Here is a 144,179-nt window from a genome sequence, read left to right on the forward strand (position 1 = left end):
TGCAATAAGATATAAGATGCAACAAGAAAGAAATATATAAGATGCATTTTTCCACCCAATCCAGTCACTCAAAGGCCGCCACAATTTGAAGGGCTTACATCATTTGTAAAGTTCTTTGTGAAGCAATGAGGATTGTATGGATACACATGCAGACTTATCACACAAGGATTAGGAGGAGTTCATCAAGTCTTGACAAATATGCAGACAAGATTACAAGGGAATATATAGTCTTTGATGGAAAAGGATAGATTATCGGTTGAGAAGGATAGGGAGAACCAAAGTCTACAACTAGAGCCTACAATAAGAAATGCCTATCATTGAAGATGTTATGCATGCTACACAAGTGCAAAATATGGAGTTAAAATATAAAGTTATGGACTTGGAGAAGGAGAATCAAAACATAAAGAGGAAGCTTACAAAAACTTTGGGGATTGGTCCCACTTTAAAAACCAAATAAGCACGTCGACGTATCTAATTAGTTAAACCAATTCACCAATTAACCATAGGAAGTGGACAATATCATAGACGGATATATGCTCAATCTGCTATAATGAGAAATGTGTTCCCTCATGTAGAGAATGATACTATTGCCAAATTCCTAAGCAAGGATATTATAAAAATGCATTGGAAAATCATAAATTCAAGGACATTGTAGATGGTGTCGCAAGTGAATATCTTAGGGATGTGAGCAACTTGTTTAGTGATATAGATGCTCAGGGATTATGTGAAAAGGTGGTAATAAGTTCTGAGTCATATAGTATGCTCTATCAACAATTGGATACATGATTTAAGCAAGTCTTCAAAACTAAGCGAGTAATGCCTCTGCCAAAACCATTTCACGTGAATAAGGCTCGAAAACAACTAAATGAGAAAGTTTTAAAACTAATTGGTGAGCCAATGCATCTAGAAAATACGCACATATTGAAGTATGGTTCCAAAGAAGTTGCATTTGTATTGAATGCATCCAACAACTTTGTATTGGATATATGTAGGGTTCAAATTGCTATGGTCAAGTTCTACAATATGTCTATGGAAGAATGTAGAGGAAAGCTTGTCCTCAAACTTGATGAGAGTGAGATTATTAAGGGGAAAAAACTTGAACGTGTGAGTATAACACTTATGAATCGAGCATTGGATCCCAACATCAATGAAAACCATCCTTTATACTTCAGTGTACAGTCAGAGAATGAAATATGGTGGCTTACATCATTTGAAGTACCAAAGGAGAACCATGAAGTACTTAAAGTTTTTTTAAACCTCACTAATATACCCAGTGTTATTCAACAGCAAATATACCCAGTGTTTTTTTAAACCTCACTAATATACCCAGTGTTATTCAACAGCAAAATAATGGAGCAATTTTACACATCGAGGGGTTTGGGGACTATCAAGTTGAATGGCATCTTGCAGGTGATTTAAAAACATTAAAGTGTATGTTTGGTTTATCAAATGCAGCGAATGCAAAATTCCATGCATATACTACATGCAAACTAGGAAGAAAGGGAAAGATGGAAAGAAAGAATGGCTTGGCAAGGCAAGACAACAAGGTGCTCCAACATGTGATCAAAAAGTCATGACAAATGGAATGTTATTTCCAGTGGATCCAAACTGGAACCCTATTTTGGAAGTACCACTAACAAGGGTTCACTTTTGCACATTGCATTGTTTGGTTAGAATAATTGAGAAGCTAGTATATGAATATATATGCTTCGCATACAAGATGCAGCTTGTGTCAGAAGCTAATGCTACATGCAAGAAGGTAGTCCTCTCTGAAGCTGAATTTTATGGGGACCAAGTAGAAATAAAATAGGACAAGAAAAAAATAGGAAAGAGTGAAAATATCCCTTGTAAACCATGCTTTGGTGGACCCAAGGCTAGGAAGTTTATATCTCCACCTTGAGATGAGGAAGGGAATATACTTGTAAAACAACCAGAGAAGTATGAAGCATGGAAAAAGTTGCACCTTGCTGTTCCAGATTAGAGCAATGGGGGATGAACGAGGATTGCAAAGGCAGAAGTGTGGATTGTTGAGATATCGAGCTCCACTCGTGATACACCAGGGTGACCGTTGCGTATTTATGTCACCGACTTGTCAATTGCAAACGCGGTTGGTACACCGCCCATGAATAATAGCTACATGATAGCTATCCTTATCTACTCTAGTTCGTGGCTCAGTTAGTATGCCACCTTAGTTAGTTGAGTTTGGTTTGAGACCCATATATAGGGTTCTTCTATTTCTTTGTACGAGAGTTCTTTTTGGCTTACACAACTAAGAAGAGAAAAACTGTTTTCAGCCTCCACCTCTGTGTGTATTCCCCCATTGTGCAAGCAAGAAAGCTTCAAGTGAGACTCCTTCCTTCTCTCCCACAATCTTGACATGGTATCAGAGCCTTGTTCGTGGTAAGGAGCTCAAGAAAGCAAGCCAAGCTCGCGGTGTTCTGGTAAGAGGAGCAGTGTTGCTTTTATTTTCTGTCAGGTAGCACAGCCGGAAAGTGTAGGAGTGCATTGTCTCAGGTTGAGACGCCCTTCGCAGTGAAGCAAGAGGGCAATATATGCTGCGGGTAAGGGCTTTAGCCCTTGGCGACCTTGTTTTTTTTATTTGAGGCCATTTTGGGGCCTGTTTTGGAGGCGGAAGTTTTCTGCACGCACTCAGGAAAAGGCCCAGTTTTATGCTGTGCAGCCATTGTTCTACAGGTTGCTGAAAAGTTACTATAGAAATTGCATCGTATGCTTGTGCGTAGAGACATTGGGAGTTACAGAATCATCCCTGTTGCCTGTTGATGCAAAATCGTCACTAGGAAGTGACTGTGTGGTCAAATACCACTTTCGTCAGTTTTGCAGATTTGCCTTTGTGAGGCTGAAGCTGTGTTCTTTGCAGTGACAGAATTTTTTGCAGTGTTCTGTAATGGCGTCTAATTCTCTCTCACAGATTGTCACTGAAAAGCTTGACAAGAACAACTTCCAAGCATGGAAATTTAGAATGACGAATTTCCTTATGGGAAAAGGATATTGGGAATTTGTTGCAGGAAATGAAGAAGAACCAGTTCTTCCTGATGTTCCCAATCAACAGCAAATGTAGGCATTTAAAGCATGGCATGAGAGAGCCAGAAAAGTTATGTACTAGCTGTCTATCAGCATTTTAGACTCTATGATTGTGCATATTCAGGATGCAAGTACGCCAAAGGAGGCATGGGATACTTTGTCAAAAATGTATAGCATAAATACACAAGCCAGGAAAATGCAGCTCAAGCAAGAGTTGCATAATGTGCAAAGAGAAAATATGAGCATCAATGACTACCACATGAAGGTGAAGAAGATTGCAGATACACTTGCTTCCATTGGGTCACCAGTGGAAGATGATGATTTAGTTTCTGTGACCTTGAATGGTCTAGGAAAGGATTATGCACAGTTTCGGACATCCATTTCAGTTCGTGAAAGATTTCCTGATTTTGAGGAGCTGATTGCTCTTCTAATTTCTGAGGAGCAAAGAAATGGTGGTGCATCTTCTTCAGGAGGAACTTCAAAAGAAGTTGTCTTCTACTCAAATGTTGGAAGAGGTAGAGGTAGAGGTAGAGGAGGCCGATTTGGAGGCCGTGGTAGAAATCAGAATATGCAACAAACTCAAGAAAACCAGTCCTATGGAGGAGGACATGGTAACTCAAGAGGCAGGGGGAGCTAAAGAGGTCGTGGTGGATGGCAAAGAGGCAAAATGCAAACAGTAATGTTGAATGCTACTACTGTGGTAAAATGGGTAAAGACTGCTATAAAAAGCAGAATGACATCATGAATGGGAAATTGCAACAAGGGAATTATGCATCTTCTAGTAGACAGGGTGATGACAAAATGAGCATCTATTTATGGTGCAGCACATGAACAATTCTGTGACAAGTGCACAAGAAAGAAATGATGTATGGTATGTTGATTCAGGTGCATCAAACCACATGATAGGTCATGCAGAATGGATGGAGGATGCAAGAAAAATGGAAAAACCAGGATTTGTGGAGACTGGTGATGATACTGCACATCCTATTGTGCAGATTGGAAAATTTCCTTTGTCTATGCAGGATGGAAAAAAGAAATACATGTCCGATGTATTTCATGTCCCGAATATCACCAAGAATCTGATTTCTGTTGGTCAAATGGTTGAGCAGGGCTTGCAGGTCAGATTTAATCCTCATGGATGCTTTGTTGAGGATATGAAAAATAAAGGTCGCTTGATAGCAAAAGGAAAGAAGAAGGGCAGAATGTTTACATTGGATGCAGACATGCCTGAATTGAGTACATCAATGTTTGCACATGGGATTGGTGTAGTTGCAAATATTGATATCTGGCATAAACGCATTGGTCATGTTAATGTACAGCGACTTAAATCAATGTAGGCCCAAAATATTGTTGCAGGATTGCCCAAATTCAAGGTTGCAGAAATGCATAAGGTATGTGAAGCCTATCAGTTTGGAAAACAGGCAAGGAAACCATTTCCTAGACATGTTCAAGAGAGTGAGAAGCCATTGGAATTAATCCACTCTGATGTGTGGACTACTAAAGCTGCATCTCTTGGAGGCTGTCATTATTTTGTCACTTTTATTGATGACTATAGCAAAAAAAGTTTGGGTGTATTTTATGAAAAAGAAAAGTGAAGTTTTTGGGCATTTCAAAACCCTTAAAGCTATGGTTGAAAAAGAAACAGGCTTGCAAATAAAATGCTTAAGGTCAGATGGAGGGGGAGAGAACCTCTCAAATGAGTTTGCAAGATTCCTGCAGGAGCATGGCATAAAGCAGCAATATTGTAAGTTTACAGTGAGCAGAGATGTTTTTGATGAGATGAGTAGCTGGTATAAACCAGTAAATGTGATTGATGATGTAGATGCACAAAATGGTAATGCTGCACAGAATTCACAGCAGCAGTCACAAAATATTAGTGGACTTGGAGCGTCCTCTAGCAGTGGTTCACATTCTTCACCATGGACAGGCAGATTGAGATCGGGAGAATCTTCTCAAAGTAATGCAGATAGTGGTATGCAGGTATCACGAAAAGGAAAAGAGAAGGTTGATCAGCCCATGTTTGATGTGAATGCAGGTCACTCTTATGTGGATGGTGAATCCAGTGGCTCAGAACAGAGCATTGATGATGAGTTGGGTATTCCTTCTATTGTTGCACCTAGAGTAAGGAAGACCAGGGATGTTTTGAGAGCACGTGGGAGTGAACCTACTTTGCACAGGTCTACGAGAGCTAGGTATCCTATGGATAGGCTGAAATATGATGGATTTACAGCCATTCACTATGCATATATGGTCAAAGTGATACAGGAACCAGAACCCACTTCTTTTGAGCAAGCCATGGGAAAAGAAAAATGGGAGAAAGCCATGGATGAAGAAATGGATGCCTTTGAAGCAAATGCTACATGGGAATTGGTACCTTTGCCTAAAGGTAAGAATGCAATTGGCTGTAAGTGGGTTTATAAGGTGAAGCACAATGCAGATGGTTCTGTGAACAGATACAAGGCAAGATTAGTAGTCAAGGGGTATGGACAAACATATGGCATTGACTATGAAGAAACATTCAGTCCGGTTGCAAGGATGGCAACCATAAGAGCAGTCATTGCTATGGCTGCATCAAAGGGATGGTCTTTACATCAGATGGATGTAAAGAATGCCTTCTTGCATGGTGATTTGCAAGAAGAGATCTATATGGAGCAGCCACCAGGTTATGTGCATGCTGTTCATCCTGAGTTTGTTTGCAGGTTGAAGAAAGCCTTGTATGGCTTGAAGCAAGCACCTAGAGCATGGTCTAACAAGATAGGACAGTATCTTGTCACTATTGGCTTTCAGATTTCCAAGGCAGATTTTTCACTTTATGTGAGAGAAACAGAGAAAGATATTATGCTACTTGTCATTTATGTTGATGATTTGATTATGACAGGTGACAGTGATGAAGATATCCTTCATGTGAAAATGCTATTGAAGCAGAAGTTTGAGATGAAGGATTTGGGAGAGCTGCGTTATTTCTTGGACATTGAGGTGATTAGATTACCAAGTGGGATACAGCTCTTGCAGAGGAAGTATGGATTGGACATGCTGTCCAAATATGGGATGACAGGCTGTAAGCCTATTTCAGTTCCTTTAGAGCAGAATGTGAAGCTGAGCACAGATGCAGGTGAGCTTCTAGAAGACCCTACTATGTACAGACGCATAGTAGGAAGTTTGATTTATATGACTATTACCAGGCCAGATTTGAGTTATGCTGTTGGATTGGTAAGTCAGTTTATGCAGGCTCCAAGGAAACCACATTTGGATGCGGCTAGACGCATACTCAGGTATGTGAAGTCCACATTGCAGTATGGACTATTTTATGAGACTGGGGTTCATATACAGTTGCATGGATACACTGATGCTGATTGGGCTGGTAGTATTTCTGATAGAAGATCTACCAGTGGATATGTGTTCTCTTTTGGGAGTGCTGCAGTCACTTGGAGCAGTAAGAAACAGCCTACAGTTGCCTTGTCGAGCACAGAGGCTGAGTACAGGGGTGCAGCAATGGCTGCATGTGAGGTAGCTTGGTTGCATAAGCTACTTTATGATATGCATCAGTCTACAGATGGGCCAATTGTCATTTATTGTGACAACATGAGTAGTATACACTTGGCAAATAACCCAGTCTATCATGCTAGAACAAAGCACATTGAGATGCATTATCACTATGTGCGAGAGAGGGTTTTATTAGGTCTTATTGATCTAGTTTATGTCAGCACAGAGGATCAGGTAGCTGACATATTCATGAAGGCATTGGGCGCAGAGAAGCTGCACAAGTTCAAAGACCTGCTTGGTGTGCAGGAATTGGGATTGAGCTCGAGGGGGAGTGTTGAGATATCAAGCTCCACTCGTGATACACCAGGGTGACCGTTGCGTATTTATGTCACCGACTTGTCAGTTGCAGACGCGGTTGGTACACCGCCCATGAATAATAGCTACATGATAGCTATCCTTATCTACTCTAGTTCGTGGCTCAGTTAGTATGCCACCTTGGTTAGTTGAGTTTGGTTTGAGACCCATATATAGGGTTCTTCTATTTCTTTGTACGAGAGTTATTTTTGGCTTACACAACTAAGAAGAGAAAAACTGTTTTCAGCCTCCACCTCTGTGTGTATTCCCCCATTGTGCAAGCAAGAAAGCTTCAAGTGAGACTCCTTCCTTCTCTCCCACAATCTTGACATGGATGCACCTAGATAGATTAGTAGCTCTCTTACAAAAGTTGAGGTTTAGGGATGGTGATGCCAATACATTTAAAGAAACAATTACTAAATTTCATAAGTTCATGTGGAGGCATGGACTACAAACAATATAACACACTACATGGTCAGTATTTTCACCATTACAAAAAAATACGATCATTTCGAATTATTTTTTGTTTCTAATCTCTCTTCTTGTGTAGCATATACTTGAAGCACATGGTCCATACTTTGCAGATCAAGGAAGTTTGGCAGTATGGTCAAATCAAGGTATGGAACGATCTCATTGAAAAGCTCATTGTGCTTTTCAAAATGCAACAGATCATGGAGGTAGCATCAATGATTCCAATTCTATGAGGTAATTATTCCAATGGTAGTATAGGAGATTAGAGATACGATACGAGAAAAAAGAAAAGAAGTCCAAAACCTCTCAAGTAGAATTTATAAGTAGGGCAATATATGAAGTGAGAAAAGCAAGATATGAAAACAACATAGCTAGACAATACCAGGTAGAATGGTTGGCAACCCAAGAGAGAGTTGACAAGAAATGGAGACCTAGATAAAGATAATACTTTTGATGCATTTAGAGTCCACAAGAGAGCATAGATACCCAGGATACGACACATCAATACTCCTATCTTTAACATGAGATGTCTTGCAAATTTTGTTTGAAATTTTGAAGGTTTGTCACTATGTTTTTCAAAGTTAATTTCGAACTATGTTTTTTAATTATGAAAATTTTATTTCAAAATCCTAAGAGACAAATATATGAAAATTTCAAACCTTGGAGCATTCACTAGCCTAGACAGAGAGGGGCATGAGGGGGGTGGTAGGAGACAGAGAGAGGCAAGGATGGGGTGGAGAAATGAAATGAAATGATAATTTTAAGGTTCATTTACACCATAGTAAGTTTAAAAGTTTCACACTTAAGTTAAGTCTCTCCTTTCATTTTTTTTTCATTACTCTTCACTCTATTCTCCACCTTTCTATCCTGCATCATCACAACCATGGCACATTCCAAGCTTCCTATCAAGAAGGTGCCTGCAAGAGTAAGAGCTCAACACTCCTCCGAATCTAGAGAGCGTATTGTGAGTGACAAAGGCCCCTTGTTGGCCAATAACAATAGCCTAACTGCAACTAATAATAGTGGTGCTACTATGTCCAACAATGGTGGCCCTAGTGTGGCCAATAATGATGGTTCACCATTGTCCAGAAATGGTGGTTCACATGCTCCAGTTGCTCCACCTCCCACTATTGCTCCAGCTGGTAATACACATCGTTCAACACATAAGAAGCGAAGATGGAGACTAGGCATAGTTGCGCTACACGTGAGATGAGGAAATTACAGAAGAGTGCCAACTTGATTATTCCTAAGGTACCATTCTCTAGGTTAGTGTGAGAAATACTACAAGATCTGCAGTTAGGGCATCATCACAAGTTCTTTTCAAGGAACCAGGCAAGGAATGTGGGGCAATGGTCAAGCCAAGCCTTGCTTGCTCTCCAAGAAGCAGTTGAAAGTTACTTGATTGATCTAATGGGTTATTGTCAACTTTTAGCCATTCATGCCCGATGTATCACTATTAAGCTCATAGATATGGTTCTTGTTCGTAGGATCCACAACAACAAGGATGCATTTAATCTTAATGTCAACAATATGCTTTGAGAAGCTACCTTGTAATTGGATCTATGTTTTTAGCTCAAGTTTGGTTGTAGATTTTAAGGAGCTTAGTTTTGGTTTATCTTTCCAGTGGGCTTTCAAGTATTTGATAGCAGTGGCCTACAAAATGGAGCTAAATTTTGCGTAGCTCTAGTTGTACTTGGTGCAATGCACTATCTATCGTGTATTTCATGGTTTTGTAATGCCAAATCTAATATTTGATATTCTATTTTTCCATGATTTGCATTGTGCATATTTCCAAGTTTTTAATTTTGAAAGTAGTTTTGTTGAGGATAAGTTCAATTCGCAATCACACACACATTAGTGATCAGTTGTACATGGGCCGATGCACTATATATTTACTATATTTAGCAGTTTGGCAACATTATATCGTATATGCGATATTCCATTTGACCCATGACTTATTTTTTATGAATTTTTAAGTTTCCAATATTCCACGTTGTTTGATTGACAACACATTTAATATGCAGCTGCACACACTTAGTGTGGTTGTGAGTATTTCTATTGTTAGTGAAGTATAATCCAGTTTATGTATTTTCAAAAAATTATTGAACCATCAATTTTATAAATCTAAATCTGCTAAAACTTCACGCACATGTAGGGCATCATAAAAACTCATGGATATTAAAAAATTAGCCCCATCAAAAGTCTCTAGGACACTTGTCTAGAGGCTTGTGTTTGGGGCTCTGAATCTGGGGATTCAAGGCCCTGGACGCTAGCCTTTGGACAAGTGTCCTAGAGACTTTTGATGAGGCTAAAAATTTTTTGGGTAGTTGATGTATCCTAGAGGAGTCCACAAGTAAAATTTCACATCAATCAGATCACTGGTCATATTTTTCCAAAGCCTAGATACATTAATTCAGGTTTAAGGGTTTTTAAAAAGTTTTGCTATAAGTTTAAAGTTTCAACTCATTTTACACATTTCACATTTTAGTTTTGAGTTTTCTCTCCTAGAAGACATGTCACGCACCACACAAGTGGCCCAGAGACACCCCCTAGAGATCCTATGCATACAAGAGGCCACCTCCCCTAGCTCCACCACCACCACTACCACACCAGCATCGTGAGAGTCGATGGAAGCCAGGAACAATGGCTCTTCGTGAGATCTGCCATTACCATAGGACCACACACCTCTTGATACCAAAGGCTTCATTCTAGAAGCTAGTGCATGAGATTATGGATGACATACTCATTAAGAACAGCAAGAAGCACTTTCCAGATGGATCACGCTTGCAACAACCCAATCATTGGACTGCCCAAGCCCTCCTTGCACTACAGGAAGCTATCGAAGCTTACCTCATCAACTTGTTCGGAGACTCGATCTATGTAGTAGTACATGCAAGGAAAGTCATCATCATTGATAGGGATTTGCGGATAGTGAGGTTCTTTTGGCGATGGAAGGATAGCCCTTGCGAAGATCAACAATGATAGGGGTGTACTACCAAAGCATATACGGATTGTAGCTTCCAAAGAGATTTTGTAAAACCCTGGTTGTAATGGATCCCATGTGAAATGTTATGAATATGAATACAAATTTTTTGGCACGTCTTATTTTTGTATATTCGCTTGTTATTTATTTTATTTATGTCTTTGAGTTATTGTTACATGCGTTCGAATGAATACATGTTGTGCACGAACTCAATAAAGCACTACGTATTAAATTTAGGGTAAAAATTGTGTTGCGTATAAATTCGATAAATAAACGTAACATTCAAGTAAATAATAATAATAAACGACGCATATGACAAACTACATTACACGCAAATCCAACAAATATCAATTTTTATTACTTCAAGAGAAGATTACAAATTACATTACATTGGTGATGAGATATCATTTGGCACTAAGTACATCTACTCTCTCATAGGCTTCTTTGAGCTACACTCCCCATGGTCAGAGCTATTCTCAATCATAGGCAGCAACACATTTTTCCCTAGTAGTTCGTGCCTAATGACATTGGGGTCTTCAACACCAGCAACCATGCCACGGGTCATCATGGAAAAAAGTGGCCCAGACCTAGTATTAGAGAATAAGTAGAGGAGCTTCAAACGTCAAAGCAACACTACTTTATCCCAGCTAGAGTTCATTGGGATGGTCTTTAAGGGCCCAGCCCTCATTAGTACCCTCAACTTTAAGGAGTTCTCAGCAAAAGCCAGAGAGCATGTCTTATAGAATACAATAATGTCACTCACAAGCTGACCAATATACTCCTTCAATGCCGAGTTCTGCACCCTTCCTTGGCTACCAGATTGGCCACCTTATCTAGATGAAAATTCATCTATACAGACAATGTGCTCCATCACATAAGTTCAGTGTCAAACTCACTATGTTAGACTCACTATGCATGGAGTGTACTAAAGATATATACATCAGATTCGCGCAAAAATTTACCAGTAGGGCCTCTAGGACATCAAGAGCATGGAGAAAAAAAATTGCCGAGATCAAACTCCTAGAGCAGCCCTGGCCAGAGGCTTGTGTTTGGGGGCCTAAATCTGCACATCTGGGGGCATGAATCTGCAGATCCAGGTCCCCTAGATGCGAGCCTTTAACCAGGGCTACTTTGGGGGCCTGATCCTAGCAAAATCTTTTCTCCATGCTCCCAATGCCCTAGGCCCTATTGGTAAATTTTCGTGTGAATCCGATAATATTAATCCGATAACATAACCTTCTTTGCATTGTCTATTTACTGATGTAATGGAGCATCCATGTCTGCTCCTGCAACTGGGCTACCCTGGTCTCTCTCTTGGGAAGATACTACATAGTCGGGTTGAGGTCCAAAAATGCTTTCTTATAATTGCTCAAACTCCTCATTTGAGATCTCATAAGGTAGCGTCGCATTCTCAATCTGCTCTTAGATGCTCATAATGGTAGATATGTCATCGATACTCCTACCATCATATCAAGCCACCTCATCAACATGTGCTGGGGCATCTTGTATATCAAAATCTATAAAATCATCAGGTGCATCACACACCATGATACAATATAGTCCTTCTCTTAGATCCAATATTTCTAGTACATCCTGCATAAGTAAATATTCCACCCCCTTGATGATGATAGCATGGAGAGAAGCGAGGGGTGGCTCATTGCTTTTCAGTGTCTCATCAGGGCAAGGAGGTGGGTGCACAATGGCTAAGCTTTGTGCAGTCTCTACTCTCGAATCGAGTGTGATCTCTTTAGGCTCCCTCTCAAAATACTCTAACTGTGGCTGAGAGGGTGTGTTTATGTCTTCCTCCTCACTGTCCTCTTGCACCTCAATGCACAAAACATATATGGCAAATGCTACATTGCGCTCCATGAGATCCATCGTGGCGTGGTCTTGGGATGAGGTGGGCACTGCTGTAGCGCGGAGATGCTGCTCCACATGCATAAGGGCTCGATTTATTACCTTAGCATGGCTTGATCCAGTACATAAACTATATAAAAAATATATGGAGACCTATTTGAGGGCAAAGTTTGGAATACAGCAGGTGAGAGGGTTTGCCGCATCACAAAACGATGCCACTATACTAGAGCTAGGATCTACAGCGGAAAGCAAGCTCTCTAGACTCAAGGTCATGCAAAACCTAGGGTGTATTTGGTCTCCTACGTGTGCGTAACATGTGGATCTAATCCATGCGGTGAAGGCGGGAGTGGTAGCCATGGCACACAAAGAGAGAAGGAAGGGGAGCACAAGTGTAGGGAAGTAGAGAATGAAAGTGAAAATGAGTTTCGAGTTATAGCTTTTATGTATCTAGGGTTTTAAATAAAGGTTCTTTTTTAACCCTAAAGTTTCAAATTAAAACTCTTACCTTAGTTTCTTTATTTTAATATTTTAAAGTAATCATTAAAATTACTCATACAAACAAATGCTTTGTTCTACATTATTATATCCTCGAATATACTTGGCTCGCTGAGTATATTCAAGTCCAACTAGAAAATTTTAAGAAAAGAAATCTAAAAGGCCTTCAAAATCCCTTGGACCTAATTTAATATCTAATTTTAAGAAATAAGTAGAAGAGATGAGCTATAATATATCATTATGCAAAGACAATATTGCATAGATTATAGAACTCCAACCTGCAATTTAATTATGATTTTAACCAGCACGATTGACTAATTACAATATGTATTATTGCACGCTTAGATCATAATAAACTAAGATTATTTAAATTAAAATTTCTTAGAAGTTTTTTTTTAATATTTGTTCTTTATTTAAAAAAATTACAAGGATTCTACTATCTCGAGGATATGTGGAGAAGCACATTGTTTACATGTCATGGATTATTCACTACGAATCCCGACTTTTCGATTATCTAACTTAAAATAGAAGTTGTCGAGGGGCTCATTGGACATTAATTGGATTTCTTGTCTCAGAAAAGAAATGGAGCAATGGCTCTCTACACTGACCACAAAAGGATTATGACCATTCCACAAGATAACCACATCTATGAGAGTTGTATGTGTCTCATCTCGGGTATCTTGATCCACTCCCCTCACAAAAGTCGCCATCTTCTATATCAAAAGTGAATACACAGAGTTTGTCTAGTGATGAAATACTTGTAATAAAAGAAAAAATAATGGTAAGTAAATGCAAATAACACAACAATTCATCTAAGCAAGACCTATGTCAATTAAATCAAGGCATTCAAAGAAGTAAAAAAGATTTACCTGGATGTGAGATCAGATTGGTTAACCCTACACTCAATCGTCTTATCAAATGTGTTCTTTTGACTTGCCAAGACTCACCCAATGACTGGCTCATCCATTCCTTGGATGGACACTTGCATTGATAAGTAATATTTGTTTTTTTCAAAACATCACATGAACCAAACAAACGTGCAAACAATGAGAATGGAATAAACCAACTAAGATGCACATCTTTGGAGCCTATGGTGGGTTTCATAGCACTATTGATGTCAGATTTTATCTTGGACTTACATGCTCTTGACAACTCCAAGCTACCAATCAACCATTCACCACTAGATAGTGGTGGCAATGGGACATGTTGCAATCTCTGGCTTTCTACTGCATATGATGAATTATAAAAAAAGATATTTTGAGGTGCACGTTGACTTGAAGAGTTATTATCATAGATCAAAGAGCCTATGTCTTCATGCCAAACATGTATCTTGCCGCTCAAACATTTCGCATTTTGCCATTCATGCAAACTTGATGGATATAGAGCTGTCAATAAAACAAGACTGAATTAGAACACTGCAAAGATATTTAAAAACAACTCTGATATAAAAAAATAAACAATGATAAAATTTAAAAATGTACTACTGTGTTTATAATTTGCAATGTAGTTCTTGTCGTGTATAGAGATTTGCTTGTGTGTATAAACATGTTGGATCAACACTTCTGTTATTGTACTTGTTCCATTAATAAACACTTTTTTGAACTCTAAAATTCTACCTTTCCAATGTTTGCTAGGGTTTGCAACATCCTTACACCTGACCTTGAAACTCCCTCGAGTACTTGGGTGTATCAAAATCCAATCCAACTTATAGTACTTATCACAAATCCAGTTACTGCCACTATCTTTCCTATTGAAGACCTCCACTACAAGTATGTTATTGATGTTTTTCCTCCGTGAAAACATCTATAATAACCAAATAAAAAAGTTATCTATCAACATGTGTATAATTTGTAAATTTTCTCTCCAAATAAAATGAAATTTAAATGGAGAATTTTTTAAAAAACTTTGTACCTATAATTCTTTTCACAAAGAAGCCTAGAGATGTTGAACAAGAAGTTGACTTATAACAAGACCATTGTTCCTTCATTGACAAATTTCTAGAGTACAAAAACAAAAGAAATATCGAGTCAAAGCATACATATAACTTACATAGGATTTGTCCAAATGAGTTGAAACTTTACCATGGAGCAACAAAAAAAAGTGGCAATATACCTGTGGATCTCTTTCCAAAGAAGCCCAAAGATGTTGAAGAAGTTGAGTTTTTTAAAAAACATTGTTCTCCACCCTCGAAGACTCTTGGAGTAAAAAAACAAAGGAAAGCTTAGCATGCATATAGCTCGCATACACTTTGTCCAAAAGAGATCAAATTTAACTATGGAGCAGTAAAAAAAAAGACAATATACCTGTAACTTTGTTTACAAAGAAACAATTTGATGTTGAAGAAGAAGTTGAGTGTTCAAAAGATCATTGTTCTTGACTGTAAGCGACTCCTAGAGTACCAAAACAAAAGAAATTACATGTCAGAGAATGCACATAACTTGCACAGGTTTTGTCCAAAAACGAGATAAAAATTTACCATGAAAGAGAACAATATACCTGTGAAGTTTTGTGAAGAAAATCTTAGGGCTTTGGTAGAACAAGCTCTACTTTCACAAAACATGTAAAACTCACTCTGTGTTTGTGTAGAGGAAATGAAATTTCATAGGGTTACAAATAGGGCAAGCAACAATGAGGTCATAAGATTTCGTCAAGAAAGAAGAAGCGGGGAAAGAGATATGATAAATTTGAGTTCCATCTAATAAAGAGGGGGAAAGTAAAAAGGGGAGAAATTTAAACTTTAAGAAATTGAAGCCCTATTATGTATACGAAGTGACGTTGGACTTGGTGTCTTTACAGATCCTTCAAGATTCAACTTAAACGTGCAAAGGGTAGCAAGACTATTGGATGGAAAAGATCATTCCTTATCTTGAGCATCCATATTTAGAGCAGCGTTACCACGAAGGAAATGTTGTAAAAGCCCTTCACGGCTACTATGGGGATTGCTTTATGAGCTAGGTAGCAATTGACCATCTTTCTATTCTTTCATGGATGCATCGGATCATTCAATGACAGATTCACTAGTGTACTCCCCTTGCCATCTATGCAGCGGCTTAGCTAATAATTTGATGCATTTAGTTTTGAGCCTAAGTAGCCCACGCCCTTGGTCTAGTTTTGTACTTCAATAGGGTTTACATGGGGACCAGAGGTTTGGTTTTAGCAGTAGGTTACTAAAAGGTGTGCTTTATAGTTGATTTTATTAGGCCAAGAGGGGAATTTGTTTTGGATATAATATTCTATTTTGTTAGGCCAAGGGGGCGATTTCTTTTGTAGTGTAATGTCATATTTAGTTAGACCAAGAGGACCATATATTTATTTGGTACAGGTTTCTTTTAATGGTTATTTATTTTAGTGCTACACTAGATAGGTTTGAAGGAGCCCACGTGGAGGGAGTCAATTGCTGCATGGATGCTTTCTACGGCTAGTCCATGTGATATTTTTCATTTCCAAGTTATTTTTCCTTAACTAGAATATATTATGTGTATATTTAAAAATTTTATTTCTTTTGTTAGGGACCGGCAGTCAAGGCATGAAGTCCCAAGATTAGGTAAGGTATGTTTGGGGAGGTTTAAGTAGTTGTTTGCCTCTTGCAAAGACATTATCAGGCATATAAAGAGTTTTTTCAAAGGATAGTCCTAGTGACCCTGTCCTTCTAGCCTACTAGGAATTCTAGCAGTCCTTGTTAGTTGTGAGGTAGTTAGAGAAGCTTGATAAAATAAAATAGGTAAATTATAAATATATCTAAAATATATATAATACAAAGGTGTGTAAAAAGGGATTCTAACCCCTGAAATAAGAAAATAAAAAGAAAGAAAAATTTTCAAAGAGTTAATGTTTATCACCTTGAGAAGTCTTGGTAGGTTCCTTGAGTGAGTCAAGACTCGAGGTCGGTGCCTTGTCTTCCTAGGGTTGGCATTTTGTCGCAAAGAATATGAGGATGGTTGGAGAAAAAATAAAAGTAAGTAGTAATAAAAAAGAAAATCGTGTTACCTCATGAGAGCTTGGTAGGTTCTTGGGTATTGAGGTGACCTGAGGTTGTGAACCAGGTCATCGACCTAAGGCCGATGCCCTATTTCCCTTGGGACACAATATGCTAAGGCTCCCTTTTTTTTACACACTCAAGTAAAAAATAATGAAAAAAAGAGATTGTGCCAAATGAAAATAAATATAAATACGACAGACTATAGGAATACTCACCTAGTAGGAGTTCATAGTCTAGCTGTCTTGGGTAAGGTAGGTGGGTCAAACCACCACTTAGGATGACCCCTTTGATAGTTCTTTTAGTAGGTTTTTGTTGGAGCAATTAGTTTGTAGGTAGCTATTGATCTATTTGTCAGATTATACTTGGCCTATCCCTCATGGAATTCATGATTTAAAATTTGTTAGGGGTAGAGTGAGAAGTATGTTGTGGTATGATGTATATTTTATTTATAGTAGTTTGATGCTCTCTACGGTTTATGTGTGTGCAGATCAATTTGTGTGTTCGACGGGCTGAGTTACCCTATCCTGTGGTCACCAATGAGAGGTGATTTTAAAGTGAAATTTAAAGTGTGAAAGTGGCTTGAGATCCGTAAAAATAGTAATTTTGGTGAAAAAAATGTGAATCATAGATCAAGCAACTAGAGTTTTTCTAGGTGTATTTCGATGCTGAAAATATAACGCAAGTGTACATTTGTCAACAATCAGAGTCACTTTGACCCCCTATTTAATGACCACAAGGTTTGGCATTATAATAAGCTACCTAATCTGAAAGTCGAAAAGCGAGTGACGAAGACTAGGGCAATAGTTTTCGAAGCCAAGAAGCTCCTCGTCCAGTTGAATCACGAAGTCGAGGTCGTTTCTCCCTCTATTTGGCCCAAAACCACTTCCGAATAGTGCAGCAGCATTGAATCAGTTATTTGGCAAGTTAGAGTTTAATTAGGCTTAAGAGAGGCAAAATGTCAAGAAACATCACGAATAGGGGAACACCATTTTTCCAATGCCCCATTTTTTAAATAAAAAATGACAATTTGTGTCTCTTTGAATCATGTCTCCTCATCCTAGCTCCAAGATTTGTGATTTATTTGCTCCATATCACCACAAATAGTAAGAGAATGATACACTCTATGGAAAGTTCAAGTTTTAGTCTTTCTCTCACCTCTTTCTCTCTCACCATAATCATTGTTCATGTGGGCTGAGAGGAAATGGGTGCTAGTTCATGAGATAAGATGTAAGGAATGGAGTGAGGAAGCACGAAGGTAAGCATCAATGGCTATGGGATGGCATCAGCAGATCAACTTTTCAAAAATATGATATGTCATGTGTGTAGGATTTAGCATAAGTATCAATTTATTGCATATTATGTCATATCTATTATGTCTATCGTGGAATATGGTTGAAAATACTTAAGTTATGTTTATTGAGGTCTAAAATCATAAAAAACCCCTCACTTTTAGTCTTTTATATAAAAAAATATTAAAATCACAACTTGAGATGTAAGATTTAATACAAAAATGGGATTTTTGTTGGATTTTGAGGGTTCAATGTTGTTCATATGGAATAATAATGGATGTGCTAATAGATCACAATCCATACTAGTCATATAAATCATAAAATCAAGAAAAATAAATAATTTAAAAATAATATTTTTGAATTAAAAAATAGAGAAAATTTAGTTTTAATATGCAAAAAATGATAAAAATTAAAAGAGTACATGCATATATATAAGAGGGTGGAGCATGAGGATTTTCCTTAGTCTACCTCCCTTTATGTGTGAAAGGTGCGTATTTACTACTTATTCATGCAAAAAATGATGACAAAACCCTTCTACACCTATGTGCAGAAGCAAAACCTAAACGGTAGGGGAAAAAAGGATGAAAAGAGATAAGATTTGAATGAGGTTCTAATTTCATTACACTTTATGGAATATAGGATTTGGTTTATTTAAGTTTGAAGAGGAATAATAGGATGGATTAGCCTTCACTATCCCTTTGCAATGTAGCATAAAGTTAGAGAAATAAAATCATAAAAGGACTATTTTCACATGACACATGGTTAGTTTATAAAATTGTTCGAGCACAATGAGTCATACACATTGCATTTCCATTTGAACATGGTATTAGAAGGAAAACCCCTAGATCCATAGTACTTATATGCCTAGTTGTGACTAACAATGAGGGTGTGAGATTCCTTTGTTGTAGGGTAGCAATTGATCTTTGGGGAGATGTTATCTTCCTAGATCCTTATATGTATCATGAGAGGATTTTATCACGTTCATTCTTTATGTTTGAGATGACACATCATGGGGCCAATCCTTTGGGTATAGGAGAGTTGTAGGACCCACAAAAATCAGCATTGGGGCGTGATCTATTTGTGTGTATGATGAGCTTTAGTCACATATATGTATGGGATACTCCCTTTTCTTGGAGTCGAGATGAGCAGTATGTTGGACTATAGTTTTTGAAACTCATGTCTACAAACATATTTGATAGATAGATCATTTTGTATTATCTAAACACTCTCAGTTGTGAGGCTGTGGGGGTTTTTTAGTGTGTATAGAAGCCCGTTGGCTAGAGCCTTAGAGCCAATGTTGGTGGGCCCATTTTTGGTCCCGACAGTAATAAGGTCATGGAAATGGTAAAGGTGACTCAAGATGACTTACAATATAGGGTACAGGAAACTCAAGATGAGTTACAGATAGGGCATGCCAATGAGATGTTAAGTACTCTAAGCCTATTTCATGCATCCAGAACAACTCAATGAGATCATAGTGGAACCCTTGAATGATCTATACGCCATAGAATAAGAGTCTTTTCTTGTTTTTTATCACTACATCCCTTGTATCTACAAAAGTTATTATTCCACTTGGAACTCTACTCAATGATAGCCCATTGAGTTGGCACGGATTGAAATATTGTGTAGAGGGAATAAACCTTGCTAGATCTCACCACATTCTATAGCTTGGCTTTAGTGCATCTCTGACCTTAAGTGCTTAAGGGATTAATACATTCCTTGAAAGATCTAAGTGACCTGTTGTTCTTTCCATGGAAACCCTTGGAGACACTATACAACGAGGGATTGTTGACACTAGAGCTAGTGCGAACATAGTTAATCAAGGCATACTTCAAGCTAAGGAGAGCTGCCAATTGAATGAGTGCATTTTAGTATGTCATCAATAGGTCTAAAGTTAGACTAATGGGATTCTTAAGAGATTGACATGTTAAGATTCTCAGGGTATAGTTCAAGGTCAACTTTATTGTCATGAAAGGATTACAACTTGTTGCTTGTTTGACCATGGAGGCACAACACATGTCTCATCAAGGAATCAAGTAATGGTTTAGTCTTTCTAGGAAATAGAAAGGCGGCAATATCCATTGAGATGGAGACTTGGAAATCCTCTCTTGTTGACTTGGATGCCATCTCAAAATATTACGAGGTTTCTAAAATGACCCTCCAATCTCGAGACTATTTTTCAATATATTCTATCTCCCAAGGATGAGTAGGATTGGATGAACATTTTCACTACCTTGGAATTGTCATTTGTAGAGAAGGTTGAATATAAATTAACCCAAAAATGCATGAGATACTTTAACTCGTATTGCAAAAGCTCACTTAGAACCAACCACAGTGCTACTCTTTATGATGGCCCCTAATTTAGTAGCCACAACCTTCCAAGGCTTGTATACACACCTAGTGCACATCACTGAGTACTCACATATATTAATATGCCTTACCCCATGCTGCCCCCATCTATTCATCCCAACATAGCTTGCACATTGGGAATTGCACTTGGATACTCTAACCCTCTTAGTATACAATGGTTTACCATAGCACACATAGCAGTGAAGACACATATTAGTTCACCTTCCTTGCATGTAACCTAATGCACACATACACTAATACACCTTTGCTCAATATTGCATCCCACCATTAGCAAAAAGTTGCATAAGCACACACACACACACACACACACACACACACACACATTGAATGGATAGGGTATTGATCAACAACAAGAGAAGAAAATCAATAGGAAAGACATACTCAACACACTATTCTCAGCTAGTGGTAACCATGTTTCTTGGCTAGTGGTGATTGTCTTTGAAGAAATTTTAAACAATAACCCATGGAAATGAACATTTCTAAACGAAGTCTTCTTCAACTTCCATAATAGCCTTAAGGAAGTCTTCTTCAACTACTCTAACCTTAAGGATATGCTATTGCAAGTTCTCAATCCACACCATCACTCTTAAGGATGATGCCAAGCTTGTCAAGCAACAACCTTAACCTATGAATCCTCAATATGGCCATCATGTTTGAGAAAAAATTGACAAGTTGTAAAATGCAATATTCATTTATGAAATTGAGCATATCCATTGGATATCATCAATCATCGTGATACTTAAGGAAAAGGAAAAATATGGGTATGCATCAATTATAAGATGTTAAACGCTACAACTAAGAGATATCACTATTTGTTGACATAAACAGATCATATGATCAAACAAGTAGCAAGGAAGAAGTGTCTCCAGCTTCTTAGATTAGTTCTTAGGATATAATCATGTACAAGTCCACCTAGATGATAGACCAAAAACTACCTTTTCCACTGAATGAGGCACATTTTCTTACATTGCCATGCCATTTGGGCTGACTAATCCAACAACCTTCCATGGCTCGTGTACACAATCTTTAAGGACATTCTCTAGAAGTGGCTCGAGGTGTTCATCAATGACCTGTGTGTCCACTCTAATTGGGAGGGACACCTTGATAATCTCCATCTAGTCTTTGAGATGTAGGTAATGGAAGCTATCCTTGAATCCCCTCAAGTATCAATTCTAGGTCAAGCATGGCATAATTTTGGGTCATGTTATGTCCATAAATGGAATTGCAATTGACACTACTAAAATTAAAGTCATTATGAATCTCTTTTTGTCCACCAACCTAAAGGGACGCAGTGCTTTTCTTAAATAGGTCATACAACAAAGAACTAGAATCAAGGAGGCCAAGAAAATTGATAAAGTTTAGAAATTGAAGAGCACAAGTTGCAAAAGTTGACAAAAAGGGCCAAAGAAGACTCAAATCTAAAAAATGTACCAGATTTTTGAAATCAAGTGGCTGCCAATGATAAATTTTTTTATTGTTTTTCAAGCGCCAAGCTCACTTTCATGAAAGTTGTAATTTAAAATTAATGAACATTTAAAAGGGTGAAAGTGAAGTGAGTCAATAATTTTTATTTTGGATAGTCCAGTAAGTCACCACTAGGAACTTCAAGGGCATAAATCAGGAGTGATGAACACCCCAAAATCCCTGCCCATTTGTAAAAGAGAGGGATATATTTAAGGTGAGAAATATTTATGTAATGTATTTCAAGGTATTCAAAATCAAAAGGCTTATCCTCTTCTCTTAGTTCTTGTAACCTTCTTTATTGCGATTTTTCTTGTGAAACATGTGTCTATATTGTTGCATGAATGCTTGGGAAGAAGCCACCCACCTTCTTACTTCCTTGAGATCTACTCAACTTTTGTGGATGGAGAGGTAGAGACTATTGTATTAGGCTAAGTCCTAAGAGGTTGGGTAAGAGACGAAGGAACAAATAGAGAGAGAGAGAGAGAGAGAGAGAGAGAGAGAGAGAGAGAGAGAGAGAGAGAGAGAGAGAGAGAGAGAGAGAGAGAGAGAGAGAGAGAGAGAGAGAGAGAGAGAGAGAGAGAGAGAGAGAGAGAGAGGGGGGGGGGGCACACAAATTGGAGAATCATACAAGTGACTTCTTCTGGTATGGAACTCTTGGATCAGAGATCAAAGAAGCCCGATGATTGTGAGCATGTGGAATTAGTAGGATGTGAGACACCCATCGACAATCCTAGACTGTTGCAAAATGGCAAGTTTCTCAAATCTTATCTATTGTTTGAAATCTCTTCCACACTTTTTGGAGATCATGGATCTCATCGTGTGAGATTCATGGGGAGTAGAAATTATGGTAGGAGACTATAGTTTGAGAGGCTCTAAATCAAGCATTAGAAAAAAAGAGAACTCAAAAATGGGCTCTTAAAAATAATATAGTTTAAGATGTGGGCCTTTTGGATTGTCCAATAGGAAGGCTAGATGTTGATATCCATGGAGGGTGAATCTTCTCTCCCCAAATCTTGGGTTTTCTATTAAAAAAAGGGATAGTGGGGGATTTAAAAAAGGGAGAATGAATAGTACACAAAATTTAGTTTCTCTCACCTCGTATTTTTTCTATTTTGGAGAATTTTCAATTTCGGTTTTTTTCCCTCTCACAAAATCAGTTTGACCCAAAAGTTGACCAACAGACCACTTTCCCTCTCTTCTCTATACTTGTGAATTTTCATCTCCATTGAAGCTCCCTGCTGAGAGTAATTAGGATTTTGAGCATTCTACTTAACTCTGCACTTTCTTCTCCACACAGCTCTAGATTTTGGGCAAAACATGTTCAAAGAGTAGAGAGAGAGAAAGGGAAAGACTCCATATCCATGAGCCTTCGGGCTCTCAAGCTCATTCCTTCATTTCCACACACTGACAGTGAGCTTGATTTCTAACACTCCCCCTCAAGCTCAAAAAAAAAACTCAAATCATCTGCATCACTCCAAGTAGCTGTCTAAAGTGAATGAACTTATCTTTACCAAGTGATTTGGTAAAGATGTCTGCTACCTGGTCTTCAGTCTTCACATGCTCCAAGTCAATCTGATCTGCTAAAACCATTTCCCTAATGAAATGGTAGTGAACCTCAATGTGTTTTGATCTTGCATGATAAACAGGATCGCTTGCTAACATACCACTGCTCAAATTGTCACAGTACAGCTTGACTTTGCTGTCCAAGTGTACTCCCAAGTCATTCAGTAACTTCTGTAACCACTTAGCTTCACAGGCCGCTAAGGCCGCACCACGATACTCTGCTTCCATACTGGACAATGCAACTGTAGGCTGTTTCTTACTCTGCCAAAACTGATGATGCTACTTCCCAATCCAAATGCATAGCCACTGGTTGACCTCCTGTCACGTGTGCAACCAGCCCAGTCAGCATCAGTGTACCCCATCAAGTCAAGGGTTTTCCCATATGCATAAAATAGCCCATGATCTGTGGTACCCTTTACATATCTCAGAATTCTTCTGACTGCATCCAAGTGTGGTTTGCGAGGCTTCTGCATGAACTGACTGATCAGCCCCACAGCATAACTCAAGTCAGGTCTAGTGATCGTGAGATAGATCAAGTTGCCTACCATCTGTCTGTACATAGTAACATTCTCAATCTCTATCCCAACATCAATCTGTAGCTTGACATTCTGCTCCAAAGGCGTATCCATAGGCTTGCAATCAGCCATACCATATTTCTGTAACATGTCATGAGCATACTGCTTCTGTAGCAGCCATATGCCTCGAGGTGTAGAGACAACCTCAATCCCCAAAAAATATTTCAGCTCTCCAAGATCCTTGACCTTAAACTCAGCCTGTAAACATGTCTTTATTTCTGCAATCCCATTTTCATCATCTTCTGTAATGATTAAGTCATCAACATAGATAACTAGAAAAACATAGCCACCATATGTCTTCTTCACAAACAGACTATGATCAGCATCTCCCAATCGGAAACCATGTTGCTGTAAATAACTGCTGATGCGAGCATTCCATGCTCTAGGTGCCTGTTTCAACCCATATAATGCCTTTTTCAGCCGACATACATGTGCTGGAAATTCTGGATGTACATAGCCTTCAGGCTGTTCCATGTAAACCTCTTCCTGTAATTCTCCATTGAGAAATGCATTCTTTACATCCATCTGCCATAGTTTCTAGCCTCTAGCTGCTGCCAAAGCAATCACAGTTCTAACTGTAGCCATCTTTGCTACAGGGCTGAAAGTCTCCTCATAATCAAGACCATACTGCTACGCATACCCTTTTGCAACCATCCTGGCCTTATATCTTTCCAATGATCCATCTGATTTACATTTTACCTTATACACCCACTTGCATCCAATAGGTGTTTTGCCCTCAGGCAACTGTACCAAATCCCATGTACAATTTTCAGCCAAAGCTGAATATTCCTCATCCATAGCAGCACGCCAATTCTCATCTGAAACTGCCTCATCAAACTTACTTGGTTCTCTAAAGCCTGTTACTTTCGTCATATAAGCATAATGACGGGCTGAATATCCAATGTAAGTATACCTGTCAATAGGTCGTCTGACCCTCTCTAATCTCTTGAGCTATGGCTCACTATGAGCTCGCCTCTCATGAGGCGGTACATAACGGCTCTATCTAGCACCTGGTGTCATAACAGATGGAATCCCCAATTCACTATCTAAGCTGTCACTGCTAGATGAATCATAACCTGCAGTGAGTGGACCTGTTACATCTTCAAAAACCTTTTCTTTTCCCTTATCTGTTCTCCCCCTCACTAACATATCCGTGTCAGTGGATGCAATAGTGCGACTCCGTAATCGTCCTGTCCAAGGACTCACTGTAGATGATACATCACCTGTCTGACCAGTCATGGAAGTACTCTCTGCAGGAGTGTTTTCAGCATGACTCATACTGGGTGAGCCATTAGTAGGCACTGCAATAGGATTCCCATACCAAGATGCTAACTCATCAAATACCACATCTCTGCTTATGAGTGTCTCATGCGTAGAAGGTACATAACACATAAGCTTTCCATTCCTGTGCATATCCAATAAACACACTTTTCACTGCCTTAGGATCCAATTTCTTCCTCTTCTCATCCGGTATATGCACATATGCAATGCTGCCAAATACCTTCAACTGTGAAATATCAGATTTATGACCATACAGCCGTTCATACGGAGTGACATCATGAATCCCTGCTGTAGGGGTTCGATTCAACACATATACAGCAGTCACCACTACTTTAGCCCAATAACCATTTGGCAGACATTTTTCATTCAGCATAGCTCTAGCTAACTCCATCAAAACCCTGTTTTTCCTCTCTGCAACACCGTTTTGCTGCGGTGTATAACTGCATGTGAGCTGTCTTTAGCAAGATACATGTCAAAGTAGTTTGAGACATATTCACCTCCTCCATCTGATCTCAAACATGATATGTAACAGCCCAATTCATTTTCAGCATGTTTCTTGAAGTCTTTGAATGCATCAAACACATCATCCTTATGTTTCAAGATATAAAGCCAAGTGTACCTGCTGAAATCATCAATAAATGAGACATAATACCGTGCACCGCCAAAAGAAGCATTATGTGAAGGACCCCAGACATCAGAGTGTACCAATTGTAAAGGCCTAGTGTTGTTTTTTACATGTCTCATGAAAGGAAACCGTGCCTGCTTTCCAAACTGACATGCAGGGCATACATGACCAAAATCATTATACTTGAATTTAGGTAATCCAAGTACTACTTCTTTCTGTTGCATAGATTTCAGCTTTTGTACATTGACATGTCCGATTCTCTTGTGCCAAATCTCTACATCTCTGATGGCACTCTCATCATGAGCAAACATAGCTGCTTTAAGTTCAGGAAAGGTCGCTTCCAAAGTAAACATCCTGCCATCCCTTCTGCTCTTGGCAATTACTTGCAGCCATTTCCATACTCCTCAATGAAACATCCATCCTTGTTAAACCTCACTTGCAGATTTTGTTCTGCCATTTGACCCACAGACAACAAATTCTTTGTTATGGTCGGTACATGTAAGACATCATGCAGGCCTTTCTTCTTGCCATCAGGCATCATCAATGGAACAATCCCTTTATTCTTTATGTCATGTTGGGTATCATCCCCAGTACATACATGACCATGTGTACCTGCAACCATCTCATCAAACCACTCTCCATGCGGGGTCATGTGGTTTGACGCTTCAGAGTCAATGTACCACCTATCATCTCTGTTCTGCCTTGATGCAGTCTTGGACACATGCTGCATGGCAAAGAGTCTATCAACTGACTCATCATGAGCACCATTGGAAGATGCATAGTGCCCATGCTGTCTGCCCTTTGCCTTCATATCTCCTTGCTTCTTGTAACAATCCTTTGCAATATGCCCATACCGACCACAATAATGGTAGTCCTTGTTCCTGTTGGAGTGATCAGATGACTGCCATGAACCAAAACCACCACCTCTACCTCGGGGTGATCTCCCCCTGCCTCTAAACCCACCAGATCCACACTGGCCTTGTGTATTTGCACCATGCCAATTACTCTGATGTTGCTGTTGTCCATAAGTATTACGACTGTCACCACGACCTCGAAATGAACCACGACCTCTAGATCCTCTGCCACGCTGGCTAGAGTACAACACGGTGTCTCTACTCTGAGATGCACTAGAACCTATATTCAAACCAAATTTGACTTCCTCATGCAACAACAAAGCAACTAGCTCTTCCCAGCTAGGGGGCTCTTCTCTGACAGAAATGGAAGTGTCAAAAGCTTTGTACTCTTTACCTAAGCCATTCAAAGCAACAACAATCATATCATCTTCTGATACACTTGAGCCAATAGTAGCAAGTTGATCAGCTATGGTCTTAATCTCCGTGGTATACGTCTGGATGCTCTTGCCATTCCTAAACATGTTGTTGAACTGCTGTTTCAACTGGATCTTTCTTGCATGTGTCATGGTTCCATAATTTTTCATCAGTATGTCCCAAGCATCCTTCGGAGTCTCACATCCAGTGATTTGAATTACCATAGCATTAGATATACATAAGGAAAACCAATGCGGCACCTTGCATGCTCTTTCATTCCATAGCCTGTAGACTCTTTTCTGTTCATTTGTTGGATTGTGTGCAGGCAACTTAGGAGCAACTTCATCTCCTGTACATAAATCCCAATAACCTCTGCCAACCAGAAAGTTTTTCATTCTGAATTTCCATAATGTAAAGTTCTTATTATCCAACTTCTCTCCAACTATCTGAGTGATATTGTCAGTCCCATGTGCATTAGCCATGATGCAATAGACTATCTATCAAGTGCCTGACTCCCTGCAGTCCAATAAGTATGACACAGTCCGTAACAGTTTATGATAGTTTTCTGCACTAAATTACAGAAAAAACCAGGGTATTTCAGCCCACTAACACCCCAAAACAACCCTCAAACAAGTGGTCTCAACTGTAGATATAACTGTCAATACATAAGCTATGTGTTTGCTTCAGCTTAAGCTTATGTAACCTCACTGCCAGGGTACATACATGCAGTCTGAAAACTATAAACTGTGAGTAACCAGCAGCAATTTCAAGTCCAAAACTGAGTGTGTCAACAAATTCAGTTTCAGGTTGCAGTCAACCAGAATTCAGCATACCAAGCTCCAAGCAGCTCCAAAATGTCTTTTGACCATGTCATACATTTACTTTGTAGTGGCAAGTTCAATACATGAGCATTTGAGTAGGCATAGACAACCTGTCTTCATTGACCAATGGCATTAACCTCATGAGCTGTTTGTAATTAACCAGGACAGTGTAACTGCATTTATTTCAGCTTCAAAATTTAGTTTTCAATGATGCTCATTGCTTGCTTCAATTCTCCATGCATTCAACATGTATAGGTCAGTTCATATAGATGATGGAACCCCCAAGATGACCTGTATTGCTTCGGTAATGCATAGTACTTGTCATTGACTGTGTATGACAGTTTTCAACCTGTCATTGATTTTCAGATATGAGTATTCTGAGCAACTGTGTATGACAGTTTTCAGTCTGTCATTGATTTTCAGATCTGAGTATTTTGAGCAACTGTGTATGACAGTTTTCAGCATGTCATTGATTTTCAGATCTGAGTATTCTGAGCAAAAGATCTCAGCTCCAAGACATTTGATCCAATGTATACATGCTTTGACACATTCTTGTGCTCCAAAGATGCCTTCTGAGTGTAGTACAAGGCTCCTGTGTGTCAGTAATGACTGAATGCATGCTGTTCATTCATGTTTACAGCAGTTCAGAAATGATTACAGGTCTGTGTCTGTCACTCCAGCTCATAGCAGAGCTCCCACACAAGCATTTACTCCTTGCACACTTCAAATACCTTCAATAGTGAGCATACATGCTCTATGAACCTTGTCCAGGTGCCCCACTGAAGATTGACAGGTTGCTGTCCACTCAGATTAGCAGGTGCAGATTTTTAGATACAGGTTGTTGTCCATTCAGATCAGCAAGCACAGATTTTCAGATACAGGTTGCTAATTTTCAAGAGGCAGTCCACGATTTTCAGAAGGCAATCCATGCTGATTCCTTCCTTTGACCATGGCTTCATTTGCAAGTGTCCAGCTTCTTCCTCATTCCTTACTTCCATCTCCTTTGCACTACAAGTTTTCATGCCCATTCTCCCACAGCCTCATGGATGAAGCTCTGATACCATGTTCAAATAGTAGAGAGAGAGAAAGGGAAAGACTCCGTATCCATGAGCCTTCAGGCTCTCAAGCCCATTCCTTCATTTCCACACACTGACGGTGAGCTTGATTTCTAACAAAACACAAGTGCCCATCTCTCTTTGCATTTTCTCTTGTTTGCTATTTTTTCAATATGGTTTGATGTCATTTCTTACTGTTATTGTTGTTTTATTGTAGAGGTTGTTTGGGGCAGGAGACAGAGGTGTGCATCTCTCTCTCCTTTCTTCCCCCCCTCTCTATGTGTTGTTTCTCTTTTATGTTGTGTTTTGAATAGAATTTGATGTTGGTTCTAATTGTTGTTTTCTTGCAGAGTTTATTTGGAGCAAGAGGCAAAGGTGTTAATCTCTCTCTCTGTTTGGTTTTTTTTTTTGCTAATATCTTTTCAATACAACATAATGTTAGTTCTAACCCTTGTTGTTGTTTTATTGCAGAGATCATTTTGAGTGACATTGCATAAGTACTTATCTCTCTCTCCCTCTCTATTTCTCTCTCTATGTTTTCTCTTTTCTACTGTTTTTTCAGTATACCTTCATGTAAATACTAACTCTTGCAAAATTGTCTTTTGCAGAGATCAATTTGATCAATATTGGATAGGTGCTCATTTATTTCTCTCTCCCACGTACTCACACACTCTCTCTTTCTTTCTCTCTGCATTATCCCTTTTCTACTATCTTTACAATAGGGTTTGATGCTAGTTCTAACTTAAGGATCAATTGTTGTTGTAGCACTAAACACAAGGTAGAGCAGAGATTCTGTAGCTCAATTTACAGATAAATCTGCCATATTTTATGGTGCCAAAATTTATTCATTTAATTAATGACTTTTATGTTTGATGGGATTGATGTTTTCTTATGTCCATCATTTGCAATGGGTTTTGGTTAGCAATGATTCAATCTTATCTTCAGTAGATCTGCTTATAGGTAAATTGGCCCTGTTTTGTATTGCTTATATTCATGCAGTTATCTAGATATTTTTTGCTAAAAGGGATTCATGCAAGTATTTTTATTAAAAGGGATTCATGCAGGTGTTTTTTTGTACATGCAGGTATTGTACAAGGTTTAGGTGAAGCATATAATTCTTGATCGACTATTTTGATGTGGTGAATGATTCCTTTGTGTTGGATTATATGGATCTGCTGGAAGTTTATGGTTCAAAAATCCTCTGCTTTATTGGTCCTATGTGTCCATTTGGATCTCCATGCCAATTGGTAATGATCCATGCAACTCTTGTATAATATCATCCATATAACACACAATGTGTTGAGTGTCAATCCAATGTGCCTATTAAGATTTGCATGCCATGTGGTTGCTATCCTTGTAACAACTACTCTATAATACCCACATTTCATACAATGTATTGAGTCAAATCAGACTCCTCTTCATTATAATAAAATTTATTTTGGTAAAATTCTCTGAGTATTCTTGTGCTATTCTTTTTATTATATTTCATGTAAATGGTATGATTAAAGTAATGACTTGAAATTAAATCTATACTTTATGTTGATGTATATATCCACATGCATTTTGATATCGATGTTTATGTCTGTTTACAAAAGTGTAAACATCTCTTAATGCCATGTTGATTTGTATGGCATATTGGTGATTACTGGACAGACTTAAAATGCTTATTATTTAGGGGTTAATACATACTTCTTTACATCTAATGCGTAGGTTATAATGCCTGAGAAAAAGAACAAGCATTCTCTTGATAGAAGTACGTAATAGAAAAGATGAAGAAGGGAATTGGATCACTAATACGTATCATTGCTCGTCTTAGGTATATATGCGTCCAAGTATGAAGGGAGCTTTCAAGGTGAAAGCATCTGCAATTGCATATGTATCAAAGCACTGGAAGGGTAAAATTTTAGCTCTCAGACAAAGGAATGTTGATTCTCACCTTGTAACAGAGGCGTTCGTACAACATGTATTCATGCAAAAACAAATACATATTGCGCCCATTGTGCCCTTTCAACGAAACATTGCAAACAATAAGTATTTGCAACTCATTGAGAATGAGAAATTTCATGATACCTATGTAACAACTTGTCTCGTATTTACAGAAGTTTACCCTTCAGATTGCTGTGAGTAGCAAAATGTTGAAAGTTTCACTGGTTCTTTTAAGTGTTACCACCTCGAAATTGGTAGATTTCTCTTTGAGGGGCGTACATCTAAGTAGCTTGCAGAGGACCTTGTTTTTTTCTATTACTCCAAGTACATATTGCCCAAGGGGAGTTGAGAATATGGAACCCTTGAGTCTATGCACATATCGAATATCAATAGCATAGAATGCCCATTGTGTAGTAGTGACATTTTGCACATGTGTAGCACAACAATTTCAGCAAACATATTGAATTCTATGAACCCAAGCACTGGCTCAAAGAATGTACATCTAAGCTGGTTCATACCGATTGCAATTTTTGCACACATGTTCAAGGAATGTAAGGGTTTGAGATGTACTAAAAGCACGTTTGTCCTAAAAAATGCATTAGAGGATTATGTAACAAGGATTCTAGACAAAACTTGGACATAAAAAATAACTCACAGTCTTGACATAGTGGAGTGTCGAGTCACAACACGGGACATGGCTTTTAGGTAAAAAAATTCTCTCTTAGTTGACTATTATCTTACTTTGGGATGAATCGGCTAACTCTCCTTTCCAATTACAGGTACTTTGTCACACGACAGACGTTATGATTAGTGTTCAAGTATCGTAGATGGAGGATGCTCAAGGGTAAATGGTTGTGCCTTGATCAAGACATGTGTGAAAGTGCAGCTGTGGATGTTACTGTCATTTGTGAGGGCTGCAAGCCCCAAGTGTTGCAAATGGAGGATGATTGGCCCTTGAGTATAATGCACCAGGAAATTACAATGTTAATGTAGAATCCACCTGTTAGCTTCTATTTTAAACTAGATGGTAGGAAAATTTGAAGTCGAAAGCTGAGGATACTGTTACCAACGGAAAGTGTGTGGCTCCACATATTTTAGAAATTGTAGAGTCTCCCTAAAAATCCCAACACCACAAGTTGTAATATCCAACACCTATAAATTTTTGGATTTTTTTGGCCAATAGAACATTGTCGCTTACAAACTTGCAATATTTAAAAATTATGGTATTTATGCAAAATTATACACTTATTATACACTTTTCACATCAACACATTTACATATGCATGTAAACTTTACAAAGACGTAAGTAAAGCCATAACTAAATATCATATGTGAACAACCCTTAATAGTTTAAAACTTAAGGTTTTCAAGGTAGAACTAGTTTAGTTCTTGTTTCATTGTTTCATTTCGCACTTTCTCTCTTCATCTCTTTATATCCACCACACCCCTCCTACCTGCTACGATGGATGCTCGCGCACACTTTGATGAGTGGATCCACGAGACTATCTTTGCTAACCAGGGTGATGAGATATTCCAAGTTTTCTCTAAGAACTTCAACCTTGAAAGCATGCTCTCATCGCTAGATCCCCCCCTTCAAGTTTGGAAGTCTTTGTGAGCACCATTGCTACATGCACATACTCCATTGAGGGATCTGACATGACTTCGGTGCCTCTGGAACAACTCATGGTATTTCAAGCAGGGAAGAATCACCAAAAAGTGGTGAATAGGTGTCTAGCCCATGTGGATCCTTCGCATAGAGTATGCACTGTTCCCATGGGAAGTGCACCAGGTACATCACCTTTGGATCTTGTGGAGTGTGATTGCGCATTGGCAATTTACCTCCTTACATTGGATACACCCCTAGAGGAGGAGAGCGATGAAGATACAACTCCACAGGTTGTCATATTTGTATTAGTTGTTTGGAGCTAAATAAATTTTTTAATTCTCCTCTTATCTATTGTGTAGTCTATATCTCTTTCTCAGATTCTGTTCACTGCGTTGTGTAATTTTTACACCTTAAACTGTCAACAGCCACTCGAAGGATTTTGTAGGCATCCTTTTGGACTTCTAGTCCTAATCTTTCCATTAATTCTTAACTCATAATATTGATGGAGGATCTTATGTCCATAATGGCATGTTCCACTAATATGCCATCAACATATGTTGCTACCCTAGGGCAATGCTTTTCAACATGTTCAAACTAATCATTTCTCACTCGAGCTATTCCCAAGGGCTCAATGATATACCCAATGCAAAGAATCTTCTTGAACTCTTTACATACTCTTGGAGATAACTTGATCACTTGCTATAGGAGATTCATATCAGGCTTCACGTTGCAAAGAGAACTCACTGAATCAAATTCATGATCATTAGCAATGGTCCTCTTCTCCGCGCTAGACCATTCTTCCTATTGGTCTTATTAAATAAGCTTTGGTGCTTCTTTCTTAGTTTTTACCTTCTTCTTTGGTAGCACCTTATTGGGGTTAGTTTCTCCATCAATCACTTTTAGAGGACCAACTTCTACATTAGGGTTAAGGGCTTATGTCCCCTTATCATCCTATTTAGGGTTTACCTCAATAGGTTTTGCATTATCCCTGACATATTCTTTAACATTTTGTCCTCTTGTAATGGCTCGCAAATTGGAACCCTCAATGGGGTTAACATGCACAACTTCGATAAGGTTGACACCACTACCACTGGGCAGCTCTTGTCAACGGTAGCTTTTCCTCTTTTGCAGTATTTATTTTGGTCCTTCATCCCATTGAGGGTTATTCCCTTGTTCTTGATGATTTATTAGATGTAGCTGCTTACTCCCTTGCTGAAGAGAGCTGATCTTGCTCTAGAAAGTACTAGCTAAATGACCGGACTTCCCATATATGTCAGATTTCACATTAGGGCATTTTCTCAAAAAGTGTTGACTGCCACACCATTTACAACTGAATCTTGATGGACTACTCTCTTCAGGGTGTCAACTTCTTATTAAGTTTTGCTGCTTCTTTAGAAAATTAACATCTACGACTATTTGTCTATTCTGTTCTTTTATCATATTAGTATAATGCTTCATCATGTCCTTGATTTCAATAGGAATATTTGATGCATTAGACTCATAGCTGTGATCATCTACTTGTAGTTCATTTGGTCTAGCTAGTTGATTAGGGATCAGCTATACTACTGATAAATTGGAACAACATTAGGTTTCTCATTTGGCTTTCATTATTTAGTGGAACCCTCTGGCTAGCTGTTGGCATGGTCACGTTAGAAGCAACTGGCATCATGGGCACACTTTGCACTATGCTTCCTCTCTTGTTCAATTTGGGTGTGCGGTTAGGGTTTAATGGCTATAAAATGTAAGATGTGGAAAACCCCAATATGAATCATCTTTCATTTTGACTATCTTCAGGTTCTCTCTCTCTCTGTCTCTCTCTCTCTCTGTCTCTCTGTCTCTCTCTCTCTCTCTCTCTCTTTCTGTCTCTCTCTCTCTCTCTCTCTCTCTCTCTCTCTCTCTCTCTCTCTCTCTCTCTCTCTCTCTCTCTCTCTCTCTCTCTCTCTCTCTCTCTCTCTCTCTCTCTCTCTCTCTCTCTCTCTCTCTCTCTCTCTCTCTCTCTCTCTCTTTATGCATTTCCCTATTGGGGGTGTTGGAGGGTGAACCCTTTCCCCCACCGCTAAACACATTGGCAACCACATACATAATTTATTCAACCTTTGGAAATGCAATCCATGGCATTGTCCCTAGCACCTTGTTGCAATAGCTGTTAACCCCACTTTGAGTCGGGATAAAAATAAGTCCAATAAAGTCCAAGAAAACTCCAAATGCGGACACAAAAAGAAATAGGAAGAGAAACTACCAAAAGTGCAAGGGTGGCCTCAAAATCTAAGTCACAGGCAACATCACATTTTTAAATGTAAGGTGCCTCTAGAACTTTTGTAAAAGAGCGCTAGGCTCCCTCCTATGAAAATTGTAAAGAGTAGACGGGCATAGGTAAAAAGCAAGGGAAACTAGAAGGGAATGGGAAAAAGGGAACCTTGCCACACAATGGCTAGTCATGTAAAAGGGATGGGTGCCCAAAGGGATAAGGGCTTTGTATACAAACTCAAAAGTGAATGAGAAGCTCATTCTTTGGTATGTGGCCAAAGTGGACTCTTCTTCTTCCCTTCTTCTCTCCTTCTTGCTTGCTTGTGTGCTTGAGAGATGGAGTGTGAGAGTGTGAGGGAGTGAGTGTGTGAGGGTGAGGGATCTTGGAGAAGAAGATCTTCATCATCTCCTCTCTTTTTCTTCTCTTCTCTTGTCTCGTGCACGACTATGGAGGACGGAGCTTGAAGGTGCATGCTTGAAGGAGGAGGCTACTCACTCAAGCATCAAGGTAAGCTCACTACACCCCGGTAGGATCAAAGGCGCGTCGGCTAGGTGAGAGATAGCCATTTCTGCTTGCTTGAAATGCTTGAAGTAATAAGCAGTCCGTGGGTCTTGGCAGTTGAGCGTGAGCTCCCTCTACATTTTGGTTTTGTTTCTAGAACAAAAAAATTCGAGCTTGAGCACTTGCATGCCTCAAATTGAGCAACAAACTAAGGGTTTCATCTCCGATATGGAGCAGCTTGAGATAGGTAGGAGAGTTTGGGCTTTTAATCTTTGCAAAATGAGTAAGCATTTTGTTTTTCTGATTATTAGGAAAGTAGGAGGAATCATTTCAGTATTTGGATTTTGATTTTTGTTGCATTTAGAGTAGGATAGGATCAAGACATCAAAGTAAAAAGCTTTAGGGTTGTTGTTGTAAAACATGCCCAAATAGGTCACAAAACGAGGAAAAATGGAAAAAAAGAGCACTTAGATGTGTTAATGTGGCAAGGGGAGTGATTAGAGAGGTCAAGCCTTAGTTGGGAAAGGGTTTGAAACCTAAGAGATTAAGGGAGAAGCTCATTTGCAACAATAGCAGAGAGAGATCTTGGAGAGACCCATTCCATACAACCGATCGATCGACCTCTACAAGTGTTTTTCAAGCATGTCAGGTATATACGCGCCGTCTCACTCGGCTTTGTCTCAGTCATAGACTCAGAAGGCCACTTTGGGCCAAACCCGAGAATCAACCCTCGACCTCCTTACATTTGGCTCACTCGGCCTCGCCCACTTGGACCACCATATTCAACCCGTTCGAATCGAATGTCGAACACTCGGCCCACCTTGCCATGTGGCATTTAGCCCAAGAATTTGGAAATGTGATTCAGCGAATTATCTTGGTTGATTCGGCCCAGTTGTCAGACAGCCCACTCGGCCTAGCTGAATTTGACACTCAGACTTCGAACCAACCTAGACAAAAGTAGATTTTTCTTGAATTGACACTTTCTGACCCTGAGTGACTTAGATCATAGCCAACCATAGCCGTATGAACCCCCAAGAGGAGCGATAGGGATGAACAAAATACCTTTTTGGTGCAAGAAATGAGAGAATGAGTGAATTGTAGATTTAGTAATGATGCTAGCCAACTTGCTAGCTATCCACCCTGCTAAGAGTGCCAAACTGAGCTGTAGACCCTCAATTAGATCTTAACTCAGTGGAAGGACATAGCACATACCCTAGAGACCAGGGAGAGTGGCCGGCACAACTGAGCTTAAAGCCCTATTAGGCCAAGAACGTGAATGGGAGTGCTGAAGTTGCATTTACCATTCTGCATTGCAACCCACATTGTTTTTTGACACTTGAAGTGTACCTGAAGAAAAGCTGAAAGCCTGATTTCACACAATGCACAAAAAAGAGCACACACACACACACACAAATACAAAAAGTGATAGTAAATTGAGGATTGTCTGTAAATAACAAGGAACTCACTCAGACTTAAGAAACTAAACAAACCCACTAGTAGGAGAAGACCCTGAATCAGGGATCGAGAATCCCAAGGGTAGGACCAAGTGACAAGACACAACACAAGAGTCAGATGCATCGAGGGCCGACATCATTGGGGATGTGAATCTACTTGACTTGATCAACCTTGTCCACACCATGGTGCAACAAGAGATCGCAGACATGGCAAAGATTAGCACGAACCATAGACGCAGTGAGGAGCTTGATTTGGGGGATTTCCCGGATGAAATCCAATAGATAGTAAGCAAGTACGACTTGAAAACCCGTATGGACCACCACAGTAGGCCATCTGAGGATATCTTAGTGGACCTCAAAGAGGAGAGTAAACTAGTGCGGAAAGCTTTGCAAGGTATAGTGGCATACAATCAGGAACAACAAACTAGAAGCTTACAACAGAACCTAGAAATGTGAGAGATCCAGCTAGTGTTAGCCTTAGCAAATAAAAATCAAGCATGATGACTTGATGTAGAGAAAGAGAGAGCGCTAAAGGGAGACCTTATGCTAAGCGAGCTTCTCATGAAGTGACTATTGGATAACACATCGGTAGAGAAAAGTGCAGTAGCACTAGCAACTTAATTGCTCACAGGATTAGGAGTCATCCAGGGCTCTAAGAGCCAATTGAAAATCCATGTTTTTGCTAAGTAGTTAGATAAGTACGAGCCAAACCATGACCTGTATAGTTTCATGGAGCGATTTGAGCAGATCTGCAAGGCCAACGGCTTCACTGATCTCACTCAGTGCTCGTAAGCTTTCGGTCTGTGCCTAGGTGATAAGGGTAGGACCTAATATACAAGCTTAGACATTGTAGAGTGTAATAATTCCAATGACCTCAAGAATCTCTTTATTAAGAGATTCGCGAAGGCTGGGTACTTGAACAATCTGATAGTGCGGCTAATGAACGTAAAGTGGAAAGACAAGGAGGACATAGAGACTATGTTATCCACATGCAGAGTCTCTTTAAGATAATCCCAAGAAATGAATGACCGACTGAGAGAGTGGTGTCCACTATCTTTATTAATGGAATATGTAGTGAAGAGCTCTACAACACCTTGGCAGGAAACTCAAGCTTATAGCGAGAGATGCGCTAACTAGGGTCTTTGAAGAGGCCCCGTTCCAGCTCAAGGAGAGGATCTCTAGGAGCTCAAACCGAGACAAGGCTAGCTCTAGAAACTTAGAAAGGGCAACCACATCCAAAAAATCGTCAGTCCCAACAAGTAGCCAAGATAAGGGAAAGAGTGTTGACGACAGTTAAGAGCTAGCAAAAATCAAGATGGAGCTAGCGAGACTACAAGAGATGATGAGGAGACCCACATGCCCACACGTCCAATGCATGTATTATGGTATAAACCACATGCCAACTGAGTGTTAGGACCCTAGGTCCCCACCATGTGCTAGTTACGGTAGGTTCAAGCCATGATGCCATGCATTGCACAATGCCAGAGACTCCCATACTCGCAACCATACAACTAGCCTTACCTAGGAAATAGACCAGCAAATTTCTTCGAGAGGGGAGCCCCATTGGCTCTCCCTCTACCTAATGATTCTAAATAAGCCATTTGAAGGATGGAGATAAATCCCATAGGCATACATCGGCTACCTGGACCTTTCGTAACCCATCCACTGAGTGACACTCCAATCCATTATGTGGAGGAGCCGAATGACGACATGAGCCCTATGTGAACCCTTATGTCTCACATATAATGAAGAGGGAAATCCAATCCTCACGGATTATCAAGACTAGTATTGGTGATGGCGCTAAGGTAGAGGTAGAGGCAGAGGCTTAGGAGGGAAGACCCAAGAGTCGGGACTTGCGGTCACCTAGGACACATCTCCTCACACTGCCCTAAAAGGGAACAAACCAATCGAGACAAGGCTGATCTTAGATGTACTAAGTGTGGAATCACATATCTCTTTGCCGATTGCCCTAGACGGAAGCCATCCACTAGCTTAGCAATCATGCCATCAATCCCATTCAGGTTGTTTGATGTCAAAACACTTGACAGTGAGGCCATGCCCATCCCGTTGCACGTCATGACCCGAGTGTAGACAAAGTAGGCTAGCCTATCATTGCCAATGCCTATCAACTTAGACGCAACCTCAATCGGAAAGAAGATCCGTAGGAAAAGAAAAAAGAAAATTGATGCAAAGGTCACACTTAAAACCAAGAGTGCCACAACACTGCCTGTTGGGTAGAGACATCCAAAGTGAGAAGGGGAGTGCTAAGGTAGGGGAGTATCCTAATCCAAAGTGCCAACTAAAAGCCATAGAAAAAGTCAACGAGTAGCTGAAGGAAAACCAAGAGCACCTTAAGGATGTTGAGCCCATCTTGGAGGATGAGATTGATGATCTCTCAAAAAGTGTAAGCACACCAATTTTGCCTCCATGACCAAAGTTGAGAGGCACATCTGCACCTCAAGCAGCACCACCTAGGCATAGCTTAAATGCTACAAGCTAGCAAACTAGTCAAGGCCATTGGCCAAGGAGCACATGACGAGGAGAAAAGTAAGCAGCTAGTAATCTTCTTACAATGCTAGTGACCACCCCAGTGACTCTAAGCTTAGGAGATATGCTTAGGCAGCATCCAATGCTATGGTAAGAACTAAAGCAGTGGGTAGAAGGATCGATAGAGCAAGCTACCGCTAGCTTACATGACTATGATGCAGTGACACAAATATCGAGCCTAATGCTATACTCAGTACCCAATTCCTTGCATTTAAATGCTTTCTGGGAAGGCACTAAAATGCATGCCATCTTACCTATCCTAGCTCTAGGTGATACCATGAGGAAAGAGATTGTAGACATGGGGGTAGGAGTCAATGTACTTAGACACACAGTACTCCTGGCTTGGGGTAACTCGCCTATCGAAGATGCTAGGTTCAATGTCACATTGGCTAATGGAACTAAAGTGAATCCATCCGGAGTACTGAGAAATTGTCCATTCAAGATTGCGAGAATATGGTTCTCTATGGACTTTATAGTCATGAAAGGATTGGACTACAATCTCCTGTTAGGCCAACCCTGGATGCGCAACACACAAGTCAAAGAAGATTGGGGTAACACTCTGATCTCTCTAGGCAATTGAACGGAAGTGGTGAGAGTGGAGATGTTGGAAGACCACACCAAGGTCAACCTAGACACCATCTCAGCTATGCTCAAGGGCGATGCTTAGGTCAGGAAACCTTAAAGTCCACTGACCAAGTATATCCCTTGCCCTCAAGAGGATGAGCAAGATTGGATGCATATGTTAGCCACACTCGATCTGCCATTCTTAGACAATAAGGAATATGAACAAGATCTAAACACAATCGGTGAGCCCAAGGATAAACCCTCAATGTCACTATGCATGATGGTCAGAATCCCTAGTGAACTACCCATCCCTATCGCATTTCATGCCCCAAACAATAAGCAAGAGCTCCACGAGATCTTAGACCACTTGGCAGACAAGCTAGTTGGCAATCCAGCCGCTAATCTCAAACCCCTTAAGGATATCTTGTTGAGAAACACGGATCTAGAGCTAGCTAGCTATGGTGGATGCAAGTCAAACACACAATACATTATCAGAATGAGGGATTATAACTCGAGTGAATTAGGTTCCAATATAGATTGACTTGGACTCATAAAGACAATCTTGAGTGACTCAAACTGATAGTACCATTGCATTGAAATGAGTGTCAAGTACATGTTTATATAGCTTTTTGGATAGTACCACTCTTCCTCACTGTCCTTATAGGATTTAGGACATCTCTTCCTAGAGCATACATCATTGTCTATCTCTCATACAAAGTCACTTATGGGCAAGCCTCTTTTGGGCACACATTCAACCTCTATGGGCATACATCATTTGATTTCTCAACACCCCTCTCAAATGATGAGTCTCTACCCTTACTGGCTTTTGCCCCCCCTGCATGTGAACATGGACCAGGAGACCAACTCTTTGGCAGCCTAGTCAAGTTAAGGCTTGAAACTTTACGTCTTGGTAAGGGTTTTTACATCCACTATGGGAAACAAGATCCACTACGGGAAATAAAGATCCATTATAGGAGTTTTTTTGCAGTGGAAAGTATCTTCTTCATCTTCTTTGTGCTTCTTTGGCACCCTTCAATGATGTCTTCAATCTTCTTGGTCTTGTTTTCTTCATGCTCTTCATCTTTGACTTGTGTTTTAGTCTTCTTTGTGAGGTTCTTTTTCTCAATGAGTTTGAGATGGATACAAATAGGTACATTACTATAGGTTTTCATTACATAGAACTTGGAATATATAGGATTTTATGGGCATTGAGCATGGTGCACACAAATCATTTTCAAGTGTGGGAAGGTCTTACCAATTGTCTTTTTGCTTAATGGCAGTGTCTAACCCTGATTACAAAATGCTTCAGAGAAATTGAGAAAGCACACAATGCTAGTGTTTTTTTTTTTAATTGATGCCAATTATAAAGAAATGGTAGATAACCTTAATGTCAAGGATTTTAATGGAGATGTAAGGAAGATGATGTGGATGAATGAGTGTGATATGAGTAGGCTAGTGTCAATGAGGTTTTAGTCAAGGGCTTAATGTAACTGGTTTGGAGAGGTAGAGTGTGAAAGGGTTTTAGTGAAGTGGTTTGTAAAGAGGCTAGGTGTGAATGGACTCTATTGACTAAGCTTAGATTTTAACCTTAGCGATAAGTTCAATGAATAAGCTTCTGGATAAGCTTAAAAAGTTGATTTCGGCAGTAATACTATAGAGAACGGTGTTGATTTACTGAAGTCGGTTTATGCAATAGCAACCCCTGTCAAAGATCAAGTTTCTTCACACTAGCCATTACTGCTTCATCCAGAGCTTGGATTTTCTCTAATTGCTTCTCTTTCTCACGCTCCCTGTACTGAATCTCACACTGAGTCACTCCTCCGACAATGTTTGCCATGGCTCCTGCTGAGCCAAAGAACACCAGTGGTGATAGTGACTTGTGTCCAATCCCTAAAGGAATGGCAACAAGGGCACCCAAGATGGAAAACATCTAGCTTGCTATCAGAGGATGGCACTCTTCATCCTGCTGGCGTCCTAGATCCATCCCTCAATAGCAGTTGGCCGCTCTGCTCACAGGCATCCTCTCGACCGCTCCCCTCATCGATAGCTTGGATGCTGCCCCTCTGCCCAATGAGCTCACGTGTTTCCATTGATTGAGCCACACTCCATCCTCTTGCCTCACCGATCTCCCTCTTACCACGTTCAGGCACTTCTTCAATTACTTTCAGAGAAGCAAGGCTCGAATCATCACCAAGCTTTAGAGCTTCAAGCTCTATCACTTCTTCTCTATCTCTTTCTATTACAACTCATAGTTCCAAAGTCAACATTTTGGAAAAAACAGACCAAAAACCACTTCAAACAATAGTAGTTGAACAGACCAAAAGCCACTTTGAGCAGAAGCAGTTGATTCTGATCTTCTTCTTGAGGTGGGGGTGCACCCTAATGAGACAAAGAGGAGTGCTAAAGGGAAGGGCTATAAGAATTTTTGAAGCTTGAGATATTGAGATGGGAAGTATGCTCGTACAAGGAGAAGAATGAGATGATTTAGAATATGCAAGAAATAAGGAAATGTTAGGAAGCTATACCCACTAGCTATCTAGCTCAGCCATGGCTCTGATACCATGTTGAGAAACACCGATCTAGAGCTAGCTAGCTATGGTGGACGCAAGTCAAACACACAATACATTATCAGAACGTTTTTTTGTAACTCAAGTGAATTAGGTTCCAAGATAGATTATCTTGGTCTCATAAAGACAGTCTTGAGTGACTCAAACTGATAGTACCATTTCATTGAAATGAGTGTCAAGTACATGCTAATATAGCTTTTTGGATAGTACCACTCTTCCTCACTGTGCTTATGGGATTTAGGACATCTCTTCCTAGAGCATACATCATTGTCTATCTCTCATACAAAGCTACTTATGGGCAAGCCTCTTTTGGGCACAAATTCAGCCTCTATGGGCATACATCATTTGATTTCTCAACATCTCTTAGACAAACCCAAGTGGAGATGGACCAAGGTGCATGATCTCAACTTGATGTACCATTGGACCCTAGTCAACGGTGAGAAAGAAATGGAGCATCGAGTTAGGAGATGACAAGCAGTCATATGAGGATAGTTCAAATGATGATTATGAAGACTGCCATTCCATGAATGAAGATAGTATAGAGGAGGACAATAAAGGGGAGACTGGCAAGGTAGATCTCAAAACCCAGATGGAGAGGGCATAGGCTTCTTCAACAAGAGCCGCATTAGGAAGTGTCACCCTCCCACACACCCACTATATGAGCTTCCATTACTAGAATCCCCTATCAAGGTATGAATGGCCACTATCACGGAAATTGAAGATGAAGATGAGGAAGTCATAGCTTTGGCTTACTTACGCATGACTGTCACTACCAAGCAAGCACATACATTTGATACATTGATCGATGAGGGAGCTGACTTTAATAGCTTGACTCACAATCATTGGATTCAAATTGGTAGACCACAGTTGCAGCCCACTAATGCCAAACTCATTCCATTTGGGGGTCGATCATATGCACTTCTAGAAAAGTTCACGGTTGCAGTCTCTCTCGAGTCTAAAAGCATACCAATGATCTTTTATGTGTTGCCAAATGCGGAGGATGCAAGTACGGAATCACTATCTCAGGACATACATTTAAGAAGTAAGCATTGTGCAATGTCAAGTACCAGTCACATCACATTCACCTAGCCATCACCAATGTACATATAGTCACAATTTTCAGCAAGGGCTATGTAACTCCATCAAAGTTTGCCAAGCCTCCCGTAGAGAAACACGTCATAAAGCCTAAGGAGGGGGGACATGACTTGTCACAACCCGCCAACAGACCTCAATGCCAGAAAACTATAGAAGTCAGAGCTAAGGCCTAGGAATCATAGCTCAAATGGATGCCTAAACATCAAGGGCCGCCCCCTAGAAGTGCAAAATCATGACCTCGCAAGGCTAGAAACTCGTATTCAAAATCTAGGAGGCACAGAAAAACATATAGATATCGACGAACGGTTGGGTCCCCAAGACCTTATTGCAAGCGCAAGGCTATTACGAGGGTAATACCTGGATTTGGGTACCTAAAGCTAAGATGGCCAAGGGCACTACTCAAACACCGCCCTCAAACTTGACCACACCAAGCCATGTGACAAAAAAAATACAAATCCCACACAAATAACTTAGGCTGCTGTGAAACCCATAGAGCCTCAAATGCATAGGTCAACAGAGCCTAAATAGATCAATCGACCAAATCCACAACCTGCTACTAACAAGCTCCCTCAACCTAGTTCTACTAATGCCCCTAAGACCTCACAAGCATCTAGTGGTGTGACACCCGTAACTCCAACCAAGCCCATCGCACAAGAGGCCCAACCACTCCCTCAAGAGCAACCAAACCACAATAATCAGCTATCGAATTATCTAGTTTAGTCAAACCCCAACCACCTACAAGCCTTAGACCCTCTTACGAGCAAAGATCAATTCTCACTTTTGCCCCGCAGATGGAGAATACAGGGGATGACTTGGTTGCCTGCCTTTGATTGGATGCCACATTTACCACATTTGCTAAAAGCTATGATTGACTAGACCCAAGTCTTTTGGACGAGCCTTTAGCAATGGAGGTACATACGCTACCTTGCTCATGGGAAGAATCCAAATTCATATTCCTTAAATCTCCCGAGGCAGTTGAGGAACTACTTTCCACTGAGATTTCTTGAGACCAAGCATGCAAACAATGCCTCATTACATCTTATGACAAGAGCACAATCCTTGCCACCAACCAGGAAATGGAGGAGTTGAAACAACTTGTTGACCAATGACTCCTCTTTCTTGAGGAAATGGTATGCTCTCTGACTTCAATGGGAGCTAGAGGGCTACCAAATCATGACTAACATTGAGCAATGCTATGCCACCAAAACCTTGAAGTATGACCCCACTTATGTAGCTCTAACCTCCTATAAGTCATTGACCACCATTCGTAACCAACTCCTAGAAGAGCACCTCCTGACCCACCCATATTTAGATCAAATTCTGAGTGAGGAGGAGTTACACATTGCTAGTCGAATAGACTCCAGTGAATTCCTCATGGATGTTCTCACCTACATCACTCAAGTAGGCATCCATCATTTTGACATGGACCGTTATGCTAATCTAGAATACAATTCGAACTTCTATGCTTGGCTCATGCAAAAGTAAAAGACCGAGAGCACGCGTTGCTGAATGCCTTTGACCTCTCAATCCTAGGAAGGAATTTTCTCAATTCCAAAGGGGAGGGGGTAAGGTGAATCAAACATGTAAGGTGAATGAAACATGCAAGGAAAAAAAATGACCTCAATCAATGTCCAAAAGCGAAAAAGAATGGATGAAAATCAACTTGTAATGGAGGAAAAGTTTTTGGAATGAATGGACTACTTGAAGGAAAATTCTCTTTTTGTACTTAAGCATTTTATTCTTTCCATAAAAGAATAATCAATTCCTACTTACCTTTCAGCAAGAAATTATGTTAAGGACACAAATGGTGAACTATGATATCATGGCAAGAACTCAAAATGACAGCATAGTAGGATTGGGCCCATCAGCTTCCATTCATGGAAGAAGAAAGGGCAAAGTACTGCATCTCCCTCAAGAACCATTCCTACAACCAGATAAAGTTCAGAACTATCCACAACATTGAAGAAGTCATGATCAAGGAGGAGGCTACCAAAAGAGTTGTGGAATAGTGCAATCTTGCTAAATATGTCGAGAAATTTGTGCAAGAGACCGACCACACTAAGTGCATAGAGTTCTTGAGAACCTACGATCCCGACAGAGAATGTGGCACTGTGACAGTCAGAAATGGAGGAGGACCCAAGCAAGTGCACACAATCAACATGCCCATGCTAGAGAGCCTAGTAGCCCGTTCATTGGATGAGGTTGATTGGAATGGATATGTGAGAAAGAAGATCCACCAATCAACCAAGGCACTAGCCTTAGGGAACAAACCGGCTAGTGAGGAATCCCTAATGTCAAAGGAAAGAACTATGATGGGACCTAAAACAGGCCCGCACTGGCTCATGCGCTAGCCGGACCTCTATCATGCACTCAACAACCCCACGGCCTCGCGGCCAGGAGCGTGGATGACACATACATCATCTTCCTAAACATCTTGCGTTTGTATCACGTCTCTAGTCCAACTCTAACCCAATCAACACTCCTCAGAGGGAGTCCCAACACTTTGCCAAATAGCACGAAGTACAAACATAGGAGGTCCTCCCACGACTGACTGCCGCTACCTCACTGCAACTCTCCTACACCTTGGGGATTGGCTCCTCGATGCATCACTAAACATATATAACATATACGAACACAAACTTCTCTCTTTTATGATTCGCGTATTTCTAGGAGATATACCATGCTTCCTCACTTTACTTTCCCTTACACCCAACGCCTAGCCTACAGCTTAGAACAACCTTACTCACTCAACGTTGGTCACATTCCTCTAGAAAGCAATTGCTATGCATCTAGGAGGTATTATCTGATACATTTTAAATTTCATGCTTCATGCAAATTGTGAATGTCCACGTGCTCAAACAGTTAAGAAAATCAGCTTTGGTGCTTAGTGCAAAAACATTCTTTCAATGGATTTCTCTATCACTCTATGCAGCGTTGTATGAACCTAGCACCGAGAAACCCTCGTGTTACTAGGTTCTTAATCTTTAAATATCATCCAATCTATATGGTATGCATTTAAAAAAACCAGTAAAATTTCTATCATTTCATTCAACATTTACACACTTTTCATACACTCCAACCCCCTCACCCATTTAGGTGGTGCATGGTGCATAGGTTTAGGGTTCATTTTCCACATTTTTATTGTATAAAAAGCCATAAAAACTCACTAAAACATAAAGGTAGGACTGAACTGAGGCTAAACCTCATACTTCAGACCCCCCATACATCCACAAATATGAATCTTATTTTTCCTTAATTTTTGACACTCAAAATCCATTTTTTCCCTATTTTTACCCATTTTCCCTATTTTTCTTGTATTTTTTCCAATATTTAATGACTGAAAATTCAAAATGGGTTATGGGCTATGGCCCTTAGGTTCATTTGCAGCAAAAAGACAAGTTTAGTTGGTGAGTCTTATGATATTTTTTCATCGATATCTCAAAAACACCCAATTTTCCCATATTTTGCATATTTACGATTTTTTCACTACTAATTTCATCCACAACACTTATGATTCTCTGATTTTCTGATCATAAACAGTTGAAAGACATTGAAGATAACATCATAATACATTATCATCTCATGGGAACAAGAATGCATCAAGCAAATTGCATAAAAACACCATTTTCATTCATAAAAATGAGATTACTGTTCTTTTGCGGGTTGCGGGTTTTTATTTGCCATATTTTGGGACTGATTTCCAGCCACCATTACTACTCATGACAGTCCACATTCAGCAATCTTCAATCTTCTTAGACCATGGAACAACCCGGTCTTCATTGGGCAAGCATCCATCACCCATTCTTCTTCTTCCTCTTCACCACATAAATCTGCCTTTAGGGGAGAGAGAGGGAGGAGAGAGAAAGACTGAAATCAGAATTCTTCATAGAGACCGCCAATGGAGGAGCGAAGCACGGCGATAGAGTCAGCATCCAAGAGGGATTCAAGCCCCATAATTGATTGGGGGGGTTATTCACAGCCAGCCATCACCCTCTCCATGCCATGAAGCGCAATTTTCGGGCGCCATCTTCCTCCACGTTTTTTCATCCGCCTTCATTCTCTCTTCACGTTTTTTGCTTCATAAGGTGCATAAAATTTTTGGGGGATGTCCAAACTCAAAAGGCATGCTCAATTTTGGCCTCCCAAGTGTCCACCTTTTCATATCTTGACCATTTTGTGGCCATTTTCCCGTCCGGACTCAGAATTGAGCTCTGAAAAATCCTGGGCATCCGGCTCGGCATCCCACATTGGCCGGTAACTCCTGTCAACCCGCACGACTGTCTGAAAAATTATGAAAAATCAACAAGTGTCGCTCGGGCGCCTTTAAAGCACTTTGACGCTTAAAATCGTCCTAGATCGAGCCGTCGCCTTCGACGTTGAATATTTTTCCCTTGATATTCATAATTTTTAGCTATTTTTAAGCAATTCTTGGCACCAAAATTCCGCTCTTATTGGCGACCACGGGATAGGGCGACTCAGCCCGTCAAATCCACAAATATATCTGCACATAAACAACCAAAGAAAGCATCAAGCTAATACAAAATAGACATATTAAACACAGCACAATGCTCACCCTACCCCCTGACAAAACCAAGGCATGACATCCACAAGGAGTAGGCCTAGCATAATTTGATAGAAGATTCGAAGCTAGTCACTAACCAACTGCTCCAACACAGCCAAACGAAAAAGAACTGTGAAAGAGGTTGCCCTAAGTGGTGGCCTGAACTACCTGCCTAACTAAGGACAACACAACCAGGAGCTCCTACTAGGCGAGGACTCCTATAGCCTGATCAAGAGGTATTATCTTTAACACATTGCTTCTTTAAGGGTTTTTATGTTTCATACTTAGGTATGTAAAAAGGAGGGAGCTGAGCGTAGTGACCCAAGGAGAACAAGGCATCGGCCTCAGGACCTGTCTCGGTACCTAAGAACATACCAAGCCCTCGCAAGGCGACACTTAATCCTTTTCTGACGCTCACTTTTATTTTCACTCCAACCTTCCTTATTTTCTTCTTTTCCAGCAAGACGCCACCCCTAGGAAGACAAGGCATCGGCCCCGAGTCTGACTCGTCCCCAGAAACCTACCAAGCCTTCGCAAGGCAATGATCAACTGCTTATATATTTTCATTCCTTTCTTTTCTTTGATAGGGGTTAGAACCCCTTTTTACACACCTTCGTATTTATATTCATCTTTTGGGATGTTTAGGGTTTCTTGGCATCATCATTATTATCTTCTGGCAGGCTTCTCTAACTGCCTCACAACTAACAAGAACTCCTAGAACGGCTGCCTAGCAGGCTAGCAGAACAGGGTCACTAGAACTCCCTTCTAAAATAGGTCTTTTGATGCTTAGCAATGTCGTTACAGGAGGCACTGACTACTCCGACCTCCCTCAAACAGACTAAACCAAAACCTCGGGTCTTCATGCCTTGGACGCCGGTCCCCAACAAGAAATGAAAAACCCCTTACAAGTACTCAACCACATATAACAAACAACCACAGTACTCATAAAGGATAGATATCACCTGGATAGGGCCACGAGAAGCGTCGATGCCGCGACAAAGGCTCCCTCCAAGCTTGCCTTCAAACCTATCTAGCACAAAACTCAAACAATATACCATTAACTGCACTCGCACTAAACAGAAAACTGGGCCTCTTGGCCTAATGAGATCTGGACATAATCTCCAAAGTAGCTAGCCTTCCTAGCTTAAAACTAGATAGGTCATTTTAGTCCACATAATACTGATGTCCTTGGCATATACATCACACCCTCTCAGACTACCCAAGGTGCCTAGGATAGCATATCATAGGTCGACTAACCCCATGCTACTCATGCAAGTTAGCTAAAAGCTTGATCTTTTTTTTAAAAAAAAATCTTAGGGTTTTCTTCCTGTAGAGCTACAAGTCCAAGCCTTTCCACAAATAACTCATCAATAAGACTGATCCCTTCTGGGGCACTATGAGCTGAATGAACAACCTTAGTGGGCTCGCATGTCCCACATTTACTGTAATCTGAATAAACTGGTCATTCAAGCGGCTGAGTGGCTCCTTTGGGAGAAAGAATCATAGCTTTGTACTCATTCGAACCTCCCCTATTTGGGTTTTCACATAAATCAGTGCTGCGACCCAAACTAGGTAGAACTTCAAGCCTAAGCACATCACATGGGTGTATCCCAAGGCAGTGTATATTGTCAGATGTATATCCAATCTTATCCTCTTGGGGGTTCAACAGAATATATCCAGATGGGATCCTTGGCCTTGCATCCGACATTCCTGCCACACTTTTGGAGATTTTGGGTCTCCAAACCCATCTCACATTTCCCTTAACATTCTTGCACTCCCTCAATTTGATGCACTAGTCTAACGAACTTAATGCAAACTTATCCCTATGGCCAAATGGCCTCACATCCTTATGAACTTTGTGAAGCACAGGTGGACTTTTAGCATTTTGCATCCTCTTTACAAAAGATGTCTTTACTTGTTTACATCCATACTGTAAATTTTCTTCCATAAGAACCATGCTTTCACTGGAGGGAACAACATCCACCCGGAAGCATGATTCCGACACCAAAGGTCTCTCAAGAGCCTTACTAGCAACAAAATTAGAACCACACACAGAATGCTTATCAACACTCATAGGCCCATTGGTTCTGTCCATGTTGCCATCACAACTACCTTTCGTGGAAGTGTTGCAAGCCCTAATGGGACTTACATGGCTTGGAATCTTTTCACTGATAGGCATGTCATTACTACTCATAGGATGGCCATTTTCTACTTTGAGATTTTGGCCACCAAGGTTCCTCTCATAGGCTACCTTGGTATCAACAAGTGAGTTGTCTTCCTGCAGAAATGATTGGAAGCTATGATGCACTTGTACTAAGCGAGGAAAACTCCAAAAGTTTTCTCAACATTTCTGAATATGACCCTCATAATCGATGGCATGTATTTTTGCTTCCCTTAATGACTTAGGATTCCCCAGTTCCACTTGGATTTGCGTATTAATCTCCAAGCCATTTAGAAAGAGCTCACATAGCACATCATCTGGAAGTGCACTAGCTCTTCTTGGCCAAAGCCTAAGAGTACTATGAAAGGCTCTAGCATAATCTTTAACAGAAAGATAAGACTCCTGTCTAAACTGCATAAGCTGCCCTAAGACCTGAATCATAGGGAGCTGCTTTTCATACTCATCTAGAAATCTATCACAAGACTCCTCAAATGATTTGATCAACCCTCTTGGGAGGCTCCAGTACCATTTCCTTGCCTCTCCCTTTAGGGTACTTGAGAATACGAGCATCCGGTGTATATCGTCGAACCCACTTGCAATGCAAGTTAGGTCATATTCTCTTAAATGAATCATCGGATTCTCATCTCGCAACCTGTAAAGCATTGGGAGATCCCTATAAAGAGGAAGGCATTTAGTCCTCCCTTTTGGGATCAAGACTGGGTCATCAAAATCTTCATATTCCTCTTGACCTAATACCAATGTATTAGGGTCTTTAATCTCTTCCATTTCCACCTTTACTGGTGTGGAAGAGTCACTAATTCCATGAACTTCCCTTTTCGCCAACTCACAAAGTGGTTTAGGGAGTCCAACACTATGCAATAGGGAATCTATCCCATCATCTGCTAGTGGTGTTCTAGTAAGCCTATTCTCATCTGCCACCACTTTGCTAGAACTTAAGATAGGTCCTAATGAAGTCTTCCTTACTAACAATGGTTTTCCACACACATGGACATCATCCAATGCTTTATGGATCTTGGCAATCACACTATGGTACCCACCTGCGTCGGGCACTAAAATTGGATGTATCTTTAGATCATAATCATCATGTCCTCCTATGTGCATATTAACCATCATTGTCACAGTCTTTTCTATGACATTATCATCATGAATTATCATAGATGACTGTGTCATCTTAGCACTACTTTCACTTTCCCTTTTCTCTAATTTCCATGGGCTGTTAATCTTAGAGGTAGCTTCATGGGTGTTTTCCCATAGTGACCCAAACTCAAGCATGGTATCACTTTCAGGGCAAAGGGTAAAATAGTCAATCACCCGACGTGTCAAAGATCCCACTAGACTGTTCAAGATAGACAAAATATCCTTTGGGTGTTGGAGATTTCTTGGATTGACCGTCATACTGATGACCAAGGTTTTTATCAGACTAACTTGATATCCACCGCTTCAAGGAGGCTATCGACCAATAAAATAAAACTAACAGGTCCCTTATGAGACCAAGATTCGGAGACCGCCACTTATCGGCAACTCCTAGCAGACGCACCACTGATGGGACCTAAAATGGGCCGGCACTGGCTCATGCACTAGCCGGACATCTATCATGCACTCAATAACCCCACGGCCTCGCGGCCAGGAGCGTGGATGACACATACATCATCTTCCTAAACATCTTGCGTTTGTATCACGTCTCTAGTCCAACTCTAACCCAATCAACACTCCTCAGAGGGAGTCCCAACACTTTTCCAAATAGCACGAAATACAAACATAGGAGGTCCTCCCACGGCTGGCTGCCGCTACCTCACTATGACTCTCCTACACCTTGGGGATTGGCCCCTCGATGCGTCGCTAAACATATATAACATATACGAACACAAACTTCTCTCTTTTATGATTCGCGTATTTCCAGGAGATATACCATGCTTCCTCACTTTACTTTCCCTTAGACCCAACGCCTAGCCTACAGCTTAGAACAACCTTACTCACTCAACGTTGGTCACGTTCCTCTAGAAAGCAATTGCTATGCATCTAGGAGGTATTATCTGATACATTTTAAATTTCATGCTTCATGCAAATTGTGAATGTCCACGTGCTCAAACAGTTAAGAAAATCAGCTTTGGTGCTTAGTGCAAAAACATTCTTTCAATGGATTTCTCTATCACTCGTATGCAGCGTTGCATGAACCTAGCACCGAGAAACCCTCGTGCTACTAGGTTCTTAATCTTTAAATATCGTCCAATCTATATGGTATGCATTAAAAAAAACAGCAAACTTTCTATCATTTCATTCAACATTTACACACTTTTCATACACTCCAACCCCCTCACCCGTTTAGGTGGTGCATGGTGTATAGGTTTAGGGTTCATTTTCCATATTTTTATTGTATAAAAAGCCATAAAAACTCACTAAAACATAAAGGTAGGGCTGAACTGAGGCTAAACCTCATACTTTAGACCCCCCATACATCCACAAACATGAATCTTATTTTTCCTTAATTTTCGGCACTCAAAATCTATTTTTTTCCCTATTTTTATCCATTTTTTCTATTTTTCTTGTATTTTTTCCAATATTTAATGACTAAAAATTCAAAATGGGTTATGGGTTGTGGCCCTTAGGTTCATTTGCAGCAAAAATACAAGTTTAGTTTGTGTGTCTTATGATATTTTTTCATTGATATCTCAAAAATACCCAATTTCCCCATATTTTACATATTTACGGTTTTTTCACTACTAATTTCATCCACAACACTTATGATTCTCTGATTTTCTGATCATAAACAGTTGAAAGACATTGAAGACAACATCATAGTACATTATCATCTCATGGGAACAAGAATGCATCAAGCAAATTGCATAAAAACACCATTTTCATTCATAAAAATGAGATTACCGTTCTTTTGCGGGTTGCAGGTTTTTATTTGCCATATTTCGGGATTGATTTCCAACCACCATTACTACTCATGACAGTCCACATTCAGCAATCTTCAATCTTCTTACACCATGGAACAACCCGATCTTCATTGGGCAAGTATCCATCACCCATTCTTCTTCTTCATCTTCACCACATGAATCTGCCTTTAGGGGAGAGAGAGGGAGGAGAGAGAAAGATTGAAATCAGAATTCTTCATAGAGACTGCCAATGGAGGAGCAAAGCACGGCGATAGAGTCAGCATCCAGGAGGGATTCAAGCCCCATAATCGATTGGGGGGGTTATTCACAGCCAGCCATCACCCTCTCCATGCCATGAAGCGCAATTTTCGGGCGCCATCTTCCTCCACGTTTTTTCATCCCCCTTCATTCTCCACATTTTTTGCTTCATAAGGTGCATAAAATTTTTGGGGGAGGTCCAAACTCAAAAGGCATGCTCAATTTTGGCCTCCCAAGTGTCCACCTTTTCATATCTTGACCATTTTGTGGCCATTTTCCCGTCCGGACTCAGAATTGAGCTCTGAAAAATCGTGGGCGTCCGGCTTGACATCCCGCATTGGTCGGTAGCTCGTGTCAACCTGCACGACTGTCTGAAAAATTATAAAAAAACAACAAGTGTCGCTCGGGCGCCTTTAAAGCACTTTGACGCTTAAAATCGTCCTAGATCGAGCCGCCGCCTTCGACGTTGAATATTTTTCCCTTGATATTCATAAATTTTAGCTATTTTTAAGCACTTCTTGGCACCAAAATTCCGCTTTCAAGCTAAAAGAAAGAAACCATCATCCGATTCCTCGTTCATTGGATATGATGGTGTGCTGATTGCTCTTATCCAAGAGGCAATGAAAGAGGCACAGAATGAAGAAGGAGAAGGAGTCGATGAAACACTAGATAGGTTGCCTCCCCACCATGAAATGAGAGCAATCTAGTGAAAGAATTGTAAGTAAAAAAGAAGAGGAACAAGAAACACAATCTAGATGTGGAGGGGCCAAGAAAGTAAAGAAAAAACACATAGTAGTGCCAATCAAGGTTTTGGAAGAGATAATTAATGTTGGAAGTAAGTTGGGAGACAAATGGATATCCGAGAGGGCATAAAACCCTACCTTAAGGGGGACAGAGGATACTGATTTTTGGCAAAATAAAGTTTTCGAAGCACCAAGAGCAGTGAAGGGTTATGAATGTCAATCAATGTGGAGAAGGTACATTTTTTATGTAAACATGGATGCCTAGATGGCATTTTGTAACACCCTACCCTTTGAAAGGAATAACCCGAATTTCATGCAATATCCAAGAAGGGTAGGAGTGGATTTTAATCCAAGCATCCACAACAGATATGACTTTCCATGGATCCATAATGCGAATGCTACTAAACCCAAAGAAGCCCTAGTCTTTATGTTAGAGGTGTTGAGATATCGAGCTCCACTCGTGATATGCCAGGGTGACCGTTGTGCATTTATGTCACCGACTTGTTAGTTGCAGATGCGGTTGGTATAACGCCTATGAATAATAGCTAGATGACAGCTATCCTTATCTACTCTAGTTCGTGGCTTAGTTAGTATGCCACCTTAGTTAGTTGAGTTTGGTTTGAGACCCATATATAGGGTTCTTCTATTTATTTTGTACTTGAGTTCTTTTGGCTTCCACAACTAAGAAGAGAAAAGCTGTTTTCAGCCTCCATTTGTGTGTATATTCCCCCATTGTGCAAGCAAGAAAGCTACAAGTGAGACTCCTTCCTTCTCTCCCACAATCTTGACATGGTATCAGAGCCTTGTTCGTGGTAAGGAGCTCAAGAAAGCAAACCAAGTTCGCGGTGTTCTGGTAAAAGGACCACTGTTGCTTTCATTTTTCTGTTTTGGGAGCGTCTCTGCAAGTAGCACAGCCGGAAAGTGCAAGAGTGCATTGTCTCAGATTGAGACGTCCTTCGCGGTGTAGCAAGAGGGCAGTATATGCTGCGGGAGTGGGCTTTAGCGCTTGGTTGCCCTGTTTTTTTTATTCGAGGCCATTTCGGGGCCTGTTTTGGAGGCGGAAGTTTTCTGGATGCACTCAGAAAAAGGCCCAGTTTTCACTGTGCAACCACTGTTCTACAAGTCGGTGAAAAGTTACCATAGAAATTGCATCATATGCCTGTGCATAGAGACATTGGGAGTTACAGAATCATCCTTGTTGCCTGTTGATGCAAAATCGTCACTAGGAAGTGACTGTGTGGTCAAATACCACTTTCGTCAGTTTTGCAAATTTGCCCTTGTGAGGCTGAAGCTGTGTTTTTTGCAGTGACAGAATTTTTTGCAGTGTTCTGTAATGGCGTCTAATTCTCTTTCACAGATTGTCACTGAAAAGCTTGACAAGAACAACTTCCAAGCACGGAAGTTTAGAATGACGATTTTCCTTATGGGAAAAGGATATTGGGAATTCGTTGCAGGAAACGAAGAAGAACCAGTTCTTCCTGATGTTTCCAATCAACAACAAATGCAGGCATTTAAAGGATGGCATGAGAGAGCCAGAAAAGTTATGTAATGGTTGTCTATCAGTATTTCAGACTCGATGATTGTGTATATTCAGGATGTAAGTACGCCAAAGGAGGTGAGAGCGGAATTTTGGTGTCGAGAAGTGCTTAAAAATAGCTAAAAATTATGAATATCAAGGGAAAAATATTCAACGTCAAAGGCGGCGGATCGATCTAGGACGATTTTAAGCGCCAAAGTGCTTTAAAGGCGCTTAAGCGACACTTGTTGATTTTTTATAATTTTTCAGACAGTCATGCGGGTTGACAAGAGTTACCGGCCAATGCGAGATGCCAAGCTGGACGCCCAGGATTTTTCAGAGCTCGATTCCGAGTCCGGACGGGGAAATGGCCAAGAAACCGGTCAAGATGTGAAGGGGTGGACTTATTTTTGGCCAAAGTGGGCATGACCTTTGGGAGCCCAACTTTAAATGTCACATGAAAGGAAGATGAAAATGAGGATAAAAAAATCATGGAGAGAGAGCACGCAGTATGGCGCCGATTTTTTCGCTTGGAGGATGAAGATGCATCATGCAACCTCAATGCAACCCCCCCCCCAATGATTATTGGCAGTCATTCCCTCTGGATGCTGATCATATCGCCTGCCTTCGCTCCTCCATTGGCAGTCTCTATGAAGATCTCTGATTTCAGTCTTTCTCTCTCCTCCCTCTCTCTCCCCTAAAGGCAGATTCATGTGGTGAAGAGGAAGAAGAAGAATGGATGATGGATGCTTGTCCGATGAAGACCGGATTGCTCCATGGTGTAAGAAGATTGAAGATTGCTGAATGTGGACTGTCATGAGCAGTAATGGTGGCTGGAAATCAGTCCCGAGATATGGCAAATAAAAACCCACAACCCGCAAAAGAACGGTAATCTCATTTTTACAAAGAAAAATGGTGTTTTTATGCAATTTGCTTCATGAATTCTTGTTCCCATGAGATGATAATGCATCATAATGTTGTCTTCAATGTCTTTCAACTGTTTATGCTCAGAAAAGTAGAAAATCATAAGTGTTGTGGATGAAATTAGTAGTGAAAAACTCGTAAATATGCAAAATATAGAAAAATTGGGTATTTTTGATATATCAATGTAAAATATCATAAGACACACCAACTAAACTTGTCTTTTTGCTGCAAATGAACCTAAGGGTCACAGCCCATAACCCATTTTGAATTTTTAGTCATTAAATATTGGAAAAAATAAGAGGAAAATAGGAAAAATAAGGGAAAAAATGGATTTTGAGTGCCGAAAATTAAGGAAAAATAAGAACCATGTTTGTGGATATATGGGGGGTCTGAAGTATGAGGTTTAGCCTCAGTTCAGCCCTACCTTTTTGTTTTAGTGAGTTTTATGGCTTTTTATGCAATAAAAATGTGGAAAATGAACCCTAAACCTATGCAATATGCACAACATAAACGGGTGAGGGGGTTGGAGTGTATGAAAAGTGTGTAAATGTTGAATGAAATGATAAAAATTTTACTGGTTTTTTGTATGCATACCATATAGATTGGACGATATTTAAATATTAAGGACCTAGTAGCACGAGGGTTTCTCGGTGCTAGGTTCATGCAACGCTGCATACGAGTGATAGAGAAATCCATTGAAAGAAATGTTTTCCACATGTGCACCAATGCTGATTTTATTAATTGTTTGAGCACGTGGACATTCACAATTTGCATGAAGCATGAAATTTAAAAATATCAAACAATACCTCCTGGATGCATAGCAATTGCTTTTTAGAGGAATATGACCAACGTTGAGTGAGTAAGGCTGTCCAAGCTATAGGCTAAGCATTGGGTCTAAGGGAAAGTAAAGTGAGGAAGCATGGTATATCTCCTGGAAATACGCGAATCATAAAAAAGAGGAGTTTGTGTTCGTATGTTATATATATGTTTAGCGACGCATCGAGGGGCCAATCCCCAAGGTGTAGGAGAGTCGCAGTGAGGTAGCGGCATTCAGCCGTTGGAGAACCTCCTATGTTTGTGCTTCGTGCTATTTGGCAATGTGTTGGGACTCCCTCTGAGGAGTGTTAATTGGGTTAGAGTTGGACTACAAGACATGATAGAAACGCAAGATATTTAGGAAGATGATGTATGTGTCATCCATGCTCCTGGCCGCAAGGTCATGGGGTTATTGAGCGCATGATAGAGGTCTTGCTAGTGCATGAGCCAGTGCCGCCCCATTTTAGGTCCCATCAGTGGTGCGTCTGCAGGGAGCCGCTTAGAAGTGGCGGTCCTCGAATCCTGGTTGTCTAGGGACCAATTAGCAGTTTATGCCAAAGGATACTGAGATTGATCCGTTATTTATCGATAAGCATTGTCTAGTAGAAATCCAAAAGCAAGAAAGAGATGAAAGAGCTAGGCGACGTGCTGAAATTCTTAGGAGGTATTCCCCTAAGCATACCGGTGCTGAACCCTTACGAGGGAGTGGATTTAGTGGCCTTAGTGCCACAAGCAGTAAGTTAGGAGAAGGTGGAAGCTCTAGTGCTCCCCTTTCTTCCATAAGCCAGTTTACATCAAGTGCGGGAGGTATAACCCCACCGTCCCCTATTCCTAGTGCAAATCCAATTCTCGTCATGGCGCAGCCTATTGCAATTCCTGCAGGAACGACAGATTTTCCGGCTCTAGGTTACCCGCTACCCATTTTTAATGGGCTAGTTGAGGAAGATGCGAAACTCCACATTAGGGAGTTTCAAAAGCTGATGTTTAACTGTCACATCCAAGAAGGACATTTAATGATATTCTTCAACATGACTCTCAAAGGAAGAGCTGCCATATGGTATCATGGTTTAGAAGCTGGAACCATATTGAATATTGATTCATTTTATGGAGCTTTTCGAAGGGAGTTTGCCCCTGAAAGGGGTGGGCAATATTGGTTGCGTGTACTCAACGTAACCCGCCAAGAACCGTACGAGGATATTCGTGCTTATGCGAAGAAAATAAAAGAGGTTTTTCGTAAGTTGGACACCTCTATTCCTATCCCCGCAGCTGCCCAATTGCAATATTTCCTACATGGTTTGGACTTTAACATCCAGTTGTAGTTGAGTAGTGTCCCTTTGGGGGATATAGATACTGCCATTACAAGAGCACAAGAAGTGGAATCCCGACTACAAGCAGCCTATGCTTCTCGAGGCAATTCGAATATGGGTCTAGCATTGGGAAACAATATGGCGACGGCCAATGGCAGTAGTGGCCAAGGGATAGCGATGGCTAATCCTAATGGAAGAGGGAACATGATGCAGAATGTGCCTTTATTACCACCTCCCCCTAGCATGTCGATGCCTACAGGCAGTCAAATGGCTCCAAATGGTGGAGGCCAGGCAGTTAATTCTAATATCATGACGGTGGCTCAACAACTAGTGCCTAATCGAATTGTTAAACCAATGGAACGTCAGGGTAATGATCAAGGCTATGAGTCGAGCGCTTCCAATGTTCTTGGCGAGGTTAAGGACATGATGAAGCATTATACCGACATGATTACGGAGCAGTATCAAAAAATAGTCGTTGATGTCAACTTTCTTAAAAAACAACAAAATTTGATAGGAAGTAGATACCCAGATGAGGGTGCACCTTCGAGGTTTAGTTACAAATGGTGTGGTGGGCAACACTATCCAAGAAATTGCCCAAATGTCAAGTGCGACATCTGTGGAAAATCCAGCCATTTAGCAGCCACTTGCTGGAGTAAGATTAGTTCCCTCCAGTGAGGTAGTCGGCAACCAGGGCCTATTAATCATCGTGCGCAAGGAAATGATTCCCAGCGAGAAGATGGGCCTAAACAAATACTTCAATGACCAAAGACTATAGTAGAGGAGCTGCCTAGTGGTAGTGGGGTTAGTTTGATTGAGGCTGTGCGCGTTAATGACGTTGAAACCTCTAATCTGCGAGCTGTCCTTACAAGAGGTCAAAAGGGTAGAGAGGCCGACAAGGATAAGCCTGTCGACGGAAACCCTAAGCAGGGCGATAAAGGAACACAAGTTATGGATCCTGCCATGGAAGGGGGACCTTTGAAGCCCGTGGAGAGTAAAGCCGATGTTAAGAAGGATAAGGAACCACCAAAGAAGAAGGTGAAAGTTAAAAAAGAGGCAATAAAGCCGGTTCAGCGACCTAAAGAGCGGATGGTTTGGCATGAAAAACGAACTCTATCGAACTATCATGAATTCGATTTGGCGAGCTCGCTTTGTGAAGTCAAGCCGGATGTGAATCTTTTGCAGCTTATTAAGCTTTCCCCAGGAGTACGCAAGCAATTTAGAAAGATCCTGCGTACCGGGTATATCGTAGAACCTTTGGGTATTGCGCGAGTTGGTGATGACTGGTTCGAGCATGTTGAGAAGCATTGCCCAAGGGTTGCAGCCTATGTCGATGGGATATTAGTAGATTATGCCATTGTCGACACGGGATCATCCGTTAACATTATGAGTTCTGAACTAATGGAAAGGTTGGGTCTTGCAATCCAGAAAGATACCTCCACAATTCTCAGAATGACTGATGATAGTTTGAGACAGCCGGAAGGCTGCATTACTAAGGTCCATGTCACAGTTGCAAATGTAGAATGCCTGTTGGACTTTAGGGTGATTCATTTTGCAGGCCATCCAAGTTACCAAGTATTACTCGGATGACCTTGGATCTTGCAAGCGGACTGCCAAGTGGATATACCCGCCGGTTGGCTAATATTCGGTAGAGGTGCTCAGCGCGTGGTGGTTGATGCTTATCCTGAGTCCCCACAGAGTGAGAGAGCTCCTCTATCCTCTACAGAATTGGAGACATTAGAAAATTTATCTGCCAGTGAGACATCATCGAGTGATGAGTCCAAAGAGGGATCCACCATGGAAGACATCTATCAGATCACTTTGAACGAGCTGATAGAGGCCCAAGATCGTATAAGAGATGCAGATGTGATCGAGCTAGACCTTGGTACGCTTGATGAGTCGCAACCAATCAAATTAGGCTCTATGCTCAGCACAGCAGAAAGGGAGGACTATGTGTCCTTGATTCAAGAATTCTGCGATATCTTTGCCTGGAGTTATGATGATCTGAGAGGCATTCCTCTTAGTCTTGTTGTTCATACAATTCCGTTGAAAGAGGGCAGTCGTCATGTACGATAGAAAATAAGGCGTATGCCTTTCGAACTGAGGGACGGGCTGTTTGAAGAGTTACAGAAGCTTCGGAAAGCGGGTTTGATCTTTCCTGTACAACACACGGAATGGTGTTCGCCAGTTGTGATCAGAAAGAAGAAGAATAATCAAATCCGATTATGTGTAGACTTTAGGGAGCTGAATAAGTAGACAGTTAAGGACTACTACCCATTGCCATTTATTGACCAGATTTTGGATCAATTAGCGGGTAGGGAGATATATTCATTTATGGATTGCTTTGCAGGATACAACCAGATGGCAATTGCAGAAGAGGACAAGTTGAAAACAAATTTTATTACTGTCTTTGGCACTTTTGCGTACCATGTGATGGCCTTTGGTTTGTGCAATGCACCTGGTTCGTGGCAAGGAACAGCAGATAAGACATTCGGTGACATATCCCCTGAAGAGTTGAAGGTGTTTATTGATGACTTAGGGGCCGCCACCGTGAGAGAAAGGTAGCTGATCATTTTAAGAAAATGCTTTGAGCGCTGCAGAAAATTTTGTATCGCTCTTAACCCACGGAAGTGTGTTTTTGGAGTACCTTATGGGCTATTGCTGGGCCATGTGGTCAGTTCGGTAGGTATTGCGACAGATCTCGATAAGGACAAAGTCATAGTTGCCATGGATCCACCACGCACTCCGAAAGAAGTTCATAGCTTTCTGTCTTCGATTGATTATTACCGTAGATTCATAAATGCCTTGGCAGAAAGAACGTTGCCGCTTACAAATCTATTGTCCTTTAGCTGTTTGTTTGTATGGAGCGACCCTTGTAAGGTAGCTTTCGAGGATGCGAAGCAAGAGCTAGTAAAAGTTCCCGTTTTAAAAGCACCTAAAAGAGGTGAGGTGTTCTATATATTTTCAGCAGCCACCATGCATAGTATCAGCTGCTGCTGTTTAGCCCAAATTTGGGAAGAAAAGTGGTACCACCCGATTGCTTTTGCTAGCCGGAAGCTGGGGGTATCCGAAATCAATTATACCTACATGGAGAATTTGTTTCTGGTGATGGTCTTTGGTACCAAGAAATTCAGGCATTATATTCTCTATGAGAAAGTTGTGCTTTATACGAAGGTGGAGGGGCTTCGACTATTGATGAATAAGCTACAGCCGCCTGATCGTCTAGCAAAGTGGTTAATCACTTTGCAGGAATTTGATTATGAGATCAGGAGTAAGCCACCAAGGTTTCAAGGCATTGTGGAATGTCTTGTGGACTTTGGGGAGCTGAAAGAATCTGTGGCTGAAGGTAGTGACATGGAGTTGTTATTAAAATAGATACGGCGTCTATTCCCTCCTGGTATGCTGCAATAACGCATTATTTATCGACAGGAGAGACTGGATACGAACTATCTAAAGCTGAGAGAAGGAAAATTAAGTAGCAAGCATTAAAGTTTGCCTTGATCGCACGTACATTATATCGGCAAGGGGTTGATGACATCTATCAGCGATGTGTGATGCCTGACGAGGTGCCATTCATTTTGGAAGAGTGCCATGATCCTACTTGCGGAGGCCATTTTGCAGGACGGCTTACATCACAAAAGGCTTTAAGAGCAGGTTATTGGTGGCCTACCATCTTCCAGGATGCGTTTGCGTATGTTAAGGGATGTGATATTTGTCAACAACATGATAGTCGAGAGAATAGGAAAAGACCACTCACCCCTATTATGGCGATAGTTCCATTTGAGAAGTGGAGAATAGACTTTGTGGGTCCTATTACTCCGTCGTGACTGTGCAAAAGAGGTATATCATTGTAGCAACTGACTACTTCACAAAGTGGTTAGAAGCACGTGCAACAAGGAAAGATGATGCTAAAGAAACTGCTAGTTTCCTTTTAGAGTAGATAATATGCCATTTTGGTCTGCCAAAAGAATTAGTGTCGGACCGCGGAGCCCATTTCCTGAATAAGGTGATCAAAAGCTTGACAGAGGCTTGGCAGATCAAGCACAACAAAACGACTCCTTATAATCCGCAAGCGAATGGGCAGGTTGAAAGCACCAACAAGCAGCTTGTGGGTATCCTATCGAAAGTCGTATCTGAAAAGAAACGCGACTGGGATAAGAAGTTGTATGTGGCAGTATGGGCATATAATACCACGTTTAAGTGAGCCACTGGCCACACACCGTTCAAACTAGTTTATGGTGAAGAGTGTGTTTTACCCTTGGAAATTGAGTTGCCGACCATTAGATTCACAATAAACCATTCTTTGGGTAATGAGGACGCCCTATTAGAGCGATTTATGACCTTAGCACACCTAGATGAACTTAAGTTGCAAAGACTATTACACCAAGAGGTGGCTAAACGTCGCATGAAACAGTTGCATAATCTAAAAGCGAAGAAGTACACCTTTAAGAAGGGACGACTGGTTTTATATTATGATGCGCGTAGGGAGCTTTTCCCAGGAAAATTGGAGCCTAAATGGGATGGACCCTACAAAATCGTTAGGTTAGGGAAGAATAAGTCTACAGCCCTATTAGCTGATTTACAGGGAGTGGAGTTTAGGAATAAGGTTAATCTTAATAAGATTAAACCTTACTATTTTTAAGTCTACTAATACAAAGGAAATGCATTGCATGTCCATGCTAGGAATGCTTTGAGACCTGCGGAAGATCTTAAAAGTTGGTTGATGGGTCGGTTAATCCCTTATTTGGAGCACCCATATCTGGAGCAAAGATACCATCAAGGGAAACTCATTTGGTGGAGCAAAGGATATAAGGTGATTGAGCAAGAGGACGTAACTTTTGTGTGGGAGATTAAAGTCTTCTTCCATCACTGTCTATGACTGTTGACGAGTATCCCTGTTGAGTTCAACAAAGAAGGTGGGATGGATCCGTCAGTTCATCCTCTCAACATGCTAAACTTTGACTATCATAGCTACGAATAGAGGAGTTCGCGATGGCCGGCTGTGTAAACCCATTGTGGACGTATACATCATATTTTGATCGAGCGTCCAAGGGCCCTCATAGAAAAGGAAGTGTGGGAGTAGTAATCCAAGACCCCCGACGAAGAGTTACGATGAAGTTAGCTGCTTATCTCGAGGTAGGATTCACTAACAATATGGCACCTATGTGTGTATTCCCCCATTGTGCAAGCAAGAAAGCTACAAGTGAGACTCCTTCCTTCTCTCCCACAATCTTGACATGGTATCAAAGCCTTGTTCGTGGTAAGGAGCTCAAGAAAGCAAACCAAGTTCGCGGTGTTCTGGTAAAAGGACCACTGTTGCTTTCATTTTTCTGTTTTGGGAGCGTCTCTGCAAGTAGCACAGCCGGAAAGTGCAAGAGTGCATTGTCTCAGATTGAGACGTCCTTCGCGGTGTAGCAAGAGGGCAGTATATGCTGCGGGAGTGGGCTTTAGCGCTTGGTTGCCCTGTTTTTTTGATTCGAGGCCATTTCGGGGCCTGTTTTGGAGGCGGAAGTTTTCTGGATGCACTCAGAAAAAGGCCCAGTTTTCACTGTGCAACCACTGTTCTACAAGTCGGTGAAAAGTTACCATAGAAATTGCATCATATGCCTGTGCATAGAGACATTGGGAGTTACAGAATCATCCTTGTTGCCTGTTGATGCAAAATCGTCACTAGGAAGTGACTGTGTGGTCAAATACCACTTTCGTCAGTTTTGCAAATTTGCCCTTGTGAGGCTGAAGCTGTGTTTTTTGCAGTGACAGAATTTTTTGCAGTGTTCTGTAATGGCGTCTAATTCTCTTTCACAGATTGTCACTGAAAAGCTTGACAAGAACAACTTCCAAGCACGGAAGTTTAGAATGACGATTTTCCTTATGGGAAAAGGATATTGGGAATTCGTTGCAAGAAATGAAGAAGAACCAGTTCTTCCTTATGTTTCCAATCAACAACAAATGCAGGCATTTAAAGGATGGCATGAGAGAGCCAGAAAAGTTTTGTAATGGCTGTCTATCAGTATTTCAGACTCGATGATTGTGCATATTCAGGATGCAAGTACGCCAAAGGAGGTGAGAGCAGAATTTTGGTGCCGATAAGTGCTTAAAAATAACTAAAAATTATGAATATCAAGGGAAAAATATTCAACGTCAAAGGCAGCGGATCGATCTAGGACGATTTTAAGCGCTAAAGTCCTTTAAAGACGCCCGAGCGACACTTGTTGATTTTTCATAATTTTTTAGACAGTCGTGCGGGTTGACAAGAGTTACTAGCCAATGCGAGATGCCAAGCCAGATACCCAGGACTTTTCAGAGCTCGATTCCGAGTCCGGACGAGGAAATGGCCAAGAAACCGGTCAAGATGTGAAGGGGTGGACTTATTTTTGGCCAAAGTGGGCATGACCTTTGGAAGCCCAACTTTAAATATCACGTGAAAGGAAGATGAAAATGAGGATGACAAAATCGTGGAGAGAGAGCACGCAGTATGGCGCCGATTTTTTCGCTTGGAGGATGGAGATGCATCATGCAACCTCAATGCAACCCCCCCTCCCAATGATTATTGGCAGTCATTCCCTCTGGATGCTGATCATATCGCCTGCCTTCGCTCCTCCATTGGCGGTCTCTATGAAGATATCTGCTTTCAGTCTTTCTCTCTCCTCCCTCTCTCTCCCCTAAAGGCAGATTCATGTGGTGAAGAGGAAGAAGAAGAATGGATGATGGATGCTTGTCCCTGATGAAGACCGGATTGCTCCATGGTGTAAGAAGATTGAAGATTGCTGAATGTGGACTGTCATGAGCAGTAATGGTGGCTGGAAATCAGTCCTGAGATATAGCAAATAAAAACCCGCAACCCGCAAAAGAACGGTAATCTCATTTTTACAAAGAAAAATGGTGTTTTTATGCAATTTGCTTCATGAATTCTTGTTCCCATGAGATGATAATGCATCATAATGTTGTCTTCAATGTCTTTCAACTGTTTATGCTCAGAAAATCAAAAAATCATAAGTGTTGTGGATGAAATTAGTAGTGAAAAACCCGTAAATATGCAAAATATGGAAAAATTGGGTGTTTTTGAGATATTAATGTAAAATATCATAAGACACACCAACTAAACTTGTCTTTTTGCTGCAAATAAACCTAAGGGCCACAGCCCATAACCCATTTTGAATTTTTAGTCATTAAATATTGGAAAAAATAAGAGGAAAATAGGAAAAATAAGGGAAAATAGAGAAAAAATGGATTTTGAGTGCCGAAAATTAAGGAAAAATAAGAACCATGTTTGTGGATATATGGGGGGTCTGAAGTATGAGGTTTAGCCTCAATTCAGCCCTACCTTTTTGTTTTAGTGAGTTTTATGGCTTTTTATGTAATAAAAATGTGGAAAATAAACCCTAAACCTATGCAATATGCACAACCTAAACGGGTGAGGGGGTTGGAGTGTATGAAAAGTGTGTAAATGTTGAATGAAATGATAAAAAATTTTCTCATTTTTTTAATGCATACCATATAGATTGGACGATATTTAAAGATTAAGGACCTAGTAGCACGAGGGTTTCTCGGTGCTAGGTTCATGCAACGGTGCGTACGAGTGATAGAGAAATCCATTAAAAGAAATGTTTTTCACATGTGCACCGATGCTGATTTTATTAATTGTTTGAGCAAGTGGACATTCACAATTTGTATGAAGCATGAAATTTAAAAATATCAGACAATACCTCCTGGATGCATAGCAATTGCTTTTTAGAGGAATATGACCAACGTTGAGTGAGTAAGGCTGTCCCAAGGTGTAGGAGAGTCGGAGTGAGGTAGCGGCATTCAGCCGTTGGAGGACCTCCTATGTTTGTGCTTCGTGCTATTTGGCAATGTGTTGGGACTCCCTCTGAGGAGTGTTAATTGGGTTAGAGTTGGACTACAAGACGTGATACAAACGCAAGATGTTTAGGAAGATGATGTATGTGTCATCCACGCTCCTGGCCACGAGGCCGTGGGGTTGTTGAGCGCATGATAGAGGTCCGGCTAGTGCATGAGCCAGTGCCAGACCGTTTTAGGTCCCGTCAGGAGGCATGGGATACTTTGTAAAAAATGTATAGCACAAATACGCAAGCCAGGAAAATGCAGCTCAAGCAAGAGTTACACAATGTGCAAAGAGAAAGTATGAGCATCAATGACTACCACATGAAGGTGAAGAAGATTGCAGATGCACTTGCTTCCATTGGGTCACCAGTGGAAGATGATGATTTAGTTTCTGTGACCTTGAATGGTCTAGGAAAGGATTATGCACAGTTTCGAACATCCATTTCCGTCCATGAAAGATTTCCTGATTTTGAGGAGTTGATTGCTCTTCTAATTTCTAAGGAGCAGAGAAATGGTGGTGCATCTTCTTCAGGAGGAACTTCAAAAGAAGTTGTCTTCTACTCAAATGCTGGAAGAGGTAGAGGCAGAGGTAAAGGAGGCCGATCTGGAGGCCGTGGTAGAAATCAGAATATGCAGCAAACTCAAGAAAACCAGTCCTATGGAGGAGGACATGGTAACTCTAGAGGCAGGGGGAGCCAAAGAGGTCGTGGTGGATGGCAAAGAGGCCAAAATGCAAACAGCAATGTTGAATGCTACTACTGTGGTAAAATGGGTCATATGGCTAAAGACTGCTATAAAAAGCAGAATGACATCATGAATGGAAAATTACAACAAGGCAATTATGCATCTTCTAGTAGACAGGGTGATGACAGAAATGAGCATTTGTTTATGGTGCAACACATGACCAATTCTATGACAAGTGCAGAAGAAAGCAATGATGTGTGCTATGTTGACTCAGGTGCATCAAACCACATGGTTGGTCATGCAGAATGGATGCAGGATGCAAGGAAAATGAAAAAACCAAGATTTGTGGAGACTGGTGATGATGATACTGCACATCCTATTGTGCAGATTGGAAAAATTTCTTTGTCTATGCAGGATGGGAAAAAGAAATACATGTCGGATGTATTTCATGTCCCAAATATCACCAAGAACCTGGTTTCTGTTGGTTAAATGGTTGAGCAGGCCTTGCAGATCAGATTTAATTCTCATGGATGCTTTGTTGAGAATATGAAAAATAAAGGTCGCTTGATAGCAAAAGGAAATAAGAAGGGAAGAATGTTTACATTGGATGCAGACATGCCTGAATTGAGTGCAGCAATGTTTGCACATGGGACCAGTGTAGTTGCAGATATTGATATCTGGCATAAACGCATTGGTCATGTTAATGTACAGCGACTTAAATCAATGCAAGCCCAAAATATTGTTGCAGGATTGCCTAAATTCAAGGTTGCAGAAATGCATAAGGTATGTGAAGCCTGTCAATTTGGAAAATATGCAAGGAAACCATTTCCTAGACATGTTCAAGAGAGTAAAAAGCCATTGGAATTAATCCACTCTGATGTGTGGACTACTAAAGCTGCATCTATTGGAGGTTGTCATTATTTTGTCACTTTTATTGATGACTATAGCAGAAAAGTTTGGGTGTATTTTATGAAAAAGAAAAGTGAAGTTTTTCGGCATTTCAAAACTCTTAAAGCTATGGTTGAAAAAGAAACAGGCCTGCAAATAAAATGCCTAAGGTCAGATGGAGGGGGAGAGTACCTCTCAAATGAGTTTGCAAGGTTCTTGCAGGAGCATGGCATAAAGCAGTAATATTCATGCAATCATACCCCACAGCAAAATGGAATTGCAAAAAGAAAAAACAGGCATATTGGAGAGGTATCTCGTGCCATGCTCAATGAAAAATACCTGCCAGATTTTTACTGGGCTCAGGCAGTTGCTACAGCAGTCTACATAATGAATAGGACTCCCACTGCAGCAATACATGGCATGACTCCAGAGAAGAGGTATACTGGTAGGAAACCAGATATTTCTCATTTGAAAATTTTTTGTTGCATTGCCTATGTTCATGTGCCAGATGAGTTGAGATCCAAGTTGGATCCAAAAGCTGAGAAGTGCATCTTTATTGGTTATTCTCTGCAGCAAAAAGGGTATAGATGCTATAACCCTTCTACTCGTAAGTTTACAGTGAGCAGAGATGTTGTTTTTTATGAGATGAGTAGCTGGTATAAACCAGTAAATGTGATTGATAATGTAGATGCACAAAATGGTAATGTTACACAGAATTCACAGCAGCAGTCACAAGATATTAGTGGACCTGGAGCGTCCTCTAGTAGTGGTTCACATTCTTCGCCATGGATAGGCAGCTTGAGATCAGGAGAATATTCTCAAAGCAATGTAGATAGTGGTATGCAGGTATCACAAAAAGGAAAAGCGAAGGTAGATCAGCCCATGTTTGATGTGAATGCATGTCACTCTTATGTGGATAGTGAATCCAGTGGCTCAGATTAGAGCATTGATGATGAGTTGGGTATTCCTTCTATTGTTACACCTGGAGTAAGAAAGACCAGGGATGTTTTGAGAGCACCTGGGAGTGAACCTACTTTGCTCAGGTCTACCAGAGCTAGGTATCCTGTGGATAGGCTGAAATACGATGGATTTACAGCCATTCACTATGCATATATGGTCAAAGTGATACAGGAACCAGAATCCACTTCTTTTGAGCAAGCCATGGGAAAAGAAAAATGAGAGAAAGCCATGGATGAAGAAATGGATGCCTTGGAAGTAAATGCTACATGGGAATTGGTACCTTTGCCTAAAGATAAGAATGCAATTGGTTGTAAGTGGGTTTATAAGGTGAAACACAATGCAGATGGTTCTGTGAATAGATACAAGGCAAGATTAGTAGTCAAGGGGTATGCACAAACATATGGCATTGATTATGAAGAAACATTCAGTCCGGTTGCAAGGATGGCAACCATAAGAGCAGTCATTGCTATGGCTGCATCAAAGGGATGGTCTTTACATCATATGGATGTAAAGAACGCCTTCTTGCATGGTGATTTGCAAGAAGAGGTCTATATGGAGTAGCCACCAGGTTATGTGCATGATGTTTATCCTGAGTTTGTTTGCAAGTTGAAGAAAGCCTTGTATGGCTTGAAGCAAGCACCTAGAGGATGGTCTGACAAGATAGGACAGTATCTTGTCACTATTGGCTTTCAAATTTCCAAGGCAGATTTTTCACTTTATGTGAGAAAAACAGAGAAATGTATTATGCTACTTGTCATTTATGTTGATGATTTGATTATGACAGGTGACAGTGATGAAGATATCTTTCATGTGAAAATGCAATTGAAGCAGAAGTTTGAGATGAAGGATTTGGGAGAGCTGCATTATTTCTTGGGCATTGAGGTGATTAGATCACCAAGTGGGATACGACTCTTGCAGAGGCAGTATGGATTGGACATGTTGTCCAAATATGGGATGACAAGCTGTAATTCTATTTCAATTCCTTTGGAGAAGAATGTGAAGCTAAGCACAGATGCAGGTGAGCTTCTGGAAGACCCTACTATGTACAGACGCATAGTAGGAAGCTTGATTTATATGACTATTACCAGGCCAGATTTGAGCTATGTTGTTGGATTGATAAGTCAGTTTATGCAGGCTCCATGGAAACCGCATTTGGATGCGGCTAGACACATACTCAGGTATGTGTGAAGTCCACATTGCAGTATGGACTACTTTATGAGACTGGGGTTTAGATACAGTTGCATGGATACATTGATGCTGATTGGGCTGGTAGTATTTCTAATAGACGATCTACCAGTGGATATGTGTTCTCTTTTGGGAGTGCTGCAGTCACTTGGAGCAGCAAGAAACAGCCTATAGTTGCCTTGTCAAGCACAGAGGCTAAGTACAAGGGCACAGCAATGGCTTCATGTGAGATAGCTTGGTTGCATAAGCTACTTTATGATATGCATCAGCCTACAGATGGGCCAGTTGTCATTTATTGTGACAACATGAGTAGTATACACTTGGAAAATAACCCAGTCTATCATGCTAGAACAAAGCACATTAAGGTGCATTATCACTATGTGCGGGAGAGGGTTTTACTAGGTCTTATTGATCTAGTTTATGTCAACATAGAGGATCAGGTAGCTGACATATTTACGAAGGCATTGGGTGCAAAGAAGCTGCGCAAGTTCAGAGACTTGCTTGGTGTATAGGAATTGGGATTGAGCTTGAGGGGGAGTGTTCAGATATCGAGCTCCACTCGTGATATGCCAGGGTGATCGTTGTGCATTTATGTCACCGACTTATTAGCTGCAGATGCGGTTGGTACACCGCCCATGAATAATAGCTAGATGACAGCTATCCTTATCTACTCTAGTTCGTGGCTCAGTTAGTATGTCACCTTAGTTAGTTGAGTTTGGTTTGAGACCCATATATAGGGTTCTTCTATTTCTTTTGTACTTGAGTTCTTTTGGCTTACACAACTAAGAAGAGAAAATAAAATTTCAGCCTCCACCTATGTGTGTATTCCCCCATTGTGCAAGCAAGAAAGCTACAAGTGAGACTCATTCCTTCTCTCCCACAATCTTGACAAGAGGACCTATACAACTCAATAGTCTGCTTCATTGATGAATTCTCTTCTTGCCCCGATCCCACTCTCATCACAACGTGTAACTACCTTAGATTTCTTAGGATACTATTAACGTAGGATCCAAAACCATAAAGACATCATCTCCCAGCACTCTTTTTTTATCCCAATGGCATAGACAGATGTGTTATGGCTAGATTAATGATGTGAGCTACTCTACTCCCCTCATTTTTCTTAGTCCTTGTAGAAGATATGAATGATAGCTGCTTCACCCACTACCCTCATCCATTTCTTTCAACCACCACTCTCCAAGTACATCTAAATCTCAAGGGATACATGCAGAAATGGAAATTCCTTGAAAAATCTCTTAAGTCCCCCCTCTCATGACTCAGATGATGAAGACTAGCTTCTTGTCATATTTATGTAATTCAAAAAAAAAGAGAGAAGAAGAAGAAGAAAAACAAAAGGAAAAAGGAATGGAAAAACAAAGGATAAAGAAAAGAAAAGAGAAGAAAATCACAAGAAAAATCAATCAAATCACCTCACTGCACGTAGGCCACAACCGCTACACCTAGAAGTTCTCAAGTTAGGTGCATTTGGTGGCTTCGGTCAATCAACTCTGTCCCTAACCCCGTAGCCCATTTTGGTTCCCCACATCACGCTTAGGGCACATCAAGGGTAGGACATACCTAGGGAGGTCACACTTGCCTATGGTTAGACTTGTCTCCCTAAGCCACACCCACCGCACCTCCCTTATGCATGAACTGGGTCCTAAAGTCTGGGACAACACCCAGGCTTTAGACCCAGCTCCTAGTTCCACAAGCACGAGCACAATGCACTACACAGTAAGGTAGACACTCCCCCTATGTGTAACATATTTCTTTTCTTTTTAGGCACAAAAAAAGGCTGCAAACCACAAACTTCAGAGGCTTTGTCATCCACTCCAACCATTCTCGGTCTCCACCACCTCAACATTTTGATTAGCTTCTCTCTAACGACTAATCCCCAAGATGTCCCATCAGTATCAACTCACTAACTACCTTTTAGATCACCAAGCCCTCATCAACATAGACACGCAAGTGCCATGGGACTAGCACTCATCTAGGAGGGGGTAATGTTAACCCCAGTTCGAGATGGAGAAAAAGAAGTCCAATAAAGTCCAAGAAAACTCCAAATGCAAACAAAAGGAAGAAGCAGGAAGGGAAATGGCCAAAGCACAAGGACGGCCTCAAAAGTTAAGTCAAAGGCAAAAGCGCATTTTTAAATGCTAGGTGCCCCTAAAACTTTTGTAAAAGAACACCAGGCTCCCTCCTATGCAAATTGTAAAGGGTAGATAGGCATAGGTAAAGAGAAAGGGCAACTAGAAGGGAATGGGAAAAAGGGGACCTTGCCACAATGGTGGGTCATGTAAAAGGGATGGGGATCCAAAGGGATAAGGGCTTTGTATATAAACTCAAAAGTGAATGAGAAGCTCATTCTTTGGTGTGTGGCTAAAGTGGACTCTTCTTCTTCCCTTCTTCTCTCCTTCTTGCTTGCTTGTATGTGCTTTGAGAGAGGGAGTGTGAGAGTGTGAGGGAGTAAGTGTGTGAGGGTGAGGGATGTTGGAGAAGAAGCTCTCCATCATCTCCTCTCTTTTTCTTCTCTTCTCTTCTGTTGTCTCGCACACAGCTATGGAGGATGGATCTTGGAGGTGAAGGCTTGAGGATGCTTGAGCTTGCATCGTGAATCATGGAGCTACCGGCTTGCTTGAAGGAGGAGGCTACTCACTCGGGCATGAAGGTAAGGTCACTACACCCCAATAGGATTGAAGGCGCATCAACTAGGTGAGAGATAGCCATTTGTGCTCTCTTGAAAAGCTTGAAGTAATAAGCGGTCTCTGGGTCTTGGTGGTTGAGTGTGAGCTGCCTCTACAATAGCATGATAGTACTTCCTACTATTGTCTTTTTCCTCATTTTTGCTATTGCTAGGTGCCAACTAAGAGTGGGTTGGTTACATGCTATACACAATGTCAAGAATCATGTGGTGGGGGGACTTGCTTGAGCTGCGGCGCCAAACACACACTGTATACACAAGAGGAAGCTCACTCAAGAACACAAGAAGAGAGATGGAGGCCAAAACATTTTCTTGCTGGTTTTTTCTTCTTCTTCCATAGACTATACAATGTACACAAAGTATAGATAAGATACAACATAAAGGAAAGTGGCCTACTAAGTTAAATAGTGCATAACCGACTATACTAATCGACTGGCGCTATGTCTTTGCCAGCTATAGGTAGGTGTAATAAACTAAATATAATAAGTGATAAGTTAGTGGCCATGTGAGTATCATAATGACCACCAATGTGCGAAGTTTAGACGTGCGGACCCATCTAGCTAGGCGGTCCATCATCAATGTCCGCATATGTTGAGCTTGCCATCTCAACACTTCCCCTCAAGCTCAACTCTATCTCTGCAACTCCAAGTAAGCTTCAGAACTTTCGAAGCTTCTCTGCACCCAATGCCTTTGTGAAAATGTCACCTATCTGATCCTGTGTGCTGACATATATCAAGTCAATCTCTCCTGCAAGTACCTTCTCTCTCACAAAGTGGTAGTGCACCTCAATGTGTTTTTTCCTAGCATGGAACACTAGACTCCTAGCTAGCTGTATGCTACTCATGTTGTCACAATGAATGACAACTGGACCATCTCCCTGCACGTCCAAAACACCTAATAACTTTTGCAGCCATACCACCTCACATGTTGCCATAGCAACACCTCTATACTCAGCCTCTGTACTTGATAAAGCAACTGTAGGTTGCTTTTTGCTGCTCCATGTAACTGCTACACTACCAAGGGAAAACATGAATCCACTTGTAGATCTTCTGTCTTACATGCTACCAACCTAATCTGCATCTGTGTATCCAAAGACCTGTATATCCTTACCTGCCTCATCAAATAGTCTATAATATAAAGTGAACTTTACATACCTCAATATACGTCTAACTGCATCCAAATGAGGCTTTCTAGGCATCTGCATAAACTAACTAACAAGGCCAACATCATAGCTCAAGTCTGGCCTTGTGATAGTCATGTAAATCAAACTCCCTACTATCCTCCTGAACATAGTAGGGTCTTCTATCTCATCTCCAACATTAGTACTCAACTTCACATTTTGCTCCAATGGTACTGAAAGAGACTTACATGCTGTCATACCATACTTGGATAACATATCCAAGCCATACTGCCTTTGGGATAGCCAAATACCATTATCAAATTTGATCACCTCAATACCAAGGAAGTATCTCAGCTCACCCAAATCTTTCATCTCAAACTTCTTCTTCAAAAAGTCCTTAACTTCAGCAATCCCATTTTCATTGTCACCTGTAATAATCAAGTCATCCACATAGATGACTATGATGACCAAACATGCATCTCCCTTTCTCACATAAAGTGAGTGATCAGCATCAGAAATACAAAATCCAATATTGACAAGATACTCTCCAATCTTGTCAGACCATGCTCTAGGTGCTTGCTTCAGCCCATAGAGCGCCTTCTTTAACCTACACACATATGTGGGATGCTCTAACTCCTCATAACCTGCTAGCTGCTCCATATACACTTCTTCTTGCAATTCACCATGCAAGAAGGCATTCTTAACATCCATTTGCTGCAAACTCCAACCTTTGGCTGCTGCCAAGGCAATCACGCACCTAACAGTTGCCATCCTAGCAACTTGACTAAATGTCTCTTCATAATCTATGCCATATGTTTGAGCATAGCCTTTTGCAACCAGCCTAGCCTTATACCTACTAACTGAACCATCTGCATTATGCTTGACTTTGTAAAACCACTTACAGTCAATAGATTTCTTACCCTTAGGTAAGGGTACCAAATCCCAAGTCGTATTGGCTTCTAATGCAACCATGTCCTCATCCATTGCTGCATCCCAATGAGCATGACCAACAACATCCTCAAAACAAGTGGGCTCAACATCCTCAACTAGCTTCACCATATAAGCATAATGGTGAGCTGCATAACCTTCAAAACCAAATCTTTTAATAGGGTATCTGACCCTGCTAGATCTATGTACCACCAGATCACTCAATGGAGCCTTTACATTACTATGAGCTCTCTGTACACCTGGTGTCCTGACTGAAGGAATACCAAGCTCATCATCCAAGCTCTCTGAACCACTAGAATCTCTATCCAATCCCAAATGACTAGTAGATGCATCATTACCATCCAGCACTTTCTTCTTTCATTTGTCCTTCCCTGCAACACTTATAGATCCACCTGAAAATGTGGGGCTACTCCTTAGTCTCCCAGACCAAGGGCTCACTGTAGGTGTAGTACCAGATGACGTTTCTGGTTCACTAAGACTCCATGATTCTTATTTATCTTTCTGCACATAGCTGTCCTAATCATTATCATCATCCAAAACATCACCAACAGGTGTAAACCAACTTCCCATCCCATCAAAGATAACATCCCTACTCACTTTGAACTCACTTATGACAGGGTTATAACAGCGATACCCTTTTTGCTCTAAAGAGTATCCAATAAAAACACATTTTTCTACCTTTGGATCAAGCTTCTTCTGTAGCTCATCTGGCATATGAACGTATGCAACACAGCCAAATACTTTCAAGTGTGATACATCAGGCTTCTTGCTAGTAAAGCATTCTTCAGGAGTCATCCTATGAACTGCTGCTGTTGAAGTTCTGCTCATAATGTAGACAGCAGTATGGACAGCCTCAGACCAAAAATATTTGGGCATATTCGTTTCAGCCATTAATGCCCGTGCAACTTCTGCAATATGCCTGTTTTTTCTTTCTGCAGCACCATTTTTCTATGGGGTATACCTGCAAGTAAATTGCCTCTTTATCCCATGAGTCCTCAAGAAGCCTTTGAACTCATTAGAGAGGTACTCTCCCCCTCCATCTGATCTCAAGCACCTCACTTTTAAGCCTGTTTCTATTTCAACAGCTTCCTTAAAAGATTTGAAGTGCTCAAACACATCACTCTTTCCCTTCATGAAGTATATCTATAGCTTCCTTGAACAATCATCAATAAATGTGACAAAGTATTTGCTGCCACCAAGAGATACATTCTGTGTAGGCCCCCAAACATCTGTATATACTACATCAAGTATATTTCTACTCAATTCTCTATCATGCGAGAAGGGTTGTCTTGCCTGCTTACCAAACTGGTATGCTTCACAAACTTTATGCAATTCTGCAACTCTAAAAGAAGGCAACCCTGTAACCAATCCTCTCGACTGTATTAATTTCAGCCTTTGCACATTTGCATGTCCAATACATTTATGCCATATTTCAATATCTACAACTACTCATTTTCCTTTAGCATATATAGCAGCATCCATTGCAGGAATTCTAGCATCCAAAGTGAACATTCGACCAACTCTACTTCCTTTTGTGACCAACCTGCACTTATCATTAAAGTCTTCTACAAAATAACCTTTTGCATTGAATCGGACCTGCAACCCCTGCTCTACCATTTGGCCAACAGATACTAGATTCTTTGTGATTGATGGCAGACGTAATACATCTGTTAGACTCTTTGTCTAGCCATCATACAAGGACAAGGGAACCTTTCCAATGTGTGAATTGGGTGGCATGAATCATCACTGCACATAACCTGGGTTTTGTAAGTCTTGCATCTCTCCAAACCATTCAACATGACTGATCATATGATTAGATGCACCTAAAATTGACATACCATACATCATCATGTATCCCCTTTCTTGTAACTGCATTCATCATATGCTACATAACAAACAGACGCTCATTTTTTTCTTCATTCTGTTGTGAAGACGATGCATAGTTTCCTTGCTGCAATTTACCACTGTGAATATCATCCTTCTTTGCATAGCAATGGGCTACAATATGGCCTATTTTGCCACAATAATGGCAAACAATAGCAGAATTTCCAGAACCTCTATTCTGTCATCCACCTCTTCCTCTAGAGCTCCCCCTGCCTCTAAAGTTTTCTCTGCCTCCAGAAACCTACATTTCACCAAACTGTTGATTAAACCTATTTTGCTGGTTATCGCCAGCGCGTCCCATACCATGGCCTCTCGAAGAGGATCTACCACGTCCCCTTCCTGAACTTGAGTGAAATGCTTGGACCTATCACCATTTCTTTCAGACAAATCACGCTGCATATTGATCTTTTCAGTAATCATGAGAAAGATTAGCTCATCAAAATCTGGAAATGGCTTCCGTACATATACTGAAGTAACAAATGATTTCCATGCCTTCTCATTGTTAAGGCCACTCAGAGTGGATGAAACCAAATCATCATCGTCTGGCATCACATCAATTACTGCTAAAGCATCTGCAATGTTCCTCACCTTCAACAAATACTCATCAACAAACATTTTTCATTTCTTCAAGGCATTTAACCTTGCTTAAGTTGAATCTTTCATGCCTTTGTATTTACTAAAAACATGCTCTCAAAAATTGTCCAAGCTGCACATGTGAAGTTTCTGCATTCCTGATATGTCCCAATATAGTATTATCAATGACTACAGATAGCCAGTACATCACCTTTTTATCTTTCGCATTCCACTCTTTCCATACTTTTAATTCATCTGCAGTCGGAGGGATATCCAACTCTGGCTCCTTTTCTTCACCTGAGACAAACTCATAAAGGCCCTTCCGATGAGGAATTTTGTCACATGAAACTTCCATGAAGGGTAGTTGTTCTTGTCGAGCTTCTCAATAATGGGATTTCCACTCTTCTCTGCCATTATCACAAGCAAGGATACAGCACAGCAAGCTAGTTTTATGCAATCTTTCACAACACGTGCACATCACTACACCAAGCAACCTTTTTCACTAATTGCTCAATAGTACATGTAATTTGCAACCTGTTTGCACATAAACCTTATGTTTTCTTCTTGCAAACACCTCAAAAATTAAAAATTCGCAATCTATAACCTGTGCACCCACTTTCGGTCAATACAGTCGAAATCACAGTGTACCCTGAAACTGTTATCCGCCCGCAACCTTGCAGCTCTAAAGTGGGGCCTGAAATGACCTCAAACGCCCAAAATAATTGTGGAAAAATCCTAAATGGCCTATTTGCAAAATATATAGTGATCTTCTCACACACCAAATCTCACAGCCATCTGAGATTTTTGCTCGACCCTGCTTTCGGTGCCTCCATAGGCACTATCCAAGAGAGAGAGTGGAAGAATGGAAGAGCTTCTTACCCATTGCTTGCTTGCTCAAACCTTGCTTCTTCTCCTTCACTTCAACCTTCAAAATCAGCCTCTCTCAGTGGCACGGCTCTGAGACCATGTCAAGAATTGCATGGTGGGGGGACTTGCTTGAGCTGCGATGCCAAACACACACTGTATACATAAGAGAAAGCTCACTCAAGAACACAAGAAGAGAGATGGAGGCCAAAACGTTTTCTTGCTAGTTTTTTCTTCTTCTTCCACACACTATACAATGTACACAAAGTATAGATAAGATACAACATAAAGGAAAGTGGCCTACTAAGTCAAATAGTGCATAACCAACTATACTAATCGACTGGCGCTATGTCTTTGCCAGCTACTACAGGTAGGTGTAACAAACTAAATATAATAAGTGATAAGTTAGTGGCCATGTGAGTATCATAATGACCACCAATGTGCTAAGTGTAGACCTGTGGACCCATCCAGCCAGGCGGTCCATCATCAATGTCCGCACGTGTTGCGCTTGCCATCTCAACACATAATCCTTTTTGGAGATAAGCTTGCTTGTGCTTATCCTGGCCCCTTAGACCTCCAATGAGCCTTCTAGAAGCTAGTCTCTATCATAATGTGGGTTGGCAATGGAAAAATCTCCCTCATTTACCTTTCATGCTAGCCTTGGTACATCATGCACTCTGCACTACTCAAAAGAGATGTGTTGAAGCAAGGAGGGGCTACCTCACTATAACTACAAATGGAGCCTTTTTCGACTACTATATGGGTGTGGATGTGTTTAATCTTTGCTTGATTACGGCTAGAACTATGGTCTTGGTCTCTAGAGCTTCTAGATAGTCAAGACAGTGGGTTGATCTACACTCTTGATCAACTAGAATTCACACTCTTGACTAGCCAAAATATGCACTCCTAATTGGTTGAAAGCTATGCTCTTGTACACTCGAGCTCTCAAACCCCCCCCCCCCCCCCACCGATTTGCATCAACTAACACTCTTGGCCAACCAGCACTCCCAACCACCGAGGGCTCCTACTTGGTTAATGCTCCTACTTGGTTAATGCTCCTACTTGGTGTAGACCTAATGATTGTCTTTCGCGGTGTCCTAAGGCAATGAGTGGCAGATAGCTTGGGAGTCTAGGCCCCACCGGGATGGCATCAATAGTCTAGAATATTTGCTCTATCCTCCTCTTCCCTTTAATTAACATTGGATCCTTTATACCTAGCTAGATCCTTTTATTAACACTAGTTCGTATGCTTACCTTATCCACATAGTCTTTGAGTGCCCCTCTGTAACCCATCACCTTGTACCATGGCACCACATCAATGACACTTTTACCCTTCACCCTCTTTGATTTTGTTAGATTTTGGTAGCCTATTATCAAGGAGAAGGCATGTGGCAGGTTTCTATGTGACCAATGATTGAAGATGTTTTGAGAGCATTGGGTGTATGGGGAGAGGTGCAAGGCCAAAAGAGCCAAGGGAAAGCGACCTCACTTGACAGCTTCCCATTGATCAAGGGTTATGCTGGTGCATGCTTGTTGTTCACATTCTTTAGAATCATATGTTTTTAGGATTTCATTGTTGTAAGCTTGGCCTATGCCAATTAGATGCACTGTGCTCACTCTTAATCTTTCACACACTTGGGATTTGCATTGTAATCAAGGGACCATTCTGGGTTCAAGTCCTCCATGTATGTCATTTGTAAGGGGTGATTTAGGGTGTGGGATTAGGGTTTAACAACTCTATAAAATGTATGGTGTGAAAAACCCTAATATTTATTATCTTTTGTTTTGAGTATCTTTGCATTATTTCTCTCTCACTCAAGCCTCTATTTGTGCATTTCCTTGTTGGGGGTGGGGGAGGGTAAACCCTTCCCCCACCCCTAAAAAAATAATAACCTTACTTGTACACCACCGTCATTGATGATTTCCCCAACTATGATTGTTTCTTTGCATCCTTCATTTCACTCACATCTTTCCACAAGTTGTGAAATGCCTCATCTATGTGTTTTTTTGAGCATCCCTCTAATACTTGCTAAAGTCCACTAGAAACTTTGTAGCTGCTACCTATACTTCCTCTATATGGTCCTTACATGCCCCCAAAAACAATCTCCCAATATATTTCCTTTCAAATGTATGTGAGCACCCCCTTGTTATCTTTGAACCTTCCTTGAGCTATAGTACCTCTAAGTTTTTCTAGGAATAAATGTATGCAAAATTTCATTTTTCTACATTTGCCATGGAAATAAACAACTCAAGTGATTATACAATGTACCTTGTAGGGATAATCTTTAAATTATGAGAATGTAAAGCTTCTTCTTTGTTATTTCTATGATATCCTTTGTTGTCTAGGCATATGAAAACATAAACTCGAAGATGCACTCTACATTTGCTAGAATTGTAATGATGAGTATCTTGCATGTCCTATCCTAGAACTAGGTCTTGATGTGTTCAAAGGTCTTGTTATATTTAATGTGCTACTCTATATCACTAAGTTGTACCTGCCCAAGCAACAACTACCACCTACACAACTTGTGCAAACTCATTCTACAACTTATTGTTAGTCAATTATCACATATTGTATGGCAACACAAAGATTGGCAAGAAAGAACCATGGACCTTCCATTTGAGGTGCATGAATATCAAGGTTAGAGCATTGTATCACGAGGCTAGGGTATGTTCTTCCACTACCAGGTCATATTCTATCCACTTACTAATACTCTCTTTGTAATTGGGTCCACGTTTCAGATGTGGTTGCTAGGTGCAAACTAGTTGCACCAGTTGTGTAGAACAATAAAGCCTTATCATATTCAAACCAATATAGGGGTATACTAGCATCACAAACTTTAAAAAAAGCATATCGGTAGAGTTAACAACCATTATGCACTATTGAGTCAAATAGTTAATCAAGAAAAGAGAATTATCATATATTTCATTGTGTGTATAGAGTGCATCTTAGAAGCTAACTGCTTAGAGGAAATATATGACAATGGACTAGGACTTACTCGGCCACCCTCATAGTGTTGCATTGTATTGAAGGATTACATGGAGATCATTAGGATTTAGGAAAGTTCAAAACCTAAATAGTGGGTAAAAGGATGAAGTAAAGAGGAAAAAGGACAGATGTGAAGTTAAGAGGAGAGGCATGAGTGAGAGGTAATCGAGGAAGAGTCCATGTAGAGACAACCAAAGTAGGAGAAAACCACAACAGTTCTTGCCTAATGATTTTATAGATTTTGATGTTTGTGCTATCATGAAGTCCTTCTACCATAATCTCTGGCTGATCCACCACCTTGTATTACTAGACCGCTGCCCCCATCAGAATTGCTAGCCTCTTTTAGCTATCATCCCATGAAGGCTATTTTGGATCATCAATCCGGCCATCTTGCACATGGCACCCACACAAAGGACTCAAACCCACTTGTGTTCCTCTTCAATGGCATCTTCGTCTTCTAGAGTGAGCATATATTGAGCAAGGTCTGGTAGTGCTAGCATTGGATTGGAACTAGTAATGGTAGATTAGGTAGGATATAAAGATCCGAAATGGGGCAAGAGGTAGAGTTAGGTAGGGAGTTGGTCAAGAGGAGCTAGAGGTAAGGATGAGAGTGGGGAGTAGTAGAGGATATTGTGTTGAAGCTAGAGGTACATCTAGACCAAATGTAGAGGTTGTTGGATTTGATGAGGGTAGAGTTTTGGCCACCACAATTTCCAACAAGTAATACACATCACATAGCTTATTGGAGCTAATCACGCTCTACCCTCACCACTATGAGCTATTGTGGAAAAATTTCAATGCATTCATCTTGTGAACTTTAGCATGTTGAAGAGACTAGATGTGCATCATGTACTTGGATGCTAGGGCCTCAATCTCCCTTTTAGTTGCTCCACTTTGGCATGTAGCTTAATGTTGAGCTTTGCCTCTTCTACCTTTGTGTGTTGATGACTAGATGATTTTGCCTCTGTGGGCGCACTAGTCTTTGGCCTCCTCCTTGGACTTAACCAAGGTGTGATTGGACTATGCCAATAGTAGTGGATGTTTGAGCTTCGATGTGCGAGGGGGCTACTACTGATGCTTTGGCTATGAGTATGGCTAGGTCAAAAGAGATGACATCCATTGCATCATCCGATCCAAGTTTTTTTAGATAGCTAATAGAATGTGCTTATATAAGTACTTAACTTATGCGTCTACATTCACCATAGCAGTTGTGGAAATGATCATTCTAACGCGCTTGCACTCACTCCAAAGCCTCATCACATTGTTGCTCAAGGGCCTTACAATGCTCCATGAGTATGAGCCATTTAGGATCCTAAGAGGAAGTGCTAATGGAAAAGTCAAAGAAATCCTTGGTAGGGCTTTCTTGGGGAGCTTCATCATTATTGAGGGAAATGGCTTCCTCCTTAATGATGGTCTTCACTTTGCCAAGTGCGATCAGCACCAAGGTGGTTCTAGGTTGTGAAAAGGGTGTTTGCAAGGCATGCTCTCTCTCTCCTTATGGCTACACTCTAGGGATGATAAGGGGTTTGAGACCTCCTTTACCTTGAGCTATGATAACTTTGGTTATCATAGTGGGAAAAGGGGATGTTGGCACCTTGACAAGCTTTGCAGGCACACCTTGGGGAATAGGGGTTGGGGTGGAGGTTACAACCTACTTCTAAAGTGCAAAATCCAAGACAATGGTAAAGAGAGAGGCTATAGGAGTGAAAAAGAGGGTGCATTGGCATCATAGTTAGGGTAGAAGTCATTTGGGTGAGCTGGTTGGGCTGGAAGGTGGGACTATGGCAAACATCCAAATCATCTTCTAGATGTGGTAGAGGCAGCAATTAGAATCAAGGATCCAAGAGGGTAGCCAAACATTTTTGGACCATGTCTTTTAAGGTCTCCTATAGTTCCATCTATAAGCTAGTCTGCAAGCCCTGCAGCATATCTAGATTGAGGAAATGTCTACTCTAAGGATTTTTTATTGCAGTCTTCCACACAAGGATGTGGAATCCATTGCCACTCACTAAGGAAGAGTAGCAATTTCTCATACCATGTCCCGGGAGGATTGGGTGGGCTAGGTTCTCAATTCTCAACAATTGTATGAAATAGTTAGATATATGAAAAGTCATCATCTACTCTAATTAGGGCTTCTCCAAAATCTAGCCAAGATAAGAGAAAATGTACATGCAAGAGAGATTGTGTTGGTATATATTAGCACACAGGATCAGATAGCTAACATTTTCACAAAGGCATTGGTGGATGCAGAGAAGCATCAAAAGTTTTGAAGCTTACTTGGATTTGCAGAGATACAATTGAGCTTGAGGGGGAGTGTTGAGATGCCAAGCTCAACACGTGTGGACATTGATGATGGACCACTTGGCTAGATAGATTCGCACATTTATACTTAGCACGTTGATGATCATTATGATCCTCACATGGCCATTGACTTATTATTTCTTATATTTAGCTTATTGCACCTATCTATAGCTGGCATAGCTATAGCACAAGTCAATTAATATAGTCAATTATGTAGTACTTTATATGCCACTTTGCTTTATGTTGTATCTTATCTATACTTTGTGTACATTGTATTGTGTGAAAGAAATAAGAAGAAACCAACAAGAAAAGTTTTTGGCCTCCATCTTGAGAAAATAGTGGATTTTGGGTCCAAAACCAACATACCCAAGATTGGAAGCAACCATCAAAGTACAATCCATGATGCAACATCTATAGCCAACTCTTGGTACTACACATAACCAGTGAGGGCAAAAGGAAATTAGTATGCTTTCCACCCTGAGTCTTTAGCCTTTGCACAGGTTGTTCTAACTAAACAGGATACCTAGACTTCATGGGGTACCATTTACATTACCATTCCCTTAGGAAACCTACTAAAAGCATGGTCCCAGCATTAAAGGACCACATGTTGAAGATGATTGAATCAGATCCATATGTTCTACCAAATCCTAAAGTTACAACATTGACTACATATGCCTACGAAGAGGAAGTTTGGAAGGTGCAATATGATCCAATCCCATCAATACCATTGTTAGACTCAATCATTTTGGTCATCTCTCTTTGGTTCTAGAATCAATTATTAATAATTTTTTATTGGATAGTGGGTCCAACATCAACATCAATCATTGTAGCTACTTGTAGAGATTTTGGGCCCATGAGCTAGGAGCCAACCCTAGTCCTAGTCCAAATGGCAAACCAACAAAGAGTTTGGCTACTAGGTATCATCTTATTGGTTCTTATGGAGGTTTTTTGTATGTCGTTTCTGATTTTAGTATCTCTAGTATGGCCCCAGTTGCAACAAGCACATGTCACTCACAATTGGTGTTGTGACCAACTAACCATTCACCAATGTCACGAGAAAATGTGAATCTTCTTAAACAAAATTCCACCTCCATCAATAGCCTACCAACCATTAGTTGTCTCACTAAAATGATCAATATGGTGGATAGCTTGGATGATGATAAGAAAGCTACGTTCTTGGCAGCTAATACCCACTTGGAACCATTTCTTCTTGTGGATGTACTATAGATAAATCAACAATACTTGGATCTACACTCCCCACTCAATTCTTCCCATGAGCCAAAATCAACCTAGGACTAGAATCCTAATGATCTAGAAATCCAAAATCTAGACTCCAATCCAAAAGTGGCTCAAGCTACGACTATAGCCAATATTGAAATTTTAGATGTGCTCTGATAAGAGAAAGAATTTGAAGTGCAATTGTAGAAAGTCACAAGAGTCAAGGATGATGCTCTCACCACAACCGTTACCTTGGTTTGGAAAAAATGAAGCTTGTCAAAATCAGTGCCCACTTGCAACTTGACTTCTGTGGCTAACTAGTGGCCCTCTTAATCGAATTTAAATGTATTTTTGCATGGGATTACTCTAAAATGAAGGGACTGGATCCCATATTTTACCAACATCGAATTTCCCTCAAATTAGATGATGTACCAATTTGCATGTAGAGATACAGAATGAATCCCCATATGGCAAAGCTAGTTAAAGAAGAGCTGGAATGACTCCTTCAAGTTGCCTTTATCACTCCAATGGATTAGGCACATTGGATTTCACCTATTATCATTGTTCCTAAGAAAAATAAGAAGCTTTGAATTTGTGTAGATTACAAGAAGCTAAATGTTGCAAAAATTCCAGATCTATTTCCCATTCTGTACCTTGATAGTATTCTTAATGAGGTCGTTGGTCATGAGATGTACTCATTCTTGGATGGATATAGTGGTTACAAGGTCATAATTTCTCTGAAGGATCAAGCTAAAATTTCTTTTATCATGGCCTGGGGTGTGTTTGTATATGTACAATTATGTGGTTTAAATTGAAGAATGCTCTAGCTTCTTTTCATTGGGATATGTAGAAAATATTTGGATCCTACAACAGGATAAACTTCATGAGGGTGTTCTTGCATGACTTAAGTGTCCTTTGAAAACTCTTGCTTTGCTTGTATCATCTTTGGCTTTATTTTACCAAGTGGCAAGAAGTCAATCTAAATCTGAATCCCATGAAATGTGTCTTTGCAGTGAAAGGTGATGTCTTTTTGGGCCACATAATCTCTGGCAATGGCATTACTATGGATACCAATAAGGTAGCTACTATCATATAGGTCCCCAATCCTGATTCCCCAGCTATAATGCTATGGTTTCTAGGGCAAGTTGGATAGCATGGATGGCACTTGCACTTTCTCACCCATGTAGCTATTTCTCTCCAAATTCAACTAGCCCATACTCCCAAGGCAATTTTCAACTAGAACAAGGTGGCAAACCTCACATTCCCCAGCACATACAAATCACCCAATAACTTTTGCATCAATATCACCTCATATGCTACCATAGCAGCACCTCTATACTCAGTCTTTATACTCGATAAAGCAACTGTAGGTTGCTTTTTGCTGTTCCATGTAACTGTTGTACAGCCAAGGGAAAACATAAATCCCCTAGTAGATCTTCTGTTTGACATGCTACTAGCCCAATCTTCTAGATCTGTGTATCCAAACATGTGTATATCCTTAACTTCCTCATAAAAAATTCAATAATGTAAAGTGGACTTCACATATCTCAATATGCATCTAATTGCATCCAAATGAGGCTTTCTAGCCATTTGCACAAACTAACTAACAAGGCCAACAGCATAGCTCAAGTCTGCCCTTGTGATAGTCATGTAAATCAAACTCCCTACTATCCTCCTGAACATAGTAGGTTCTTCTATCTCATCCCCAACATCAAAACTCAACTTCACATTTTGCTCCAATGGTACTGAAAGAGGCTTATATGTTGTCATACCATATTTGGATAACATATCCAAGCCATATTTCCTTTGGGATAGCCATACACCATCATCACATCTAATTACCTCAATACCAAGAAAGTATCTCAACTCACCCAAATCCTTCATCTCAAACTTTTTCTTCAAAAAGGCCTTAACTTCAACAATCCCATTGTCACTATTACATGTAATGGTGAAGTCATCCACATAGATAAGTATGATGACCAAACATGCATCTCCCTTTCTGGCATAAAGTGAGTGATCAGCATCAGAATTATAAAAGCCAATATTGACAATATACTCTCCCTTCAGTCCATAGAGTGCCTTCTTTAACCTGCAGACATATGTGGGATGCTCTAAATCCTCATAACTTGCTGGCTACTCCATATACACCTCTTCTTGCAATTCACCATGCAAGAAGGCATTCTTAACATCCATTTGCTGCAAACTCCAACCTTTTACTACTACCAAAGTAATCATGCATCTAACAGTTGCTATCATAGCAATTCGACTGAAGTTCTCTTCATAATCTATGTCATATATTTGAGCATAGCCTTTTGAAACTACCTAGCCTTATACTTGCTAATCAAAACATCTGTATTATGCTTAATTTCATAAACAAGGGTACCAAATCCCAAGTCTTATTGGCTTCTAATGCATCCATCACCTCATCCTACATCCCAATGAGCATGACCAAACAGGATCCTCAAAAAAGTAGGCTAAACATCATCAATTATCTTTACCATATAAGCATAATGGTGAGCTATATAACCTTCAAAACCAAATCTTTTAACAGGATATCTAACCTTGTTATACCTTCATACCACTGGATCACTCAATGGAGCCTTTGCATTACTATGTGCTCTTTGTACACTTGGTGTCTTGATTGAAGGGATACCAAGCTCATCATCCAAACTCTTTGAACCACTAGAATCTCCATCAAATCCCAAATTACTAGTAGATGTATCATTATCATCCAACACTTTCTTCTTTCATGTGTATTTACCTACAATACTTGTAGATCGACCTAAAGATGTAGCTACTCCTTAGTCTTCCAGACCTGTTAGCATATCAAGCTCCCGTTACTCTTCAGTCAGTTTATCTTTATGTGTGTGACCATTGATACAGTTGTACACGTGTGTGACATTCAATAAGTTAGTGTAGTCATTGACTTAACCACAGTTAGTCTTGGTTAGTCATACCTATGTATGTAAGTCTCTTTTAGTTAGTATGATGAAAGAATAATGGAAGAAGAAAAAAAATGAGCTAAGGCTCATCTTCCACTCCACTCTGTCTCTCTCCCTCTCTTCCAACATGGTATTAGAGCTTGAACGCCTGAAGCCTAAAGGCTTGGCAGTGACCATTTGACATCAAGACATCAGATCTGAAGAAAACACCATCAAAGGAGATTGTGCCTACATCCCATTTCTTTGCAAAAGCTATATCTTGCTACAAAAATGGTTTTTGGAGAAATGGATCTCTTATCTTGACCGTTTTGATGTAGTCTACAACTTTACAGAATAAAGGTTTTTCAAATTTCTCACAGATTTTGAGATATTCAACATAGACCTGTGCAAACTGGCTTTTTACTGTAGTAAACAGCAAGTGATTCTAGGGCACTCATGGCTTTCATCCTAATAATGCAATGCCCTTATTATCATGCATTTGAGCATGATATTGAAGTTTTAAATGCTCACTTTTGGAGCTTATTTGCAAGCTGGAAACAATGAACTGGTTGTTGTCCTGAATTTGAAAACAAAATATACCTATAAGGTTGAAGTATCTGTGATGCTTATTTGCAAGTGACAAATGCTTGGATCATACCACTTGAGTAGTAGATGTTTTTTGGGATATTGTGAGTGTTGAAAGTCCAAAGTTGAGACTGATTTGTTGCTGGTTATACTAGGGTATTGACTAGTTATTGTATGTAGGAAGGATACCTATCATCTTCACTTGACATACATGCAATATATTCTGACCGGTTGGACATGTATCAACTCCTGCATAGAGTGGCAACTGAATGAGATGTTTTGGGGTTGTTTTGAGGTTTGAATACTCTTGTTTTAATAGAGAAAATACTATTGGTTATAGCAATGGGCTGGCTGTATTTGGTACTGCTACTTACATACAGTACAAACATTGATACTTGTATGGACATAGTTTGTTGTTGGGATGTTTTGCCACTACCATAGAATGTTTTGAACTCATTTGAGCTTGGTTTATGCTCAGTTGAATGTGTTTTTTCATTGTTGGAATATAGTTTATAGCAAGTAGGTTGTTAAGAAAACTGTACTGAATTGCAAGAAATTGTCTTGAATAGCAGGAAGCTAATCCTAAACTGTAGGAAAAGGAGTTAGATACTTACAGGTTGTATACATCACTAAATACCTAAGCTATAACTATGGAAAATGCTAAAGGCACTAACAATATCACTCAAATTGTGTGAGAAAAGCTGGACAACAAAAAATTTTCTTTATGGAAGCTCCATATGAAGAAATTTTTGGTTGGGAAAGGTTATTGGGACTTAAGTATAGGTGATGAGACTGAACCTAAAATATATGAGAGGAATCTGACAAATTATCAGAAAAGGGCTCATAAGCTATGGACCAAGAGAGCCTGCAAAGTGTTACATTGGTTTTCCTTATGTATATCAAATGCTATGGTTATACAGATTACTGGATGCAGTTCCCCAAAGGATGCATGGGACATACTCATGAATAATTATGGAAATGTAACGCATGCAAGAAAGATTTAGCTAAAGCAATAGTTCAACAATATGTCTAGGAATGGTAGAAGCATTCAAGCCTACACTACAGAGATCAAGAACATAGTGGATCATATTGCCACCATTGGATCTTCAGTGTCTAAGGATGATATGATTACAATGACATTGAATGGACTTGGCAAAGAGAATAAAGCATTTGATACATCTATTTCTATGAGAGTTGAATCCCCTGATTGGGATGAGCTAATTGCTTTACTGCTGCATGAGGAAGTTAAGCTTGGGTTGAATACAGGTTCTAGTATGTCTCAAAGCAAAGACACTGTTCTTTACTCTAGCCAGCGTGGTAGAGGTGATAGAGGCTGTGGCTCTTTTCGAGGTCGAGGAGACACTCGAAATGCTTATGGACAGCATCAGCAAAATGCCTGGCATGGCACAAATACACAGGGCCAGCGTGGATCTGGCAGCTTTAGAGGTAGGGGGAGATTACCCCATGGTAGAGGTGGTGGATCTGGTTCATGACAGTCAAATGATCAGTCCAATAGAGATAAGGGCTGTCATTACTGTGGCAAATATGGACACATTGCAAATGATTGTTACAAGAATCAGGGAGATATAAGGGCAAAGGGTAAACAGCATGGGCACTATGCATCTTCTAGCGATGCTCATGATGAGCAGGTTGACAAATTATTTGCCATGCAGCATGTGTTTAAGAATGCATCTAGGCAGAACAAAGATGAGAGTGTACCCTACATTGATTTAGGGGCTTCAAATCATATGACACCCCATGGAGAATGGTTTGATGAGATGGTTGCAGGTTCACATGGTTATGTGTGTACTGGGGATGACACCCAACATGACATTCAGCACATAGGAATTGTTCCGTTGTTGATGCCTGATGGCAAGAAAAAGATACTATGATGTACTAGATGTACCTACAATAACCAAGAATATTTTGTTAGTTGGACAGATGGCAAAACAGAATCTCCAAGTGAGATTTAATAGAGATGGATGCTTTGTTGAAGAATATGGTAATGGCTGCAAATTGATTGCTAGAGGCCGAAGAGATGGCAAAATGTTTACTCTTGATGCGTCAATTTTAGAATTTAAAGCAACCATGTTTGCACATGATGATGGTGCTATACGAGATGTTGAGATATGGCATAAGCAGATTGGCCATGTGAATGTACAAAGCTGAAATCTATGCAGCAGAAGGAGATGCCTAAGTTCAAGTATCATGACTTTAGACATGTATGCGATGCATGTCAGTTTGGAAAGCAAGCATGGTTTCCATTTATGAGACATGTATGAAATAGCTCACGACCCTTGTAGTTGGTACATTCAAATGTATGGGGTTCGTCTCATAATGCTTTGTTTGGTGGTGCTCGTTACTATGTATCCCTCATTGATGATTTTAGCAGATATACTTGGCTTTACATATTGAAACATAAGGATGATGTGTTTGATACATTCAAGGACTTCAAGAGGCATGCTGAAAATGAGTTGAGCTATAAAATTTCATGTCTTAGATCAGATGGAGGTGGAGAATATGTCTCTAATTACTTTGACAAGTACCTTGCTAAACATGGAATCAAAAGACAGTTAATTTGTAGCTATACACCACAGAAAAATGGTGTATCGGAAAGGAAAAATAGGGTACTGGTGGAATTGGCAAGAGCTATGTTGAATGAGAAGAGTTTGCCAAATGGTTATTGGGTTGAGGTAGTAGTGACTACTATCTATGTGCTGAATAGAACCCCTTCAATAGGGATTCAAGATGTAACTCCATATGAGAGGTTGTATGGTCATAAGCCTGACGTTTCACACTTGAAGGTATTTGGTAGCATTGCATATGTGCATATTCCTGATGAAAAGAGGAAGAAATTGGATCCTAAAGTTGCCAAGAGTGTATTCCTTGGTTATGCACAAGACCGGAAAGCTTACAAGTGTTATATGCCGTCTACACATGAGACATTGATTAGCAGAGATGTTGTTTTTGATGAGCTGGCATCGTGATATGGTAATCCTATTGTAGTGGCTACTGATGGATCAGCCAGCACTATTAATGTTGAACATACACCTACAATAAGTACATCTATGAGTGGTCCTACAGGTGATGGGTCACCTACATTAAGTCCTTGGTCAAAACGCTTGTGGAGTTGTACTTCTACGTCCACTAACACGGATGTGTCAATGAGGGGGAGATTGGATAAGGAAAAGAAAAGATGCTTGAGGATGTGACAAGTCCACTTACAGTAGGTTATGAGTCATCTAACAAAGATAGTTTGGATAGTGATTTGGGCATTTCGTCTATTATGATGCCTGGAGCAAGGTAGAGTTGTTATGTACCACCTCATGAGAGGCAAGCTGAGAGTGAGCCACAGTTACAGAGATCTGAGAGAGTCAGAAAACCAGCTGACATGTTTACATACACTAGTTATTCAGCCCGTCATTATGCATATATGGCTAGTGTGACAGGTTACAAAGAACCTAGAAAGTTTGATTATGCAGATGATAATTGGTGTGCTACCATGGATGAGGAGTATGTAGCCTTGGCTGAAAATGAGACATGGGAATTGGTTGAGTTGCTTGAAGGTAAGTCCCCATTGGCTGCAAATGGGTGTACAAGGTTAAGTGCAAGTCAAATGGTTCGTTAGAATGCTATAAGGCCAGGCTGGTTGCAAAAGGGTATGCACAGCAATATGGCCTTGACTATGAGGAGATTTCAATCCGGTGGCTAAAATGGAAATAGTCAAAACTGTCATTGCTTTGGCAGCATGCAAAGGCTAGAAGTTATGGCAAATGGATATCAAGAATGCTTTCTTGAACGGTGATTTGGTTGAGGAAGTATATATGGAGCAACCTAAAGACTATGTTCAACCGGACTTTCCTACACATGTATGTAAGCTGGAAAACGCTTTATATGGACTGAAACAGGCACTTAGAGCACGTAATGCTCAGATCAACAGTTATTTACAGCAACATGGATTTAGATTGGGTGATGCAAATCACAGTCTATTCACAAAGAAGACAGATCATGGATATGTGTTTCTAGTGGTTTATGTAAATGATCATATCATCATTGGAGATGATAAAGAGGGCATTGCTGGAATTAAAACATGTTTATAGGCTGAATTCAAAGTCAAAGACCTTGGTGAACTAAAGTATTTTCTTGGGATTGAGGTAGTCTCTACGCCTCAAGGTATATGGCTGCTACAGAAGCAGTATGCTCATGACATGTTATAGAAGTATGGTATGGCTTAATGCAAGCCTATGGAGACACCTCTTGATCAAAATGTCAAGCTACAGATTGATATTGGGAATGACATAGAGAATGCGACAATGTATCGACAGATGGTGGGCAGTTTGATATACTTGACTATTACCCCATCCTGACTTATGTCATGCAGTTGGGCTGATTAGTCAGTTCATGCAGAAGCCTCACAAAACACATTTAGATGCAATCAGGAGGATCATGAGGTACTACAGATTATGGGTTATTTTATGCATATGGAAAATCTCTTGACTTGACAGGGTTTATTGATGTTGATTGGGCTAGCAATGTTATGTTGGCTAGCAATCCTGTCTGCCATGCTAGGTCCAAACATATTGAGGCTCACTACCATTTCATCAGAGAAATGGTTCTTACGGGGTAGATTGACTTGATTCATGTGAAGAGTGAAGACCAAGTAGCAAACATATTTACCAAGTCTCTTGGTAAAGAAAAGTTCATATACTTCAAACAGCTACTTGGATTTTATCATATGGTATGAGCTTGAGGGGGAGTGTTAGAATATCAAGCTCCCATTACTCTTCAGTTAGTCTATCTTTATGTGTGTGACCGGCATCAGCTCGATACAGCTGTACATGTGTGTGACATTCAATAAGTCGGTGTAGTTAGTGACTTAACCACAGTCAATCTTGGTTAGTTATACCTATGTGTGTAATTCTCTTTCAGTTAGTATGATGGAAGAATAATGGAAGAAGAAGAACAATGAGCTGAGGCTCATCTTCCGCTCCACTCTATCTCTCTTCCTCTCTTTCAACAAGACCAAGGGCTAACTATAAGTGTAGTACCAAATTATGCTTTTGGTCCACTAAGGATCCGTGATTCTTGCTTTTCTTTCTGCACATAGTTATCATGATTATTATTATCATCTAATACATCACCATTCAATGTTTAACAACTACTCATCCCATCAAAAATAACATCCTTGCTCACTCTGAGCTCACTTGTGACAGGGTTATAACAAGGATAGCTTTGTGCTCTAAAGAGTATCCAATAAAGATACATTTTTTAGCCTTTGGATCAAGCTTCATCCGTAGCTTATGTGACACATGAACATACACAATACAGCCAAACACTTTCAAGTGTGGAACATCAAGCTTCTTGCCTGTAAAGCATTCTTTGGGGATTATCCAATGAACTTCAGCTATGGAAGTTCTATTAATAATATAGACAACCGTATGAACATCTTCAAACCAAAAATGTTTTGGCATATTCTTGTCAGCCATCAATGCTTGTGCAACTTCTACAATATGCCTATTTTTTCTTTCTTTGCAACCCCATTTGTTGTGGAGTATACTTGCAAGTAAACTATCCCTTTATCCCATGAGACCTCAAGAAGCCACTAAACTCATTAGAGAGGTAGTCTCCCCCTCCATCTGGTCTCAACTAGCTTGTTTTTGTTTCAACAGTCGCCTTGAAAGATTTGAAATGCTCAAGTACATCACTCTTTTCCTTCATGAAATATACTCATAGCTTCCTTGAACAATCATCAATAAATGTGACAAAGTATTTGATACCACTAAGAGATACACTTTGTGTAAGCCCCTAAATATCTGTATGCACAACATCAAGTATATTTCTACTCACATCTCTATCATGCAAAAAGAGTTGTCTTGCCTACTTACCAAACTAGCATGTTCACACGCTTTATGAAATTCTACAACTCTAAAACCAGGCAATCCTATAACAAATCCTTTGGATTGTATTAATTTCAGCCTTTGCAAAATTTTCATGTCCAATAGGTTTATGCCATATTTCAATGTCTCCAACCACTCCTTTTCCTTTAACATACATAGCAGCATTCATTGCAAGAATTTAGGCATCTAAGTGAGCATGCGGCCAACTCTACTTTGTTTTGTGACCAACCTACACTTATCATTAAAATATTCTACAAAATAATATTTTACATTAAATAAAACCTACAACCCTTGCTCTATGATTTGGCCAACAGACACTAAATTTATTGTGATTGATGGCACATGTAATACATATGACAGACTCTTTGTCTGGCCATCATGCATAGACAAGGGAATATTTTCAATGTGTGAAATTGGGTGGCATGAATCGTCATCCATTTGCATATAACCTAGATTTTGTAAGTCATGAATCTCTCCAAACCATTCAACATGACTAGTCATATATGATTAGATACACCTGAATTGACATACCATACATCATCATGTGTCCTCTTTCTTGTAATAGCATTCATCATATGTTGCATAACAAACAGCTACTCATTTTGTCGTGAAGACAATGCATAGTTTTCTTGCTGCAATTTACCACTATGGATGTTATCCTTCTTAGCATAACAATGGGCTGCAATATGACATGTTTTGCCATAATAATGGTAAACAATAGCAGAATGTCTAGAACCTCTATTCTACCATCCACATCTTTTTTCAGAGCTCCCCCTGCCTCTAAAGTTTTCACGTCCTCCTAAAACCTACATTTCACCAAATTGTTAATTTAACTTGTTTTGCTGGTTATTAGCAACACGTCCCATACCACGACCTCTGAAAGAGAATCTGCTATGTCCCCTTCCTAAACTTGAGTAAAAATCTTGGACTTGTTCACTATTTCTTTCAAATGAGTCACCCTACATATTGATATCTTTGGTAATCATGAGGGAGACCAACTCATCAAAATCTGAAAATTTCTTCCATACATATATAGAAGTGACAAATGATTTCCAAGCCTTCTCATTATTAAGGCCACCCAAAGTAGAAGAAAGCAAATCATCATCATTAGGCATGTCGCATCAATCATTGCTAAAGCATCTACAATGCTCCTCACCTTCAAAACATACTCATTAATGATAGACATTTTTCCTTTCTTCAAGGTATTCAACTCTTGCTTGAGTTGAATCTTTTGTGGCTGTGTATTTATTGAAAACATGTTCTCAAAAATTGTCCAAGCTGCATGTGAATTTTTTGTATTTTTTAAATGTCCCGATATAGTATTATCAATTACTACAGATAGCTAGTACATCACCTTTTTGTCTTTTGTATTCCATTTTTTCCACATCTTTAATTCATCTGCAAAATCGTCGTAGGGATACTCAGCTTTGGCTCCTCTTCTTCACCTAAAACAAACTCATAAAGGCCCTTCCCAACAATGAGGAAGTTCATCACATGGAACTTCCATGAAGAGTAGTTATTCTTGTCTAGCTTCTCAATGATGGGATTTCCGCTATTCTCTACCATTATAATGATACAAAATAGCAAGCAAGTCTTCTACAATCTTTCATAACAAATGCACATCAATACACCAAGCAACCTTCTTCACTGATTACTCAATTGTATATATAATCTGCAACCTATTTGCATACAAAACTTATGTTTACTTTGCTGACAAACATCTCAAAAATTACAGATTTGAAATCTATAACTTGTGCACCCACTTTCAGTCGATATAGCCAAAATTGCAATATATCCTGAAATTATTGTTTGCAATCTTGCGGCTCTAAAACAGAACCCAAATGGCCTTAGATGCCCCAAAAAATAGTGGGAAAGCCATGAAGGGTTCATCTGTAAAATATATAGTGCTATGCTCACACATCAAATCTCACAATCTAAGATTTTCGCTCTATCTTGCTTCTTATACCTCCATAGGCACTATTTAAGAGAAAGAGTGAAAGAATGGGAGAGCTTCTTACCACTTGCTTGCTTGTGCAAATATTTGCTTCTTCTCCTTCACCTCAGCCTTCAAAACCAGCCTCTTTCAATGGCGCTACTTTGATATCATGTCAAGAATTAGGTGGTAGGGGAACTTGCTTGAGCTACTGCACCAAACACACACTATACACAAAATAGGAAGCTCACTCAATGACATAAGAAGAGAGATGGAGGCCAAAACGTTTTATTTTTTGTTTCTTCTTCTTTGTTCCATACACAATACAATGTACACAAAGTATAGATAAGATATAACATAAAGAAAAGTGGCCTACAAAGTCAAATAATGCATTATTGACTATACTAATTGACTGTTGCTATAACTATGCCAGTTGTAGATAGGCGTAGCAAACTAAATATAATAAGTGATAAGTCAGTGGTGGCCATGTGAGGATCATAATGACCATTGATGTGCTAAGTGTAGACATGCGGACCCATTTAGCCAAGCAGTCCATCATCAATATCCACACGTGTTGAGCTTGCTATCTTAACACAATTGATGTCATTGAGCCCCTTGCACACATAAGGAAGTCGTTCATGTGGACCTTGTTGCAACGATGCATTCTTAGAAAAGAAAACCACAAACTCTCATTGACCAAGAACAAGAAGAGCATCAACTAAATACTTATTGATTTTCATCACCCTCAAGAAAATGTGGCATTCACAACGAGATTATGTTACTTCCATCCTCATGTGCAGGTGATGCCTCATACTTTTCCATGTTGGCTAAGCTAAGCCTTTCAATTATTGCAACTCTTTCTTCTTTAGTAGGAAATTGTTACAACTCATAAACTTTGGCTTCTACTGCTTGTGATGAGTATCTACTTGCCTATTGAAAACTTTGTATCTTTGACTTGCAGAATCAACAAAGAAATGGAGATCTATCTCGTCCACTTTCCACCCTAAATCAGCCTAACTAAACTATTCTAGGGTAGTGAGATTTTAGTACTCATATATGTCTAGTGAATACATTATATCAACCCATAATAAATAGTCTTAGTCATCTGATATAGTAAATCTAGGCATGCACTAGATGGACATGCTTCCTTCCCCAGATGCATCAATCAATTGCACACCTTCTATATTGTCAGGGGTAGCTAAGGCTTGATCAAAACTTTGCAATGTAGTCCCCCACTCTCATCTCCTTTTCATCAAAGGGTATCATCTCATTTGTTGCTTCAACCTCACTAATGGTAATGGTAGGATGCCTTCTATCCTCTAAGGGACTTCTCTAGTATTTGTAGAAGGAGTACATTCATAGGATACTTAAGTAGTTACATATGCAAGGTGGTAAGCCCATCGGTACCCCTTTTATCTTTCCATGTGAAGGTCAATCATTAGTAAGTTGTCCCCAATAAAATGATGAGAGGTTTGATATGGCTCAAATTCCATATGCATCCATAGTGGGTAGTTTAATGTATGCCATGATAAGCCAGTAGACCTGACAACATTTGTAGAGATCCAAGGTGACTAGTGTCAAGGATTCAAAGGAGTTTCTAATGAGGATAAGGGGAGAGTAAGTGTTATTTCTATGCTAAAAGATGAGGCAAGGATAGAACTAGTGTTATTTTTGCCTCTGTAACATTTATTTGGTGTACTAGATACCTTATATCGAACACTCTTACTTGGAGTTCAAGGCAGATAGTTAGGAGATTGGACTACAACAAAGTGTGTCTAGGTTTAGAGAGAGAGTTCCTAGCCTATTGCCAATTTCTTATGACTGTAGGGCCGTGGACGTTGGTCAGTGAGGTCCATCAATGAGCTTGAGTGTGTGAGAGGTGCTATCATGCCCATTTTAGATCTCGGCACCATATCAAATCCTCACGTATCTAGGACAATCCTTACAAGCTACAACTCCCTAAACACTTGAAACTTCACAATATATTTTATGTTAACTTATTAAAAGGTTATGTAACCAACCCTAATCATGTTCTTGACCATCAACTAGTTGATGCCAAGCTAAGGAGTCTTTGAGCTTTAGCATGATATGGTACATGATGAAAAAGAGAAAACCCTTAGAACTAAGACCATTAAATAGTACCTCATCCAATGGAAGGTTTACCCTGAAGGGGCTACCACTTGGATTGATGAAGAAGTATTGTATATGTAAGAACCCTTGTTTCTCTTAAGATGAGGATATCTCAATTCCTCTAAGGGAATTAGGATGCCATATATCTGCTTAAAACCCCCCATCACCACATGTGACATGGGGCTAAGGGGGGGAATTCAAAAGGTTAAAAACTTTTAATTTAAAAGTTTTTGTAATATCTACTTGCACATTGCCTCATCGTCACAAGCGCCACTCAACAATCTCAAACCCAATGTTCCCTCCTCAATTCCATGAACTGATGTTCTTTTTCCCATCACCATACAAGTGGCTAATTGTATGCAATCTTAATAGCAACAAAAAGAGAGAGAAGATGGGAGTGATAATCTTGACAAACAAGAGAGAAGAAGGAACCATTATTCATTTACTAAGGCTATAAAAGCCTTCACCTATGACCCCTCATGCTAGTCTTTTCACCCATGAGACCACACTCAAAGAGAGAGAGAGAGAGAGAAAGAGAGAGAGACAGAGAGAGAGAGAGAGAGAGAGAGAGAGAGAGAGAGAGAGAGAGAGAGAGAGAGAGAGAGATGAGAGAATAGGGAGAAGAGCAGAAAAAAGAGATAGGGAAGAACAGAATAAGAGACGGAGAGATAGAAGGAGATAGGGGAGAAGAGAATAAGAGAATAAGAAAAGGAGAAGATAGAAGACAAGAGAAGTAGAGGAAGAGAAAAAGATAGAAGAGGAAAAGACTAGAGAAGGAGAAGATGATAGAAGAGAGAGGAAGCAAGAGAGAAAAGAGGTAGAGGAAGAGAAGAAGATATAAGAGAGAGGTAGGGAGATAGAGGAAGATAAGAAGAGGATGGAGAGAGGATGTAAGAGAAAGAGATAGAGATAGAGGAAAAGACATAAAAGAAAATTAGGCTATCCATTAGCATTTCAAGGACTGCCTTTTCGAGGTTCAATCATCTTGAATGACTCATCCTTTTGTGAAGGCTCTTTGACTCTTGCAAAGTCTCCCTCGTCTCTTGCAAAGACAATCATCTCCATCCTAGCTACTCAAGCTAGACATGGCATCATCAAGACTGCCAAAGTTACAAGCATCATACATAAGGAGCTCTTTGTCCCCACGATGGCCCCAAAGAAGCAATGCTCTAGAGTTGGAAGTGTTGGAGTTGCAAATAGAGATGAGAGCATGGATAATGCCCCATCATTATAGTCAAGCAATTATGGGTTATCTCTCCATTAAGTTTATTTCACTAAAGGAAGATAAAATACTACTTTCCTTCACCTTTAAAAGGTTGCCTTCGTAGAGAAAAGGTAAAAGGTTTAGGGGGTATTTGGATACATAAATAAAAAAAGAATAATGTAGGAATATTTGATTGAAGAAAATCATAAATTGAAAAAGTAATCTTGGAATTATTTATGCTAAGCTAAAAGCAAGTTGTAGCGTTAGTAAAATAAGTTAAATTACTTCATATTTTTTATGATAGGAAATAATAGAAAAATCCTTAAGTCCAGGATCAATAAAAGAGAAGTCCACTTATTAAGATGCATTTTGAAATAAATAATTCCTTTTAAAAATCAATTTAGATTTTTTAACATAAAGTCTCATCTTAGTTAAAATAAACATATTAAAAATTGGAGCATCTTAGATCATCTAGAGAAAGGAAAGGAAAATTTGCCTTAGTTAGACATGCTAACATACTGTTACAAAAAATAAATAAACTCATTATCTTATCATAAAAAATTAAATACTTTGATTTTCCTAGTTAATGAGATAATTTGTACTTAATCATTAAAATAAATTTAAATACTTTAGACTCCTTTGTAAGAGTAGTTAGATACATAATTCTGAGAGTATTATGTAACTTTAACTTGTTAGAAAGCCCTAAAAGTAGATAGGATAAACCTAACAAGGGCATGTCGTATGATACTTTCCAAGAGGGAATAAATGGAAGGATCCATTGTCCCTTCCCTCAAAATGATAAATACTTAGATAGGAGATCCTCTAGGGAATAATATGAACATTGAAGAATCTATTTAGTGACAACCTCTAAATGAGTTACACATTGAGAAAGATCCTCAAGGTTTTGGATACTTTTTTCCAAAATAAGTCAAATGACTTGCTATTTTTTCTATCAAAGCATAAAAATGCTTATTGACCAAACCAACACAAGAAGTCTTCTATAGATCAGTTATCCAATGACCAATGAATCTAAGATAAAGGAGTTGTCACAAAACCCTAACCACCAAAATAATTGATTGTTCGCTTTCCTAGTTAAATAAGGAAATAATAATAAAAGTTTCTAGCTTGAAACTCCTAGCAACTCCCAAGGAGAAGATATAACCACAGGAAAGCTAAAAAGTTTTCTTACTAAGATAAATGTTACTTTTGACTGCAATCTCATTTGTAATTTCAATGATACATACAAAGGACTACTTGATGCACTAGGAAAGAAAAAAATTTGTTGTAAAGCTTTCAGATTCTAATTGAATCTAATTACAATAGGTTTAAAAGAAGGATTGCACTAGACTCCCCCAAGGCTAGTTGTAGAATCCTACACTAAGGGGGTTGGTTTTACCACATCAAAGAGCTTGGATTGGCCTTGATGGTGAGAGATTGCTTTGTAGGGAAAACATTAGCAAGAGATGGTAATGGTGAGAGGGGGATTGTGGCTAGTAAATACCTTACTCATATAGGAAATGCCTAACCCCTATGTGACTCAAAATGGACTTTCTAAAAGCCTTGTTACTAGTTAAGGGTGGAAATCTTTGTGGAAATTAAAGCTCGAGTTGTTACTTTCATATGGGTGGAATGATAAATTATAATAATATCATTCAAGATAAATAAAGATTAATAGATAAAGAACTCTTTTTTTCTATTTGAATGTTATGATTTTAAATTATGTGAATGAACCTAGTGTCCTAAAGGGTTAATTAAAGAAGCTTTCTTTATATGTTGAAATATAAAGCATGGTAGGTATTTAGATAACTAAAGCTAGTCCATATAGGGAAGCGAAAGGGTGAGATCCCCCATGGATCCACCTTAAGTTAGGGTAGTCCTAATGAGCTAAGAGCTTCTTCAAAATGATGCATGAACTAGAAATTAAGCATTGAACAACTACAAGGATAAATAGAACCTTAACTCTATGTCATTTTAGAAGACTAGAGTGAGACTATACCATATGGGTAGAGGTGTTAGCATGCTATACTCCCCCTCATTTCTCACTCTCTTTGAACCAAGTGCATCATGAATCGGCAAGCAGCATGGGTCCGTTTCCATTTGGGTGATCTAGGAGAATGAACCTTCTATTGTGAAGTGGACTTGATTGGACCTACGTGATAAGCCTCATGTTATTCCAAGGAGTATCAAGCAACATCGCTTAGGAGAATCTCTTGATGGGTCACTAAAATTATGATGTGAAGGGCTCCTTAGTTGGACACATTACAAATCTAGTATATGTGGTAAAGGGAAACAACACATCTCCGATTTGTGGAGATGATTATGAATTTGTTCAAGACAAGAATATATATTCTTCCAATATGGAACACATATTCAGTTGAGCATGGCCCAGACTAGTGTACCATTTAGCTGATTGCATAACTTACAAATTGTTAGTAATGTAGAGTGTTGTTATAGGTGTATATATGCTTCAATGTCTGCATATCACCCATTGTGCTTTATAATTTCCTATACATCTTACTTCTATTATTTGTTTCATGGCTACAAATAGCCTCTGAATGATGCACTGACAATGCTTGCACCTAGTGTGGGATGCACATGGGAATAACCACACTGCAGATAATACATGTTTGTACACCTTACAATAGATTTCTCATTGTTGTTTCACTCTTTAAACATTTCTTGTTCTTCCCATGTAGATAATCTGGAGAAAGAGCAAGTTAAAACAACATTGTTATTGTTATTTGATGGTGTTGGTGATACTTTGAAATTCTATTTTGCATTTTCCTCTTGAAGTGTTTGGAGAGCTTTACTATTGAATATTATTGCTTCTCATTTGTGTAGTCTAGTCCTAGGTTGGATGCTGAAGAAATTTTGGCATTTATAATGCATATAGTGGGCAAGCAAAAAAATGTTGGAAAAAAGTTCCCAATGCCACATAGGGTGGCAAGAAGGCCCACTATATGGCAAAGGAAGGGGCAACAAGATTAGCACATCTAATGGGAGGCGAAGAGGATACTATTTTGGAGGATCTCAATTAGGAACATGGGAAGATAGTGCCTAAAGTGAGGCACTATCTACATGAAACTAAAAGGCCAAAACAAGGAAAATGAAAATGAGAAAAAACTAGTTCGAGGAGAAAGAGTGGAGTTATTTAATGATGGAGTAGAAACAATCTCAGAGGTCTATGCTAAAATTTTGAGGAAGTGGAAGAGGAAAGACACTATGTAGCACACCACTTCAAAGAAGAGCAAAGTAGCCATAGAGTCTATAGTGCCTAATTCAGGAGATAAAAGGACGAGTAACCATTCACATAGCCTTTTATAGCCTATGGCTCTATTGTAATTTCTTTTATGATTTGCAACTTCAATTATAATAATGGAACAACAATGTTCTACTTTGTCGAGTGTTCATTATTCATTTACATCCATTTATTATTATGTTTGTGCTTTTTTGTGGTCAATGTATACATTTTAACTTTAGTTCCACCACCCCTTTAGTTTCTTAAACAAATGGAAAGGTACACCTAGGTGGATAGCACGACACATTGAAGTACACGAAATAAATATGCTAGATAACAATAGTCTAAAATGTATAAGTCCAAAAAAATTTGTATAATGATTTGCACTACAAACATAGTTCAATTCAATGAATAATCCATTTTAGTGGTTAATATTATGATGCAAGTTTATTTTTGTATTTCTCGAGGATTTTTACAAACATGATTTATATGTGGCAAACTAGACTTCACAACATAAATTGAAGAGTTGGAAGACAAGGTAGATAAGCCAATCACGATGATAGTCAAATGCAACTAGATGAAGTGAAGGAAGATCTAAATTATGTCCATCACATGATTGAGTAGATTTCATTAGACTAGTCAGCATGGTAGTATATGGTTTTAAACTTTTGAAGGGTCAAGAAATTTATCATTCTTGATTTAAATAGGATACTACACAAAAGAGATTTTTCAAGAAAATATGAATAAATAAGGGTACTTATACCCCTTAAACCTCTTGTCTCAAAGTAGATTGAATTTGCAAGGCTGACCAAGTGGCTTTGGGTTTATCAGAGGTAGGCTACTCAATAACTTCTATGGGGTCTAAGGAAAATTTTTGATGTGATGATCTAGAGCTCCTACTTTGTGCACAATATTGACTTCATTAATGAAGTCATGTTGGCTACAATTTCTCATATAGGGCTAATGACTTTCTAAAAATTTTCTCAGAAAGGCATTTTAAGAAGTGGAATAATTTCGAGGTGATATCTAATGCTCCAAAGGAGGTTGGAGATGAGCTAGTGCCTTTTAAGCCTCTCTTGTAGGTCTAAAGCCAATACCCTCAATATGATGCTAGTCGCACACCACTAGTTGATGACAGTAGGTACCACTACATTACTCCTCCTACTTTTGACCCCAATAATAAGAAGTAGGATCGATATTACCTCACCATCATGCTATTGTCATGGTTTTGTAGATGGGAAATAGCCTCAAACTCCTTGTGCTATACAAATAGTAGCCCCCTCAACAATCCCAAGGATGATTTGTGTACTCTAGGTTACAACCACTTTGTACTATCATAAGGTAGTGAATGAGTTGTATTATGCCCTCTAGATAGCCTGAAATATACTATGACCTCTAGATAGCCTAAAATATACTATGGTCTATGATAACCTCTAATATAATTCTTTACAAATATATATACCTTTAGGCTCTTTACATGTTTCTACATTCTTCCATATTCTTTGAATGATCAATGTTTAACATCACTTTTTGATGGTTCTACACCACTTTTGAGTGGTGTCATGACACTTAAAAGTAGTTAATAGTTTTTACCACTTTGAAGTAACACAATACCACTTTTCAATGGTGCAACATTAATTCTAAATGGTATTGCATCAATGAAAAGTAGTATCACTGTACCACTTTTGAGCACTTTTCAATGGTATAGGACCACTCTTTAATGACTTATAACCAATTTTTAGCAATGTAAAATCAATTTTCAATGATCCAACATAAATTTTAGATGGTGTAGCACCATAAATTGTTAAATTGGATGTTACAAAGTCAAGATTTAGTTTAAGGTTGTAAAGTTGAGTAAGTTTTACAAAGATGTGATCCATTGAATGATGCAAAACCATTTGTTATTGGTCCAACACAAATCTTGGACCATGCAGCACCATTACATGTAAAACTGAATATTACAAAGTCAATGCAAAGTTAAAGGCTTTAAAGTTGAGATAAATTATTTTTAAAATGGTGTCCATTGAATGGTCTAGAACCACTTTTCAATGACTTAGGACCTCTTTTCCAAAACCATTTTTTAGATGTCCAACACAAATCTTAGATGATGCAACACCATTGGTTATCAAACTAAATGTTGCAAAGTCTCTTGCAAGTTTTGCAATTTCTATTTGAGAGTATTTTTTTACAAATATGTGTTTCATTAAATATTATGTACCATTTTAATGTTGTGATCCACCACTTTAAAGTGGACCACGTGCACCACCTTGAAGTAATATAGAACATTTTGGTTAAGATAAATAGCTCAAATGATGTTTTTAATCTTGAAAATGTGCATAGAAAGATATTGTGTATCTTAGGGGATTCAATATATATATACATATATCGGGTAAGTTACTCATGAATATGTGTGTGCATCACGTGGGTTCAAAATAAGGTATTTTTAAGATACCATTTTTATATATTTTTTACATATATAAGGGTGTAATATAAAGAGTTTATTTACAAATTGAATAGAAAAGGGTTATGTTTTATTCCAAAAAAAATCACAGATAAGGATATTTATAATTAGGCCTTGAACACACGTGATGTAGAGGATATACATATAGTAACTTCCTCAACATACATACATACATACATACATACATACATACATACATACATACATACATACATACATACGTACGTACGTACGTACGTACGTACATATATCCTCTATGTCATGTGCATTGAAGGCCTATTTATAAATATTCTTATTTCAACATTTTTGAATAAAACACAACCATTTTCTATTCAATATATAAATAACTCATTTATATGACATCCTTCTATATGTTAAAAAAATGTAGAAATATATTCAAAAAATCCCTTATATATAATCCACGTGATACATATAGATATTTATGAGTGACCCCCCTGAGTTGTGTATTGCCTCATGATTTTTAAAATACAAAGTTGACTTACAATTCAAAGGGTATTCTGTTGTGTATATAGCCTCATGATTATGAAATTTTGTTTGGAATGCACAATTCTTGGTCTCAGAATACCCATTCACACATTGCAATGCTCACGAGTCATTCAATGGTTTGCAATCCCATTGCTTGGATCATTGAGTATTATCAACCTTGACCTCCTAGAAGACCCTACTAAATTTTTGCTTTTGCTTGTTGTTTATTTTACTTGCTTATGTATTAAGGTGCATTCTCAAAAAAGTCACAACTTCACCAGTGCAAGTCAAGCAAACATTGTTTTGCTTTAGCTTCTCATGAGTTAGAGCCTTTTTGATGATTGCCCTAGGTGCCATGTTCTCCTCAGCAAAAAGAATTCCAAGTCATTTCCATACCAACAAGACCCCAATATCTAGCAAGTAAAGTGCTCACTTTTCTTTGAGTTGTGAAGCCACTCCATCTGACCAAGCCCATTGTTTTGTAAAGATGAGCCCTTGGTCTCTTGGCTATTTAGCAAGCAAGAGAAAAACAAGTGTCATGTTATTTATCATTTGAGACAAAAAAGTGCATAGTCTTTTTTGTTGCATCCAATGCAATGCAAAAATAAGTAATCATGACAAAAATAGTGATATGCTTAGTATACAAATCCATTGAGTGGATCTCATTTTGCTCCTTGAAGAAGTAGTTATTTGCTAAGTCCACAATAGAGACCACTCCCTCATTTGGAAATAGAGAAATGCAATCCTTAAATTGTTTTGCTTGCCACCTAAATACAAAATTGTGAATGAAAATATATCTTTAAGTAGTCTCACTACACTTGTAGAAGTTCTACAAGCAACATTTTCTTTTTGACAATGTCTTTCAAAGTGCTCTTGGTACCTTTGTTTTCTAATCCACTAGTACTCCCTATATTTTGAAAGACTTTGATAGGCACTTGCTTACTCTACTCAAGATCTTATCTTGGAAAAAACTAAAGTTTACTTCCACCACATACATTATATGTTCCTATTAAACATTTGTAGCAATGGAAACTATGATCAAAAGGAATATGGTAGAGGATACACTCCCAAAGTGAAGTGATACTATTACTTGTGTTCTTAGATGCAAGACATCCATTACAGACAACTTCACCATGACATTTGCATTAAAAAGAGTTGCATGTGTAACAAAAGAACCATAAAGATCAAAACTTTGAGTTCACATGTGATTTGCATTTAAAATTTAGTTGGTTAATTTGAAAGTTAGCTAGTCAATTAATAAGTTAGTAAGGTTACTAACTAAAGTAAAAACTAACTAACATTAAAAACTAACAATTTTTATTTAATTAAAAATGTTTAAAAACCGAGTCATAATTCGACATTTTTCTCAGATTGACAAGGATTGTAGCCACCCTTCACAAAAGTTACAACGTGAACGAGAGTTATGAGGCATATTAATCACTAGTGTTAATGTGTATAGTATGGATGGTCTAGAAATATTAGATTTTTGAGCAAAACTAGCATATTTTAGATATTACTTATTGTAAATATTCTAAAAAGCTATGGAGATTTCTAGATTAGGATGTCATGTAAAAAAAGCAAGTGGTTTTTTCAGCTTGTTTTGGAGACTTAATGCAAAAAAAAGAAGGATTTGCAAAATTGCATGCATCCCGATCGCAACTTATAGGCAATAAACAGCACTTCAAATAGGGAGAAGAAGAAGGAGTGATCTGGAAGATTTCTAATCAAGTGTGTGGGGGTTTTACCCCCCTTTTGGAGCCAACGAAACTATCAAAATTGTGATTTGAGCATCAGATTGCTAATTTTTCCAAGATTCCCTCCATAAAGAGCTCTTCTTCTCAGTTCACAACCCTTCTTCTCTTATTTAGCTATAAATATGAGGCATGGGGAGCAGTTAGGAAAGCACAAGGAGACCCCGAGAGGCTACGAGAGAGAGGTAGAGAGAGGAAGTTAGAAGGATAGCCCTCCAAGAGATTTCGAGAAGGAGCTTGAGAGAGAGAGAAACAAAGAGAGAGAGAGAGAGAGAGAGAGAGAGAGAGAGAGAGAGAGAGGAGTTACCCCGAGAGGCTGCAAGGGAGAGAGTTAGCTCAATTCCCCCTATCTTGGTCTTTGACTAAGCCATCTTCTCTTACGCTCTCCCATCTTAAATCCATTCCTCCTTCTTTATCTCTCGAATCCACTTGCAGATGATGGCCCCCAAGTGAAAGATCTCTTCAAACGCTAAAATTCCCACCACAACCAATGCGAACCAAGGGACCGCAACTACATGAAACACATCTCTTATGAATCAGGTGCACCCTATTGTATTAGGGAAAAGAAATTGGGAGAAAAGGATTTTTACATTAATTATCGCAACTTAATTGAGCATGTTTCGAGATAATGAGCAAACTAGAAAAATTTTATTCATTGCATTCATCTTAGGTGATCAATTAAAATTGCACTTTGCTAAATTGCACATTAATTGTATGGAAATTTCATGCTAATATATATATGAAAAGTTTCAAGAATATGCATTAAATTGCAATCAAGCCAGGTAGATTTTATGCATCCACATCTATTTTCTTGGTTGAAATAATAGGAAATCCTATTACATCTCACAAAACATACATTGAACTTGTGATAGAATACGTAGAGTTCCTAGGAAGTCAAAAGAATTTCAAACCCTAAAGTGTTAGAAGTTGGAATGATTCTTCTGAAGGCCCGTCTTCCCTGAAGCTGAAAGGAATACAAAGTCCTTAAGTAACTATATGAATTACGTGACAAACCCTAGTTCAAATGAATACGTAGGGTTTCATTGTAGGGAAGTCAATGTCCCAAATTGCAATCAACATTGCAAGGATACTCCTTCATTCAAAAGAATGAGGAAATTAAATTAGGTTATCTCTAGAAATCTCGAACAATAACAGGGATAAAGCTGAGACTACATGCTATCTCATCAAATCGATATTTTCATCGGCAGAGAGAACAAAGAATTGTCTAGTACATATTGTGCACTTCTGCTTGTGTTTGTACTTAGGAACACTTGTTTGGAAAAGGAGTCATCTAACAAAGGAATTGATAAGAAGAGAATATTTCAAATTGGATTCATGTTAAAACACTTGGGAAAGGCATGTTGAGCAGCCCCAGCTAGTCGTCAACCCTATCCAATGGGGTTTTTGATAGCCACATCGAGAATGTGGACTGAACCATCATGAGGGGTCTCTCCGTAGAAATGTCTGCGCATAGGAGGATGCTCGGGTGCCAAGGGGGGCTCTGTCTATAAATTCCCTACCTTCGGGTCCTACTCAAATGGTCTACGTGACTCGAAAAGGAATCTCGAGGCCCTCTTACTAGTGCAAGGGTGGAAACTTGGAGAAAAATAAGACGCATCCTTATGGATTGCGAGAATCATCCCATGGACGATATTTGTTGTTACATATGCTCAATGCCCCACCGTCATAATGTGCTACCAATGATCCATGGTGCTCAAAGTTGTAAGGCCCCCATTATGAGGAGAAGCCAAATGTGAGCCTGGATATTGGTTGAGTCTTGACTTATATATCATATGAGGTCTATGTGACCAGATGGCAAAAAGGTGACCATTGTGGGTCTAATATTTGGGTTAGACTAAGTAATTAAGCTGGTAGCAACCTAATGGTAAATGGAATATTCCTTGGAATATTCCTTGGCCGACTAGTGGAGGCTCATATGGTAGGTCGACCAGGCCGACCTAACTACCTTCGTGAGCTATAAAAGCTAAACCCCTTCACAGCCATCAATCATCTATCTTTCACCCAGTCAGAGTTGTTTCAACTAGCCTTAAGCTCTTCACTTATCTTCTGTCTAGATCGCCATCTAAGATTCATAGTGGAAGCGCACGGGTGGACAATTCCATCTTTGTATCAGTTGTTTAGAGCTAAAGAATTTTTCTAATTATCCTCTTATCTGTTGTGTACTCTCTATCGCCGTGTAATTTTTACATGGTATCAAAGCCCAGTGGACTCTAGGGATCGAAGAGTGCACAAGAGACAAAGGCTTCAACAGCAAAGAGGAACAATGTCATCTTCCGGAAGTGGTTCCAGCCAATCAGGAAGCAGTGCAGGAGGTGGTGTTGTTGTACCAGCTATTCAAACACTGAGGATTCGTCCACCAACCTTCAACAAAGGCAAGTTAGATGGTACAAACTATACCTTGTGGAAGTTCAAAATTACAACTATCCTTGATTTTTATGAGCTTTTGGAGACTGTGCTAGGGACTAACGCAGAACCACAGCCTATACCCCCAACCCATTAAATCCTAGTGTGATGATTCCTTTGAATGCAGATCTTCTATGAGCTTGGAAATGAAGGAATGCAGATGTATTGTGTGCCTTAGTTACAAGCTGTTCTGACAGTGTTCTAACTTCGATTCGGCATACAACCAAAGCATTAGAGGCTTGGAATGTACTGAGGAGTCAGTATGAAACATGAAACCAAACAAGGATTCAAAACTTGGAGAATCAACTAGTAGCGGAGAAGTTTGCTAAAGGAGAGACAACTGAAGCATTTATCACTCGGATTAAGAATCTGCACGACCAAATGGCTACTGCTGGGATACAAAAGACTAGCGAGGAGCTAGCTTGGAGGTGTCTTTAGATTTGTCCACAAAAGTTTGATGGACTAGTAACTGCCCTTAATACTCAAGTGAGACATCAAGCTTTGAGTTTTGAGGTGTTTTGTGCATTATTGTTGGAGGAGGAGTTGAGGTTGAAAGCCCAAGAAGGAAGCAACAATGGAGATGCTGCATTCTTTGCCAATGCAAAAGGCAAAGGTGGTTCCTCCACCAAAAATGATGGTAACAAAAAGAAGAAGGGTGGTAAGAAGAAGTTTCAAGGAGAGTGCTTCTACTACAAGAAGAAAGGACATGCAATTGCAGATTGTCATGTCAAGAAGGCATATGAAAAGAATGGTACCCTTAAAAGTAAAGGGAAAGAGACAGCTAATACGGTTGAAGCAAAGTTGGAGTTATTCATGGTGACCATTGAGGAGGTGTGCTCCTCGGCGCATGAAGAATCTACTACTGACTCATGGGTATTGGATAGTGGGGCCTCCCGTCACATGACCAACAAGAAAGGTCTACACAGTTCTATGCAGCCTCTACAAGAATCCATCACTGTGATGGTTGGAAATGATGCAAAATGCCCTACTGCGGGCACAAGTACTATTTCATTTGTTGCTGCAAATGGTGATGTCAAAAAGCTTTCAAATGTGTTGTATGTTCGTGAAATTAGGAGAAATATGTTATTAGTTGCTGCCATAACTGATCTTGGTCATGAAGTGAGGTTCAAGAAGACAGGTGCAAAAATTCTTGACAGTGATGGCAAAGTTGTTGGCAAAGGAGAAAGAAGGAACAACCTATATGAGCTAAGTGCTCTTAGAGCCACCGCTGGAGTGGGCACAAGTAAGCTTTGGCACGAAAGGTTTGGACACATCAGATTTGCAGTGTTGAAGGAGATGCACAAGCAAGGTATGGTTGCTCACCTACTTGCAATGACTGAATTGAAGGAACCACATGAAGCTTGTATGATGGGCAAGCAACAGAGAAAGGCATTTCCACAGGAAAGCAAGAATAGAGCACAAGCTTCTCTAGAGTTGGTGCATGCTAGCTTGTGTGGTAAGATGCCTACACGAGCCTTGGGGGGATCTTCTTATTTTATGTTGATTGTCGATGACTACAATAGGAAGATGTGGGTGTACTTCCTTTGTGATAAGGCTCAAGCTTTTGGTAAGTCTAAAGAATGGCTAAAACTTGTTGAGAATGAAATAGGGAAAAGTGTGAAGAAATTTAGAACAGACGGTGGTTGTGAGTTCAACTCAAAGGAGTTTGAAGACTTTTGCAAGAGCAAAGGGATCAAGCATCAATTGACGCCACCTCACACACCTCAACAGAACAGTGTTGTGGAACGCATGAATCGCACCATTGTGGAGATGGCAAGATGCATGCTAAAGGGCAAGGGATTGCCTAACCATTTTTGGGTTGAAGCTGTTAATACTGCAATGTGCATTTTAAATCAGAGCTACACAAAGGCTCTCAAGGGAAAAACACCTAATGAGGCTTACACTGGTAAGAAACCATCTATCTCACACCAAAATTTTTGGATGTGAATGTTATGTACATATTCCAGATTAGAAGAGAAACAAGTTACAACCAAAAAGTAGAAAATGTATCTTCTTGGGTTATAGTGATGAGTAGAAGGCTTACAAATTATATGACCAAGAGGCATAGAAGATCATCGTGATCCGTGAGGAGAAGGCAAGTTCTTCCACTTTATCATCAAGCGAAGAGTAGTCCACTATGAACCTATCCTGAGAGCTATCCCTATCCTTAAGGAGGAGGAAGCATCATCTTCAGATGATGAGGAAAAAGTTTACCAACTTGACATCATCCCACCGGAAAAGCCATTTTCGCGTTGGGTGAAGCAGCTCTATGACCACAATAATCCTATGCCCACATCTATTGAGGAGAAGGTAGATTGACCAAGGAGGTCTCAGAGAATAGAGGAGCAAAGGAGGGCTTCTACTCATATAGTCAATATGGCCTTGATGGCTGAGATTATGAGAGAAGTAAAGGAGCCAACTGACTTAGAAGAAGCACTTGCAGATCCAACATGGAAGGCAGATGTGCAAGTCGAGTATGACAGCATAATGAAGAATGACACTTGACAGCTAGCGGATCGGCCAGCAAAGCAAAAGGTTATTGGCACCAAGTGGATTTGGAAGGTAAAGTACACGGCTGATGGTACCTTAGAAAAGTACAAAGCTAGACTGGTTGCATAGGGATTTTCATAGGTTGAGGCATTTTATTTTCAAGAGTCATTTTCCCCAACTGCCAGAACGACCACTATTCGCACAGTACTTGCAATGGCCGCCCACAAGTAGTGGCCAGTTTACCAAATGGATGTTAAGTCTACATTCTTAAATGGTGACCTCAAGGAGGTGTACGTGGCTCAGCCACCAGGGTTTGAGGCCTCCCATTATGAGAACAAAGTGTGTAAGTTGAAGAAGACATTGTATGGGCTGAAACAAGTTCCCCAGAGCAAGGTACCAGCGGGATAGATAAGTTATTTTTAAGCTTAAACTTCAAAAGACGTGCCTTAGATGCTAACTTGTATGTTTACAGGGATGGTGAAAAGTCTATAGTGATTGTCCAATATGTGAACTACCTTCTTATTACAGGTGACTATGAAGATATGATCAACTAAACTCGAAAGGCTTTGAGTTCTGTTTGAAATGACAGACTTGGGCTTGCTACACTATTGTTTGGGAATTAAAGTTTGGCAAGAGCCAGGAAAGATCTTCATCGCTTAGAAGAAGTATGCATGGGAGATCTTGAGGGCATTTGGCATGATCGAGTCCAAGGAGATAGCTACACCTATGGAGGTGAACGCAAAGTTATCAGTTGAGGATACATCAACACTAGCAGACATTGGGAGGTACAGGAGGATGGTCAGTAGTCTGATCTACTTATGTAACACTAGACCAGATATTAGTTTTGTTATTGGTGTTTTGAGCAGGTTCTCAAACAAACCTCATGAGAGTCATTGGAAGGCTGGGATGCGGGTGCTCAAATACTTAAAGGAAACTCGTGACTATGGTATCACATACAGTTCCGGAACTTCTCTTGTGGGAAATTGTGACTCAGATCGGGCAGGAGACAGTGATTCTAGGAAGTCTGTTTTTGGTTATTATTTCTCTTTGGGTTCAGGAATTTTCTCTTGGATTAGTAAGAAGCAGCCAACAGTGGCATTCTCTTCTACCAAAGCAGAGTACAAGGCAATTTGTTTTGCAGCATGTGAAGCAATACGGTTGAGAAGGATCCTATGGCATATGGGAGTGCAGGATGAAGCTGAGATGTGACAATCAGAGTTGCATCACCATTGCCAAAAATCTAGTGTTTCATGCATGCACCAAACATATAGAGATCTAGTATCACTATGTATGTGATTTGATGGAGAATGGGATAATGGTATTGGTCTACTGTCCAACAAAAGAGAATGGAGTGTGAAGATACAGCATGTGAAGCAATACAGTTGAGAAGGATCCTATGGCATATGGAAGTGTAGGATGAAGAACCAACTATGCTGAGATGTGACAATCAGAGTTGCATCGCCATTGCCAAAAATCCAGTGTTTCATGCATGCACCAAACATATAGAGATCTAGTATCACTATGTGTGTGATTTGATGGAGGATGGGATAGTGGAATTGGTATACTGTCCAACAGAAGATAATGGAGTGGATATCTTCACCAAAGCACTTATGAAGGATCTACTTCAAGTTCATCTTCAGAGACTCGACATTGGGCTAAGGAGATAGTTCACCTACAGGTGGACATTGAGGGGGAGTGTTAGATATGCTCAATGCCCCACCCTCATAATGTGCCACCAATGATCCATGGTGCTTAAAGTTGTAAGACCCCCATTATGAGGAGAAGCCAAATGTGAGCCTGGATATTGGTTGAGTCCTTACTTGTATATCAGATGAGGTCTATATGACCGGATGGCAGAAAGGTGACCATTGTGGGTCTAATCTTTGGGTTGAACTGAGTAATTAAGCTGGTAGCAACCCGACGGTAAAGGGAATATTCCTTGGAATATTTGCTCGCCGACTAGTGGAGGCTCATACGGTAGGTCAGTCAAGCCGATCTAACTGCCTTCGCGGGCTATAAAAGCTTAACCCCTTCACAGCCATCGATCATCTATCTTTCATCCAATCAAAGTTGTTCCAACTAGGCTTAAGCTCTTCACCTATCTTTTATTTAGATCGCCATCTAAACTTCATAGTGGAAGCACATGGGTGGACAGAGCCATCTTTGTATCAATTGTTTGGAGCTAAAGAAATTTTCTAAATCTCCTCTTATCTGATGTGTACTCTCTATCTCTAACTCTTTCTCAGATTTTGTTCGCTGCACCGTGTAATTTTTACTATAAAGTTCACTTTCAAGGAATTTGTCTGATATTTTTTTGTGTCAATGCATAAAATTACGTAAAGGAACATGTGACTAACGAGTTACTTAAGGAAGCTGCTTGTATGTGTTACCACTAATGTACCCTTAGGTAAGTAGGAAACTAAAGCTATCAAGGGAAGTGGGTGGGCGGAACCCCCAAGGGGTCCATCCTATGGCAGGGTGGTCCCAGAGAACTGAGAGGCTTCTCAACATTCAAATCGCGATGATGTAATACCTTAGATAATATAGGGTAGAATCCTGGCTCATATCGTTTTGGGGGACTGGAATGGGACTTTACCCTACGAGTAGAGAGGTTGAGTGATGCATCCCTCTCATTTTCCATTCTCTTTGAACCAAGTGCGATGTGAGTCCGCCTCGGTTTAGATGCTCTGCACAAAGTAGATCTTATGAAGACCGATGCTAAAAGGGTGTAGAATGACTTGACCATTGGACTCGGATAAGTTACTTATGAATATATGTGTGCATCACATGGGTTCAAAATAAGGTATTTTTAAAATACCATTTTTATACATTTTTTACATACAAAAGGGTGTAATATAAAGGGGTTAATTACAAATTGAGTAGAAAAGGGTTATGTTTTATTAAGGAAAATTTCAGAGATAAGGATATTTATAAATAGGCCTTGAATGCACGTGATGTAGAGGATATACATATAGTAACTTCCCTAAGCCATTAGAAACCCAAGAAGATTCAAGTCGATCCTAATAGGGTTGGCCGATACATTTTGTTGCGGAGTAGACTCAGGAATTGCTAACTGACAAACCCTATGACATTCCATGGGAGTGTTAGGTGGCATCCTTTAGTTGGACTACCAAAAGGTGTCACGACCTAGGCACATTATAGTCAGTATCAGAGCAAACCAACAAAAAACATAAGCAAGATAAGAGTAAATTAGATAGAGTGAAGTAATGTTTTCACTAGAAAACATTTTTTAAATTACTCGCGTGAGGATTGTTGTTGCATCCAGACCTAGGAGGTGTGGAGCAGATTCCTCATATTTCATATCATGTTCGAGACTGCTATGAGCTCCTCAAGCTATCGCCGAAGAACCAACATGATGGGGATCTTGGATCGCCTCTACAACCCTTCACTGTTGTTTGTGGAAAGTTGTTGGACTTGGAGTGTAGGTTACTGCTATATAGATGCCAACCAATTTGCTTATCTTCAAAACAATCTAAAGGGGCTAAAATGTTTGGAGGACTTGAAGGTTATCAAGCTATTCATCTTCCTTGAGGCACATGTGAACTCAATCCTGCACATCGGACGCCAGTAGGTAGAATAGACTGGCTATATCTATGAAGAGGTGGTCAAAGTCTTGTCGATAGATATAATTAAAATAATGGAGCGATGCGAACATCATGTCTATCACAAGCTGGGATTTCCTCAACTTCCCATGACTTATCACTTCCTGAAAATCCATTTTCCAAAACTATATTACTACTTTGTCCCTGTAGAAGAATCCAATAAGGAATTGTTCTCCTAGCATTGATGTATCTTTTGAACAGTTATCCAGCCTATCTCTATCTCCCCCGAATGATTGTAATTGAGGCTTATAACTCTTTTGAATAAATGAGAATTTTATGATTACATGACTTGTTGTAAAAAGACCTTATAAAATGTCTATTCCCGAAGCTATCTAATTAAAGGAGCAGCTCCAACAACTCTTGGATCAGGGGTTCATTAGGCCTAGTAGTTCGCCATGGGGAGCTCCTATGTTGTTTCAAAAGAAGAAGGATGGAATGCTCCAACTATGCATCAACTACAGAGGGTTGAATCAAGTAACTGTCAAGAATAAGTATACTATCCCAAGGATAGATGAGTTACTCGATCGCCTACAAGGGGCAAAAATCTTCTCAAAAATTGACTTAAGTTCAGGGTATTACCAAATCTGCATCAAGCATGAGGATATTCCAAAGACAGCTTTCAACACGAGATATGGTCATTTTGAGTTCACACTAATGTCCTTTGGATTAACCAATGCTCCTGCTACATTCAATAGGCTAATGTAAGATATCTTTAGACCATACCTTGATGAGTTTGTACTTGTTTTCTTTGATGACACCATGGTCTACTCTAAGGAAGAAGAAGACCATGAACCTCAACTTCACATTTTCCTTGAAATCATGAGGATGCACAAGCTTTATGCCAAACCTACTATCATGTATTTGGCATACATCACATCTCTTGACATATGCAAATGCATCCTAGAAAATGGATGGCCACCAATATCCGGCTCTCAAAGCTTTTTGTGCAGTCAACCATCCAGCAAAGTGTCCTCCACAAGTAGAGTCATGACACTCTTCTAAGATCATCAACCCCCTACCAATATAATGTTCCTACAATCAAGGAAAATTTCAAGGCTTGCTGCCTAATTTTTCTCATTTCAAATTTTGACAAAGCGACTTCAGTATCTCCTATAAATTGGTAGTGCATTATGGCAACATACCAAGAAAGAATGGAAGACGTATCAATTTTGCATAGATCCTCAAGGTCACTACCTTCAGCTAAACTTTCCTTCGATTCTCCAAAATCCACAAGACATTCAATGATGCCCTATAACTTCAATGGCTTACTCTTGATTTCATAATCAAACTCCTACAAAGTGATTAACCACTTTGCTAGCAGGTGGTCAGGTGGTTGCAACTTATTTATTAATTGCCTCAACCTCTCCACCTTCGTATAAAATACCATCTTTTCATAGAGAGTGTAATGCTTGAATTTCTTTGTCGTAACACCATCCCAAGGTATAGCTTCTCCATGTAGGTATAATTAATCTCAGATATCTCCAATTTACGACTAACGAATGCAATTGGATGATACCACTTCTCCTCCCAAATCTGGGCTAAAACCTTAGCCTCACCTCTTTTGGGTGCTTTCAAGATTGCATTGCATTGATAAATGTTCGATAGTATCCCATTGATGACAAAAAGTTACGTACTTCTTTAGGAGTACGTGGCAGACTCATAGCACCAATAACCTTTATCTTTTTAGGATCAATCACAACACCAGCTGAGCTAACCAGATGGCCCAATAGAAATCCATAGGAGACTCCAAAGATGCACTTTCTTGGATTGAGAGCAACACAAAACTTCTTGCAACGCTCAAAACATTCTCTTACTTAGAATAACCAACTGTCTCTCCCTTGTGGTGGCTACCCCTAGATCATCAATAAAGATTTTCAACTCCTCTGGGAAAATATCACCAAAAGTCTTATCAGTTGTATGTTGCTAGGAATCTGGCGCATTGCATAACCCAAATGCCGTAACATGATATGTAAAGGTACCAAATACAGTGATGAATATCATTTTCAACTTGTCTTTCTTTGCAATAGCCATTTGGTTATATCCAACAAAACAGTCCATGAATGAATAGATATTGTTTTCAACTTGTCTTCCTCTGCAATAACTATTTGGTTATATATAGAAAAGCAGTCCATGAATGAATAGATATCTATACTTGCCAACTGACCCAAAAAATCTGGTCAATAAATGGCAACGGATAGTAATCTTTGACCATCTATTTATTGAGCTCCCTAAAATCTACGCAAAGCTGAATTTGATTATTCTTATTTTTCCTAATAACTACGGGTGAACACCACTCCATGTGTTATATAATAAATATCATGCCAGCCTTACACAATTTCTGTAACTTCTCAAATAGTCTGTCCCTTAGCTCAAAAGGCATACGCCTCACTTTTTGTCATACACGGTAGCTACCTTCCTTCAAAGGAATGGTATGCATAGCTAGATTGGGAGGAATACCCCTCAGCTCATCATAGGTCCAGGAGAAGATGTCACGGAATTCTTGGATCAAGGACATGTAGTCCTTTCTTTCTTCCAAACTGAGCATAGACCCTAATTTAATTGGTCATGGATCATCCAATGTATTGCGGTCCAACTCAATCATATATGTGTCTCTTATTCTATCTTGAGCTTCTATCAGCTCCTTTAGAGTCACCTGGTAGACATCTTCTGTAATGGACCCCTCTTTTGATTTGTCACGTAATGAAGTCTCACTAACAAATGGATCCTCTAATGCATCTAATTTCGACGAAGATAAAAGTACTCTCTCACTTTGAGGAGATTCAAGATATGCATTCATTATCACATGCCAGGTACCTGTGCCAAAAATCAGACGACTAGTGGATATATCAACTTGATAATCAGATTGCAAGATCCATGGCCTTCCTAATAATACTTGATAGATTGGCCACCCTCCAAACCTGGTAACCCGAAGGTTCACAATGCATTCCACATTAGCAACAATTACACGAACTTCGGTAATGCAACCTTTAAGTTGCCTTATGTTAGATATGCTCAATGCCCCACCCTAATAAGGTTCCACCAATGATCCATGATGCTCAAAGTTGTAAGGCCCCCATTATGAGGAGAAGCCATATGTGAGCCGATATTGGTTAGGTCGTGAACTTGTATGTCAAATGAGGTCTATGTGACTAGATGGCAAAAAGGTGGTTGTTGTGGGTCTAAAATTTGGGTTAGATGGAAGTTTGCTGAAGGAGAGATGGCCGAAGCATTCATCACTCGGATTAAGAATCTACATGACCAAATGATTGGTGTTGGGATACAAAAGACTAGCGATGAGCTAGCTCGAAGGTGTCTTTGGATTTGTCCACAAAAGTTTGATGGACTAGTAACTGCCCTTAGTACTCAGCTGAGACCTCAAGCTTTGACTTTTGAGGAGTTTTGTGCATTATTGATGGAGGAGTTGAAGGTGAAAGCCCGAGAAGGAAGAAGCAATGGAGATGATGCATTTTTTGCTAATGCAAAAGGCAAAGGTGGTTCCTCCACCTGAAATGATGGTGATAAAAAGAAGAAGGGTAGTAAGAAGAAGTTTTAAGGAGAGTGCTTCTACTACAAGAAGAAAGGACATGCAATCGTAGATTGTCATGTCAAGAAGGCAGATGAAAAGAATGGTACCCTTAAAAGTAAAGGGAAAGAGACAGCCAATACGGCTGAAGTAGAGTTGCGGTTATTCATGGTGACTATTGAGGAAGTGTGCTCCTCACGGCACCACAAGAATCTACCATTGACTCATGGGTGTTGAATAGTGGGGCCTTCCATCACATGACCAACAAGAAAGGTCTATACAGTTCTATGCAACCTCTACAAGAATCCATAATTGTGATGGTTAAAAATGATGCAAAATGCCCTATTGCGAGCACATGTACTATTTCTTTTTTTGTTGCAAATGGTGAAGTAAAAAAGCTTTCAAATGTGTTGTATGCTCTCAAAATCAGGAGAAATCTGTTATCAATTGCTGCCATAATTGATATTGTTCATGAAGTGAGGTTCAAGAAGACAGGTGCATAAATTCTCGACAGTGGTAGCAAAGTTGTTGGCAAAGGAGAAAGAAGGAACAACCTGTATGAGCAAAGTGCTCTTATAGCAACTGCTAGAGTGGACAAAAGTAAGCTTTGACATGAAAGGTTTGGACACATCAGATTTGCAGTGTTGAAGGAGATTCACAAGCAAGGTATGGTCGCTCACCTACCTGCAGTGAATGAATTGAAGGAACCATGTGAAGCTTGTATGATGGGCAAGCAACAGAGAAAGGCATTTCCACAGGAAAGCAAGAAGAGAGCACAGACTCCTCTAGAGTTGGTGCATGCTGACTTGTGCGGTAAGATGCCTACACAGGCCTTGGGGGGATCTTCTTATTTTATGTTGATTGTCGATGATGACTACAATAGGAAGATGTGGGTGTACTTCCTTTGTAATAAGGCTCAAGCTTTTGGTAAGTTTAAAGAATGGCTAAAACTTGTTGAGAATGAAACATGGAAAAGTATGAAGAAATTTAGAACAGATGGTGGTGGTGAGTTCAACTCAAAGGAGTTTGAGCAGAATGGTGTTGTGGAACGCAAGAATCGCACCATTGTGGAGATGGCAAGATGCATGCTAAAGGGCAACCATTTTTGGACTGAAGCTATTAATATTGTAGTTTACATTCTAAATCAGAGCTGCACAAAGGCTCTCAAGGGAAAAACACATCATGAGGCTTACATGGGTAAGAAACCATTTGTCTCACATTTTAGAATTTTTGGATGTGAATGTTCTGCACATGTTCCAGATGAGAAGAGAAGCAAGTTAAAACCAAAAAGTAGAAAATGTATCTTCTCGGGTTATAGTGATGAGTAAAAGGCTTACAAATTATATGACCAAGAGGCAAAGAAGATCATCGCGAGTTGTGATGTGGTGTTCAAGGAGCAGCCACATATAGTAGAGGAGAAGGCAAGTTCTTCCACTTTATCATCAAGCGAAGAAGTAGTCCACTTTGAATGTGTCCCAAGAGCTATCCCTATCCTTAAGGAGGAGGAAGCATAATCTTCAAATGGACGAAGTTCACCAACATCACCCCACCAAAAAAGCCATTGCCGCATTGGTTGAAGCAGCTCTATGACCACAATAATCCTATGCCTATATCTATTGAGGAGAAGGCAGAGGACCAAGGAGGTCTCAGGGAATAGAGGAGAAAAGAAGGGCTTCTGCTCACATAGTCAATATGGCCTTGATGGTGGCTGAGATTATGAAAGAAGTAAAGGAGACAATTGACTTAGAAGAAGAACTTGCAAATCCAGCATGGAAGGCAACTATGCAAGCCGAGTATGACATCATAATGAAGAATGACAATTGGGAGCTAGTGGATTGGCCCTAGCAAAGCGGAAGGTTATTGGCACCAAGTGGATCTGGAAGGTAAAGTACAAGGCTGATGATACCTTAGAAAACTACAAAGCCAGACTAGTTGCCTAGGGATTTTCACAGGTTTAAGGGTTTGATTTTCAAGAGTCATTTGCCTCAACTATCAAAATGATCACTATTCGCACAATACTTGCAGTGGCTACCCACAAGCAGTGGCCACTTTACCAAATGGATGTTAAGTCAGCGTTCTTAAATGGTGACCTCAAGGAGGAGGTGTACGTGGCTCAGCCACTAGGGTTTGAGGCTCCCCATTCTAAGAACAAAGTGTGTAAGCTGAAGAATGCATTGTATGGGCTGAAACAAGCCCCCAGAGGATGGTACCAGCGAGGATAGATAAGTTATTTTTAAGCTTAAACTTTAAAATATGTGCCTTAGATGCTAACTTCTATGTTAGGGATGGTAAAAAATCTATAGTGATTGTCCTATATGTGGATGACCTTCTTATTATAGGTGACTATGAAGATATGATCAACCAAACTTGAAAGGCTTTGAGTTATGAGTTTGAAATGGCAGACTTGGGTTTGCTGCACTATTGTTTGGGGATTAAAGTCTAGCAAGAGCCAAGAAAGATCTTCAACACTAGCAGACATTAGGAGGTATAGGAGGTTGGTTGACAGTATGATCTTCTTATGTAACACCAGACCAGATATCAGTTTTGTTGTTGGTGTTTTGAGCAGGTTCTCAAACAAACCTCATGAGAGTCATTGGAAAACTGGGATGTGGGTGCTCAAATACTTGAAGGAAACTCTTGACTATGGTATCACATACAATTTCGAAACTTCTCTTGTGGGGAACTGTGACTCAGATTGGGCACGAGACTGCGATTCCAGGAAGTCACTTTTTGGTTATTGTTTCTCTTTGGGTTCAGGAATTTTCTCTTGGATTAGTAAGAAGCAGCAAATAGTGACATTGTCTTCTACTGAAGCAGAGTACAAGGCAGCTTGTTTTGCTGCATGTGAAGCAGCATGGTTGAGAAGGATCCTACACCATATGGGAGTGCACGATGAAGAACCAGGAGCTGGCATCATAGGTATATTATGTAATGCCTCCTCTTGAATTAGGATTTGTTATAGATGGACTTATCACATCTTAATCTCCACTAGCTATAGATAATGCCAAATTATTGTTAGGACCTATATTTGAGTAGAAATTTTCCCTAGATACGTAGGTTACTTGTAATCGTGACTCTATCTTCTCCACTGGTGTAATGGCAGTATCTATATTAGCTAGAGGAACACTACTCAACAACACTTGGATGTTGAAATCCATTCCATGTAGGAAATATTGTAGTTGGGTAATAGGTGGAATGGGAATAAAGGCTTGCAATTTGTGAAAGAGAGTCTTCAATTTCTTAGCATAATCTTGAGCATTCTCATGAGGTTCTTGATGTGTTACATGCAAAACATGCAGCCAATAGTTACCATCTCTCTCAAGGGCAACATCTAGTAGCCTCTACCCCTTGGTTGTATATGGTACTATTGACCATGTTTTATCAATGGGTTCTATCCCACATGTATCTCTCTTGCATGCTTGTCTTGGGCATATGTCGCTTAAGGTAATGAAAATGCTTACTGCTTTGCAGTATCTTCCGCCTTTTGAATACTTGCATTTTGAGTCATGTGATCATTGTTCATATGGCTGGCACACTAGGATTTCACATAAAAAGTCTGGTATTCCATGCATGGGCGAGCCTTTGGCTCTTGTGCATTCAGATGTATGTGGATCCGTGCCCTATCAGTCATTAGGGGACGGGAAGTACTTTGTCACATTTATTAACAATTATTCACGTAAGGTTTGGGCTTATCCCATAAAGCAAAAACCGAATGTCTTGACTGTCTTTTAGCATTGGCTTGCTCTCACCGAGAATCACTCAAGGCATAGGCTAAAATACCTAAGGACCAATAATGGAGGTGAGTATGTCTCATATGCCTTTGAACAGTTTTGTGACAAGCAAGGTATTGAGCGTCAGTTTTGACGACCCCTTACAATCCTCCCTAGAATGGTATGGCTGAGAGGTTCTGCAATATACTTAGCCAAGTAGACTTACCACATCATTTTTGGGCCGAGGAAATCTCCCATCCATCTCATTAATATGTCACCTTGTAGTGGTACAAGAAATCCTCCCTCATATGCTCATTTACGTGTCTTTGGATGTGAGGCCTTCTGCCATGTGCCCAAGGACAAGTGCCCAAGGACAAAGATAATAACCTGGATCCTAAAAGTGTGAAATGTATTTTCCTTGGCTATGGAGATGCAGGTGAGATGGGATATTCTCTTTCAGATGATCCGTAGCGCGAAAAGTGATCCACAGCCATGATGTTGTGTTCCATGAGGACAAAAAGGACTGCCCTCCCAAACTGAGACCAAGCCACTCCAGACATAACCCAATCATGCTGAGCCCATCCATGTCCACGAGCCCTATCCCCACCACCTCACGTCCCTCGACGCCCTCCAAGAGGAGCCCCTCCATGCCAAGCCACCTAAGGATGAGCCCCTCCTGTAGTAGCCCCTTCAAGCGAACCCCCCCAAGGAGGAGCTCCCCTAGGATAAGTCTCTTCACGCCTAGCCCCACTGTCCATCATTGTCCTCAACAAGTGAAAGGCCCCAACTTACAACTTCCCTCTCCTCACTAGCACCTTCTATGGCCTACATGGAGGGCATTCTTTTTGTAACAACCCTTTTATGCACCCTTAATACAAGGATTGTGTGGGTCCCACAACATGGCTTTGGAGACGTCAATTATGGATGGAGGACGTGCCTCAACATGCTTCTCCTTCTCAAGGTTATATATGGGCTTCCAAATGTGAGTAGTTTTTATGATACAAGCTTGTTTTGCTAGTCAAAGCTTGTAGTTTGTAATTTCTTCTTTGGCACAAGATATTGATATAGGGAACTACTTAGAGGTTGACATCAAGAAATTCAAAGTCAGTGCCATTCAATTTTTTACATCTACAATTGTTGAGCATTATAGGGAGGAGATGTTACAGAGAGATAAGTTCATGAGAGAGAGATTGCAAGGCAGTGTGAGTAGGAATAAGAGTAGATAAGGGCTCTAGAAGAGGAGGCAGTTGTTATACAAGGTCATGAGGAGGCCATGGAAGAAGTTCGTCAATGGGTTGAATCAAGACAAGCTATATAGAGCGGGTCACAAAAGTAGTGGAGAGAGGACCGTAAAGATTAGAAGCTCTTTGGCATGATATGGAGGAAGCATGTCAACCCTCCTAGCCCAAGCCACAATCCCCCCCCCCCCCCAATCCCAATGAAAACCTCAAGGAAAACCTCCAACCCTTGTCGACAACCTAGCCACACTTATGGCGACGGAGCTCACTCTTGAAGATTCGACCCCTATTCTCAAGGAGATCCTTGAACGTGGCCTTCAAGACCTCTAGGTTGTACTTTTTTTGTGCTCATTTGCCAGTTTGTAAATGGAAATGAAAATGCAATAAGAAAAAAAAGGAAAGGTTCTCACACGCATTGCTATACTTGTTAATATTTATTTGATGGTATGGTCTTTCTTGAGTATAAAAGCCTTGTGAAATGTTTACCTTTTTTTTGAGAAAAATACTTGTGTCTATAATTGTGAAAAGGCTAGTTCATTTTGATTATACTTGGGTTAATTTAAGTGTTTATCATGTATGGTGGATCACGAGGGTCACCACCAATCAAAGGAGGCCCCTCCCTAGGCTTCAAGGGCCCCCCACTTTGCTTGGTGTTGGCCCTCTTATGCACTGAACACCATATGAGTCACCACTGAGTGAGAGAGGGATCTCCCTAGGGTGATGGCCCCTGTATCACTTGGTCATGATCCTCCAAGTGTAGGCTATTCAAATTTGGTGCCATTCTCAACAATAATTAGCTCTAATGTGATTTGCTCATGGCCCAAAGTAGACCAATACCACACTAATATGACATATTACTCAAATGAGTCACACAAGGACCCTACATTTATGAACCTATTTATCATGTATAGAAAGTACCTAGATGCCACAAAAGGTACTATGGAACTACCAAATTTAGTACTCACAAGTACCAAGACTACCAATAATGGTACTATGAGACATACAATAATAGTACTAATGAAGTACCAAAAACTACCCTTTTGGTACCTTGGGATGGAAAAAACCACTAGTAAAGATAATCCTAGATAGAAATATGGAATGATTCCAAATACAAAATAAGTGTTGAGAGCCAAGGAATGTGCTATTTGAATGCAGATTGTTTTTCTTAAACTTTAGCCTATTCTACTTTATGTATGTACAACCTCTATTCTATTTCTGTGTTCTTACTCTTTGCATCTATCTATTGTGAAAAGATGCAGGATCTAGAGCATGACAGATGCTATATTGGATTAAAGATGAAGACTAAAATCATGATGACATGGACAAAGACAAGGACTTGACTTGTTACACAAGTGAATTAGGTTCCAAGATTGAGACTTGGACTCATAAACACATTCTTGTGTATAAGACTAACAATGACATTGTATTCATCTCATATGAAAATGACAAGCAAGTACAATGCTTTATAGGAAAGTCTAGGTAGCACATCCTCCTTCTGTGCTTATGGGATTCTTGTCCTGAGCCCTCATTGCTCCTTCCAAAGAGACTAAAGTAGGTGTGATTGCAAACATCTCAACACCCCTCCTCAATCACAACTAGAAGTACAAAGCGTATAGAGGCTTTAGTGAAAGTAACACCTGCAAAGTGTGGGCACACCATAGACATGGCAAAACGCCAAAGGTTGTTGCAAAAAAGGCTAAGTGTGGGTACCACAAACATGGTGGACATCCAAAGGCTGTAACAGGGGCCTCACAAAGTGTATAGAGGCTATAGTACAAGGCTACATGAGAAGTTTACAAGTTTATGTCCAAAGCATTAGGGCTAGGCAATACAAGGCTAAAAAAGTCTATTCAAATAGAAGGACTGATGAGGTTTGTCCTTCTCCTGGTGGTCTTCTTCTTCTTCTTCTTCTTCTTCTACTCCATGTTCTTCTTCTTCTTTAACAACAACTAGATAGACCTTTTGGGACCTCTTTCTGACATGGTAGAACTTCTCGGTGTGTCCGGTCCTTTTGCAAAAGTCATAGAAAAACTAATCCTTCTTGCCTTTGTACTTGTTGCCAACATATAATGCTTGTTCATCTCTAGAGGTGCTTGGTTCTTCCTTAGTTTTTAGCTTCTTTTTCTCCTCTAACAGTGATTCTTGGATATCAACAAGCTCAGGGTTTGGCATATTGATTAGAGTTGTTGACACATTATTATATTCGGGAGGCAAACTTTTAGCATAATACCAATGTAAACATCTTCTTCCATTTTAATGTTGATTCCTGCAAGTTGGGTTAGAAGTCCTTCCATGCAATTTAGATGTGTGGCAAGTGATGTGCTAGATTTCATTTCAAGCCTGAAAAATTCAATCAAGAGACCATACTTTGATGACTTAGACTGTGCACCAAACAAAGTGTCAAGTCTCTTCCATGTATCATGTGAATTATCACAGTTATCCAATATGGTGGATATAGCTGTCATCTAGCTCTAGTTTGATAATGGCCTAAGCCTTATCATCATTCTTTTGCCAAGTGACTACAAGGTCTGCATCACGAGGCTTCTTCTCTTTGCCATTGGTGATGGCCCAAAGACCCTTCTTCATTAGGATGAGCTTGATGCGGGTCTGCCAAGTGTGAAACCCGACCCCTTTGAAATGAATTGTCGAAGAGTCCTTGCCCATGCTAGAGTTGGAGGATCAGCAACAAATTAGCTTCAAAATTCTCAAATTTCAGTAGCAGAAGACTTGATCTTGAGTGTACTTGATAAGCACAAGTGTCAAGATTGTGGGAGAGAAGGAAGGAGTCTCACTTGAAGCTTTCTTGCTTGCACAATGGGGGAAGACACACAAGGGTGGAGGCTGAAAATAGTTTTCCTCTTCTTAGTTGTGTAAGCCAAAAGAACTCAAGCACAAAGAAATAGAAGAACCCTATATATGGGTCTCAAACCAAACTCAACTAACTAAGGTGGCATACTAACTGAGCCACGAACTAGAGTAGATAAGGATAGCTATCATGTAGCTATTATTCATGGGCGGTGTACCAACCGCGTCTGCAACTGACAAGTCGGTGACATAAATACACAACGGTCACCCTGGCGTATCACGAGTGGAGCTCAATATCTCAACACTCCCCCTCGAGTTCAATCCCAATTCCTGCACACCAAGCAGGTCTCTGAACTTGCGCAGCTTCTCTGCGCCCAATGCCTTCGTGAATATGTCAGCTACCTGATCCTCTGTGCTGACATAAACTAGATCGATAAGACCTAGTAAAACCCTCTCTCGCACATAGTGATAATGCACCTCAATGTGCTTTGTTCTAGCATGATAGACTGGGTTATTTGCCAAGTGTATACTACTCATGTTGTCACAATAAATGACAACTGGTCCATCTGTAGACTGATGCATATCATAAAGTAGCTTATGCAACCAAGCTACCTCACATGCAGCCATTGCTACACCCCTGTACTCAGCCTCTGTGCTCGACAAGGCAACTGTAGGATGTTTCTTGCTGCTCCAAGTGACTGCAGCACTCCCAAAAGAGAACACATATCCACTGGTAGATCGTCTATCAGAAATACTACCAGCCCAATCAGTATCAGTGTATCCATGCAACTGTATCTGAACCCCAGTCTCATAAAATAGTCCATACTGCAATGTGGACTTCACATACCTGAGTATGCGTCTAGCCGCATCCAAATGTGGTTTCCTTGGAGCCTGCATAAACTGACTTACTAATCCAACAGCATAGCTCAAATCTGGCCTGGTAATAGTCATATAAATCAAACTTCCTACTATGCGTCTGTACATAGTAGGGTCTTCTAGAAGCTCACCTGCATCTATGCTCAGCTTCACATTCTGCTCCAAAGGAATTGAAATAGGCTTACAGCCTGTCATCCCATATTTGGACAGCATGTCCAATCCATACTGCCTCTGCAAGAGCTGTATCCCACTTGGTGATCTAATCACCTCAATGCCCAAGAAATAACGCAGCTCTCCCAAATCCTTCATCTCAAACTTCTGCTTCAATAGCATTTTCACATGAAGGATATCTTCATCACTGTCACCTGTCATAATCAAATCATCAACATAAATGACAAGTAGCATAATACCTTTCTCTGTTTTTCTCACATAAAATGAGAAATCTGCCTTGGAAATCTGAAAGCCAATAGTGACAAGATACTGTCCTATCTTGTCAGACCATGCTCTAGGTGCTTGCTTCAAGCCATACAAGGCTTTCTTCAACCTGCAAACGAACTCAGGATGAACAACATGCACATAACCTGGTGGCTGCTCCATATAGACCTCTTCTTGCAAATCACCATGCAAGAAGGCATTCTTTACATCCATCTGATGTAAAGACCATCCCTTTGATGCAGCCATAGCAATGACTGCTCTTACGGTTGCCATCCTTGCAACCGGACTGAATGTTTCTTCATAGTCAATGCCATATGTTTGTGCATACCCCTTGACTACTAATCTTGCCTTGTATCTATTCACAGAACCATCTGCATTGTGCTTCACCTTATAAACCCACTTACAGCCAATTGCATTTTTACCTTTAGGCAAAGGTACCAATTCCCATGTAGCATTTGCTTCCAAGGCATCCATTTCTTCATCCATGGCTTTCTCCCATTTTTCTTTTCCCATGGCTTCCTCAAAAGAAGTGGGTTCTGGTTCCTGTATCACTTTAACCATATATGCATAGTGAATGGCTGTAAATCCATCATATTTCAGCCTATCCACAGGATACCTAGCTCTCGTAGACCTGCGCAAAGTAGGTTCACTCCCACGTGCTCTCAAAACATCCCTGGTCTTCCTTACTCCAAGTGTAACAATAGAAGGAATACCCAACTCATCATCAATGCTCTGTTCTGAGCCACCGGATTCACCATCCACATAAGAGTGACCTGCATTCACATCAAACATGGGCTGATCAACCTTCTCTTTTCCTTTTCGTGATACCTGCATACCACTATCTGCATTACTTTGAGAAGATTCTCCTGATCTCAATCTGCCTGTCCATGGCAAAGAATGTGAACCACTACTAGAGGACGCTCCAGGTCCACTAATATTTTGTGACTGCTGCTGTGAATTTTGTGCAGCATTACCATTTTGTGCATCTACATCATCAATCACATTTACTAGTTTATACCAGCTACTCATCTCATCAAAAACAACATCTCTGCTCACTGTAAACTTACGAGTAGAAGGGTTATAGCATCTATACCCTTTTTGCTGCAGAGAGTAACCAATAAAGATGGACTTCTCAGCTTTTGGATCCAACTTGGATCTCAACTCATCTGGCACATGTACATAGGCAATGCAACCAAAAATTTTCAAATGAGAAATATCTGGTTTCCTACCAGTATACCTCTCCTCTGGAGTCATTCCATGTATTGCTGCAGTGGGAGTCCTGTTCATTATGTAGACTGCTGTAGCAACTGCTTCAGCCCAATAAAAATCTGGCAAGTCTTTTTCATTGAGCATGGCACGAGATACCTCTCCAATATGCCTGTTTTTTCTTTCTGCAATTCCATTTTGTTGTGGGGTACGACTGCATGAATATTGCTGCTTTATGCCATGCTCCTGCAGGAACCTTGCAAACTCATTTGAGAGGTACTCTCCCCCTCCATCTGACCTTAGGCATTTTATCTGCAGACCTGTTTCTTTTTCAACCATAGCTTTAAGAGTTTTGAAATGCCCAAAAACTTCACTTTTCTTTTTCATAAAATACACCCAAACTTTTCTGCTATAGTCATCAATAAAACTGACAAAATAATGACAGCCTCCAAGAGATGCAGCTTTAGTTGTCCACACATCAGAGTGGATTAATTCCAATGGCTTCTTACTCTCTTGAACATGTCTAGAAAATGGTTTCCTTGCCTGTTTTCCAAACTGACAGGCTTCACATACCTTATGCATTTCTGCAACCTTGAATTTCGACAAACCTGCAACAATATTTTGGGCCTGCATTGATTTAAGTCGTTGTACATTAACATGACCAATGCGTTTATGCCAGATATCAATATCTACAACTACACCGGTCCCATGTGCAAACATTGCTGCACTCAATTCAGACATGTCTGCATCCAATGTAAACATTCTGCCCTTCTTCTTTCCTTTTGCTATCAAGCGACCTTTATTTTTCATATCCTCAACAAAGCATCCATGAGGATTAAATCTGACCTGCAAGCCTTGCTCAACCATTTGACCAACAGAAACCAGATTCTTGGTGATATTCGGGACATGAAATACATCGGACAGGTATTTCTTTTTCCCTTCCTGCATAGACAAAGGAATTTTTCCAATCTGCACAATAGGATGTGCAGTATCATCACCAGTCTCCACAAATCCTGGTTTTTCCATTTTCCTTACATCCTCCATCCATTATGCATGACCTGTCATATGGTTTGATGCACCTGAGTCAACATACCATACATCGTTGCTTTCTTCTACACTTGTCACAGAATTATTCATGTGCTGCACCATAAACAAATGCTCATTTCTGTCATCACCCTGTCTACTAGAGGATGCATAATTTCCTTGTTGCAGTTTTCCATTCATGATGTCATTCTGCTTTTTATAGCAGTCTTTAGCCATATGACCCATTTTACCACAATAGTAGCATTCAACATTACTATTTGCATTTTGGCCTCTTTGCCATCCACCACGACCTCTTTGGCTCCCCCTGCCTCTAGAGTTACCACGTCCTCCTCCATAGGACTGGTTTTCTTGAGTTTGCTGCATATTCTGATTTCTACCACGGCCTCCATATCGGCCTCCTCTACCTCTGCCTCTACCTCTTCCAGCATTTGAGTAGAAGACAACTTCTTTTGAGGTTCCTCCTGAAGAAGATGCACCACCATTTCTTTGCTCCTCAGAAATTAGAAGAGCAATTAGCTCCTCAAAATCAGGAAATCTTTCACGAACTGAAATGGATGTCCGAAACTGTGCATAATCCTTTCCTAGACCATTCAAGGTCACAGAAACTAAATCATCATCTTCCACTGGTGACCCAATGGAAGCAAGTGCATCTGCAATCTTCTTCACCTTCATGTGGTAGTTGTTGATGCTCATATTTTCTCTTTGCACATTGTGCAACTCTTGCTTGAGCTGCATTTTCCTGGCTTGCGTATTTGTGCTATACATTTTTGACAAAGTATCCCATGCCTCCTTTGGCGTACTTGCATCCTGAATATGCACAATCATAGAGTCTGAAATGCTGATAGACAGCCAATACATAACTTTCCTGGCTCTCTCATGCCATGCTTTAAATGCCTGCATTTGCTGTTGATTGGGAACATCAGGAAGAACTGGTTCTTCTTCATTTCCTGCAACAAATTCCCAATATCCTTTTCCCATAAGGAAATTCGTCATTCTAAACTTCCATGCTTGGAAGTTGTTCTTGTCAAGCTTTTCAGTGACAATCTGTGAAAGAGAATCAGATGCCATTACAGAAGACTGCAAAAAATTCTGTCACTGCAAAAACCACAGCTTCACCCCCACAAGGGAAAATCTGTAAAACTGGCGAAAGTGGTATTTGACCACACAGTCACTTCTTAGTGACGATTTTGCATCAACAGGCAACAAGGATGATTCTGTAACTCCCAATGTCTCTGCGCACAAGCATACAATGCAATTTTTACAGTAACTATTCACCGACCTGTAGAACAGTGGCTGCACAGCATAAAACTAGGCATTTTCCTGAGTGTGTGCAGAAAACTTCCGCCTCCAAAACAGGCCCCGAAATGGCCTCAAATCAAAAAAACAAGGTCGCCGATGGCTAAAGCCCTTCCTCGCAGCATATACTGCCCTCTTGCTTCACCGCGAAGGGCGTCTCAACCTGAGACAATGCACTCTTGCAATTTCCGGCTGTGCTACCTGCAGAGATCTGCTCCCAAAATAGAAAATGAAACCAACACTGCTCCTCTTACCAGAACACCGCGAGCTTGGCTTGCTTTCTTGAGCTCCTTACCACGAACAAGGCTCTGATACCATGTCAAGATTGTGGGAGAGAAGGAAGGAGTCTCGCTTGAAGCTTTCTTGCTTGCACAATGGGGGAAGACACACAAGGGTGGAGGCTGAAAACAGTTTTCCTCTTCTTAGTTGTGTAAGCCAAAAGAACTCAAGTACAAAGAAATAGAAGAACCCTATATATGGGTCTCAAACCAAACTCAACTAACTAAGGTGGCATACTAACTGAGCCACGAACTAGAGTAGATAAGGATAGCTATCATGTAGCTATTATTCATGGGCGGTGTACCAACCGCGTCTGTAACTGACAAGTCGGTGACATAAATACACAACAGTCACCCTGGAGTATCACGAGTGGAGCTCGATATCTCAACAACAAGTGCCAAAAGACACTAGATGAATAGTATCAAGAGATACTGATGCTTGTGGCTCAAAGCTTGAGACCTTTAGAATGACCTTCAGAATCTCCCCTTCTTGATTCGATGCTAAACACAGTGCTGAAAAACTTTAGATTCAGTGGGTTAGAGTGGCAGAGGCTTGGTTTGAGTGTCAGGAGAGAGAAAATAATGGAAAGATGAAGCTTTGATGAGTTCTTGGCTATGGTAGTCACAGTTAGGGTTTGTAGGGCAGCCTGGTTTTTCACAGATTGTAGGAGTTTTAGTGCATTATTTCCAAAAAAATTTAAATAGAAATGAAGCTCACTTCAGGGGCTATCAATACCCTATGATGATGGCTAGAATCACGCCCTGTGGGAGATGCAACAGCAACACAAACGAGCCAGGCGCAGTTTGGAACATCGACCTGCAAAATCAATAATGCTGGGCCCATGGAGCAATAATCTTGTGGTTTGTTGTGCTGGCTAGGGGCGCCTTGAGCTAGGGAGTAATTTCACAGAAGAATTCTCAAAGAGATATGCTTGTATGTAGAGATCCAGCTCCTCCAAGTTGGGTAGGTGTTGCTATCTGTAGACACAAGTATGACATCAACTTTGAAAAGAGGCAATGTTGGAGCTATACTTGCCCAATGTCAATGATTGCATGCCAAAGAGGAGCTCTGGAAGTAGAAAAACACTTCTCTAGAAGGAAGTTCAGAGAGATTTGACCTGTGGAGAGAGATATGAAGGCTTCAAGCTGACAAGGTGCTGTTGGCTATGGTTGCCATGGAAGCTTCATTGAAGGTAGGAATGCAAATGAATTTGGGGTTTAGCACTAAAATTGAGCTGAGCTGAGAGTGAAATGGAGCTAACACATGCTAAGTCATGTTCAACTATGCTCTGATACCATGTTAAAATATGTGGGATCTAGAGCATGACAAATGCTATGGTGGATGAAAGATGAAGATTAAGATCATGATGACATGGAAAAAGACAAGGACTTGACTTGTTACACAAGTGAATTAGGTTTCAAGATTGAGACTTGGACTCATAAACACATTCTTGTATATAAGACGGACAATGACATTTTATTCATCTCATATGAAAATGCCAAGCAAGTACAATGCTTTATAGGAAAGTCTAGGTAGCACATCCTCCTTTTGTGCTTATGGGATTCTTGTCGTGAGCCCTCACTACTCCTTCCAAAGAGTCTGAAGTAGGTGTGATTGAAAACATCTCAACATCTATCTCTATAACTATTGTTGCAGTAGCTATATCTCATTATAGGAGTGAGGCTAGCTTCATTTTGTGATTACTGAGTGTAGATGGACTTTTTAGGTGATGATGACATGTATCTTTCTTTCATAGTCCAAGCCTTTATTTTAGGTGTATCTCCTTGAATCTAGATCTATCCACATACTAATGGCAATGCAGATGCAAAACATTGTTTCTTATATCTTTACATACAAAGCTCTTTTCTTGTCTTATTGGGACCTGGCAAACATCAAGAGAGTGGTTAGAGATAAAGTGATGGAAACAATTCCTTTGATCATATGAATGTAAAGCAAGATAAACAAAGTAAATAGCAATGCAATTGTCATAATGTGCACATTGACCCTACCTTCATAATGATCAAAAGTTCACCATCCAACCAAACATCAATATCTTGTAATGAATTGCTAGAAAACTCCCTCACGTCTTAGTCTAATGGCACCAGTTTCCCACAAATATGGTGCCACTTGTATGTAAAAATATCATGATGATGTTTTGAGTGGAAATCATGCACTTGTAGACAACAAAATATAGTTGCATATTTTAGGTGATCCCATCTTATATATTTAAATCCCAGCCTGCATTCACAAACTTTAGGATACATCGTATTTGGGCGCTTCACTAGGAACATGGTTCTTAAGGGGTTTGGACTTCAGTGTTGGAGAAGAAGTTGCTAATAGATATAAAAGTGGATATTTTTATTTGACTACTTGAAATATTGGGCTTTAGGCATCTTTGTATCTTGTGAAATATTTTACACCTACAACTCTCACTTATTCTAGAATTTTGTAATGGCCACTCCTTGCTCTTGAAATCTAGAAGGGGAAGGCTAGACAAGGCTCTCCATTGCCCACTAGAGGAAGGTGGTATGCAAAAATTGTCATAATAGATTACACCCCTCTCAACCAGTGCCGCTTTGGTTCTCCCCTTGTAAAGCTCTTTGCCAACAGATTCATGGACTACATCCAGAAGATCTACCACACATTCTACTCTTGATGGGTACAAGTTTGTTAACATCAAATGATCTTGTCAGTTACAAGGTGCATAAGAAACAAAAACCTTCATTCATACCAGAAAGTAGATGCAACCAAAATGCATAGTAGTTGGGTCTATGGAGAGGGAGATTAGAGGCAATGGGCTCAAGGTGAAGCTCCTTGTATATGAAAACATGCTACATATGTGCTTCTTTGATTGTCTTCTCGAAGTCATCAAGTCTAAAATCTATTATCCTACCCTTCCAACATGATAAAAAAGAGTTGGCTGTCAAAGATCTCTTTCACTTTCTTTGCTATATGATTATCCAACTGCCCTTCATTATGGTCAAGGGAACTCACTTATCCTGCTCATCGAGCATATTAAAAGTGACTATGGACTCGATGAAAGTACTAGGTCTTTTGCACTATGAAGATGCCTTCATGGAGTAGGAAGATGGAGAGAACATATGTATGGTAGAAAGAAAACAAATAGAAACTTTGAAGGGTGCAAAAAAATGGAGGCAAGAGAGAGGGAATGAGCATTCATCATGCAAAGATTTCAAACAAGGAGAGGCTTTTGCTATATTTTCCCCCTAGGTAAGAGAAATGCATGAAATATGATGGCAAAACGTTACTATTGAAAAATGGCAATACTTTACTTTACTACTAGAAAAAGTGACAATTACTCTACTCATTTCAATCAAACTAATAAATATATAAATTCCAAATTTAATTTTTCAGAATACAAAAATGATTTTAAGAAAAAAAACTATATCACGAAAGCCTTCTGATTGCCTTTCCAAGCTAGTTTACCTATATGGTTGTCTTTATTAGGTGCTTGATGTTCACATGGAAATATTCAACTAAGGGAACGAGCATTCAATCATGCATTGAATATGAAGCCCAGAGAGGCTGCTATGTTGATTATAATGTCAAATATGTGGAGTGATGCTTTGCTACAAAAGTATGTGATGATGTAGCTTGGCTAAGGCAATTGCCTAATGATGTTGGCACCTCCCCATCCAAGTGATTGAACCAAAGGAGTAGAACTTGAAATTGAGCTAGCTCATCTAAGATGGGGGGATCATTACCAGTCATGTTGTTTTGTGATAGCTAGAGCACTTCAATATGAGTGCAGTTTGTTAGTTTAGCTATGGTATGTCTTCATGGAGTCTATTATAATCTAAATCCAACTCCTTCAACCTCCATAGCTTGCCTAATTATAGGGGTATTTTCCCATAAAAACCATTTTGGGACAAGCTCAGTGTCCTTAGATGTTGTGGCCAAATTGGAGGTAGGCATCTAGTCATCATGCTATCTGACAAATCCAAGATCTCAAGTTGGGTGAGATTGATCAAGGTGCTAGTAATGGTACCTCACAGTCCCAATCTTGGGTAGCTCTAATATCACCACTTGACCTATCCCTTGCAGATGGCAGGTGACCCCTTGCCAATGGAAGTAGTGCTACATTAACTCACCTTTAGTATTGTGATAGAGGAGGGAGGAAGGCATTCAGATTGGATCTTTTGATTGGTAATAGCCTTGTGAAATTCTATGCTAAGTGCAATAACATTGTAGATGCAAAGAATGTATTTGTTGGGTTGTTAGAGCCCAATGTTGTCTCTTGGATTAATATGCTGGAGTTTTACTTTGAACTCAATCAAAGAGAAAAGTCCTTGTAGTTATACAGGAAAATGCAAGAGGAAGGGGAAAGCCCCAATAAGCAAGTAATCATAATTGCCCTTCATGCTTGTGGTTCCATCCTAGAAGGAGAATGATTTGTTGAAGAGGAATTGAGCAACATAATGTGCTTGAATATGTTACAAGCTTTACATCCTAATGCCTCAAACATGGAGCACACTTTGGATTTTTTTGTTGGTAGCATGCTAATAAGCATATATGGCAAGTGTGGAAGCATTGTAGAAGGAAAACATATTTTCAATCAGGTGTTAAATTACAACATTGTGACATGGAATGTAATTCTTTCATTCTATGTTAGGCAGGGCCAAGAAGACAAGGGGTTACTTTTGTACAAACAAATAAGAGACAATAGTATGGCTATGGACGATGCTACACTATTGTACATTTGCAAGCTTGTAGTGGAAGAGGAAGCTTAGAGATTTGTATGTAGGTTCATTTTTGTATCATTTTTTCAAGGTATGATTTGAAATATAATTTGGTAATCACTTTGATTTGTGCATATGGAAATTGTGCAAGCATGGTTGATGCTAAGGCAATGTCGTTAGGTTGATGCTGAGGCAGTCTTTGACTATTTGCCACAACCAGATGAAGTGGCATATAATGCTTTCATTTCTAGGCATGCATGCATAAGGAGGAAGCTTAAAAAGCCTACAAGTGCTCCAAGAAATGCAAAAAATGGACATTTGTCAAAGTAAAGCCATTTTTCTGTCAATTCTCTCCACTTGTAGTCATGCTGGCTTTGTCAATTGGGATGTTCATATAATTTGAGTCCATGGGCACTTCTTGCATTCTCAATTTAAAGCATTGTGCTATTATGATAGACTGATTTGGCTGAGCATGGGAGTTTAGTAGAGCTGAGTATATTGTCAAGACCTAAAACGGGCCCAACATTGCCTCTAAGGCTCTACTTGGGCCTCTATGCTCAACCAAAATACCCCATGGCCTCACGGCTAGGAGCATTCGAAGGCTACACACTGATCTAATCAAATAAAAGTTTGTATGTCTCATAGTCCAATTCCCAAACTCCTCATAGGAAGCCCCTACACATATTGCTATTATACACCACGCAAAATAGACACAGGGAGCGCCCCTCGGCTAATTACCATGGCCCCTCTACTATGGCTCTCCTACACCTCGAGGATTGGCCCCTAGATGCACCGTGAACACATGAAACACTTATTATGATACATAATCCTCTTTTTAAAAAAATATTCTAGGAGATAGAAGATAATCCTCACTGAGAAAGTCCCCCGAAGGAAACCAATCGCTATCCCTACGGCTTGGGATACCTCACTCTCAGCGTGGGTCAATATTTATAAAGATAATCACCATGCATCGAGGATAATACCATGTGTTTTACAATAAGTAATATCTAAAATATGCTAGTTTTTCCCAAAAATCTAATATTTTTGGACCATCCATACTATACACATTAACACTAATGATTAATATGGCGCACAACTCTCTTTTACGTTGTTTTTTATATTTTTAATTAAATAAAACTTGTTAGTTATTATTGTTAGTTAGTTTTTACTTTAGTTAGTAACCTTACTAACTTATTAATTGACTAACTAACTTTCAAAATAACCTACTAATTTTTAATTGCATGGAAGTATTACACCCTCCTCCCCTTAGAGAAATCGAGATGTCCTCATCTCGAGAGAAACTATGGATATTGTTGATGAAGAGCATTCTCATATATCCATGTAACATCTTCTTCAGCATAGTCTCTCCACTGGATGAGATATTCCTTAAGAGTTCTACTTCTCAATTGTCTCTCCCTAGCATCTAGGATTTTATTTGGCTGTAGCAGCTCAAGGACTCCTTGTCTAGGCATTACAATTTGTTGATCACTTAGTGCATGACTAGGATTAGACACATATTTCTTTAGTAGACTAACATGAAATACGTTGTGAACTTTTACATTTTCAGGGAGTTGAAGTTTGTAAGCATTAGGTCCTAAGCTTTTGAGGATCATGTAAGGCCCGAAATACATTGGCTAAGATTTTTAAATTCTCCCAAGGATAAGGAACTCTTCTTGGGTCGTATACAAATGAAAACCATATCCCCCTCCTTGAAGAGCCGATCTTGCCTATTCAAATCCACATAAGCCTTCTGCCTATCCTTGGCGGCTTTAATGTCCTTGCCTAATGGCCTCAACCTGTTCATCCATTTCTTCTAGCATCTTCTTGGAAGCCTCCACCCTTAAAGTAGGGTCCGTGAGAATAGGAAGCACCCATTGACTTCCAATATGCCTATACTACCATTCGAGAAGTGGAGGATTGATTTTGTGGGTCCTATTACCCTGTCATCCTCTGCATAGAAGAGGTATATCATAGTGGCAAAGTGATTATTTTACAAAGTGGTTAGAAGCACGAGTGATGAGGAAGGACAATGCAAAGGAGATTGCTAGCTTCCTACTTGAGCAGATTATCTGTCGATTTGATCTACCAAAGGAGTTAGTGTCGGACCACGGAACCCATTTTTTGAATAAGGTGATTAAGAGCCTGACTCAAGAATGGAAGATTAAATGCAATAAAACAACACCTTATAATTCATAGGCAAATAGGTAGGTTGAAAGTACCAATAAACATCTCGTGGGTATTCTATCAAAGACAATATCAAAGAAGAAATGAGATTGGGATAAAAAGCTATATGTGGCTGTGTGGGTGCATAATATGACATTTAAGCGAGCTACCGGTCACACCCCATTCAAGTTAGCTTATGAGGAGTGCGTACTACCCCTAAAGATCAAGTTACCAACTATAAGATTTGCAATTAACCATTCTTTGGAAAATGAAGATGCATTCTTTGAGTGCTTTTATGACTTTAGCACACCTCGATGCGCTCAAATTGCAGAGTCTTTTACATAAAGAGATAGCTAAGCGTTGAATGAAGCAACTTCATGATTTAAAAGCAAAGAAGTATATCTTCAAGAAAGGGCAGTTAGTTTTATACTATGATACACGTAGGGAGCTGTTTCCTAGGAAAATAGAGCCTAAGTGGATCACCCTATAAAATAGTTAGAATCGGAAAAAATAAATCCACAACATTGCTAGTAGATTTGCAAGGAGTGGAGTTTAAAAATAAGGTTAATCTAAATAAGATTAAACTTATTATCTTTTGGCATACTAATGAGATAATTGTCTTGCAGGTCAAGGCTGTACTGATTTAAAACTTGCAAGAGAGGTTAAAAGTTGGTTGATGGGGTGGCTAATTCCCCACTTAGAACACCCATTTTTGGAACAAAGATACCATCAAGGAAGACTTGTTTGGTGGATCAAGGGTTATAAAGTGATTGAGCAAGAGGATGAAACATTTTCTTGGGAGATCAAAGTCTCCTGCCATCATTACTTAAGGATTTTGACGAGCATCCCTATTGGATTCAATGAAGAAGGTGGGATAGAGCCTTTGGTTTATCCTTTGAATATGTTAAATTTCAACTATCATAGTTATGAATAAAGCAGCTGACGATGGCTAGATGGGTAAACCCTTTATGGACATATACATTACATTTTGATGGAGCATCCAGGGGTCCCAATAAGAAAGGGAGTAATGAGGTAGTCATTGGTTCTGAGATCCCCTACGTAGAATCACGATGAAATGAGCTACCTAACTTGGGTTAGGACTTACTAATAATATGGTGAAATATAAAGTCATGATTATGGAACTCAATATTGCTAAGGTGGTATTTGCCTGTTACTAGTAAAAGGGGATTCCTAGTTGGTTTTGAATCAATTAATTGGGATGTACAACATAGTATGGAATTCCATTCTTGGTATGTATTATCACGTTGATATGAACCTAATTGAAGAGTTTGAGAGAGTGTCTCTTGAACTGGCTCCATGATAGCACTCTAAGAATTTTTTTACAAGGTAGTCCTAGTGACTGTGTTTTGCTAGCATGCTAACCCTGAACAAAAGAAAAAAGGAATGAAATGAAAAAAAAATCAAAGAGCAAATAATCATTGCATTGCAAAGGCCTCGAGGTTTCTGGGGACGAGTCAAAGACCCGAGACCGATGCCTTGTCTTCTTGGGGGTGATGCCCAGCTAGGTAAAATAAATAAGAATGATTGGAGTGAAAATAAAAGTGAGCAGAAAGATAAAAGAATTTAGTGTGGCCTTGCAAGGGCTTGGTAGGTCCTTGGGTACCAAGTCAAGCCCTAATGCCGATGCCTTGTTCTCCTTGGGTCACTACGCTCAGCTCCCTTCTTTTTACACACCTGAGTATCAAGTCGTGAAGTATTCAAAAGTGATGAATCAAAAGTAATTGGAACTGAAAGATCAAGCTATAGGAGTCCTCGCCTAATACGAGCTCTTGGTCCAATTGTCCTAGGGTAGGTAGGTAGTTGAGATCACTACTTAGGATGACTTCTTTGATAGTTCTCTTCAGCTTGTTTGTGTTGGAGCAGTTGGTTAGCAACTAGCTCTAGATCTCTTTTTGATTATACTTGGCCTATCCCTTATGGGCTTCATACCTTGATTTTGTCAGGGGATAGGTGAGACTTGTTCTTGTGCTTTGTTGATTATTTTGCTTTGTGGCAGCTTCATGCTTTTTATGGCTATGGTTTTGTGTAGATCAATTAGTGGATTTAACAGACCGGGTTGCCCTACCTTGTAGTCACCAATGAGATCAGGATTTTATGCTTGAAAAGAGCTAGAGACATGTCAAAATATATTAATTTAAAGTGGAATTGAAAGATCAACGAAAGCGAAAGAAGTGGATCCAACAATTTTAAGTGGCCGTGGAAGACGAAAATTCAAAGGACTTTAAAAGATCGACCTAGTGGTGGTTGCAGAATTTTCATAAAATTTTCAAGTGTTGGATCAAAGCACAACAAGTTCCGAGTAGTTTAGGACCTCGAGATGAGCAAGCAAAATTTTTCGAAACGTAATTTAGAGATTGGACATAGAAATGGCAGGCACCCAAGGCCAAGAAGGAGTATAAATGCAATTTTGTGAAGGGAAAAGGGGGTGACTCTCGGGGCTTCCCCTTGGAGCCCCAAATTTTTCATCTAACGGGGGTAGTGGGGCCAGGGGCCACGGGGGTGCAATTTTCAAAAAATGGAGTGAAAAAAACAAGTTCTCCCCACCCCCCCCCCCATGCCATGACGATTTGAGGAGAGAGGGTTGGGGCTACAAACACCCACCTAATTGGAAGACACATGCCAACTTCTACAATTTATCGCTCTCCATCGTAGTGAGTGATAATACGTAGAACCCATAATTAAACATGTTCGTTATTAATAATTGAAATCCCAAAATGTGGTATTTAAATGGAAAAATAAGGGGATTTTTCGTTTCGAGTGGGGAAATCATGTTCTTATGGGATGAAATGAAGATAGTGGTGAATCTTCATAATCCTAATTGGGTTGAATTAGAAAATTTGAAAATAATAGTAATTATTAATAAATAAATAGAAAAAAAAGTAAAATTTGATTTTAAATAAAAAATAGACGTGTCAAAAATTTATAAATATATATTTGTGGATGTATGATGGGCTTAAGGCATGAGGAGCTTAGCTCCATTTACATGTTATAGTGTGTGATTTATCACTTTCCAGACAAGAAAATGACATGAAAACATTCTCTACACCTACCACCACAAGGATAACATTAAATGGTAGGGAGGGGAGGGGTCATGAGTGCTAAATATAGGCTAAAAGTTGATTTTATGATGCCCTTTACATATAGGATGTGTTACTTTAAAAGTTAAAGGGTTCAATAACACGAGTGTACTCGGTGCTATCCCTATGCAACATCGCAAATACACTAGTAGTATGAAGCCATGAAAAGAAGTGGTTGTACACATCCACAATGCTGCTTTAATTAAATAAATTGTTTGTGCACTTGTGAGCATTCACCTTTGCATCACATTCCATATATATGGTATCAAATGAGTATCAGCTCTTGGATTGCATAACACTTGGTTTCCTAAATGTTGACCCACGTTAAGAGTGTGAGAAGTCCTAAGCAATAGGGTTAATACATTTGTTTTTTTGGGGACTAATAAAGTGAGAATACAAACTATCTCCTGGAACAATCAATGATAAGAGAGGACTATGTGTCATATGTGTTATATTTTTTAATGTCACATCTTGGGGCCAATCCCCGAGGCGTAGGAGAGCCATAGTGGGGCCACACCAGTCAGCTAAGGGGTGCTCCCTGTGTAGTGCTATGAGGTGCTACACACTATTTTGTTTGGGTACTCCCTGTGAGGAGTTGGGAAGGGATTTGTTGGACTATAAATGATACAAACGCATGTTTAAGTTAGATCAATGTGTGTAGCCTTGACGCTTCTTGCTGTGATGCGGTGGGGTTTTTAGGTGCGGTGGGGTGTTTAGGTTGAGCATCGAGGCCCAACTAGAGCCTTAGAGACTTAGAGCCAATGTTGAGCCCATTTTTTATCATGACACCCACAAATATATGAGATGCCTTAGATAAAATCCACTTAGTCTTCAAGTGCAATCAAGGAATACAAGATATTAGGGTTGATGATTTCGTGCATTCGTAAAGAGGGTGCTAGCGCAAAAGTAATTAGATGCAAAGAAGAAGAAAAAATCAATAAAATTTGTACCTTTTTTCCCATAAATCAAAACAATGCTACCCAAAGGTGTTTCCACTACAACACATTGGGCCACTACAAAAGACAATGACCTAAACTAAACCATTGGTGAACAACTAGGTTAAATGCTTCCAACTTGACACTGGTGAACAACCAAGTTATTTAGACATTGGTGAACAACCAGGTTAAACCCTTCCAACTTGATAGATTTTGGAAGTATTCATTATTTCATTTCTTTGAAGTGTGCACAAAAAGTAGACATAGAAACTGCACAAGCATCTAAACTCCTAGTAGAACTAGCTAACTAAAAAGAAGTTGTGTCATCATACCAAACTAGAAATGCAGAGTTTGACAGAGGCAACAAGCCTACAAACATAAGGTTTTGTGTCATGAATCTAGGTGCCTATGAGTACTTTCTCAAAATGGACTAATGATACTCTATATAGTATATCACCCACAAATTGATGGCCAAGTAGAGTGAGTTAGTCAAGTCATAGAGGATATTCTAAGGGCATATTAATGTAGAGAACCTAAGTGGTGAATGCAATATCTATCATTACTAGAATTATTCTGCCATGCCTCTTATCACCAAAGCATTAAGATGTCTCCATTCCATGCCTTGTATAAACAAGATTGTCTTATCCACTCAACTTCTTTGATCCAACACTAAGGATAGAAGCCGCCAAGAAGATGCTCAAGGAAATGGATGAGCAAGTTTAAGCCATGAGACATGATATCCAAGCTACCAAGGATCATCAAAAAGCCTACACTGACCTTGGAAGACAAGAGGAAATCTTCAAAGAAGGAGACATTGTGTTTATTCCTATCAACCCAAAGAAGAGCTTGCTAACATTAGGTGACCTCAAGAAGCTAAGCCCAAGATATTATAGACCTTATAAGAC

Source organism: Lygodium microphyllum, chromosome 13, assembly GCF_053477565.2.
Source record: "Lygodium microphyllum isolate KBCC chromosome 13, Lygodium_microphyllum_v1.1.10, whole genome shotgun sequence".
Lineage (NCBI taxonomy): Eukaryota > Viridiplantae > Streptophyta > Polypodiopsida > Schizaeales > Lygodiaceae > Lygodium > Lygodium microphyllum.